Source organism: Peromyscus leucopus, chromosome 3, assembly GCF_004664715.2.
Source record: "Peromyscus leucopus breed LL Stock chromosome 3, UCI_PerLeu_2.1, whole genome shotgun sequence".
NCBI lineage: Eukaryota > Metazoa > Chordata > Mammalia > Rodentia > Cricetidae > Peromyscus > Peromyscus leucopus.
In genome coordinates this window covers 82,748,737-82,877,844 of record NC_051065.1, presented here as the reverse complement: position 1 = coordinate 82,877,844, position 129,108 = coordinate 82,748,737, and the positions used below count along the sequence as shown (strand labels likewise).

General features: G+C 39.7%; 1 protein-coding gene across 1 annotated transcript; it reads right to left on the bottom strand.

The window, feature by feature from the left end:
* Positions 1-64,821: 64,821 nt before the first annotated feature.
* Positions 64,822-105,379, bottom strand: Ndnf (neuron derived neurotrophic factor). Its single transcript, XM_028880760.2, has 4 exons — positions 104,889-105,379; positions 76,576-76,764; positions 71,093-71,217; positions 64,822-69,108 (listed from the first exon to the last, which is right to left on the bottom strand). Exons 2-4 carry the CDS (start codon positions 76,761-76,763, stop codon positions 67,715-67,717), a joined length of 1,707 nt encoding a protein of 568 aa, XP_028736593.1. The 5' UTR covers position 76,764; positions 104,889-105,379; the 3' UTR covers positions 64,822-67,714.
* Between the last annotated feature and the right edge of the window lie 23,729 nt (positions 105,380-129,108).

Sequence of the window (129,108 nt, the reverse complement as noted above, 5' to 3'; positions counted from 1 at the left end):
AAAGAAAGGCCAGTCCAGCTGTTTTCTCAGGCCATGGTCACTCACATTTGCTTCCAGACTTAACCCTCTCTTCCCCACTGAGATGTTTTATATTTGATTAATATTTGTAACACTAATATTTCAAATACTATATTTACAGATCCAGGTTACCATGAGTTCCGCACTCCAACATAGTAACAGTTTAATGAAGTTCCTGTAAAACACCTTGGTGGAAACTCAGGTAGGTGAGATTCAGAAACATGGGGGAAATCTCTGCTACAGCCGCACATGGTATCTGATCACATTCTTAACCTTTTGTCTGGTGGCAGCCAGTGCTCTGTTTGTACATCCTAAAGGACATACCTAACAGTCACACAGATGTTAGATCACACACACAGGAAGGCAATAAATTGCTATTGAGGGGGGCTATACAGTAATTTGGCTCTGGACCTGCAACATTCCAACCTCATAATCAGTTAAGCAGCCTTGCATCAAACACACTTTGTAATAAGTCCTGATTTATTAAGGAAAAGAAGAAAGCCACAGTGTTAGGGAAAATCGACATGTTTACTTGCCAGGCTCCTTCATCAGCTTCTTCACTTGCTTGGGTTTTCAAAGGTAGGAAATATCAAGCAACCTCACTCTTCAAAGACAGACAGACATCAGCACATTAAAGGAGCATGGAAGATCCACAACCTCATTATGGGGAAACTATTTCCCTCTGGCCAAGAGAGTAGAATCTTGGCCAAAAAGGGTTTTGTTTTTTTTTTTTTTTTTTTTTTTTTTTTCCATTTTACATATCAATTACAGTTCTCCACCCACCCACCCACCCCCGACACACACACATCCACTCCTCAAAGATGATAAGGCCTTCCATGGTGAGTCAACAAAGTCTGGCATATCAAGTTGAGGGAGGACCAAGTCCCTCCCCGCTACATCAAGGCTGAGCAAGGTATCCCTCCATAGGGAATGGGCTCCAAATAGCCAGTTCATGCACTAGGGATAAATCCTGGTCCCACTGCCAGGGACTCCACAAACTGCCCAAGCCACACAACTGTTACTCTTTTTTAGAGGGCCTGTTCAGTCCTGGAAGGTTCCCCAGCTGTCAGTCCAGAGTCAGTGAGCTCCCACTAGCTCTGGTCAGCTGTCTCTGTGGGTTTCCACATCATGATCTTGACTCCCCCCCCCACCCACCCTGCCTTGCTCATATAATCCCTCTCCCCTCTCTTCCACTAGACTCCAGGAGCTCAGCCCAGTGCTTAGCTATGGATCTCTGCATCTGCTTCTATCAGTTATTGGATAAAGGTTCTATGATGACAATTAGGGTAGTCACCAATCTGATTACAGGGGAAGGCCAGTTCAGGCACCTCTCCACTATTGCTTGGAGTCTTAGCTGGGGTCATCCTTGTGGATTACTGACAATTTCCCTAGCACCAGGTTTCTTCTTAACCCTATAATGGCTCCCTCTATAAAGACATCTCTTTCCTTGTTCTTCCTCTCTGACCCTCTCCCAACTCAACCATCCTGTTCCCTCATGTTCTTATCCCCTATCCTTCCTTCCCTCCCCCCTCCACCCCTCACTCTCCCAGTTTACTCAGGAGATCTTATCTATTTCCCCTCCTTAGGGCTATCTATGCATGTCCTCTTAGGGTCCTCCTAGTTACCTAGCTTTTCTGGGGTTATGGATTGTAGCCTGGTTATCCTTTGCTTTATGTTTAATATCAACTTATGAGTTAGTACATACTATGTTTGTCTTTCTGGGTTTGGGTTATCTCATTCAGGATGTTTTCTAGTTCTATCCATTTGCTTGCAAATTTCATGATGTCAGTGTTTTTTACTGTTGTGCCTAGATTGTGACCCCCAGAGAGACCACTGAGGACGAGCATACCAGAATGCAAAAGCAAGGTTTATTTCCATTACAAGTCTCGACAGGGAACTCATGTCAAGCACTCACTGGCCACAGTGCAGTGAGGCAGGGAGGAGTTACTCTTTCTTGGGAAAGTTAGTTTTTATAGGCAAAACCACAAAATTTCTTAGAGGGGAGGGGGTTAGTACAGGTCCATCCTTGATTGGTCCAGTTTTTTTCCAGGCCTGGACTTTGTCTTATTTCAGCTTATCTGTTTGCCCTGTCAGGAGTTTTACAACCCATCTCTGGGGTCTGGTCATGTTATCCCCAGAGAGGGATATCACGTGGTTAATTGGTCACCACCAGACATCTTGACTTTGCTCTTTTGAAAACACCTGACTTCACCCTCTCCAGGAAGAGGGAACTGACTCAATTTTGTTTATTTCAAGATATCTCTTCCCTCAGTTTTTTTTTTTGGTTTTGGGGGGAACTGTGTCTGGCCCTTTGGTGGGGGTCTTTCATTTACCTCTGAGTAATATTCCATTGTGTTAATGTATCACATTTTCTTTATCCATTCTTCAGTTGAGGGGCATCTAGGTTCTTTTCAGGTTCTGGCTACTACAAATAATGTTGCTCTGAATGTAGTTGAGCAAATGCCCTTGTGGTATGATTGAGCATCCTTTGGGTATATGCCCGAGTGGTATCACTGGGTCTTAAATTGAGTCCCAATTTTCTGAAATACTGCCATACTGATTTCCAAAGTGGCTGTGCAAGTTTGCATTCCCACCAGCAGTGGAGGAGTGTTTCCCTTGCTCAACATCCTCTTCAACATAAGCTGTCCTCAGTATTTTTAATCTTAGCTATTCTGACAGGTGTAGGATGGTATCTCAGAGTTGTTTTGGTTTGCATTTCCCTGATGACTAAAGATGTTGAGCAATTCCTTAAATATCTTTTGGTCATTTGAGAGTCTCCTGTTGATAATTCTCTGTTTAGATCTGTAGCCCATTTTTAATTGAGTTATTTGGTATTTTGATGCCTAGTTCCTTGAGTTATATTTTGGAGATCAGCCCTCTGTCAATGTGGGGTTGGTGAAGATCTTTTGCCATTCTGTAGGCTGTCATTTTGTCTTATTTACCATGTTGTTTGCCTTACAGAAGCTTCTCAGTTTCAGGAGGTCCCATTTACTAATCGTTGCTCTTGGTGTTATATTTAGGAAGTGGTCTCCTGTGCCAGTGCATTTAAGGCTACTTCCCACTTTCTCTTCCACCAGGTTCAGTGTAACTGGATTTAGGTGGAGTTCTTTGATCCACTTGGACTTGAGTTTTGTGTATGTCGACAGATATGGATCTATTTGCATTCTTCTACGTGTTGGCATCCAGTTAGCAGGCATCCATCTTAAGCCATGCTAAGTAGATAGGAGAATAATTAGCCTTTAAATAAGATAAGATACTTTTATTTACCCGAGGTCCAACCACTGCCCCCAGTGCAGCCACTGCAGAAATTCTGATGTGACAGCCTGCCTTTCTGAATGACTCAAAAGGTGCAATCTCTTACCCGCCCCCCTTTTCTTTTTTTCTTGTTTCTTTCATGTAGATGCTGACCAAAGCCTAACTATGCCTTTTTTTGTACTCCGGGCTTTCTTATTCTTTCTTTGAATCTCTGCTTCCTGAAGCTCTTCCCCCGTGACTATGGGCGTTTGTCTACCATGTGGCTGACTTCTATGCCACCTCAGCTTAGATAACATGGTTTTCTCTATTTCTCTTTTAAATCTTTCTCCTCCAGGCAGCCGCCAAGATTTACATCTTATTGCCCCAGAATAAAATTATTCTTGAGTTTCTGGGTTTTTTTTCAATTCTTAAATTCTTTTCTAAATGAGACTGAGAATCCCAGGGGGGTAGAGGAGAATCCTATTTCCTTACTATCATGTGATGACTGCAATCAGACTCCCCAAAATTTCCTTTAACTATTTGCACTGAAGTCCTGTCCTTCGTACAGAAGGTGAGACATCCTCTCTAAAATGATTCCTTCTGGTGGAGAGGGCAAGGGTCTGTTTTTCTAGAACTTTACTGAAGGTAGCTCTACCAAGACTCTGGCTCCTGCAGCAGGTGTTATCTTTCAGATTCCTCTTCCTATTTGTTTAGCAAATGTATTGTTCCTAAGAAGTGCAGCTATCAATGGGACTTAACTTATCCCTGTGCCTATAGTCATTACTCCTGGTTGTTTGGGGCTGTCTCTGTTTGTCTCTGTAGAAAACACCAAAAGCCTATTGTGAAAGTTAAATTAAGTGTCTGGAGTCTCTTGGATTGCTCTTGAAGATTTCTCCTATCCAGAGCAGATAGACTGATGCAGTAAAAATCAGACACTCCGCAGAGCCACGGTGCCTGCACATGGTGCAAGCTGCTCTTAGCTCAGTCTGGTGCTTCCAACCTTCCTCCTTGCCAACTTGTTTTCCTCATATGCTAATTCCCCAGCGTTTGTGTAAGTCCTGCTAGTCCTCTCTCTGCTCTGCTTCCTGCCTCACTTCCCCCATTATCTGCGCTTGAAAGGGCTCCCTCTGTGTCTAGTGCACCTCTTTCCTGACCACAGTCATAAATCAGGACTTTTACTTCCCAGAATCTTTGTCTGAGTCTGTAAGGTGCCAGTTCTGACCTTTATCCCTGTGAGGAACGTGGGTATGGAGCCAAGAGGCATTGTTCAGTGCCTGAAAAGAAGCCCCAGTCACCACCAGTTCCCCACAAGCTCAACTGCTGGACTCTTAGCAGTTTACAGATGGCCAAATGGAATGTCAGTGCCCGACCCATGTAGAGGACAAGTAGGACAAGCTGCCATCTCAGAACCTAGGTGTAATGGTCAACTGTTAAATTCCAGCTAGGAGCGGTGGCGATTCTTACAACTTCTCCCCTTGACTCTGAGTATTGTTGTTTGAAGATGTTGGTGCCTGACCTTTCTGTTTGTCTCTCATTATTTGGATGATACCTGCCTCAGTTGGTCTGGTCTTAGTTCACACTAGGGGAGGAGTGGAGTAAGTAATAGATGTTAATGCCTTCATAGAAGTTAAACTCTTTATGACCAATTTTAAACAACAAAGAGTTTTAGAAGTAGTAGCTCTTCAGGTGGACAAACCTAAGTCCATTCTTGAGTTTTAAGTTACTTGTACTGTGTCTCGAAAATACTCCTCAGGTTCTTTTGTCAGAAATTGTATTTCTGCAGCATTTTAACAGACCACAGTCATAAACCTTTAAAGAAAAGTAGACAGTAAGAGCAAATGTTAAAACTAACTTTAAAATTATGTATTTGCTTGCTTATACGTATAGTGTTAGATCTCTTTGGCGGCTTAAGGAGACAACACTCAGGAAGTTAGAGGTGTCTGACCTGAGACAGGCAGGACCGTGTTTATCCACAGCAAGGGGGCATATTCCCACCAACATGGGTAGTTGAGAGAGCCGGTGGAAAAAGATGGCTGGGACCCTTTATGAGTGCAGAAATGACTGCAGCACATTTCCTCCCATAGTCCCTCCCTTCCAGGGTTGCCTGGCCTGGCCACAAGAGAAGCAGGGAAGTGTAGTCGTTTAGCAGGAGACTATCATGTCCTTCTGAAGTGACCAATGTCTAATACTTTTTCATTGATAGGAGCACTGTTTAGGGTAAAGAGTGTTAGGATATGCATCTCTGCTTGGAGAGAATCACCAGGATCCAATCTGGAATATATGAGCACAAACAGAAAAGGTTAGCACTACTGACAACTCTGGCTTAGTGCCCACCCACTTGCTAAAGGCTTATAAGCTTGTCATCTTAGAAGGTTTATGTAATACAACAGGCATGTAAATACACATAAGATATAAGGGAACCCATTTGCATCATTAAACAGAAGAAGCACACAGAAACCTTTTATATAGTAACTTAGCCTCTACATTTGGAGCAAAACTTAGAATCTTAAGGTGGCAGTATACTAGTCTACAACACTGATTAAAATCAAAATATCAGCCATGTCAATTACAAATTTAATGCTAATGACTACAACACACTCAGTTTCTGATATGTAAGTGCATCTCATATATGCAATAACAAAATATTTACTTTATCAAAGTAAATCTTTGTGGACAAGGGTTTCAAACAGCAGGACTACCCCCCAAAGGCCAGATTTTCACCTAATGGCTCTGTTCAAACGGAAACTGGAGAGGAAGTTCAGCTGGTAAAGGACTTGCACACTAAGCACAGGTATCCAAGCTCAATCCCTAGTACTCTGCCCAAAGTTGTGCATGATATACGCATTCATTATTCCACTGCCAGGGAAACAGAAAAAGGAGGACCATGGGGACTTGCTGGCTAGACAGTGACAGACTCTTCCCCACCCCCCAAAAAAGTGGGTGGCCTCTGAGGAAGGACAGCCAAGGGTTGACCTCTGGTCTCAACATGCATGTCCACACATACTTGCATCAGTGTGTATGAACATGCACATGTACACACATACACAAATAAATAACAAATGTTCAAAGAATGCCATTGGCCATTTTATGTGTCAACAGTTCAGAAACAAAGCATTTGTCATTTCACACAAAGAGCACTCAGCAGTCACTTTGCACATATTATACTTAAAAGTCTTTAAATCTATAAACTTTCAAAGAACATATAAATTCAGACAGAAAGCTCTACATATTTCTAAACACAGATATATAGGGTATTTATTGTAGTAGAACCACTTTAAAATACTTGTTTATAAAGTGGTCACTTAAAAGATGAATATAAACAGATATTTAAAAGATGATGCTTTGTTTAGTCAAAAGTCCAACAAAATAATCAGAAAACATATTAAATATTAATATTGGTATTGTAATATTAACAAATTATTAAATTTGAAAAGATAATTAATTATTAAATGTAATAAGACAATCTTGATAAATTTTACAGTGTACTTACACAACAAATTAGGTCTGAAAATATGCTAATGTAAGTTATTTACAACAAAATGCTATATCTATTAACAATAACTACAGCAGCAAAATTACCCCATCTCAATACTGACAAAAGACAAGGTTGATGCAAGATGTGTTCCTTGATCACTCTCCACTTTATATATTGAGGCAGGATCTCTCACTGAATCCAGAACTCACCGTTTCATCAAATCAACAGGGCTCCAAAAGACAAAGCCAGTCACCAAATAGTCGTCTCAGAAATGGTAAAAACAAAACAAAACAAAAAAACAGTTCAAAGGAACCCAGGAATAAAAGGGAGGAAATATGATGTGCTCTTATCACAAAGAAACTTGCTGTGATGGCTAAACCTGGTTGTCAGCTGGATTGGATTTAGAACCAGCTTAAACAAGCCTCTGAGTGTGTCTGCGAGGGTATTTCCTGGAAGGATTAGCTGTGTGGGAGAGACCTTCTTTGAGAGGGTGCAGTACCATCTGATTTACTGCCCATAGACAAGCAAGTCAGGAGCAAAAATAAAAAGAAATATTGGAATAAAGCAGCACTCCCCTGACTTACGCTTTCCTTTCATTTTGGTGGTTAATATAATACGAGTAAGAAAAGTGGGAAAGCAGGGCTGGGGAGACAGCGCAGTGGGTAAACATGCTTGATGCACAATATGTCAATCAAGGCCAATTCCTGGATCCCAAAGGGAAGGGGTGACCCGATACTGGATGGTTCATGTGCACCACCACTCACACATGTACATGGGGCAGGGCTAGGAAAAATCAATAAAACCAAACATTTTCAAACACAGGGAAACATTATTTGACTACCACGCATTTCTTTTACAACACAATTACAGCCCCCTGAGTTGTGAGGGTGTAGGTTCTTATTTAGGAGCCCCATAATCCACTTAGCAAATATGAACACAAGCTGTGCTTCTACTCACTGCCGATGAAAACAACAAAGCGAATAAAGTGATGTCAAGAAAACCACGAAACCGGAAGGAACTCCCTCACGGGAGATTTCAGTTAATGTTCAAAAGACCAATACTGGGGTCAAAAGTTTTGCAAGACAGCCCTAGCATCATGAAGGGCATAGAGCTTCCGCCTGTGCAAAGGAGTATGTAAAGCTATGGGACCAGTGTCTGGTTAGACCTCAGGGTCAAGGTCTGCATGTTGACAACCTAATTTAGAAAAATTGCTCCTGACAGGCCTGTAGGTCCACTGTAACTTCTCAGTGCCAAAGGAGTCAGTCCCCTTGTGACATTACGAGGGATAAGGATTAAGGCATGGACATGGCATCACTGCAGGGCACAAGCGAAGTTCCCTGATGTCCTATTTAGTGCAGTCTGCTTTTGAAACACAGACTTCGACTCCCTCTTTTCTTCCCAGTCTGGTGTTAGCAACAGGACAGTTGGGGATATAAGGCCTGGATCGAATCACATTGACATGAACTCAACACAAAACACATGTTCACTACTGATTTCGAACTTTGTGTTTCTCAAAAGAAATTCAAGACACAACCTATTTTCTTAATCAATTAACTAGGCCTTTCGTCAATACTTAAAAAAGCCTTTCCTACCCTTAAGGAAAATGTTGCCTGTTCACTCACTTCATCCCCCAGTTCTAAAGAATGTCATTTTTCCTTGCTGACACTTTTGATAATTTAAAGAACACATTTTTTTCTTGTAATATATTTTAATTTGCTACAATCAAGTGATTTATAAAAATAAAAGTTGGTAACAGTTGCTTCTAGAAGTTATTTCAAAACTATTTGGCTTTAATCACTATTTCAGTTTAGCCTATTATTTCCCAAACCTCAGAAATCATGAGCCCTACCCTTACATCAACACAATTATGTTGAATTTAAGAAATATTTTCTTGGTCAGCAGACAGATGCTTAACAAAGTGCCATTTCCCTGTTCACTTGCTATTGACGCTAGGAAGACAAGGAAAACTAAGGGGCAAGAGCAAGGAAAGGACTCCTTCACTCTGGGACATTGTTTGCCCTCATTACTGACTGAGACTCCAGAAATTTGAACACAACAGAGAAAGTCAAAATTCTAAACAGAGATAATGTGTGTTTTCCTAAAAACATCTCAGTGAAACAAACTACAAAAAACTCCAAACCCGACCACCAAAACAAAAATCAAACAAACAAATAAAAACAAGAACCATTCAAACAAACACGTGAAATATGCTTATCTGGGGCCATAGTGCTTGTCTCCTTGGATTTGACCATGGACATACTGCACCCTCATCCCTAATTCTAAACAATGCATCTTTTAATTCCATTGACAAGAGAGATTTGTATAAAAGAGTAGACCCATTCTGATTTTTTTAATTTAATTTGTAAATTGTCCCAATTTTTTAAACTCTGCTTGCTTAGCCTTGTTGTGAATTACATTCTTATGTTGATGAATCTCTCTCTCTCTCTCTCTCTCTCTCTCTCTCTCTCTCTCTCTCTCTCTCTCACACACACACACACACACACACACACACACACACACACACACACACACATGCAAGGACCTGCATGCACACATGTGTATGCCCTGGAGCAACCTGCATCTACTTCTTGCACACTGTCTTTTATGACTGTCAAAATACTTTGAAAACTCCCCAGCTTGTATGCATTCTGCCTCTTCCCAAATCTTGTCTGTAACAGCAGAGGAGCCAGGCTTCCCTGGGCTGCTGGTGGCTGGGGTGGATCTTCTGTGTTTCCTGCTGCTGCTGACTGTGCCACAGATAAGAGAGGCTTTGACTCAATTGCTCAATTGCCTGGTGTGTTTTCTCCCATCCAATTCACATTAGAAGTAATATTTCCTGTGATACTGTATTTTCTGCCACATTAAATTCCCTAGCCCTTGACCCACAAACAAATAAACAAGTGGGATTTCTAAAGGAAACAACTAGCGACTCCTAGGAAAGGACACGCGGCTTCTCCTCTACCTGGCTATTATTTTCAAACACACTTGTTCTCAGTCATCAAGCTCTTCTGCCTCCTTCCCAAATCTTAGTTACATGCATTGTAAAGAAGTTCTTTCTGTTACTGTGCGAGCAGGCACTGAGAAAAGTAATTACTATCCTCATTATTGCCTTAACTAATACCAAAAATTAAAAGTATTAAGACCCAGACTCAACTGAAATGCTTAACAAACCTAAGCTACTTTGCTATTGTATGTCTTCAAGAAAGGCTATTATTCATGCTTTACAAAGGGAAGCTAGGAGCCTAAGAGATGGGCTGACAGCTGCTGAATAAGTCAATGGCACTTCTATAGGAGATCACAGGGATGCTAGGTCCCTGCCTGGATCTGCAATTAGAAGCCCAAGTTCTTAAGAATGGCTCACAGTAAAGTCTGAATGGTATACATTTTATTCAAGGCTCTTTCAAAACAATCACATGAAACATGTATCTAAGATAGCTAGTCCTTAACTTTGCTTTGTGTTGTTATGGCTTCTTTGTTTGTTTGTTTGTTTCTGAAAGCAGGAATACTTGAAATATAAAGAAATACATGAAGAATAGCAGAAACACCAGAGTCATGGGATATCATTTAGATAATCATTATTAAAATGTCGTTGAGGGTTATGCTTTTTAAATTTGCTCTGTTACTAATCTGAGAATATTCATGAGTTAAGATTTGCAAACTAGTTTTACAAATGTATCAGAATCAAAGACACAACTTGAGGACAATAGTGACAATAGAAATGTTTGGGTAAAAGGGAATTTGGAATCAGAAAAAAAAATTGAAGGCTTTGACCATTGAGGAAAGGAGTTTTGAATCTAGTCAACGAAGCTTTTACTCTCAGATTTGAAGACCTCTAACCCTGAGGGCAGCTTTCCACTTAATGTTAAGATGCTGGAAACAGGAGGACAGCAAAGGGTGCCCTCGCTGGGGCCCAGGGTTCCTCCACGAGCTACCAGCCGTGGCTTCAGGTCCTGTGGGACCTGGTGCTTAGAGAGTTGAGATAGTAACCTCTGGGTCATGGACAAAAAGTTAAATAAGAAAGTGAGACTTTATTTAGAACAAGAAAAAAACCTAAATCTTAAGCAGTAGAAAAAAGACATGTTCATTTGGGGTATAAATTATAACTCAAAATAAAAATTTTAAATGCCACTATAGCCACAAACATCCAGAATGTCAAAACAACTACAATCTAGTAGACAGCGTTTTAGAGTCCTCTTCTTGCTTCACCCCTTTTGGTGGTTGCTTTCAGTGAAGATTTAGTTATTGTTGTGCACAGGGCATTTGGTGATCTGGACAAGCAGGTCGTTCTTCAATGACAGCGCCATGAGAATGAAAGTGTAGCAGGGATCTTAAAGAGTCTTTATTAATAAAACAAACCTGGAGCCAAGTATTGGGGTGCACACTGGAAGATCAGAGAACCAGAACAAGCCACAGCTACCTCACCTTGCTGGATCCTTAGCTGGCCTTGTTTCCTCATACTGGAGGCCTCTGAGTCCTCATCCAGATTGGGTCTCAGCTGAACTGCTGCTAGAAGCCTGAAAGCTTAACCAGCCAAATGCTTAACCAGTCAAAATGCTTCTAGTTTCTGGTCCTCACGCCTTATATACCTTTCTGCTTTCTACCACCACTCCCTGGGATCAAAGGCTTGCTTTCTGGGATTAAAGGCATGATGAGTCATCATGCCTGGCTGTATCCTTGAACACACGGATTTCTGCCTCTGGAATGCTAGGATTAAAGGCGTGAGCTACCACTGCCTATCCTTTATGTTTAATATTGTGGCTGTTCTGTCTCTGACCCAGATAAGTTTATTAGCATGCACAATATTTTGGGGAACACAATACCACCACAGGAAAGTCTAGAGGATCCGAGAGGACAGTCTATAGGACAGAAGATAAGCAAGACAGAACAAGTGGGCTCAGGAGATTTTGCACAAGTTATGTTTTGTGCCAAGCAAGCTTAATAAGGAGTACAGCATCTTATATACTATTTCCAGGGAGGAAACAGGACAGAGTCATCAGAAACTATCATACAATGGGATGAAGTCATCAGGAAGCTAATAAATCAATGTTGTACAAAGGGAACATAAGTTATTTTTGAACATTACAGGTGAGCACACAGTGGCCTTGGGACTGAAAGCCATAGTTCCATATGGTGGGAAGAGTTGGGCTTTCTGAAGGTGCATCTCTCATAGACTCCAGTCCCAGGCCATTACTAGCTCTACCAGGCATATTCTTGATTTTAGAGAAGGAACCATGTTCCCTCTCCATGCATCACAGCCTCAGGGAACACCTTGTATCATCCCAGTTATAAGCAATTCAGTCCTTCCTCCAGCACTATTGCTACAAATTTAAGTATGTTATGTCAGGAACCAAACTTGAACACATTTAGCTAAACAATCACACTGACTTTGGTTAGTGATTCATGAGCAAATCAATATCTTTTCTATGGTAGAGAAGGCTCTTTTCAGAAGGCAGAACAGTAGCTTTTGTAAGGGAGTTTGAACAGGAATAAAGAAATCACAGAGTACAAAAAAGGGAATTGGTCAACATCAGGTCACCCCGATTTTCTTCTTCCTAGTGACTAAGCAAGGATGTCTTTCTTTTAATTACTTTTTAAATTTTGAGACTATAATAGCATTTCTCCCTCCCTTTCCTCCTTCCAAATGCTCCCATATACCCATCTTGCTCTCTTTCAAGTTTGTGGCCTCTATTTTCATTAATTCTTGTTACATCACACACACACAAACACACACACACACACACAATCTGCTTAGAATGTATAATGTCACTTGTATGTATGTGTTTCAGGGCTGACCATTTGGTATTGGATAGCCAGTTGGTGTGCTCTTCACTGGGGAAGAATATTCCTCCCACTCTCAATATTCCTTAGTGACTATAATATTTTGTGTCCTGTTGAGGCCTCATTAGCTTGTCCCATCCACTTTGGAATGTCTGTTGTTCCTATTCAGCTCATGTTTAAACAGTCATGTTGATAAGAATAATGGATATAACTTCTAACATTCCTAGGAGACACAGTTGCACAGCAAAGTCTATATTACTTTGGCTCTTATGTTCTTTCTGCCCTAACCTTTCCAAAATGATTCCTGAGCCTTAGTTTCAGGACCTGAGGTGTAGATCTTATCAGTTGGGACAGGTTTCCACAACTGCATTTTGATTGATTGTAAGTTTTCTAAAATGATTGCTGCAAAAAGAAATTTCCTTGATGAGGGGCAAGGATGATACTTAACTATGGGTTCTTATCATGTCAGCTCAGATAGAAGAGATCACTACATACTGACTGCTGTGAATCTCTTAGGTTTTGGGACACTGGTCCATTTTCATGTTCAGTTTGATTATATGGTTGGCCTGTCACTGAATTTCATCTAGATTGTTGACCCTATTATAGAATCTTAGCACACACACACACACACACACACACACACACACACACACAAAAAAAAAAAAAAAAAAAACTCCAAAAGCCAAGCCAAACAAACAAACAAAAACCTACAAATCAGACAACATAGTATATTCATGAAATCCTAACATTAAGAAGATAAGACAGGAGGCTATGAAGTTTAAGGCCAGCCTGAACTACACAGCAAAACTCTGTTGCACAGAGCCAAAATGGAGAAATAGATGTATAAATAAATAAATGACTTTTCGTAGATTTAACTTATTGGTTGTTAATAGTTTCTAAAAGCACTTTTTAGCAATAATGTTATACTAGTATGACATATAAATATTTAGGATTTTTGTCAACTTTAAAAAAGACTCCTAGCTATGTATAGCCTTGAATTCACAGAGATTCATAATTTTTACAGAAAAATTTAAAGTATCCTAAACTTCATACACATACACATGCACACACATATAGTAGTCATGATAATCTTAAACAATAAAAGAACTGCTGGGGATACCACCGACCTTAATTTTAAGTTATATACATAGCCATTGTCTTAATTTGTCTTCTATTACTATGATAAAACTCCATGCCCAAAAGCAACTTGGGGAGGAAATAGTTTGTTTCACCTTATTCTATCATTCAAAGAAGTCAGGACAGAAACTCAAGGCAAGAACCTGGAATCTGGAACTGAAGCAAAGGCTATGGAGGAGCACTTCCTTACTGATAAGTTCCCCATGGCTTGCTCCAGCCTACTTTCTTTTCTATTCTTCTTTTTTTTAATAGATTTTTTTTCTTTCATACAATATATTCTGATTACAATTTCACTTTCTCCTACTTATCCCAGTACCTCCCTACCTCCTGTTGTATTTGGATCCATATACTATCTCTCATTAGAAAACAAACAGACATCTAAGGAATAATAATACAATGCAATACAATACAGTACAATACAATACATTTAGATAAAACAAAAACAAATCAGAATAGGATGAAACAAATGGGAAAAAAAAAAGCTGAAGAAAAAGCACAAGAAACACATATAGAGGCAGAGACACATTTGAATACACAGAATTCCCATAAAAAACACAAATCTGGAAGCCATAATACATATTGAAAGGACCTGTAAGGTAGGAAGGAAGGAAGGAAGGAAGGAAGGAAGGAAGGAAGGAAGAAAGAGAGAAAGAGAAAAAGAGAGAAAGAGAGAGGGAGGGAGAGAGGGAGGGAGCAAACAAGGAAAGAAAGCAGAGAGATCACATCTCATCCACACACAGAAAGCAGAGAGGTCACATCGTATCTGCCCACAAGAAGCAAAGGAAGGTGACCAGAAGTGAGGCCAGGATATGAGACCTCAAAGCTTGGTACCAGTGACTACCTCCAACAAGGCTGTACTTCCTAAAGGTTCCATAACCTTCCCAGATAGCACCACCAACTGGAGAGCAAGTGTTCAATTACATGAGCTTGTGGGGGACATTTCTAATTCAAACCACAGTAGCCAAATTGTTTCGTTATTGTTTTTGCAATGACAAAATTGAATCTAGGGTCCTATGCTAGGTAAGCCCTCCATCACCAAGCTACAGCACAACTAATTTTGGATGAAGATGCCAAAAACTTATATTAAGTGGGGAAAAAAAAGACAATCTCCTCAGAAAATGGTACTTGGGATACTGTATGCCAACATGTAGAAGAACAAAACCAGATCCGTATCTCTCACTCTGTAGAAAAATCAATTCAAAATCTATGGAAGCTCTTACTTCAAGAACTGAAACTTTTAAACTGCTCTAGGAAAACCTGGATAGGGGAGAATCTTCACGACGTAGGCATAGGCAAAAAGGTTCTGACATAGAATTGGATAGCTAAGAAAATGAAAACAACTGTTGACAAATGGGGTTTCATGAAACTAAGGAGGCTTCTTTAAAGCAAAGGAAAACAGCTGGGTGGAGAGGCAGTCTCCAGAATGGGAGAGAAATTTATGCTAGCTATGCAGTTGATCAACATCTAAATATATAAAAGAGTCAAAGACTAAATTCTAAGAAATCAAATAATCTAATAAATAAAATGGTTGAGAAAATGAACCCAGAATGTTTAAAAGCTGAAATGTGGATGCCAAAAGCCACTAGCCCCTAGGGAAATAAAAAGTGAAGCAATATTGAGATTCCATACCATGCCAGTCAGTGTGATTACCATCAAGAAAATAAATAGGGAGGGATTAGGAGGTTGGGAAGGAGGGGAAAATGTGATTAGGCTGGGAAAATAATTAATTAGTTAATAAAAATTTTAAAAGAAAATAAATAGCAAGTTCTGATGAGAATGTGGGGAAAGAAATGTGGTAGGGGAAACAACTTCTTCAAGCAGAATGGAAATCAGGGAGGTTCTTTCAAAGGCTAGAAACAGAACTACTATATAATAGAGCTATAGCATTCTTAAGTATAAAAACAGAACACTTCTCTGTAAGAATATCACAAAATTAGAGCACATCTATTTTTATTGTAATAAAATAGCCAATGCTATTCACAATAGCCAAATTATATATATAATCCTAAGCATCCATCAGTTGTAACTGAAAGTTTTCCTGTGTCCCGCCTGGCCTGTGGTCAGGACAAATCTTTCTCACTCGCAGGTCCTGCAGCCGCTCTGACCCACGTAAACACACACAGGCTTATTTTAATTAAAACTGCTTGGCCATTAGCTTAGGCCTACCACTGACTAGCTCTTACACTTAAACTTAGCCCTTTTCTGTTAATTTATATGTTGCAATGTGTTCTGTGGCTTTACCTGTATGCCATTAAATGCTGCTCCTTATATGGTAGGCTGGTATCTCCTGACTCAGCCTTGCTTTTCCCAGAATTCCCCTTGTCTGCTTATCCCACCTATACTTCCTGCCTGGCTACTGGCCAATCAGCATTTTATTAAACCAGTGTACAAAAGCATTATCCCACAGCAATCAATAGATAAATTGATAAAGAAAATGTGGTATGTAGACATAAAGGTGTTTTAGTGATCCACAAAGGAAAAAAAAAATCTATTATTTGTAGGAAAATGGCTACAATTGGAAATAATATACTAAAAGAAATAAAAAACAAATTACATGAACTTTTAATCATTATTCCATTCTAGATTTTATATAGATGCCCAAAATCTTATGACATGAAAGGTAGCAATGACAACAGAAGTAAGAGTATCTGGGGGTGGGGATGGGGAGAAACGAGAGGACAAGAATGATCAAAGCAAATAATATAGCTGTATATCTTTATTATTCCCTTCACTGTGTACTAAATACATGTAATCAAAGTTTGCATTAAAAAAAGAAAGATGATGCAAAGCTACAGAAGGTAACTAATTTTTAAGACACCATGTTCAGTTCAATCACTAGGTATCCAACATGTTAACATGGAAAGGCAAGTAACTCTCACACCCCGACCCAAGAAAATCATATGAACATTTTTGGTTTCTTTGCTAGAACCATGTGAATTAAGGAATACTGTTTTCCCTGTCTCTCTCTCTCTCTCTTTTTTTTTTTTTTTAAATTTTCTTATAACAAAGAGAGAATGAGAATCAGGTCTTTGAGTTTACTTGGTGATAAATGACAGACAAATTCTAGTACTGAAAGTAATGCCATTTCTGTTTCCCAAGTCTGAACACTGAAGACTGATATGGCCTTTCCCCTACCCTATTGTATTAAATTCCCTTCAGGGACAAAACACCTCATTAATCAGATGCAACACCCATTAAAAACCCAGTCTTAGTCTTCTGAAGAATCATTCATCTTAGGATTTTTATCCCTGACAGTTAAAGTATTTCTTTCAAGAATCTGAAATTTAGTTCAATTTTAAATCTGTATGATTTGATCTCTTCAAATTCCCAGGGCAATACACTCATGACTTCTAACTCTCTACTATGGCATTACATTCATCAAGCTTTACCACTGACAAAAGAGATGGAAATGGCATGGCTGTTATGTGACAGACTTCCTGGCAATACACACTCCCCACACTCATTCACTCACCCCAGACAGGGAACCCACAGCATACACAAGTGCAGATACCACCAAAGTCAAAACTGGTAAACCCCAGAGTTATACTGGAGTGACTTACAGGAATATGGGTGGGTTACTTACAGGAGCAGAAATTACCCAAAGAAAGTCACATGACCAGCACCAACTCAGCATGAGTGACAGCTCACAAAAGCTGGGAACTTGGGAGTACACTGCACAGAGTGCAGGCAGCTCAACAAGTTGGAGAGTGTCCTGTCCATGTGGTTTAATTGGCTGGAGCCTCTTCTAGGCAGCCCTGCTGGTCTTTGCATCTTCCAGGCTGTTCAGCTGGTTTCTCCTTTGCAGCTTTGCCCATCTGAGAGTGGCTCAGTGAGATTTGCTGGTTATGTACTCTTAGGGAGAGAGGTACCTATAGAATCTGGTCAGTTACAGCTGAAGCTATTTTTCATTGTTTACTTCCTGTTATGATGTGTCCCTGGAGTGTTTGCACCTCATCCTAGAATATCCTGTTGTTTCGCCTCCTTGTAAACATTCTATTGTTTCACTTTTCTTTTATAGTCCATGTCTCAAGATGTTTCCCTACAAGATGGAAAGTTTTAATCATGGAAGAAACTGCTGCACAGCAACGGTCCATCAAAGACACTTTGAGGAATGTAAAAGTGACAATAAGTATGTACTCCGAAAGCATTTATTTTATATATCACAATTAGTCGCATGATAAGTAATCTAGTTAGATAAAAAGAAATTGAGAAATTTACACACAGTGCAGCTATGATGCTGCAATACAAACTGAAGTTTTTTCTTTAAACCATCATTCTTCAAAACTTCTACTCTTATAGAAGGCCATACACTTGAGATGGAGTGAGGGGGAAACATGAAGGGGGTTGGAGAGAAGACAGGGAAGGGAGAGTGATGTAATTGCATTTTAATTAGAAATTTTTTAATAAGAAAATTTGCTCTTAAAGAAAACCTGCTCATGGCCAGCTGGACACTAATGGTCCATGGCTATAGGCTCAGCACTTGGTCCTGCCTGGGCTGCATAGAGAGTTCCAGACAGTCAGGGTTAAAGAGACCCTATGTCAAACTAATGAGCAAGGAACAAACAAACAGACCAACCAAAACAAACAGCAAGACAAAGACTTTCTCATTTTCTTTTCTTTTTCTTTTTCTTTTTCTTTTAAGGCTCATAGTAGGTCAAGTTTAAACTATGAAACTGCCAATGAAGCAAACTGAGTTCATGCAAAGTAACTAAGGAAAGTCTCTGAATCATGTTTGGTGCTGCAGCAGGGCATTGTTAACTTTGCTCCCAGTCTTAAAGAAAAGATTTTTTTCCCTCCACATTACAAATTTGACCTTCTGTTCTTGTTAAGGTCCTGGAGAATTCCCCAAAAGACCATCATCCACATATGCAATCAACAAGAGCATTTATTATTCCAGCATGCTGGGGCCAATCATCCTACACAAAGGCAAAATGGTGACAATCAGAGAGAAGCTCATAGGCTCCTTCTAAGCACATCCAAGGGGAGTTCCTAGCAGGTAGGTCATTTCAGATATGATTGGCTTATGCAAGTGGCAAATATATCAGTATGTTCTAATTGGCTTGGGCTAGCAAGGGTTGGTTAAGGTTACAGTTTTTCCATTTGGGGGCAAGTCTGGACAAGTTCCAGGCTTTGTCCCTATTTGGTTATTACCTTGAACTGCTGCACATACCAGGCCTCCTCGTCTTTGCTGTTGGGGGTGTTGGAAATTAACTTTCCTTTGTCCGTGACTTCCTCAGAAACTGCCTGCTTAGTTCCAAGAAGCAGGGACAGAGGCCTAGTTCTTAACTGAGTTATTAGGACAGGCTATCATGATATTTGCCTGGCCCTCTCATGCTGACTATGTGACAGGGCAAGACAGTACAGAGGTTAACCCCTCAAACCCCTCATGTATTCTTGCTGAGATCAATTTAGGTTTAACTAGAATTTGTTGGAGAATCTTGGGGGAAATTACCCAACTCTTTTCAGGAACCTGAGGTCAAGATATTCCAGCTAATTTATCTTGGTTTCTATTAAACTGTCTACTTGTGCAGACTGCCCCCCCAACACCAGCTAACAGCTTATCTTAGCTTCTGTTAATCTGCTTGCTTGTACAATCCTCCCCCTGTAACTGCTAAGGGAAATACAGGATGTGGTTTTTGCCTTCAGAAGCTTCTTCCTCTAAATACTAAGAGCTACACTTCATTCCTGAATACCTGAGTATGGTTCCAGCCAGCTGAAATAAAGGCTTTCAATTGACTATAGACTGTGTCTTGAAAGACCCTAGCCCTTCAGGCTTACACCCCCAAGCCTCAGGAAAGAGAAACTTCAAGCACCAGGAAATGAGAAACTAAAAATCTAGTTCCAAGGGCGACCTGACTTAGCCATTGTTCAATCTCCCCTGCAACCATACAACAATGTAAAAAGATTTCTGTTAAGAGATGTGCTCAACTGTAACTGGGATAGTTGCAGGTGTTCCAGGAAGGACCACCGTGACCTGTGTGTAAACTCCACTCCAGCCTTGATACCCCCCCCTTGAAGTTTCAGGAAGAATGTACCTGTTGACGTAATTGTACCTCCTCTGTGATCACTGTAACCAGACCATGATCTTATGAAACGAAATTATATGGGAATTGTAATCTTATGGGTTTTGTGGGTTTTTCCTTTATAAGCCCTTATGGGGCTGCAGTAAGATGCGGCTCTTGCTCTCAGGACAAGAGTTTGTCCTTCTGTACAGAAGCTTTAATAAATCCTCTTGCTTTTGCATCAACTGGATTGGAGTCTGGGTTCTTCAGGTGCCCACTTGAGACCCTAAACTTTGGGGTCCAACAGTCTGAGTGGTCTTATCTAGTGGGCTCTCTATAGCAACTATTAGAAATAAATTTATAGTGAATACCCCAGTAATAGAAAACACACTCTTAAAATACCCCCTCCAAATCCTATTATTCTACTTTGTATTTCTTTTTTTTAAGTTTTTTTTTTTTTAATGTACATTTGGGTTTTCCCTGCATGTATGTCTATGTGAGGAAGCTGCATCCCCTAGAAATGGAGTTACAGACAGTTGTGAACTACCATGTGGGTGCTGGGAATTGAACCCGGGTTCTTTGGAAGAGCAGCCAGAATGGCCAGTGCTCTTAACCACTGAGCCATCTTTCCAGCCCCCTACTTTGTATTTCTAACTCACTTTCCACCACATAATATTCCCCCCCACACACCTATATCCATAGTCCCAGCTGATGAGCTTCCACCATCCCGGGACTTCTTTTGTGTATACTACACTTGAAGCAGAATAGAGAAGAAAACACAATAAAACACATCTTTTGCAAATTGGAAAGCACTATGAAACTTGAGACTGGCAGCAGAGACCTTCGGCACAACTGGTGCAGCAGTTGACTTAATGGTTACTTATTTGGGGCACATTCCTGCTATGAAGTACCAATGGCTAGCTTGCAGGACTTGCAGGACTAGAGATACACGTAAATTTTGTCTGGAGGACAAGGTACCCCCAAAGTTAGTCATCCTTTACAAGATATTAAACAGTCTAGTATCTCATTGATTAATTTAGCTTTATATTTCTTTTTAAAAATACAGAAATTATATGTACATATATAAATAGTACATGTAACACATGTATTTCATAAGTATTTGTTTGAACTCATTATAATACCAGTTTCTCACAACTTAATAAGCTAAATACTTTATTGTGTTCATTTTATATTTGCCTATAGTCAAAATTAAGCTATTTGATAAATATATTTAATATGTCCTAAATTGCAAGTTGATGATACTAACCACAGACAATAACAAGCTATTAGTACATAATTTTAACATTCCAAAATAATGCAATTTTAGGGCTACAAGGCACCAGGAATTTCTTGTTTCTCTTTCCCTAATCTCAGCTGATGTTCTTTTCCTTGTTATCAAAATGCATCATTTAAGATATTTTGTTACATTATTTATTTATTGTGTGTGTGTGAAGCTATTGTGAATGGGATTATTTTGTATGTGTGTGTGTATTCTATTATTTTGCCATGACTGTTTATAAGTTCCAAGAGTTTTCTGGAGTCATTAGGGTGTTTTAAGTATAGTGTAATCTTCAAATGGGGTTTATTTTAACATCTTCCTTTCCTATTTGTATCCCTTTCATGTCTTTCTGCTCTGTTAGACAAATGTTCAATATCAGATTAGAAGGGTGAGAGTGGGCACCCTTGCCTCATTCCTGATAACACAGAAATTGTTTTTAGGTTTTTTTTCTCATTGAAAGTTCTTTTCTGTGTCAATGAGTTCAAGCTTATTTCTTACTTTCTCCTTTATCATACTCATGGTATCAGGTCCTACATTGAGATCCTTGATCCAGTTGGAGTTTGGTTTTATGCAAGGTTAGAGATAAGGATTATGTTTCATTCTTCTACATGTTTGTCTTAGTTTGGGTTTTTATTATTTCTGTGAAGAGACACCATGACCACGGCAATTCTTATAAAGAAAACATTTGATTGAGGTGGCTTGCTTACAGTTTCAGAGGTTCAGCCATTTACCATCATGGCAGGGATCATGGCTATATGCCATGATATGTTGCTGGAGCTGAGAGTCCCACATCTTACAGAAACAGGAAGCAACTAACACAGTGGGCGGTATCCTGAATATATGAAACCTCAAAGCTCACCCCCATAGTGATAAACTTCCTCCAGAAGGTGTGCCCCAGATTAAAGGTGTACCCTCCATTAAAGGAGTGTGTCATCTAGCCTTGTCCAACAAGAGGACACTTTCTCCATCAAGTTCACACCTCCTAATGGTGCCACTCCCTGAGCTTATGGGGGTCAAATACATTCAAACTAGCACAATATTGCTATTCAGTTTGTCCAGCACCATTTGTGGAAGATGTTGTCTTCCCCCCCACCCAAAGTGTACTGTTGGCATCTTTGTCAAGAAATAGGTAGATATACGAGTGTGAGGTTATATATGGGCCCGCAGTTCTATTCTATTGATCAATGTGTTTTTGTGCCAGTACCATGCTGCTATTACTATAGGTCTGTAATACGATTTAAAAGATGGAATGGTGATACTTGCAGCATTTCTTTTGTTGTTCACAATTGTTTTTGACTGCCCTGGGTCTCTTTTATTTCCAAATGAAACATAAGAACATTTTTTTTTCAATTTCTGTGAAGAATTACACCAGTTGCATTGAATCTGTACAACGACTTTGCTCGGTGGGATGGACATTTTCATGACTGTCCTACTAATCCACGAGCATGGGAGTTCTTTCCATCTTCTCAGTATTCTTCGATTTGCTCTTTGATTCGCTTACATTTTTCACTGTGCCAATCTTCCACTTTCCTGGTTTGACTCATTCCAAGTTGTTTGTTTGTATGTTTTGGGTCTATTGTGAACAAAATTGTTTCCTGATTTCACTCTCAGTGTGTGTGCTGTTTTTAATATAGGAAAGCTGCTAATTTTTGTGTGTTGCTGCTAGGTTGATGAATCTATTCATCAGTTCTGGTGCGGTCATTAGGGTCTTTCATGTAAAGAATCATCTCATTCACAAGTGAGGATGCCTTGATTTCCTTCCTGTTTGTATCTCCTGTATCTTCTGATTCATTTGTCTGATTGTTCTAGATAAGACTTCAAGCTCTATATTGCACAAGAATAAAGAGAGTGGATGTGTTTGTTTTGTTCCTGACCTTGATGGAACGTTTCTGCTTTGCTTTGTTTTGTTCTTGTTGTCTTCGTTGTCGTCGTTGTCCCCTCCCCCGCCCCCACTTAGCATGATGATGGCTGTGAATTTGGGGTGTGATGTCTTTATTATGTTAAGATATGTTCTCTGTATTTCTAGGTTCTCTAGTACTTTTATCATGGAGGGATTTTTGTCAAAGTCCTTTTCTGTATCTGATAAGATGAATGGGTGGTTTCTGTCCTTGAGTATATTTATGCTAATAAATATTTACCATTTCTTTTGTTGTTTTGTGTGTGTGTGTGTGTGTGTGTGTGTGTGTGTGTGTGTCTGTAAAAAGGTGAATGGGAGAGTTGAATATCTATTCTATTGACTAGTCTGATGTTGAATGCTCAATTCCAGTCCACTGAGTGATGAAAAAGAAATTTATTTTAGTAATATTATCAAACTGCATGCATATAAAACACACTAAGAATTGATATATCCCACTAATATACCACCAATGATTATAAAATGGGGAAACATAATAGAGAATACACCATGAAATAATAATTTAGTTACAAGAAATATAGAAATACTAAAAATGAGTAGAAAATTGGAGGTAGAATGGAAAAGAGAAAATGGAGGGAAGCAAGGATAAATAAATGAAAAGGAAAAGAATGGAAAAGAATTTTATAGGGAAGCAGAGTGGACTAAGAGATTAGAATGGATGAAAAAGAAAACAAAGATTTCTCAATAATAATAAATCACAAAATTGAAAAATATGAAAAAGGGAATAGAAAACAAAAGCATGTATTTAATAAAATCAAACCAAACCAAACAAAATAATCCATTATAATAAAAATTGAAATATTACTAATAAATATCAGGAAAAATGCCCAATAATGAACAATATGTAAACAAAATTATATGACTGGAAACAAGAAATAAAACATAAATTAAAAAATAAAGTTAAAATACTGTAATACGGTCAAAAGGGCAACAAAAAGGAAAAATGCAAGGACAAAAGAAAAAAAAGGTGAGATGATGGGGCAACTTCTTTCTGTGTCTTTAAACGCTGAGATTGGCACTTCTAAGCACAGCACAGGAAGGGCTGCAGAGCTGTCTTTCCTACGATTGATGCTGTTGTGTCTGGATGGGACACAGGTCCAATGTGCACTAAAATTATCTTGACCTTTCCTGATTTTCTTTCTTGTATACTGGGGTCCTCTCCTGAACACACTCAGTTTTGCAATCTGTGGATTGGACAATTCCTCTCACTTTAAGCAACTTCAGCTTATAGGGGTGACTAATTTCTAGCTGTGGTTTATAGAGCTCATTTCCACACATCATCCTTCAACTCCCCTGAACTTTTCAGAGATCCTAGCACTACCTTTGGGAATTTCTGGGGCTCTTTCTCTCTTGGGAATAAAAACTATTGATGATGATGATGATGATGACGATGATGACGATGACCACAGTAGTTCCTCACCCAGTCACTCAGAGGCAGCACATAGCTTGCCAGCTTACAGAAATACTCTATTTTCACATGAAGTAATATTTGAAAGGCTACCATGACTAAATGCCAGTCACTCGTGGGCAAATCTAGTCCTTTGGAAATGATAGCTTCTTGTATTCATATTTAAAACAAGTGCTAGATTTTCACATGGGCAACAGAATGGTAGCCACTTATGAGAGAGACATAAGAATGGAATGCTGTTTTGGCTTTTATGCAGAATACAAAACTGTTCTGACAATGCTAGAACAAAAACTTCAGCCATTTATTCTTTTTTTAAGTTGTAACAATCAATGCACCGTGGAAGGTCAAGTTTCTTTTTATGGTAGTCCACACGAAGTTGACAATTTATCTCAAAGGGCTCAAAGCTGAAGGTTTGATAAATCATGGCAAAAGCCCAGGGTCATGTATACTTTGCTAGACAAGAGAAGGTTTGCCTCCATAGAAACCATGAGGGCATTATGCAGGAGGAAAGGAAGTGAGAAGAGCAGATGGTTTTAACAAAAGGCTATAGGGACCGATGGGCCTGTGATTGACATTTAAGGCCCCACCAAATAGAAAAGCTTTCTCATCTCTCCCACTCCTCCGAGACAACCCTTTAGTAGTCTCCTTTTCTTCTTAGTTGGCATTATGGAGCATTCCTTTTAAACAAGTTTAACTTATACATGTTTTAAAAGGAAAATATAGTGTGAGTTTCCCTGGTCCTCTGGATTTCCCAAGTCAGTGTTACCCTGATCCACTCATTTCTACTTCTAATCTATTAGGAACTTGCTATGGACTCTTAAATGAGTTTGTGTTTTAGCCTGCTCATTTATTCCCCACTCAATACATAATGCTACCACCAACCTCTTACTCGTGTATGTGACGTGAGATTTAATGTGTATGTGTGGGAGACAGAGAGAGAGAGAGAGACAGAGACAGAGACAGAGACAGAGAGGCAGAGTGTTCAGCAGCATCTCCCCACCTTCACTACAACTAGGACAGCACATAGCATACAGCAGAAACCCACACCTAGGAGGTCCTCACAATCAAATATGATTAGAGTTTTTGCATAATTACACATTATTTTAATTATCTTCCTATAACAGAAACCTGTTTTGTCATCTATCGAGAATGATCATCTTTTTTTTCTTTTCTATTTTGCAAGTTGGGACCAGGGTTAATTCAGAAAATATGATGCTTGGTAGATGACCTTAAAGTGCCTTTTCTGCATTTTTAAGCCTTTTTTTAAACGATTTACTTATTTTAAAGATCAAAAAAATTACTATGTGTATGCTCGTGAGTTTATGTATATGCCCACATGCCTGCAGGTGCCCTTGGAGGCTAGAAGAAGGTTTCAGATCTCCTGGCCCTGGAACCACAAAGGACTGTGGGCCACTTGACATAAATGTTAGAAATTGAACACTGATTCTCAGGAAGAGAAGAAAGTGTTCTGGACCACTGAGCTATTCCTCCAGCTCCCATTTTATTCTTATTATGTGGATATGGATATACATGTGCAAGTGCATCTAAGTGCTCATGGAGGTTGGATGAGAATTCTGATCCCTGGAGATATAAACAGTTGTGAGCTGGTTGGCAGGGGTCGAAGGCCAGTCCTCTGTAAGAGAAGCAAGCATTCTTAACTCCTGAGCCATCTCTCCAGTCCCTCTTTTAGCCATTTTAATTCATATTAGCAACAGGTATGTTATTCACAATTTTTACATTCAAAATTCTGTTAGTTAGTTAGTTAGTTAGATAGATAGATAGATAGATAGATAGATAGATAGACGGATGATAGAGAGAGCTAGGTAATATATAGATAGATAGATGGATGATAGAGAGAGAGGTAGAGAGGTAAATGGATGGATGGATAGATGATAGAGAGAGGTAGGTAGGTAGATAGATAGATAGATAGATAGATAGATAGATAGATAGATAGATAGATAGATAGATAGATAGATAGATTTCTAGGGCTGCAACATAGCTTATAAATAGGACACCTATTTGGTATGCACAAAAATCTAGGTTTCATCCTAGTAGAGCAAGAAAAAAAAATATAGAAAAAAATCTCTCTTCTGACCTTGTAGTTCAAGTAATTCCCTTTTAGAGATCAGTTTGAGTTAGTTTGTATATGTGCCTCTAACTTTTATGCTCATGTGTGTTCTCAGGTGTTGACATGCAGGGCAACATCTGATAACTTACCTCTCTACTTTCTTCTTTTCACTAACAATGTATCTTAAAAATCTTCCCATATCAGTAAAAATAAGGGAACTGCTATGTTTCTCCCTCCGCCATCCCTCTATCTGTCCCCTTTTCTTCCTTTCCTCTTTCTGCCCTCTTGGTGAGACTGTATGATTTCATTCTATGATTGAACATAATTTATCAGTGCTCTGTTGATGGACTCTAGGGAGATTTATGCTTTTAAAAAATCATGATAAGCACTTCCACATTCGGTGCCATTTTCTGAGAGTTCAGGTAACTCAGTATTGTACATTTCCTGTGATAGGCTTGCTGACTTAAATGACAGGGGAATGCTTTCCCACCAGCAATTTCTCAATGTTTTCATTTCCCTTATCAAACTCAGGAATTTTACTAAAAACTATATGTTACCACAGCATCATTTTAATGTTTCCTAGCTCTGTGAGTGAAACCCTATAATGTCTTTTCTTAAAAACTGAAATCAAGTTGATCTCAATTTTTTTTTTTCTTTTTGGTTTTTCAAGACAGGGTTTCTCTGTGTAACATTCCTGGCTGTCCTGGAACTTGCTTTATAGACTAGGCTGGCCTCGAACTCACAGAGATCCACCTGCCTCCCAAGTGCTGGGATTAAAGGCATGCGCCACTGACCAGACCTCCCATCTGGACAAGAGGTAAGTGCCTGGGCTCAGCCTAGATCCCATCCCTGGGCACCAGTCATTCTGGGGAAGACCTGTCCAACTTGGCCCCAGGTTCTGATCATTGGCAGGATCTCCTACACCCCCACTGGGAAGGCTCCCCTTCTCCAAGATCCCCAGACAGACCCTGCAATCTCCATGCGCTGCCCCCATGTCCATCTGCCCCAGACCCCAGCCACTTCCTGACATCAGTCCCCAGCTCCCATCCTGCCCTAGACCTCTCATTTGGACAAGAGCTCCCATCCTGCCCCAGAGCTCCCATCTGGATAAGAGAGAGAGACTTCCTGAATCTGTCAGCTCTGTCTGGACCAAGTGCGCTGATAAGACCAAGAATGAATCCACAAGGAGATGGGCAGATGTCAAGGCAGAAGTACATACAACAAAATGAAGAGCAATACAGCATCACCAGAACCTAGCCCTCTTCCAACAGCTAGACATGAATATCAAAAAATGGAAGAAGCAGAAGAAACCAGCCTTATGAATAACATCATGAAGAGGGTAGAGGCTTATATAGAAGGAATCACAAATGAAATTGAGGAAAAGACAAACAAAAAATGGGAAGAATGCTATAAAAAACTAGAGGAAAGGACAAATAAAGCAGAAGAAAACAATAAAGCCCTGAAAGAACATCATGAAAAAGCAATGAAACAGATGAAAGAAACAGTCCAAGACCTGAAAAGGGAAATAGAAAAAATGAAGAAGACACAAACAGAGGGAATGTTGGAAATAGAAAATCTGAGTAAACGAACTGGAACTTCAGATGCAAGTATAACCAACAGAATGCAAGAGATGGAAGAGAGGTTCTCTGGCGTTGAACATACAGTAGAAGAAATAGATTCATCAGTCAAAGAAAACACTAAAGCCAACAAAGTCATGACCCAAAATGTCCAAGAAATTTGGGACACCATGAAAAGACCAAACCTATGAGTAATAGGGAGAGAGGAAGGAGAAGAATACCAACTCAAAGGCACAGAAAATATATTCAACAAGTTCATAGAAGAAAACTTTCCCAACTTAAAGAAGGAGATGCCTATGAAGATACAAGAAGCCTATAGAACACCAAACAGACTAGACCGCTCCCCCAAAAAAAGTCCCCTTGCCACATAATAATTAAACAATTAAATGTACAGAATAAAGAAAGAATATTAAGAGCAGTAAAGGAAAAAGGCCAAGTGACTTATAAAGGCAAACCCATCAGAATAATACCTGATTTCTCAATGGAGACTTTGAAAGCCAGAAGAACCTGGACAGATGTAATGCAGACACTAAGAGACCATGGATGCCAGCCTAGACTAATATACCCAGCAAAACTTTTAATCATCATAGATGGAGTGAACAAGACATTCCAAGACAAAGCCAGATTTAAACAATACTTATCAACAAACCCAGCCCTACAGAAAACACTTGAAGGATAATTCCAACCTAAGGAAGTCAGATACACCCTTGAAAACACAAGCAATAGATAATGCCATAGCAGTAAACCCCAAAGAAGAGAAGTACACACACACTACAACCAAAAAATAACAGGGATGAACAATCGCTAGCCATTAATATCCCTTAATATCAATGGACTTAATTCACCTATAAAAAGACATAGGCTTACAGAATGGATACGAAGGCAGGACCCATCTTTCTGCTGCATACAAGAAACACATCTCAAATTCAAAGATAGACACTACGTAAGAATAAAAGGCTGGGAAAAGACTTTCCAATCAAACAGTTTTAAGAAACAAGCAGGTGTAGCCACCCTGATATCCAGCAAAATAGACTTCAAGCTAAAATCAATCAAAAGAGATCAAGAAGGGCATTACATACTCATTACAGGGAAGATCCACCAAGATGAAGTTTTAATTCTGAACGTTTATGCCCCAAACACAAGGGCACCCACATATGTAAAAGAAACATTACTAAAGCTTAAACCACATATAAACCCCCACACATTAATAGTGGGAGACTTCAACACCCCACTTTAGCCACTGGACAGATCTCCCAAATTGAAACTTAACAGAGAAATAAAGGACTTAACTGATGTCATGACTCAAATGGACTTAATTAATATCTACAGAACATTCCATCCTAACAAAAAAAGAACATACCTTCTTCTCAGCACCCCATGGAACCTTCTCTAAAATCGACCACATACTTGGCCACAAAGCAAATCTCAACAGATACAAAACAATTGGAATAACCTCTTGTGTTCTATCAGACCACCATGGTTGAAAGTCAGATTTCAACAACAACAAAAACTACAGAAAACCTACAATCTCATGGAAACTGAATAATGCTCAACTGAACCACCAATGGGTTAAGGAAGAAAACAAAGAAAGAAATTAAAGACTTCCTAGAGATCAATGAAAATGAAGACACCACATACCCAAACTTATGGGACACTATGAAAGCAGTGCTAAGAGGGAAATTCATAGCGCTAAATGCCCACATAAAGAAGTTAGGGTATTCACTAGACTGGTCACCAGAGTAGACCAGTCCAGGTACCCCCTCGATCACTGCCAGCAGTCCAAGGTGGGGTTATCCCTGTGGATTCCTGAGAGCTCCCTGGCACTCTGCCTCTTCCCACTCCCATGATGTCTTTATCTATCATGGTATCTCCTTCCCTGCTCTCTCACTCAGTCACCTCTCCAGCTTGACCCTCCCATTTCCCTAGGTTCTCACACCCCCATTCTTTGCCCTCTGCCACTCCCCATCCCCAGCCCACTCATGCAGATTCCATACACTTCTACTTCACTGGGTGATCCCTGTGTCCCTCCCAGGGTCCCTGCCTATCAGCTAGCTTCTTCGGAGCTGTGGTCTGCAGTCTGGCCATCCCTGGCCCTACATCTAAGTATCCACTTATGAGTGAGTACATACCATGTTTGTCCTTCTGAGTCTGGGTTACCTCACTCAGGATGATATTTTCTAGTTCCATCCATTTGCCTGCAAATTTCATGATATCATTGTTTTTTTACACTGAGTAGTAAGTACTCCACTGTGTATATGTGACACATTTTATTTATCCATTCTTCAGTTGAGGGCATCTAGGTTGTTTCTAGGTTCTGGCTATTACAGATAATGCTGATATGAACATAGTTGAGCATGTATCCTTGTGGTAAGATTGACCATTCCTTGGGTATATGCCCAAGAGTGGTATGGCTAGGTCTTGAGGTAGATTGATTCCCAATTTTCTGAGAAACCGCCATACTGATTTCCAGAGTGGCTGTACAAGTTTGTATTCCCACCAACAGTGGATGAGTGTTTCCCTTGCTCCACATCCTCTCCAACATAAGATGTCTTCAGTGTTTTTGATCTTAGCCTTTCCTGATAGGTGTAGGATGGTCCTGATTTCCATTTTTATATGTTCTCTTTATACTACAGATTTTGGATTTTGAGTCAAGGAAATATCTTAGTAAAATTGGAAATTCACCAATAAATATATAGGAAATTCTGAAATTTCATATGTACATGTAAAGTTCATTTAAAATTGATTGTATAGAATCAGATCCAATCTTCATTTCTACAACTGTACCAATGCCATGACCATCATTGCCTTGATAAAAGGTGATACCTTTGATATCCTAGCCACCTGTATTCATTTGAGTCTATTTCTAATTTTTTTTGTTTGTTATTTTTTTTTCAGTAATCAATCCATCTGTTTATTTCTTAGTATTAGGCTGTTTTATTTATGAAAATACTGTATTTTGTTTCATCATTACTGACTTTAGTGCTGGAGGTGTAACTCAGAGACTTATACATGCTTGGTATATTCTGAAGTTTTACACCTTGTTATAATAACTAATGGGATTACTCATGTTTTTCAATTTTCCTAGTCACTTTTACTTTGTTTATTCATGAATAATGACCTCAGGATTAAAATAGAATAAGTCTCAAAATAATAAGTATATACCTCTGAAAATTTTAAAGTAATTTTATTTTGTGTTACATAAATTTATAAATTAAGCATGAAATAATATCAGATGTTGAATTTTTTCTTACAAGGAACATGACTTTTCTACTTATTTGGAGTTATCTGATCTTCTTCAGGAGTCATCTGAAGTTTTCCTCCTAAAATATTGATGTAGCCTTTTACTCCCCTTGCTTCTGGGTAGTAAATTATTGCAGATATTACAGGTATCAATTATATATTTAGAGATATGCTGTGGGATGGTCTGTATGTTAAATTACTCTGATTGGTCAATAAATAAAACACTGATTGGCCAGTGGCTGGGCAGGAAGTATAGGTGGGACTAACAGAGAGGAGAAAAGAAAGAACAGGAAGGCGGAGGGAATCACTGCCAGGCACCGCCATGACAAGCAGCATGTGAAGATGCCAGTAAGCCACGAGCCATGTGGCAAAATATAGCTTTATGGAAATGGATTAATTTAAGCTATAAGAATAGTTATCAAGAAGCCTGCCACGGCCATACAGTTTGTAAGCAATATAAGTCTCTGTGTTTACTTGGTTGGGTCTGAGCGGCTGTGGGACTGGCGGATGACAAAGATTTGTCCTGACTGTGGGCAAGGCAGGAAAACTCTAGTAACAGAGATATATCTTAACATTCTGATGCAGAAAGAGAAAAAAATGGTTCTTTTCACCCCGTAAGCTCGTCAACTGAAGTTCTGTAAACAGGTTAACAAGAGAAGAGTGTAAGTTTATTCAGTTTTCTGTGACATTAGCCCATTCCTAAGGAAATGACTAAATATTTTGTATATTAGATTTAGTGAAGGTTAGAAACTTGTAGGAAACAAGAACTATGGGAACTTAGAAAACTCCTCAGAGGGTCCCCATCTTTGGAGATAATGATGCTCTTTAACTTTAGGGATAGAGATGTTAACTGTCACACAAAATATTTTCTCTCAATTTCTCTCTGCCTCACCTCAATGGAAAAAACTTAAAATATTCCTTAACAGTCAGAATCCATGGATCTATGTGTATATATATATATATATATTTATAAATATTTAAATATATAAATATTATATATATATATATATATATATATAAATATTTTTCCTGCATGTACATATGTGAACAATGTATGTTTTATGCCAACAGAGGCCAGAAGACACTGTTGGATCCCCCTGGAACTTGAGTTACAGATGATTCTGAGACATCATGTGAGTGCTGGAAACCAAACTCAGATCCCCTGCAAAAGAAACAAGCGTTCTCAACCACTGAGCCATCTCTCCAACCCTCTTGTGAAATTCTTATGAGTCCTCCAGGGAAGGTGCACAGCTCTCTTTATACCTACCATTTCTCAGAGTCTCTCCCCTTAAAATATTTTGTGTACCAAGTTAGCATATTTTGGGATGTCTTGTTTTGTGTTCCAACACCAATGAAATAGTTTTATTACTTCTGATAGGTTTTAATTTGAAAGCTCAGGGTCTTTTTGGTTTATAGCTGATGGTCTACAAGAAGGAGCAGGTCAGCTCCTCCTTCTGTTTTGTATTGCTAACTACATTGCCTAATAGCATCAGTATAACAGTAAGCAGTACTGATGTTATAAAACATACTTTCCACTAAATTTAGCAAATTTACTCTTTGTACAAATACCTTATCATGATACATGCAAAACACAGTAAGGAAGGGCCCATCAATTTTTATTTAAAATTATTATACTATTGAAGCTCTCTTTTAAAACTCAAGACTGAACATTAAATAATTGTCTTTAAATCCAGAAGTGATTTCTTGCAAGTTGTATGATAACTTTATTAATGTATTTCATTGTCAAAACTTTTTTATAGTCTTGAGTGAAATGGTTTAGAATACAATGGCTGCATATTATTCTTTTCCTGGATCCCTGGATTCTGACTGCTAATGAATATTTTAAGTTTTTTTTCCCCAGTGATAGCAGTAGGCATAAAATACAGTTTCTTTTTTCTGTACTTTTGTGAGGTTTCAGGAGTATTAGTATATTTATGTCTTTAAAACACATAAAAATATGCACATTAAAAGAAACAAGAGATTGAAGAGACAGCAACCCATGGGGCGGGAGAGGAGTGTTTGCCAGTTGTTTATCTGAAAGGGATTTGTATCTAGGCTATATAAAGATCTCACAAGTTAACAGCAAAGGAACAACTAATCTAAACAATAAACAGACCCTTTTCTAAAGAAATATGAAAGCCAAAAATACATGAAAAAAAATGCTCTCAACATATTTAGTCATTAAGGACATGCAAATCTAAATTGTAGTGAGACTACAGAAATGTGATCATGGGACCTATAATCCTCAGAAGACAAAAGAAGAGAGAGTTCAAGGCCAGTGTGGGCTCCACAACACTGCAGATGAAGCTCCTTGTGTTGACCTGGTTCATGTAGTGCGGTAGATTTCATCTGCAGGACCAGAGCAAACAAGTGATGAAAGTAACAAAACCCTCCTCTGAGATCCCATCTCACCCAAGTCAGAGTGGTTCTCATTGGAGAAATAAGAAGGCACACATGCTACTGAGGATACACAGAAAAAGGAACCTGTGTCTACCTTGGTTGGAATGTAATGTAGTTCAACCACTGTGGAAATTATCATGGAGATTGCTTATAAAACTAAAAATAGATTTTGCCATATGAATCAAAGTCAGACAATGCAGACACATCCTGCACATCCATGATTCTTGCCCAGTTATCTTCCTATGTGAGAAAAATAGACCAGAGCAGAGACTATCAGGGAAGGGGAGGTGCTGGGAGAAGGGAGGATGGATGTGAAAGAGGAAGGGGGAAGTGAATACAATCACACTACATTTTCTGTACATATGAAAAAGTAATGATGAAACCATTGTTCTGTGCTATTAAAGAGACTATTAAAAACAGAATAATGATCAAGCAGCTCTTTTTCTGTTCTGAAACATTCAAAACAACACTGAAATCACCTTTCCCATAAAGGCTTGATAGCATTTTTCTGAGAAATCATCAAGGATTAATGCTTTTTCAGAAGATAGGACAGATGGATTAAAATTTCATAACCTTCATGGAAGTGTTTTTAATGTTTTTTCATCATCTATGAGAAAATTGGTGATGAATTTTTAATATTTTCCTTCAAGGTATTTTCAGAAAAATATGTGCTTCCAGTCCCATTTTAGTGTTCTTGTTAGCAGCAATTTCTGGTGGAGGGGAAAGGGAGGCAGGCAGCAATCTGGAGCTCAAGGCTTAAGGGCTCTCCTTTCCACCTTTAGAGTTAAGCAGAAAATCTAAAACACTTCTGGGTCCCAGCTTTCCAGGAGAGGGATATACAGCCTATATGGATACATGGGGCTACATAACTATTGTTGGGGCTGTCTTGTGTGCAATGGATTTTGTTGTTGTTGTTGTTGCAACTACCAAGCTTTCTTGCCATTGTCAAATATCCCCAGAGGTGAAATTGCCCCTAATGGACATCACTATGTTCTTAGGACAAGCTTGCTTGCTTTTTCTTTCTTTCTTTCTTTCTTTCTTTCTTTCTTTCTTTCTTTCTTTCTTTCTTTCTTTCTTTCTTTCTTTCTTTCTTTCTTTCTTTTCTTTCTTTCTTTCCTTCTCTTCTTCCTTCCTTCCTTCTCTCTCCTTCTTCTTTCTTCTTTCTTCTTTTTCTTCTTCTTCTTCTTCTTCTTCTTCTTCTTCTTCTTTTCTCTCTCTCTCTCTCCTCTCCTCCTCTCTCCTCTCTCCTCTTCTCTCTCTCTCTCTCTCTCTCTCTCTCTCTCTGTCTCTCTCTCTCTCCTTTTTTGTGGGATCCCTCTGGGTAACTATCTCTCTCTGGTCACCAAGGTCAGAGTTTCTATTGCTGTGAAAATACACTGTGACAAACAGCAACTTGGGGAGGAAAGAGTTTAGTTTACAGTTTAATAGCCCAGCATGAAGGGAAGTCAGAGCAGAAACTCAAGGTAGGAACCTGAAGGCAGAGGCTGAAGGAGCACTGTTCACTGGCTTTATCCCTATGATTTTCTCAGCTTACTTCTTAAATACAACTCAGGATCATCTTCCCAAGGCTGACACCACCCACTGTGGGCTGTGCCTTTCCATATCAATCATTAATGGAGAACATGCCCTACAGACATTCCCATAGGCCAATATAATAGAGACTTTTTTGAACACAATTTCCCTCTTCCCAGATATATCTGCATTTGTGGCAAGTTGAAAAAACTAACCAGCTCAAGGGTCATATCTGAGTCAGAAGGAAATTTGCCTCCAACCCTACCCCAGAGGCCTCCTGTTGGCCTCTTTCAAGAGACAGTACATCAGTTTCCAAGATGCCATTTGAGTGCTCAGAATTTATTTTGCTAGATTTTCTAAAATTTTGGGGTCCCAGTTTTTTTTCCAGTTTTATAGAAAATGCAATGTGTTGGGATATTTGTTTGTTTGCATTTTTCATCTATTTTGTTTTACTTAGAGGAAATAGTAGACTGAGGATTATGTTATCTATACTCTTATTAAAACTAGAGTCCTAAACATGTCGTCCTACAATGCTTACTTTTATAGAACAAAATCTTCTGTAATGGACACAGCAGATGGATATCCGTTTGAAGCTCTATCTGGTGAGTCTCTCATATTCCTGACAGCCTTGTACAAAGGCTTTGGATGCTGGCTTGAGGTCTTGAGGTCTTGGCTTTCAGAAATAGTCATGCAAAAGGGAGACTGTCAGAGGCAGAACACCTGTGAGTCAAGGTGATCTCCCTGCTGTTGAGCACTCTCTGCTGCAAGGACCTGAAGCACATTGGGGCCTGTCTTCATCTGAGAGCCTTGTTAGTGAGAAGATGCAGCGATGGATGCAGGGGTGTCACCACCATGTCTCTTGCTCGGTCAAGGAGTGTGCTTCAGAAGTCAGCAGTTCCACTGCAGTCTCCTGGTTCCAACTGTCATGGTCATCATGCAGGTAGACCTTCATTCAGCCAGTGTGGTGGTAATCTAATTGTACTGAAATATTATTTTGATTGTATGTTAATAAATAAAGTTGTCCGGGGGTCAGAGCTATTAGAGCCATAGCAAGAGTGTGGCGGTGGTGGCACACGCCTTTAATCCCATAAGATCTCTGTGTGTTCAGGGATATAGCCAGCATTGGAGACATATACCTTTAAGACCTAGGGGGCTGTACATTCAGACAGTGACGAGGCAGTCATGTGTTTGGGTTTACAACCAATGAGAAGGCAGAACAACATACTATAAAAAAACGAACCGACAGGAAGTAGGTCTCTTTTTGTGAAGCTGGGACAGCAGGAGGGTGAGATTTTAGCTCTGAGCTCTGACCTCTCAGCTTTCTCTTTTACATTGTTTCTGTGTTTCTTATTTAATAAGACGGTTGGTTACATCAATAAGCCAGCCAACAGTGCAGTGATGTTTGGAAGTGCCACTCTCTGGAAATTCTTAAGATTTGAAACAACCCAAATATTTTCTCTTTTCCATGGCTGGACCAGGTCTGTTTATATTTTTTTCCTTGAAAGTAGATTATGTATTATCATCTTTTACCATAATTTCAAAGCAGTTATTGATTTCATGTTGATGAAACTAAATGTTGATGTTGGCAAACTAAATTTGGTTTTCTGACCTACTTGAGAAAAAATTATCAGTGGAAATTGATCAAGATGTGGAATACACCTACAAACAACTATTTAAACGACCTCCATGATCTCATGGAAGAAAGACCTACTGGAGACAAGTTTCAGGCAGGCTGAGCAAATGTGGTGATGGACCATCAGGGTTAGAATGTGAAATGAAAGGTTTTGATGGTGAGCTTGTTCTTTCTCATTTCTACAGAGATATAAAGACAGAAGTGGAAGGCTCAGAATTAATGCCCTTAATTCAGTTAAGGGCAGAGAGCCAGAGATCTGTTCTGAATGGCTGAAAAAGGAAAATTGTAGCTAGAATTTTCCTGCCTTGCCCACAGTCAGGACAAATCTGTCACCCACCAGTCCCACCACTGCTCAGACCCAACCAAGTAAACACAGAGACTTATATTGCTTACAAACTGTATGGACGTGGCAGGCTTCTTGCTAACTGTTTTTTATAGCTTAAATTAATCCATTTCCATAAATCTATACCTTGCCACATGGCTCGTGGCTTACCGGCATCTTCACATGCTGCTTGTCATGGTGGTGGCTGGCAGTGACTCCTTCAGCCTTTCTGTTCTTTCTTTTCTCCTCTCTGTTAGTCCCGCCTATACTTCCTACCTAGCCCCTGGCCAATCAGTGTTTTATTTATTGACCAATCAGAGTAATTTGACATACAGACCATTCCACAGAAGAAAACTAACTTGAAGAACTGGAGATCTGCTAAAACTCAAATTAGACACAGAGATCAATTCCATATAGTCATGCTTTTTCTTACAAACAACTGTTTTACTAAGTGTTTAGATGTTCTCTGCTCTTAATGACCTCTTTTTTTATGATGCCATTAGTTTAGTTAATCAGGACGATGGATAGCCTCTACCAGTTATCTTCTCATGGCTGTGACAAAATACTTGACTAACATAATTTGCAAGAAGAAAAATTGCTATTGGCTTATGACTTGATAGGTTTTTGATGTGGTCATTTGGATGGGTTATTTTAAGTCTGTGGCAAAGCTGTTCATTATGGCTGGAGTACAGGAAATCTGCTCACTTGGCAGTGGCCAGGAAACAAGGAAAATAAGGGTAAGGGGCTGGGTCCTGTCTTAGTTATTTCTCTGTTGCTGAGATAAGACATCATGGCCAAGGACACATATATAAGAAAGTGTTTAATTTGGGCTTACAGTTTCAGGGGGTTAATTAGAGTCCATAATGGAGAAACAAAGGCATGGTGGTAGCAACGGCAGAAAACTTACACCATGATCTGCAAGTAAGAGTGAGAGAGATACTGGGAATAAGGGTCTTTTTGAAACCTCAAATCCCACCACCAGTGACACACCTCCTCCAACAAGGCCATACCTCCTAATCCTTCCCAAACAGTTCTATTCATTGGCAATCACATATTTAAACATAGGAGCATTTGGAGGACATTCTCATTCAAACCACCAGTCTCAATAGTCTTTTCAAGGGCACATTTCCAAATTACCTACTTCCTCTACCTAGGCCCCACCTCTAAAAAGTCCTGCCACCTTCCAAGAGCACAGTCATCTAGGAGCAAGCCTTGAACATGCAGGTTTTCATGAGACACTTATGATCTATAACATCCTTTTGGGCTGGTTGTTTTATTAAAATGGAATCTAAATTTTCATGTGCATAAAACAGATGATATGTTTTATTTTTGTTCAATATCTCAAGTGCTTAGAACTTTTCTTATATATACTAAGTACTCATGAAAAAAAGGTGTAGTGAGAGCAAGGCAGAGACAGAGAAGAGGTGAGGAGCGGCTAATATCTAGAAAACAAACTATTACAAAATCCAGTGTATGATTAACCCTTGCACTAAGACAGGAGAGACAAGATGGTTATATTGGTTACTTTTTTGTTGGCATATATTCCTTTTTTCAGATTCTCAGGGTTTTTATCATGAAAGAGTAGACTTTGTTAGAGGCCTTTCCTACTTTCATTGAGATGATCAGATGATTTTTATTGTTTTTCCTATGGTGGATCACACTTTCATTCCTAGAATAAAGTCCATCTAGTCATTGTGAGTTAACTTTGTATGTGTAGTTAACTTGGTGTGGTAGTTTGAAAGAAATTGACCACCCCCAAAGGGAGTGACACTATTAGGAGATGTGGCCTTATTGGAAAAAGTGGGTCACTGTGGGGGTGAGCGTTGAAGTCTCCTATGCTCAACCTATTCCCAGTGTCACAGTTCACTTCCTGTTGCCTGTGGATCAAAATGTGGAATTCTCATCTTCTACAGCACCATGTCTGCCTGCATGCTGTAGGATGCAGCATGATGATAATGGACTAAACCTCTGAAACTGTAAGCCACTCCAATTAAATGTTTTCCTTTATAAGAGTTGCCATGGTCATGGTGTCTCTTCACAGCAGTAGAAATCCTAACTATGATACTTTGATTTGACAGTATTTTATTAACAAATTTTTAGTCTATGTTAATAAAGAAGATAATCAGATAATTTTCTTTGTAAGGGCGTGTGCTCATGTCTGGCTTTGTAATACTTCCTTCATAAAAAGAGTTTTGTAGCTATCATTCTTGGTTCTCTGTTGCTGTGATAGAACACTGACCAACAGTAAGTTTGGGGCATAATTTTACTTTACGCCTCCTCCAGGTAACAGTCATTTACTGAGAGAAGTCAGGGCAGAAACTCAAGACAAAAAGCTGGAAACAGAAACTGTGAAGCAATTCTACTTACTTACTGGCTTGTTCACTTGCTCACTCAGCTAGCATTCTCATAGAGACCAGGCCCACCTGTCTAGGGATGGTGCTGCCTACAGTAGACTGGACCCTCTCATATTATCACCTATCAAGACAGTCCTTCACAGACATGGTCACAGGACAATCTGACCTGGACAATCCATTAACAGAGACTCACTCAGATAACTCTAGATTGTGTCTAGTTGACAGCTGAAGTTAACTATGACAATGACAGTAGCTTTCTTTCCTTTTCTGTTTTAGATAATTGTTTGGGAAATATTGATATTTGTTATTCTTTTCAGGTAGGCAGAATTCAGCAGTGAATTCTTCAGGATCTGATCTTTCTTGTTTGATTGATTAGAAGACTTTATTATTGTTTTAATGTCACCATTTGATATTAGCCTATCAAGACATTAACATTTATAGTTATCATTGAAGGGTATTATTAATTCTATTTATTTCTTTAGTTTTGTACTATTCAGCACTTCCCCAATTCTCACTGCTTATTTACTTTTATATTGAGGTTTATTCTTTCCTGAGCCCAGGTGTGTTTATCTTTTTCTCAGTGTTTAGGGTCATTTAAGCATCTTCTACAATGCCTGCTTAGTGGGAATGAATTTCTTTAGCTTGTACTTATCATTTCCCAGGTCAATTATGAAGAACAGTTTTGCTGTACATAGTAATCTAGGTTGACAATTAATTTCCTTCCAGGGATTGAAATGCATAATCACACCTCCTGGACTTGAGAGTTTGCCTTAAGAAACCCATTTTCTGATGGGTTTGACATTGTATGAGACTTGGTGTTTCTCTCTTACAACTTCAGTTTTACTCCTTTTTTTTTTTTAAACCACAGTATGACATATGGAGGGTTTTTTGTTTTTGTTTTTGTTTTTTCCCTGTCTTGAATGTTTGATGTTCTAAATGCTTGGCATCCAACAGTCATCTCTTTCTCTAGTTTTGGGACTATTTTCTGTGAATTTCTTGAATATAGTTTTTGTGCCTTTAGCTTCTCTTTCTGTGACCACAGTGGAATGATTTGATATTTTCGTGTGTCCCTCAAACCTCATATGTTCTGTTCATACGTTCTTAGTACTTGTCATTGTCTGAAACTTCTAATACTTTAGGTTGTCATCAGGTCCAATAGTCTGTCTCCTACTGATCCTTTCTACCAGAGACATTCCACTGGGTCTTCATTTGACTAGTTAGCTTTTTGTTTCCAAACTTCCATTTGAGTTTTTAAATGCGTTTATATCTCTTTATTGAATTCAAATTTATTCAGATCTTTTATTGACTTATTTCCCTCAGCTCATTGAATTCCTTTATAATTTTTGTGTACTTTTTAAAAATGTCATTGAACATTTTTATAATCAATCTTTTAAATTTCCTGTCAGGTATTTCATTCAATTACCATCCTTTACTGTGGATTTAGTCATTTTCAGAGGAGTCAAATTGCTTTAAATCTTCATATTTCTTGTGTTTTTGCTTCAGGACTTGAACATCTGGGATTAACTTGTTGATTGAATTTCAGAAGCAGTAATTGCAATGCTCAGATGGGGTTATTTACAGTAGCTATTTCCAAACCTTCTTCAAAAATCACTTTTTTTCAAAACATAAAATTATTGTACAAGCGAACATACATGGTTAAAATGTCATATAAACTATCACTAGTCTGGTAACATTCTATTTACAAGTTAAGTTATAATCCATTAGTGGTCAGTCAGTTTACTGTGTTATGCCTAGTATTTTCAAAGTAAATGAAATATGACTTAAAAGTATGACAAAGTCAATGTGAATCGTGCATCTTAAGTATGAATATTATTTAATAGACTGACTTTCAGAAGTGCAAATGTGTATACTAGAGTACTCTCTAAACATACCCCCTAATATGGCCAGAATTTTCAAATAAAAAAAATAAAACCTTTTATTTTGAAGGTTAGACAGCAGACTCCGAATTTTAACTTTAGTTGTTCCTTATTAATAACATGAAGATAACTATGAGCCAAAAAGGGAAAGGTAGCGTCCTTTGTGTAGCACTTTCACAGAATATCCAGAAATAAAAAATAGTAGTTGGGATAGGAGAGAGAGCACAGGTGATAAAGTGCTTGAGTTTGATTTTCAGAAGGCATGTAAACAAGAAAAGAAGAGCTGAGTGTGATGACATGCACTTATTCCAGTGTTGGGGAGGCAGAGATAGTGAGATAGGCAGACCCATAGGTCTTTCTACCCAGCCAGCTTCATCCACTCTGTAAGTTCTGGTTCATGACAAGCCCAGCTCAAAAAAAAAAAAAAAAAAAAAAAAGGTTGCCAGTATTTGATGAGAATGAGAGAATGACACCTGCACTTGTCTTTGGGCCTCCAAGGACACATACACACACATATGTATTTGCAGCAATTTGCATCTGTACATACAAGCATGCATACACACACACGTACAAGAATTGGTATCATAAAAGTGTGCAAATTAGCATAATTAGAGTGCGTTGTTTACTGATCTATTACACTAGCTTGCTGATCCCTTGAATATAATTAAATAAGTTCTACAAAGCACTCTACAGAATATTAATAAAAACATTAACAGAATGATTTCTGCTGCAGGAAAAGATAGCCTTATGTCTATTTTTAACTCTGGCTATGACTTGAACACATCTACTCAAGTTTTGAGGGCTGCTAATCAGATAGCATGAATGGGGGCTTCAAAGATAAAGGAGGACATCCCCCTTGTAGGTAAGGCTGTGTGGCTTGCCTGGCTTCCATCGAGCTCTCTCTTGTCCATCCTGCTCCTGCCAGCATGCAGCAAGTAAGCCTTTATTAGGCACCAGATGTCACTTTACTTCCAGGGCTTTGAGGGGGAAAAATCCTCATGTTTGTGAGTTACCCACTCTGTGGGATTCTATTATGGAACATAAAATAGATTAAGACAACCTCAAAGTCAAGGCCACTGACATGTCCATGTGCATTTCAATGTGCTTACAGGTTAGTTTTGGAAAGAAAAAAAGCTGAAGATGGACTTTATGATGAGAATAAATTTCATGTACTTGAAAAGGGTATCTGAGTGAAATGTATTCTAATGGCTTAGCTGGATAGCTGTTGAGCCTTACTTGCAGGATCAGCTTGGGCACCAAGTCCAATAACTTGTTAGATTTTCTTTCTTTTGGCAGTAGAGAAAAGGATTTTTACCTTTCAAAATTATAGTGTGCATAAAAAATTACTGATGAATATTTGGGAGGAAAGTTATACAGGCCATTAAGAATACAAGAGCAAATAAAATTAGCAATAAAGAAAGATAAATAGGAAAATATTGATTCCAGAAAAATAAACAGATGGTATCATCTTTGATCTACTTTGTTATTAGCTGGAATTAAAGATCTGTGGTTGGCAAGTCTGTTTTGAATACTGGCTTTTGGAAGAGTCTTAAGAATCGTTGCTTGCTTAAGGTCTTCTGACGATGTTGAACAGGGTCTAAGCATCAGTGGCTAGAGCTTGCCATAGTGCTAACATCAGCAGTACCCAGTGCTCTCTATCAAGGCTGGAGGGCAGTGTTCCTCCAGCAGATGAAATCTTTGGACTGAGTCTTGGTGTCTGCACCATAGGATGTGGTGCTAAGGATGCTCATATGTACTAAGACTTCATATGTGCTTGAATTCATTACAGTGCTTGGTCCTATCAACTTGCACAGGGAATTGAAGGTGAAATCCTTAAGTACTTGGAGTTACCCACTATTTATAAGATGGAAGCTGATGAGTCCAAGTGATTACATTGTTAAAATCATGAAATAACTAACTTCTGGGGACTGGAAGCATGAAATAACTAACTTCCGGGGACTGGAAGCATTACTCATTCCAGTCTTAAAGTTTCATCTATTTTCTCCACTTTTAATGAAGATGGCAGATAAAATTTTTGTTAGTAAAAGCCTTTGAAAGGGGCTTTGAAAATTTCCAGTAAGAGTTGCTGTGAAATTTGTGTCCTATCATAGTGAGGTATCTGTTCAATTTCCCCATACCAGGAACAAAATAAACAAGACAACAACAATCAAACATTTTTCAACTACCACGAGAGTCCTTTTTCTTAGCAAGAAAATGTCTCATTTAATCCTGAGTAAACAATGGCAAAATATATTTATTGTCCAATTTTAGGGCAACAAGGGTTGGAAGTGTCTAAAAGGACTTTGCAATTTGATGGTTTCCATTCCCCTCTTTACAGTTTTGCCAGGATTGTGCTGTTGGCAAGTGTATCCTGGACATGACTTTAGCAGTCCTCTTTGAGATACATAGCCAGTGATGTTTCAACAGCATGTTCCACTTAAGAATGTGCCTGTGGATAGCACACTGAAGCGTTTTGCTGACCCCAGATTAGTTGGTCCATGTACCAGTTCATAAAGAGCGCAATTATTTTTAAGGAATGTATTTTCTGAATGCCCCCATGGGTTTCTATTTGTTTGTTTGTTTTTTGTTTTGTTTTGTTTTTTTTAATTTAATTTTAATTTTATTTTACAATACCATTCAGTTCTACATAACAGCCACAGATTCCCTTGTTCTATTTGTTTGTTTTTAATGATGTACATGCATGTGTGCGCGCATGCGTGCGTGTGTGAGTGCGTGTGTGAGTGTGTGCGTGCGTGCGTGCGTGCGTGCGTGTGTGTGTGTGTGTGTGCCTGTGTGTGAGAGTATGGAGGATAGAGGCCACATTGGGAGTCTTCCCTTTATCACTGAGGTAACATATTGTGCACCCCAATAAAGCTTACCTGGGGATCAGAAGACAGAGCCAGCCACTATATTAGACACAGAGGTCAGAGAGTGGTGGCACACACCTTTAATCCTATCACTCAGGAGGCAGAGATCCATACGGATCTCTGTGAGTTCAAGGCCACACTGGAAACAGAGCCAGGCAGAGGTGGCACACACCTTTAATCCTAGCACTTGGAAGCACACACATCTTTCATCCCAGGAAGTGACAGAGGGCAGAGAAAGGTATGTAAAGCATGAGGAAATAGGAACTCCATCTCTTGAGGCTGAGGATTTTGTAGAGGTAAGCTAGTGGCTGACTATTCTGCTTCTCTGATCTTTCAGCTTTCACCCCAATATCTGGCTCTGGGTTTTTTATTATAAGGTTCATGTTACAACTGTCCATGTTGTTCCTTTTAAACAGACTCTCACTGAACCTGGATCTCACTGTTTCATCTATACTGGCTGATCAACAAGCTCCAGGACCCACTTGTTCCTGCCCTTTCCTCATGTCCTCCATGCCCTGCCCAGTGCTGGTGTGGCAGCCACACACCACTGCCCCCAACTATTTTTTTTGTTTTTTTTTTTTTTACAGGTTTCTTTTCTTTTCGCTTTCTTCTTGTAGCCAGCTGGCCTGGAACTCCAGTCCCCTGCTCTGCCTCCGTGCTGGTAAGCATCGCCACCACCGCCCCCCAACTATTTTTTTATGTAGGTACTGGACATCAGACTTCAGGACTTCACTCTCTGAGTCACTTCCCCAGTTCCTCCTGTTTTTTGTTTGTTTGTTTTTCCTGTGTATTAAGGCCTATCTCTGGCTACTAACATCATTTTTTTAAAAAAATCTCTCCAAGGATCTTCCTCTTAAAGTGCTATGAGTGCATTCATTTCAGGGGATGTCACTTGACTAGCATGGCAACAGTGAGATCATTATGCTGGAATTTGGGATCATTAGACTTTAAATGAGGCTCCACTGTTATGGTGTAAAGTTTCCATCTTTCAAACAAGTTTCTGTCAAGATAAGTACAAGCATTTGATTGTAAAGCATTAACAAGGCAGAGGCCAGCCAACAAGCACACTTGCTGTCTACACAGACTGTTCACAGCTTCACTCCTGTTACTTGGTGGTTTCAGCAGGGATTAATTTAGTGATAATTTTGGCTGGTTTTAGTTTTGGTTGAAGCTCATATTCTAAAAGCAAATTCAGATCAATGATTGAAATAAATATAACCTGCTTAATATTTTGATGTCCTATCCTGTGAGTGTGTGTGTGTTATGTGTATGTGCTTTATGTGTATTGTGCACATGCTTTTGCCTGGACAGGATTATTTAGAAGTGGAGATTAATGTCTGCTGTCTTCCTAAATTGCTTTTTCTACATTTTTTTTTTCTTGGAGACAGTCTCTCACTGAACCTGGAATTTTCCATTTTGCCTAGATTAGCTGGCCATCAAGTCCTCAGGATCTGCCTGTCTCTGCCTCAATCCCCAAGATGTAGGTGAACACTTCCATATTAAGCTCTTATGTAAGTGCCAAGTATCAAACTCAGGTCCTCCAGCTTGTGCAGCAAGGACTTGACCCACTGAGCTATGTCCATAACCCTATATTTCTAATTCTTAGGCACAAACAAAATTAAATCAGAATTGTCCAAGGAAGAAGTTTCAAAGGGCATTTTATTTTTTACCGAGCTCAATTAAGAGATTGCTTTCCTTTCTTGGGTAGAGAAAGGAGAGTTCTAGAATATTAGCAATGGGTAGATGAAATATTTGAAAATATCTGGGTTTTTTTTATTATAAGACATTTTAAGATTCATGTTACAACTATCCACCTTGTTCCTTTTAAACAGAGTCTCACTGAACCTGGATCTCACTGTTTCAGCTATACTGGCTGATCAGCAAGCTCCAGGACCCACTTGTTCCTGCCCTTCCTCATGTGCCCCATGCCCTGTCCACTGCTCCCAACTATTTTTTGTGTGGGTACTGGACATCAGACTTCAGGTCTTCACTCTCTGAGTCACCTCCCTAGTTCCTCCTCCTGAACCCAGATATTCAGCAGGAAGTAGGGCATTGCCCTATTAGAGTTCATAGTCCACCTGTGATGGGGAATCATATGTGGAGACAATAGAGTATACCAGCTGACAGTTTTCCAAGCTCTACCACTGCAGCTTTTACAGAGGGTGGATGACACTGCCCAGTGGATGGACATAAGCAGCAAGTTTCTCATCCTCTGCTTGTGCTTAAATTGGTATCACAATACCTGTCCAGAAGATTTACAGCTAAAGAACCAAAATTATAGCTGAAAGTTTTCCTGTGTTCCACCTGGCCCATAGTCCCACAGCAGCTCTGACCCAAATAAACACACACAGGCTAATATTATTTTTAAACTATGGCCATGGCAGGCTTCTTGTTATCTAGTTCTTATATCTTAAATTAATCCATTTCTATACTCTATACTTTGCCACATGGCTCATGACTTACCAGTATCTTTACATTTTGCTTCTTCTCACAGTGGCTGGCAGCATCTCCCCTGCTTTGTATTCTTCCTTCCTCTTTCTCTCTTTAGAATGTCCCACCTAACCTTATTCTGCCTCATCATTGGCCAAACAGCTTTATTTATCAACCAATCAGAGCAACACATTTTCACAGCAAGCAGAATGATATCACCCATCACAAAATGTTTGAAATTAGCAGGTGTATCTGAGCTTGATGGATCTGCTCATACAATAATGTGCTATGTAATTCTCTTACATTTTTTCATCACTGTGACCAAATACTTGGGAGAAAAAAGACCTGTCTAGAACATTCGATATCTATGGTTTTATGACTTTCAAGAAATTACTAGGTGTGGAGGGATGAGATTGTTTCCATTCTGCTTTTGAATTAAGGAGTTATCTTGTTCCTTTCATCATGTGAGGCCATGTGTTTCACAACACTGCAGATTTACAGCCAGTTTCAAAAGCACTGGTCTTATCTGTCTTACAAATGCGGATGGTCACAGAAGATTTTGAATGCATTAAGACTGAAACAATGGAGCATTGCATAAGCATCCCAGAACAGGCACGTGTTAAAGAGACTAATCACAGAAGTGTGACTTATATTAAGCAGAACCAAAAGAGTAGTATTTACACTCTGTTACAAAGAGGCATTCTCAGTGGTAGATGTAATGCTTGGATAACAAGTTAAAGGGCAACATTTGCCGACTCCTGGTGCATGAGCAGTTTTGTTAGCACACACTTTTTCTTCTTTTATCAAGTGATGACAATTCTCCATGATTATTTTGTGATGTAGTCAAGGGAAGTCATTGAATTTGTACAGATTTAAGGTACTTGTAGATCCTGCTACATCTGTGTTTCCCAGACTCCATCCTGTTTTATAATTAAGCAAAGCCAATGCAAGAAGAAGCTTGAGGGGCAACATTAACACAAGGGAAAGCCTTTGGAGGCTGAGGATGTCTTTTATCTGAAATCATGTTTCATTTCAATGGAATTTCTTCTTTTGATCCTGCTGTCTGCACTGGTGTTAGCAACCTTGAGTTTATTTATGGCCTGTGTCTGTGATGTATTTATGTGCCAAAGCCTGGTACAAGGGTTCCCTAGATACGTTCTTGCTAAGGGTCAGCCCAGAGCAGAATTGTGAGGGATGCAGCTAGTTTCCTTGCTCCAGTTTGGTTTAGCAATCATTGGGCCTCCAGAAAAGAGAAGCTGTTGGATGTGTATTTGTGAATTTGTCTTTCCTAGTCATGTTCATGAGCTGGCATTCAAATGGTCCAGTAAGGAGATGGCTGGGATTAAAATGTAAAGACATAGGATTGCAGGATCCTTCCAAATGGCAATTTTGGTTTTAGCTTTAGTCCTACCATCAAGGCTGACACTAACTGATGGACAGAAGTCATCAACACTGCAAGGGCCTCTGCCTTCTTGAGATTCTGACATCTTAGAATCTATACCTAGTAATTAAATTCAGTGATTCCATTAAAGTTTAACACTCATGGGAATTTCTTAAATGATACTTCTAAATGGGAAGGCCACATATCTGAGCAGTTAAAACTGTGTTGATAGTCACATCTCCTTTTGATCCATGGAAAATGATAAAAAGGTATTTGTTTGGGTTTCTAAATTCCCTCTCCTCTGTTAAAACAACACTGCAGCCAAAAGACTCTAATGAAAGTTTTGCTGTGACAAGCCTGAACAATGAACCAATGGGAATGAAAAATCCAACTAATGAGAAAATGGTGTAAAGGCCAGATTTCTGCCTTCCCAGAAAGCTTTTAATTACAGAGAAATCAACAGATGTGCCAGGGGTAACACAAGAGTGCTGGCCATGCAAAATAACACCTTGGAGTGGAATGAATTTGGAGTAAATGGACTGGAAATATTGGCTTTCCAAGCAATCAACAACGCATGAGAGAGAACACAGGGCCCTTAATTTGGGTAAGTGTACTGATCCCAAACTTTTCTATAGTATCTGAACACGTGTGTGTGTGTGTGTGTGTGTGTGTGTGTGCGTGCGCGCATGCACACGCACGCATGTCTATGTGTCTGTGTGTGAGTATGTGTAGGGATGCATGTTTGTGTGCATGTGTATCTGTGTGTGAGTATGTGTGTGTGCATACATGTCAGTGTGTCTGTATGTGAATATGTGTGGGGATGCATGTGTGTTGTACTTGTATGTGAGAGAGTTTCTATGTGTGATTGCGTGTGTTTCTGTGGGGGAGGGGGGCTCTGTGTGTCTATGTTCACAGACACTTCTGATCCTTAATTAAATAAAAAGTAATATTTGCCATGAACTCCTAGTCATGATTTGAGAAATCAAGGTGATATCTAGTCCAGAAACTCATATATTTTTTCACATATGAAAGTAAATGGTCTCTTGAAACTATGAATCATTACAGGAATACATTATTCTTTATTGTTTCATTTGGTATATCTCACTTTACACAGAATATTTTCAACAAACATTTTTTTCCATTTCTCTAGAAAGTTTTTTTAATCTTTCCATTCTTTTCTCTGTGAAGATTATGATTCAAGAACCTAACATATACTTCCATTAATCAGCACAAGAGTACGTTTTAGTTATCTGCAATATTGTTGTATGGGCCAATAGAATCAACCAAGAGCTAGATTCTAATGGGCCCAGGACAGTAAAATAATGAAAAATCCAAAGCAAGAGAATGTGATGACTAGAAAATAACCTAATATCCTTGGAATCTGACTCTTACTTTTCTTCTTCTTTTAAGAAGTGTGAGGCACTTTGTGACTTAAGGGTGGTTCTCACTGCAAACTGACAGAGTCCCTGATACTGAGGTAATGGGATAACATTTTATTTCACCAAGATGCAGCCCTTTATGCCCACTCTCACGATTTCCCCCATGGTAACAAGGAAGAATCCCTGATTGTGAGGAATGGCGCAGCTCAGTCCCTTGGAGCTCTGCTCAGAAAGGAGGTTTGGGAAGCTTGACAGAGCCTGGGATTAGAGCCCCACTTAAATTCAAAGTTCAGCTTTGGTGTGTGAACTCTGCAATTTGTCTTAACCTTTCAGAGCCTTGATTTTCTAAATAAAGCAATTCAACCAAGGTGACACTGTCATTGCTAGTGGGAAGAGGCATCCATTGTGGAACTTCAGGCTATCTGACTGTGAGCCTGTACTAATTTAGCTTTTGATTTGTTGGCGAAAATACATGCCTCACATATAAAGAACTCAGCTGGTGTAGACACTGACTTCACCTGTTTTCTTCTGAAATATTTCTCCAAGGCTGGCTCCTTCTCATGTCTTACTAAGTCAGCTACACCTGGAGTGCATGGTTCTGACCTCCGACACTTGCGGCTGTGTCCTCTCTGTACGTGACCTCTCTATTCACGTGACCCAGGCTGTGCTGTTCCTGTATGTTGGCTGATGCAAGAATCCAAGGAGGGAAGAGTCTCCTGAAACTAGGGTGTCAGAGCCTCAGAGATGGTGGGCCTATGAAAAACAGGACCGTGCCCTGAGACCTTCTGCTCTCTTCTTATTTATTTATTTATTTATTTATTTATTTATTTATTTATTTATTTTAATCAATGATTGACACCTCTTCTAAAGACTTGGGTGCCTCCTCCTTTCCTCACCATGAGAAAATTCTCTGCTCTGGATTGCTATTGCTGGGTCACCTCATCGGGTACTTGATTGCACTTGGTTATCACCAGAAGGAGTACTTTTGTGTTCACTTGACTCTACTATTGGTGAAGGGAGTGGCTATGCCCAGTTTTCCCTGGTAGATACTCAACCACTGGCACGGGGCTCAGTTCTTGGAGGGCACTCAGCTGATGTTTGCTTTGAGGAAATAAGTCTTCTAGTTTGCTTTCAGTTGTTATAAACATCATAAGCAAAAGCAATTCGAGTGGAAAGGGTTTATTTCTGATTACACATTACAGTCTGTCAGCCAAGGCTGGCACTTAAGGTAGGAACCTGGGGGCAGGAACTGAGGCAAGGACCACAGAGGGAATCTGTTTACTGGTTTTCTCCTCTGGCTTGCTCAACTACCCTGCCTGTACAGCCCAGGCCCACCTGCCTAAGGATGGCACATCCCTCCCCCTGGAGTGGGCTAGGCCCTCCTACATCGATTAGCAATTAAGGAGGTGCCTTACTGACTTGCCCATAGGCAAACCTGAGGGAGGTAATTCATCAGTTGAGGGTCCCTCTTCACAGGTGTTCCTAATTGACAACTAAAGCTAACGATATGACAAGTCATTCTATATCTAAAGGCTCAAGTATCTGTATTAGTCTTTCTAAAGTCAGTAACTTCATGTGATTCACAATATTTTTCTAGATGCTTAGTACATTCATCTATAAAACTTTCTGGTGAATTCACTAGGAAATGTGTATATTTAATCTTAGAATGTTAGGTGATATTTATGATTTTTTCCCCCTAAGGACAGGGGGAAACACGTATTTTCTAATGTTTACTTTTAAACTTTATATATTTTTAGAACAGCTTACAGGAGAAAAACCACCATAAAAAGTGTTAGATTGGGGTTGATGGAAATGAAAGAAAGGAGACCAATTGCTACAGAAGCAGGCTGTACTTCAATAGCAGCAGTGAAGGCAGCGGTCTCTCCGCAGGATTGGAGACTGTGCACCTAGGCACAAGAGGATTGGGTGTTTTATAGAGCAGAAAAGTGAATTTTAGGGGTGAAGCTTCCATCTGCAGAGCTATTCCCCTACTGTCTGAAAGCTGTAAATACCAACAGGAGGTTGGTGTGTTGATTTTCTCAGTATCTTTCTGGATCCAATTTTCCTGCAGAGGATGTTATCAGTGTGTCCGTTTATTCTGTCTAGAGTTTCTCAGCTCACCTGAGATTTTGGGGTTAATAGCCATTTAAAGACAGAACTGAGGGTTTCCACACACTCCACAAGGAGGTTTCTTCTACAAGCAAGTGTACTAGTATCATGCATTTGGTCAGTGAGTCCGAGAATTCCCACACAACAGTTGGTCATTTTGCCTCTTATGTTCCAATTGCTTATCATACTCTCTCCAGCTCTCCTTATTTTGCACCCTGTGGTGACTATTTTGAGTGTCTTGGCAGACTAACCTCTAGGCATTTTGTGTGAGTATGTACAGGGAGATTTAACTGGTGTGAGAATACCTACCCTGAATGTGGGGGACATCATTCATAGGCGGGCCAAGGACTGAGTAAAAGGGGGAAGTGAGATGAGTGGCATTATTTATCTCTCTCTCTGCTTCTTGAGTGGATGCAATGTGATCAGCAGCTCCTCCTCCTGCTATCAAGACTTCATACACCATGATGTTCCCTCCAACTGGAAATAAAACTAAATGCTCTGCCCCCCTTTCCCTTTATCCCTCCCCTCCTTCCATTATTTTTGTCAGGTAATTTTGTCCTATACTGCATGACCTTGAAAGTTATGGTCAGAGATTTTACAGTCTTTCAGTTGTCATTTCACTCTTTTCATGACCAGATTGATGGATGGGGGCTCAGCAGTTAAAGGTGCTTGCTCTCAAGCTTTGTGACATTGAGTTGGATCTCTAAAACCGACCTTCTGAGAGAAGAGAGCCAATTCCTTGTCCTCTGACCTCCATGCATGTGTGCACACATATGCATAAACAAATAAACCAATGGTAATAAAATATTAGCCAATTGACCCTACAAAAACACAGAAGTGAGTGCAGTTTCTCATCTTTTCACTCATCAGGGAATTCTGTAAAGGCTATTTTGAGCCTTGGACATTGATCTTCCTCACCCAACGGTAGTAGGGCTTGTCATTCTCTGTTCTGTGAAATGACTGTTTTCCCCTCCTTTTCCACCCAATATTCTTTTTTTTTTCATATTTTTTTTATTTATTTTACAATACTATTCAGTTCTACATAATAGCCACAGATTCCCCTGTTCTCTCCCTTCCTGCTCCCCTCCCCTTCCCCCCAGCCCAGCCCCGATTCCCACCTCCTCCAGATCAAGGTCTCCCCGAGGACTGGGATCGACCTGATAGACTCAGTCCAGGCAGGTACCGTCCCCTCCTCTCAGATTGAGCCAAGTGTCCCTGCACAAGTCCCAGGTTTCAAACAGCCATCTCATGCAACGAGCCCAGGACCTGGTACCACTGCCTAGATGCCTCCCAAACAGATCAAGCCAATCGACTGTCTCACCTATTCAGAGGGCCTGATCCAGTTGGGGGCCCCTCAGCCTTTGGTTCATAGCTCATGTGTTTCCATCCATTTGGTTATTTGTCCCTGTGCTTTATCCAATCTTGGTTTCAACAATTCTCGCTCATATAAACCCTCCTCTTTCTCACTAATTAGACTCCCAGCACTCCACCAGGGGCCTAGCTGTGGATGTCTGCATCCAGATTCCTCAGTCCTTGGATGGGGTTTCTGGCACAACTATTAGGGTGTTTGGCCATCCCATCACCAGAGTAGGTCAGTCCCGGCTGTCTCTCGACCATTGCCAGCAGTCTTTTGTGGGGGTATCTTTGTGGATTTCTGTGGGCCTCTTTAGCTCTTTGTTTCTTCCTTTTCTCACGTGGTCTTCATTTACCATGGTCTCCTATTCCTTGTTCTCCCTCTCTTTTCTTGATCCAGCTAGGATCTCCCGCTCTCTTTCCCTCGACCCTTGCCCTTCATTGCTCCCACTCATGTCCAGGCTGCTCATATAGATCTCTTCCATTTCTCCGTGTCTTTCTTGGGGTCCCATTTTCCAGGTAGCCTCACTGGTGATGTGAGTAGCAGTCCAGTCATCCTTGTTCCACATCTAGCATCTTCCTATGAGTGAGTACATACCATATTTGTCTTTCTGAGTCTGGGTTACCTCACTCAGGATGATTTTTTCGAGATCCATCCATTTGCCTGCAAACCGTATAATGTCATTGTTTTTCTCTGCTGAGTAGTATTCCATTGTGTATATGTGCCACAATTTATTTATCCATTCTTCAGTTGAAGGGCATCTAGGTTGTTTCCAGGTTTTGGCTATTACAAAGAATGCTGATATGAACATAGCTGAGCAAGTGCTCTTGTGGTATGATTGAGCATTTCCTGGGTATATGCCCAGGAGTGGTATAGCTGGATCTTGGGGGAGATTGATTCCCAATTTTTCTAAGAAAGCACCATATTGATTTCCAAAGTGGTTGTACAAGCTTGCATTCCCACCAGCAGTGAAGGAGAGTTCCCCTAGTTCCACATCCTCTCCAGCATAAAGTATCTTCAGTGTTTTTGATCTTAGCCATTCTGACAGGCATAAGGTGGTATCTCAGAGTTGTTTTGATTTGCATTTCCCTGATGATTAGGGATGTTGAGCAATTCCTTAAATGTCTTTCAGCCATTTGAGTTTCCTCTGTTGAAAATTCTCTGTTTAGTTCTAAAGCCCATTTCTCAATTGGACTGTTGGTCATTTTGATGTCTAATTTCTTGAGTTCCTTTTATATTCTGGATATCAGTCCTCTGTCACATGTGGGGTTGGTGAAAATCTTTTCCCATTCTGTAGACTGTTGCTTTGCCTTGTTGACCGTATCCTTTGCTCTACAAAAGCTTCTCCAGTTTCAAGAGGTCCCATTGATTGATTGTTTGTCTCAGTGTCTGCGCTACTGGTGTTATATTTAGGAAGTGATCTCCTATGCCAATGCATTCAAGACTACTTCCTACTTTCTCTTCTAGCAGGTTCAGAGTAGCTGGATTTATGTTGGGGTCTTTGATCCACTTGGACTTAAGTTTTGTGCACGGTGACAGATATGGATCTATTTGCAGCCTTCTACACGTTGATATCCAGTTATGCTAGCACCATTTGTTGAAAATGCTTTCTTTTTTTCCATTGTACACTTTTGGCTTCTTTGTCAAAAATTATATGTTCATAGGTGTGTGGGTTAATGCCAGGGTCTTCAATTCGATTCCATTTGTCCACATGTCGGTTTTTATGCCAATACCAAGCTGTTTTTATTACTGTAGCTCTATAGTAGATCTTGAAGTCAGGGATTGTGATGCCTCCAGAGGTTGTTTTATTGTACAGGATTCTTTTGACTATCCTGGGTTTTTTGTTTTTCCATATGAAGTTGAGTATTATTCTTTCCAGGTCTGTCAAGAATTGTGTTGGTATTTTGATGGGGATTGCATTTAATCTGTAGATTGCTTTTGGTCAGATTGCCATTTTTACTATGTTAACCTTGCCTATCCATGAGCATGGGAGATCTTTCCATTTTCTGACATCTTCTTCAATTTCTTTTTTCAGGGACTTAAAGTTCTTGTCATATAGGTCATTCACTTGCTTGGTTAGTGTTACCCCTATTGGGGAAATTATAAAGGCCACTCCACGTAGTTAAAAGGAAGATTTATTTAGTGGATGACTTACAAATGAAGGAATAGATAGACTGCAGGGGTCTGGGGAAGGTGCATCGCAATCCAGCGGTGTTCTCTGGAGCTCTGCTCAGTCAACCTCCACTGTCCAGGGTCCAGGAGTAGAGAGAGTGCTTGCCCATCCAGGTCTCCGGTCTCCAGATGCCTCCCCTGGCCCCACCTCATAGGCGTGACAGTTGCCAGAGTCTCAATGGGGGTTGGAACTTCCAGAACCAAGCTGGAATAGCTACCCACTACATACCCCAAGGTATTTTATGTCATTTGTGGCTATTGTAAAGTCCACCCAATATTCTTGAAAGGAAGTCACCATACATAGTTCATTGTTCACTTAAGGAGTAGGAAAATGTCTCCACCTTTTAAAGGAAAAGGATCCACATAAATTATTTGAAATTCTGCTTAGAAGATTTGTCTCTCATCCCTAGCCTGGAAATTCGTTCAGCTCTTTATCCTTCTTATCAGAATTCAGAATGATGATAGAAATCACTACGTTGGTTCATTCCCTCCCTATTCCCAGCAGTCACAGTATGGAACCTATCAGTGTGTCCACCAACAGACAAACGGGTAAAGAAAATGCAGTTCATACACACCATGGAAAAAAGAATGAAGTTATGACATTTCTGGGGAAAATAGATGGAACTAGCCATCATTTATTAAGCAGAATAAACTAGACTCAAGAAAACAAAAATAATGCTTAAATTTATTTATAGTGTGTGTGTGTGTGTGTGTGTGTGTGTGTGTGTGTAACAAAAGGAGGGTCACATTGCATTCAAGTCAAGAAGGAGAGAGAGAGAGAGAGAGAGAGAGAGAGAGAGAGAGAGAGAGAGAGATAATGCTGCTCAGCTTACATCCGTCTTTTTATTCAGACCTTGACACAGCCTATGAATGATGTCTCCCACATTCAGGATATCCAGCCTATGAATGATGCCGCCCACATTCAGTATAGGTAGGCATTCCCACACCAGTTCAAGCTCTCTGTAAATACTCACACAAGTGTGCCTAGAGGAGATCAGTCTCTTTAGATACTCTACATCCCCTGTCCTATCTTTTTTTTCCTTGTAAATCTAACAATAAATGAGGAACTCAAAAGGGTGGTGGAATATATATGTTATGAAAACAGGGAGAGAATTGGTTGTGGGATGAAGGTATGTAAAGGTAGAACTGACTACACAAAACTGTTCTCCACTTACCACATGTTAGTCACATAAACCCCACACACACATAATTTTGAAAAGCGTTGGGGACTATAGAGATGGCTCAGTGGGTAAGAGCCCTCTGTTTGCCCAGATAACCCTGGTTTGATTCCCAGCACCCACATGGCAGCTGACTAACATCTGTACTTACAGTTCCAGTGAATTTCATTCCCTCTTCTGGGCCCAGTGGGCACCAGGCACACATGGTGCATGGGGTGCATGGACATACATGTAGGCAGAACACTGATACATAAAATAATAAAAATACTATAAAAGACTCAGTTCACAAGGATATATTAAAGTGAAAAATTAAAAAAAAATAAGTAATAGAAATACAACTTTATAATGTAAATATATATTAATAATATAGAACTAAATGTAAAGCCAAATTAATGGAGTAAATAGTGTATTTGATAAATCTACCTCAATCTACCATTGAGGATTTTAATACACTACTCTCAGAATTTATTGAAATAAACAGAACAAAAAATTTAAAACGTCGTATGCAATGTTTGAAATACATAATTTGCCAACTGTATGTATAGGCATTCTATCTACAGAAATTCGGTAGCATGAGGCTACCCATTCTCAAAAAGCCTCAGAGAGCATTTACAGAAATTGAATATGAACCAGTCACAAAGCAAATCTTCATTGTTAAAAAAAAAATTCTCTCTCTTTTCCTTTCCAGAAAGCAGTATGTAGAGGATAGAGCTCCAAGGTGATTTGAAGATAGATACATTTTTACTGATAACAGAATTATTTGCCAACAAAGGGTGCAAAGGAAAATCTCTTTTCTTCCTTCACTCTTCAACCCTAACAGAAGATGTTCAAACTCTTTAGGTTATCTGAATATGGTTCAAATGTTTGTAGAGTTGCCTTATGGGAGTATCAGCTGCAGAGTTGCCTTATGGGAGTATCAGCAGAACATCACAGCATGGGAAACACAGGAAGATGTAAACACTAAGATCACGGGAAAGGGAAGCCGCACTTTCTACAGCAATGGATGCTATCAGAATTCAAAAAGTGACCTATGGGGTTCCTATTACAGACCAAGCACCCATGAAGATGCAGTCTCTAAGATACACTCAGAACTCCACCAACACAGCAGGCAAAAGCCAAGGACAAGATTAATGATGGTCAAATAAACCTGAAAGCATGCTTGCATCACTTGTGATCAAGGAGATGCAAGTCGGCCCCATCTCACATGGCTATTGTGAAAATAAAAGGTGAGTGTACATTTTTGTGAGGAAGTGGAGAAACTGGAATCCTATCATATTTGATGAAAATGTAAAACAATTTAACCAGTGTGAAAAAACATGCAAGTTATTAAAATACTTTAAAGTACTATGTAAACCACCAATCCTACTTTGGTGTTTTTATCCAATTACTTCAAATCAGGGCTTTGAAGGGATGTTGGGGGAAGGAAGATTCCTCTCAAGCTTGGTGACCTGAGTTGGATCACTGGGACCTGCATGGTAGAAGGAGAAAACTAACTCTGACAAGTTGTCCTCTGGCTTCCTCATGCATACATGGCACACTTGTGCCCCACACCCAATGAAGAAATGTAGTTTTAAAATTACAAAAAGAAAGAAAAGATGGTAATAGTCTCCTGCTTGTTTAGGATACTGAAGCAGCTGAGCCATTGAGACAACCTGAGTGTCAGTGAACAGATGGCTGGAGAAACCAAGGTGTAGCAAGTGTGTATGATGGAATAGGATTAAAATTCAGAAGAACAAATAAATTCTTCAAAGTACAGCAACATGGATGAACTTTGTGGGAGTTATGTTAAGTGAAAGAAAAAAAACCACCACCACCACCCAAAAAAAAGAAGGGAGATTGTCAAGAGCAGAAAAGAGGGGTGCTCGAAACTGTAGAATGGAACATTAGGGGGATTCTAAACCATGGTTAGGTTTTCAGTTAAGCAAGACAGATTCAACTCTAGGGATTTTCTGCACAATCTGTATAAATAATTAACAATAATATTGTTAGCATAAAAAGTCATTAAGAGTCTAGATCTCATGTCGAATGTTTTACCACAATGAAATAAAATGGAAAAATAAAATTCTTGGTTTTGCCCTTACTGGAATATATTTGGGGGTAAGTCACAGGCTCTGTGGATGACAAATGAGAAGCAGAGGATAGCCTGCTTTTAATTCAACTACTAAGTCCAATGTATATACACACTCACAATTTGGAGAAATTGGTACCAAGAGTGTCAACTTTACATTCCAAATGCTGACTTGATCAGTATGAACAAGAGATAAGGGATCAGTCCAGACAGTAAAGTAATGTAAACATTAAAGTAAAAATCACTGAACTGGGGCTTTGAAGTAGTTTTCTTAGAGTTGACATCTGAACATAGGTGTGTGATTTTAAGAATCATGTTGTCTGGGAAGCATCGTTGTTGCTAGAGTTTTCCGCCTTGCCCACAGTCAGGACAAATCTTTGTCACCCGCCAGTCCCACAGCCGCTCAGACCCAACCAAGTAAACACAGAGACTTATATTGCTTACAAACTGTATGGCCGTGGTAGGCTTCTTGCTAACTGTGCTTATAGCTTAAATTAGTCCATTTCCATAAATCTATACCTTGCCACGTGGCTGGTGGCTTACCGGCGTCTTCACATGCTGCTGGTCATGGCGTCGGCTGCTGTGTCTCTTGCCTTCCTGTTCTTTTATATCTCCTCTCTGTTAGTCCCGCCTATACATCCTGCCTAGCCACTACCAATCAGGTTTTATTTATTGACCAATCAGAGCAACTTGACATACAGACCATCCCCCAGCACAGCCAAGTGCAGACCATCTCAGACACCTGCACTCAGGCCCATGGTCCTAATCATCCTCTATGCGGACCTGCTGGGTAACGCCACAAAGAACCCAAGAAGGGCTCCCACAGGACATACAGAACATCCCACAGCACATCGTCACCAAGGTGCTAACAGACTGAAAACAAGCACTGCTTTTAGAAGTAGTTTCTCTGCACACGAAGGTTCTGTGACAAAGTGGACATAGGAGAGGTTGACTTGAAGTGTGACTGGTTCAGGCCTCCACCGTGTGCTCACATTACACACATCTTCACACGTGAGGATGGTGTCAGAGAAAACAGACTGTTTAAAAATGAGGCCAAACTGAAATAGAATATGGGCCAAAATATGTAAAATGGAAAGCCAGTGGAAGAATTGTGTACTTAGTATAATTCTGAATAAGCTAGAATTGAAATGGTTTGTGTGTCTTTGTGTGTGTGTGTGTGTGTGTGTGTGTGTGTGTGTGTGTGTATTGAAGAAAGTATAAGAATTCAAGTTTAATTGTTAAAATATTTTCTTTGTGGAAAAGAATCAGAGCTAAGAATCAAGTTTTGTGGTACAAGTGGCAGAAATGTAGTTTGTACATATCTACATATATACACTTCAGCAATTAAAAATGGTTTCAAACTGGAGCAGGCAAGAGAGGCAGCAGAGTTACCATCCACCCTTTATCATTGTCCAGAAAAGTAACCCATGAAACCACAGCAGCTGACTCAAAAGCCACAAAAGCACTACCTAAATCCTGTGCCTGGCCTTCTCCTTTTCCATTTCTGGATCAAAGGCAGTGGCTGTGTGTGATGTGTGAGCTCCTTAGATGAGGCATGGAAGAATGTACGTGGGAACAAAGGTGGAATATAGCAAATGAGAATCTCACTAGCAAGCACAGGATGTGTCATCCAAGCAAGTCCTCTAGAAAAGTGAGTGACCTCACAGACTTAGAGTTAGTTACTTCCATGGAAGGCAGTTGGATGATCTTCCAGAACCAGCCCATCCAGTGCCGGCTTTGGAACCAGTTATAGGACTTGACTGACTAGACCTCTTATTCGAAGCAAGCAGTGGGGAAGTTTCTCAACTCCTCTGATCTCGGGCTCTTTAGCAGTGAAATATACAAAACAACAGAATCTGCATCAGAAGTTGGTCATGTGGATCAAAGATACAACTCTTAAGTTCAGGATAAAGCCCTCAACTCCAGACTTGGCAGCTGTGTGGTGAAACCCCCAAATATCTGTTATTAGAAAGAAAAAAAAAAACAGCAACAAAGAACAGCAATATGCACAAAGGCAAGACAGAAACAAAGGTACCCAGAGGCAGCTCTCTGTGTGCCGTACAGGAGCATTAAAGAAACCTTTATTAATCCATATTACAGACATTCACAACATGTGTAAGAATTACAGCACATTCTATAGCATAACAGACAGAGTCAAATACCAACCTATTTTACACAATTTGAAGAACTCAGTAACAATTTGTCAACAGTGTCTCTCCTGTTTCTAGTTGTCCATATGTATGAATTCATGTCACAGGTAACCTGTCAATGTCCAGGGCAAGCTTTGAGCATGCTAGTTTCTCCCTCTGTCCTTCAACTGGCTTCTCAGTATCCTGTCCTAATGAAATTCTGGCTCACAAATAAGCATGACCGTTCATAAACATATGGGTGGGTAGAGATGCATGCATTTAGAACCAGAAGAATCTCACATATCCAGGTTCTACCTCATCTAACTTTGTGGCCTTGAGCACACTGTAGTTTCTTGGTTCTTTCATTTTGTTAAACAAGAACACCATCCTGGCTTCATGTGATACTTTCTATGAGCCCTGAACTACTATGTTTCAAATGTTTAGCACTCGGTGTGGACTTTGTTTTCCCAGAAGGAAACATGGTGACCATCACCGCCAACCTCATTTGACAAATAAGTAAGTTTAAGTCCTACAAGTTTGAAAGAAAACTCAAAGTTTCATTTCTACCACTCTCCTTTCTCTTATTAAGTCACATAACTTCAGAAAAAAGAAAACTCAGTGGAATAAAGATACATTGTCCTCTTTTTGATATGAGCAAGCTACAGAGCCTTTGAAAGTAGGAGTGAGCTTTAGGAAGAGCGATAAGCAATCCAAGAACACTTTCAAGTCCTCAAAGACATTAAAAACAGCAGTTCTGCTCTTTTACGATTTCCACAGCAGAAATGAGCATTCTGTATGATTTGACACTAACAGTTCCAGAACTCAGTACACATCTGCCCACTTCAAGTTGGGCTTTCTGGAATGCTCATACATGGGAGTGGCTAATGGGTTGTCGTTTGATATGGAGAGCAGCTAAGTTTGCTCAGTACACAGTTGTTTTTGAAGCACCAGTCTCTACCATTAGTCACTCAGACCTGGACACAAATGAATTGTTCATGCTGTGACTCAGCATGGTGCTTTCAGATTTCTGTCATTTTTCTATACCTGAGCACTGAGTCTTGTGTTGATGGAAGGGTGAGAAACAACCTGGAGCTTACAGCTAGAAGGCAGACTGACAAACTTTACATTCATAAAAAGGAGACAGTTAATGCTACCAATGTAAATGGCTTATAAAACAGTTGTCATGACGAAACTGCTGGAATATTATTTCTTTATTTAAGCAAATGTATGTGTGCTCACTCACCTAAAGTTCTTACTACATCCTGAAAACGTAGTGAGCATTAAACATTCTAAGAGTTAGCCACTGCTGGGCTGCATGGCAACCAAGCATTGGATTACGGCAGTGCTGTTAACTGCTGTAGCCCTCTGTGCCTATTGCCCTTACTATAGGAATGGTTACGTCACAATCTAGTTATTTTGCATACAGAAACTCCTTTTTAAAACTAATTTGCTTGTTTTATGTGTATGGATATTTTGTCTGCATAATTTCTGTGCACCACCTGCATGACTTCAGAGGCCAGAAGGAGACATTGGATCCCTTGGGAATGGAGTTACAGATGGTTGTGAGTTGCCATGTATGTGCTGGGAATTGAACTCAGGTCCTCTGGAAGAGCAGTCAGTGCTCTTCACCTCCAAGCCACTTCCCGAGCCCCAGGTAGACAAACCTTCCTCAGTGGTTCTTGGGGGTGTCTGTCTAGCAGCATGTGACTATTCCAGAAAGTGTGGTAAAGGTACTGGTGTGCTAAGTCCTCCTTGACAGTTCAGAGCACATTTTCTAAAACGCCTCAAAACCTCTGTGCTTCAAGTACTAAATACTTGTTTCTGCTTGGTATAGATAATTTTACTCAGGAGCAAAATCCTGCTAGAATAATAATTAAATATAGATACCTCAGGGCTTTGTAAGGTTCACCCTGAAGCAACGGCTTATATTATCCTGTGCTATTATGTTTTCACAGTCAGAGAGATTTTACCAAGAGACGATTGCAGACAAGAACTCTGCATGTTTGCTTTTTCCAACTCATAATTTGATTGGATGCTGATCTTAGGCAGTATTTGTGAGAAGAGGGAGAGAGGGATAGAAAGAGAGGAAGATGGGAGGAGAAAGGGAGAGAGAGAAAAAAGAGGGTAGGAGGGAGGGAGCGTGAGACTATGATTAGAAACAACTGCCTAAATAGCCCAGTTTTATGCCAGGGCCAACCTGAAACAGCAGACTCATTCAACATCTCATTTTCAATTTAGTCTTGTTTTCTAGGCCACACCATCTGCATCCCGTCACTCTTGATCAACAGTGATCCTCCAACAGCTCTGATTTACACCTTTGTGTTCACTCAAATACTATACCCATACCTGATATCTTGGGGCAAGGCTCTATCTCAGTAGGTTGCCTTATATGTCTGCCCCTGGCTCAGTCTCAAAATTACATTTCTAACAAGCTTCAAGAACACCCACTTTCCCAAAAGTCTTGGGCAGCTTAGTGAGTAGTGGCTTCGTTCCAGTAGAATCTTTGTCTGTAATTGCCTCTTGTTGTAATCCCTCCAACTGTGAAAACATAGTAGTGCAGAATAATATAAACATCCTTGAATTTTACTAGGACCCAAGGTCCTTTCTCTCTCCAAAACTGGCCCCTTTCTGTCTCTACTGACACCTACCTAGAGATAATAAAGCCGTGTCACTGCGTCTAAGACTCAATTCTTCAATCTTGGGCCAATTGCTTTTCTATGCAGTGCATCAGAAATCTCTCTTTCCCGTTTGTTAAGTGAGAATGCTACTAAACCATCTATGAAAGAAATACAGGGTAGATCTGTAAGGCCACCCTATTAACTAAAAATAGTTCCCACAGGTTGGAAAGAAGGGTGTAAGGAGAAATTAAACCAATCACGCCTGTGCACATATTTGGGCACTCCTAGGAAATGAAAAGTGTCTGTCAGTAGGACACAATTCTATCAGAGGATGGTGATTTGGGTCAGAATCTCCAGTGTGAGTTGCATGTAGGACAGCATGCAAAATCTTAATAAAACAGATTGTATTACAACTTTTACTTCTCTTCATCTCTGGGGTCTCTCAGAATGGGAAATTAGATAAAACTGCCCTTCTTTCTGTACTCTATTTTTTGGTCTGCTCTTCCCTCTTGAACTTCCCATTATCAAACCAACAGCAAAGGCCCAGATATCACACGACTATGCATATTTCTGGCCAAGGATCTCAGGAGGAAAACAAATGGTGAATGTGCTCTGATGCCTTCCAGGCCACCCATAAAGCTACAAACAGATTACAGCTGACATCTGCATGTAGTCACCTTGGCTTGGTCCTGGGAGAGAAGCTGCAGATAAGTTCCCCATAGATTTTATCTCTATGACACCCCATCAAAGTGTGACAGGAAGCAATTACCGTGAAGCTCCAGAAAAGCTTGTTCAAGTCAGCCACCAGGTTTGGTTTTGTGGCACTTTTCAGACAGCTGGTCTGTAGAGATCAGTTGGGTAAGCTGTTGTCTGCTTCCTACAACAAAGTCAGGCTTTAAACCAAATCCTGAGTAAGCATTAAGTTGGGAATGAAGGAACCTGAGTTCCAGTCCTGGAGAGCCCTCAATTTCCTCATTGTAAAGTATGGTGGCCATGTTAGACGTTCTGTGGAAGTGTTGGCAAAGTGTTGGGAGGGAATTAAGGAACGTGGGTTGGTGTCCTGAGGAGCTCTCACTTCCTGCATTGTAAGGGGGACAGTACTAATTGACATATGGAAGGGATTGGTAAAGTGCTAGAAGGGATCCTGGATTAAACGACACCTAATCATGAAATTATAAGCAAGAATGTGTTTGTGTGTGTGATTTCACTGAGTACCCCCACCCCCTACACCCCCCAAAAGTAAGTAAGAAACATTAAGTTATGGGTTTGGTGAGATGGCTCTGTGGTCAAGAGCACCTGCTGCTCTTCCAGAGGACCCAGGTTCAATTCCCAGCATCCTCATGCCAGTTCACCACTATCTGTAACTCCAATTCCAAGGGATCCAATGCCTCTTCTGTCTTCTGCAGACACAAGGCACACACATACACATAGAACATCCATACATACAATAAAATAATCTTTAAAATTTTGAAATAAGCATTAAGTGTTGCTCAAATTCAAATTCTAAGTTTTAATTGAGTTCTCATGACTGAGTTTTCACTTGACTATTCAGGGCATGGAAAATATAGTTACTTCAGATGTGTTTTGGGCAACAAAAATTAAGGATGCACATGTTTTTTTTTTTTTTCAGCTCTAAACTTTGAATGCATCTTTAAAAACTAATCTAGGGCCTAGATAGATGACTCAGTGGTTAAGAGCATTGGATGCTCTTCTGGAGGACCTAGGCTCACTTCCTAGGACTCACATAGTGACTCACAACCATCTGGACCTACAGTTCTAGGAGATCCAACATCCAATTCTGGCCCCCACAGGTACCAGGCACATACTTGGTGCACAGATATACATGCAGACAAAACACCCATATATACAAAACAAATTAATGTAGATATTGATTACAAATTAACAAATAATTTGTTATATGTTTTATAGAGTCGTAATAATTTTAGATTCCAAAATCTAGGTTTTACCATTAATACACAGACTAATAACCTTTCCATCTTAACTTTATGTATGCAAACCTACATTAGAAATGCTTTGTCTCCAAACAAGAAAATTAGAAATGACTGGGATTAAGATACTACTCTTTAAAAGCTAACCCAAAATGACTTTTTTCAACCAAATATTGGTGATTAATATTTGGAAAGGATTTTGAAGTCTGCATAGTAAATTGCTTAGCTGTTCCAACTATAAAACTTTTTTGGGGTGGGGTGGGGGAAGGGGGTCATTTGTTTGTTTGTTTTATTCTCTTCTGTTTTGTTTTCTAGACAGTGTCTCACCTTGTAGCCCTTGGTGGGCCTGGAACTCACTAAACAGAACAGGCTGATCTCAAACTCAGAGCTCTGCCTGCCTCTGTCTTCTTCGAGCTGGAATTAAAAGAGTGTACCACTACATCTCTACAAAGTTTACCTATTTTTATTTCTTTTGTTTCAAATGTATTCTGTTTTTTCTCTGTCATTGCATCTGAAAAGTAAAGATAATGAGCTAAATACCCCCAAACCCTCTCTTTTCAAATCCATCTACACACAGCATTGTGTAACACCGCTCCCCCCCCCCAAGTATCTATTGTTCACTTGGAGATTAACATAGGCCTGGGTTTTTATTCACACTAGCAAGGTTATAGTTCTTTTGTTAATGTGAATGAGTCTTTCTTTCTTGTCCCTGATCTTACCTGGATGCTGTTGCTACCTGGATGCTGTTGAAATATTGGCACATGAGTAGTAGGCCATGATTGTCATGGATTCCCCTTTGTTACAAGCAGTAGACATTTCACGATAGCTGTTTCATTTTCCTTAGTTTAAAAGGCAAAATTTTCTAAGGCCATGAAAAGATTCCTGTATTTGTCCAGAATATGAATAAACCACCATCACAGCTAGCAGAAAAGCCAACTTGGGTTAGATCAGCTCAGCCTGGCTCCCAGCTATAGGTGTTAGGCAGTACCCAAGAGCCCAGACCATCAAAGCTGCAGGAAAGCTGGTCCACTATAGTCCCACTCACAAGTCACTCAGCAACATTAGGAAGCAGTTTCTCCCATGTTTACAGCTAAATATATTTTCTCTGGGTGTTAATTGTCAGTCTCTCCTTGTACGGCAGTTGCTTAAACCAAGCATTGGGTACACAGTCTTCTGCTATCAAAAAATTATCTCAGGTATCGTTCCTGCCTTATGTGGATGAACCAGTTTTCCTTAAAAGTCACTGCGGAGGAGTTAGAGGGTCTGTCTTAACTGTCATTACTCTTAAGGAAAGCAGAGCACATGTCACAGGGACTGTGAGTAGCCACATCTCAGCCACCTTATTCCTCTACTCCATAGCAATGCTGCCGGTGAACTCTCCCTAGCAAAGGCTGGCCTGGCATGTAGCAGACAGCAAAGAGAGTAAGGATATAGAGCCCGAGTTTTACAAATAGCAACTTCTTCTGACAGAAGGCATCTAACAGAGTCACTGCAGCTACATCTACTACCATCTCAACTTTATAAATGGAAAAGGGGGATGGTGGACAGCAACAGATTCTCCTACAGGCATATTGTTTTCGGTGATTAAAAATGACAGGTATTTCTGAATCTTGGTCTTGTGGTCTCATGATGTCTTGGTATTTATGAGTAAAACCTACATAGGATAAAACTGCCCTCATGCTGTCCTGGTAGAGACTGCAGATGTTATCCGCTAGACTTGTGTCTCACACTTCAATTACCTTTAAAAATGAGAACAAAATGAAAACTCAAAACTAACAGCAGCAGTGGTTTGTGAGTGTTTTAAGCAGCAGCTGTAATGGTCATGTTCTGTCTTATTAAAGTCCTGATCAAAATGTTCTCAGTTGATTCAACCAGTAGTTAAAAAGATCTGCAAATATTTAAGCAAATGGAGTACTTATAATATCGCAATTTTACCACTTAAAATAAGTGTTTAAAATGATTGATTATCAGGCTGATAGTGTTTGGCTTGCCTATTCTCCAACAGGTCTGTTATGGTGCTTCAGCTCCCAGAGAGGCTGACTCCCACTTGGTGCCCAAATCCAGACTTGAATAACTGGCTCCTGATGCCAATAAAGGTCAAGAGAAGCAATATTCCATCATAGCTACTAAATAAGAGTAAATTTTAGTGCCAAGTTACAGAAAAGCACAGTTTTAGGGACAGATAAGAAATTGAATACACCACGTTACTGCTTGGGAAAAGGAACAGTGTAATAATCTAATATTCTTAATTTTATGTACATAAATATAATGCATATCAACTTTTTACATGAGATACATACAGCATTTAAACATTTTACTGAACAAATAAGAATTTACAACCACAATATTACTGCCTAGAGGGCAATGTGATCTTAGATTAGAGCTATACTTTAACAGAGAAAGAATTTGATAGCTTACAATAATAGAAACACCAACATTTAAAACAGAATTTATAAAATAATTTATATATATATTTATATATTTTCCCCTAGCATCTACAGAGAGGAATGATTTGCATTTGTGGATGTGTGCAACAAATGGCATATTTTTAAATTTTTAGGTAATAAAATAATTTAGAAGCAGTTCATGCAATGCTCAAAGCAAGGGGTGGTATCCATCAAGATACCCTCTTCCTTTGACATCAACCAGCGTCAGACAGATGGACCCTAAGTACCACAGGTATGTGTGAGTACAAGTCTCCATGTTACATTACACGGACATCAATGTACACGTGTTGGTATCCTTCCTTTCAAGCACAGGTCACAACTTTGGTCCGCCATGAGAGTAGTCAGTTTACAAAGTGATTCCGTGTCTCTCCCGGAGTCCTCCACATCTTCTTCACTCAATTTAACTAACAGACCTTCCTTGTTTTCACAACTTTACTCTGATACTTCACAGAGTGTCCCCCATGTCCTACGACATAAACATCCAGGAGGTAAGATTTGCCAGGCTGCAGATCTCTGATTGTCTCTGTGGTCACTGCTTTCCGCCGGTTTTGGCTGTGGAAATACTTGCAGAGGACCTTCTCTGACTTCTTCCTGGTGTCTGGCCCCAGGCACCGGTTTTGCTCTCTTCTCTTCTGGTCTTCGCTGTAGTTCCCATCCAATTCTCTTCTGTAGATACAAAACTTTCTCCTTTCTTGGGTGCCTAGCCAAGCCACTGTGACCGAAGAGCAGGTGCGTAGCTTATCAAAGGCTTTGATTCTCGTGTCTTGCGGAAGAGAGGGGAAAGCCGGCTTTCTGGGCTTAGTAGTGGCCAGTATTTTCAACATAGATGCTCCTTTCTTGCTGCCTTTCAGTCGAATGAGGTATTTTGCTTTGGGTTTTCCTCTTAGCTGGAACTGCCGAACGCCTTCCACATTCTGGGACAGAAGCAGCTTCCCATCTCGTCTCACTTGGACTTGAACAGCATCCAGACAAGAGTGAATGAAGAAGCTGGCTTTTTGGTGAGAGGAGACTGGGGCAAATCGCAGAAACTTTGTTCTCTTCCTTTTAACAAACACGTCTGTGATCCTCCCATCTTTTAGCTCCACTGGCTTCTGTTTCGCTTCCTCCTTGGTCTTGGCAAAAGTACCCACATAAGCCGTGCTTAGGTTGCTGTTGGTATTGACCATGAAGACATCGAAGTAGTACTGGGTGTCCGGCTTCAGGTCAGAGACTGTGAAAATGTTTTTATTTCCTATGCAGATTTTCTGAATGTCAACCTTGGGCTTCCAGTAGACGTGGCGCCCCACTTTGGGAGAAGGCTTTGCCAGGAAGCTGCGATCTTTACCCAAATTATCTATTGGAAATCCAAAATGGGCGAAGTCAAAGGGGCTAAAGTCGAGACCAGGTTTGGGTGCCATCATGAAGGCATCATCTGCACTCAGCTTTGTTTCCACCGCACAAAGGCTTTTGAAATTGTGCTCCTTGTTGATGACCACGCAGTACTCGATGGGTTGTTTCAACACAGAGGCTGTGGGGCTCGGCTTCCAGACCAAAGTTACCGTGGTATGTCCGAGGGAGGTCACGTCGACTCTAGGGTCATATGGTAATTCAGGGTATGGCTGATCAGATTCTGGAGTGGTGGTGGCGTATACTTTGAAATATGTGTCTTTCTCTGATGAAAGAAGCTCCAACTGATATAAACCAGCTGGGGAACTTGAAGACAGAAAATACTCTACGTCATTGCCCTTGTAGGAGAACAGTTCTGTGCCCGCCATGTCAGTCATCTGCTGCTTCTGCTGGTCAAGTGGTTCTGGGTCACCTGGAGAACAAGGGAGAAGAATAGGCTGAGTGCTACTGAGGCTTGCCAACCTTAGATTATGTTTTCAAACATCTTATCTTCATGTCAAAGACATGACATAGTCCTAACAGACAATGGCACCAAAGGAAGCAAGGTGAACATAGGAAAGTCACTAATTTCTCACCAGAGAGTCCTTTCTTACTCCTGTCTTATGGAGTATTAGCTTAAGATGTGTTACAGTCCTTTATGTGGTGGAATATGTGTTTAATGATGCAAACATGTGCTGCATTCTTTCATGTTGCATTTGTTTAACTCTGTAAAACTGTGTTACTTTGTCTGTCTATAACACCTGATTGGTCTAATAAAGAGCTGAGCAGCCAATAGCTAGGCAGGAGAGGGATAGGCAGGGCTGCCAGGCAAAGAGAATAAGTAGGAGAAGGAAGGGAGAGCAAGAAAGGGAGAAGGAGAGTAGAATGCCAAGGTCCAGCCACGGAGTAAGAAGTAAAGAAAGGTATATAGACTAGAGAAAGGTAAAAGCCCAGAGGCAAAAGGTAAATGGGATAATTAAGTCAAGAAAAGCTGGCTAGAAATAAGTAAGAATAAATCTCAGTGTATTTATTTGGGAGCTGGGTGTTGGGCCCCCAAAGAGGAAAAAACAAAACAAAACACCAACAACATTCCTGTACTTCCATCCAGTCTTTTCTCTTACACATTTTTTGAAGTTAATGTTATTTTCACCAATTTCTCTCCATAACTTAATAAAATATATCCTCATCCTCATACATATGTGAATCTAGATAAGCCATTAGTTTTAGAACCCAGTTCTTGCTCATGTCATAAAATAATACTATTGGTTTATCTTTTCCTATTTCAAGTGATGCTCATATATGAGCAAAGCTTTTCTTCATTTTGATTATTTCTGTGGGGCAGAATCCAGTTAGAGGAAAAGTTAGGACAAAGACTAAACTTTCTAAAGACTATTAATCTGGTGTGAACCAAAATGATTCAAACATGCTGTTTGCAGATGGCCAGCCATTGTTCTAATCTCATGACTGTTAGTGGGACTGGATGACCTGATTAAAATACAGGGTGTAAAGCACTTAAGGACCAGTGGTTAAAACTGGTTCCCAGGAGCAGAACAGAAGAAGTCTTAAAACTAAGGGGAATTTTTTCCCATTAAAATATAAAACTTGGCTACTGTTAACACAAATACCATGCAGATATAAGCATAAGATATCTAGAACCTGGTGGAATGCTGGGTGATCAGAGTGAACAACTATTTTCCAGCTTATTACCAAAAGTTGAAAGTGTATTGAATGACTTATCACAGAATTATGGGAAGAACAGAACCATACATCCATTAATGTCAGAGATTCTGTACTATATAAGTCTGACTACTTCCCCATGGGCTCTTCCAAGATTGCCCAAGTACTGTAACTCACAAGCATCCTTCCCACAGGAGCAGCTGGCAGGTCTTTATCTTTAAGCTAAGATGCCCTTAGAAGGAGCCACTGTTTTTCACTCATTTCCTGCTATCTGCTTCCCACCTTCTCTGTCTTCTTAGATGACTAACCCTTCCCTCCTACTGACTTGCTTGTCCTCCTGCCTTTAAATATTGTTAACTGCTTTTCTCCTTCTTTGCATGTACCCTTTATTCCCCAGAAATGAAACATTCTTAACCTTGCCTGAGCCTCAAAATCACCTCTGAGAAGCTTTTTATACCCCACAATAATTAAGCCAGAACAACTGAGGCTGAAATCAAGGCACCTGGGGTTTCAGATGCTGCACATATGCAGACAGGCTTACAGATAACAGACACAGAGGCTGCCCAAACCGCTCGCCTCCACACTCCCTTTTGCCTCATTTATTTTACCAAGATCAATGTCATCTCATGCCATTTCTCCACTTCAGGCTCCATCTTCACATGTGCATCTGGGCTGTTCCCCTTCCTTGCAGGAGGTTGTGTGTTTCAGAGCTCTGAGGCCAGGTGCATCCTGCCACTTACCTGATCCATCTGCACTCGCCCCCTCAGGCAGCTCCTGAAGGCTAAGCTTCCACTCCAAAGGTGCATCACAGGGTGTCACAGTGACGGACAATGGGGTGTTATCTTCCTCAACCATGAAGAAGTACCTAGGGGTAAGTTTAGACCCTGTGATGATTCTAATAATGACAATCGAGACTTACCAGAAAAGCCACTTGGTTTTCATTTTTACTCATTTAACACATTTTCAGAGGAAACATAAAACTATGAAAGTCCAATTGTTCAAAGTCCAAATGCAATTTGGCACCTAACTGAACATCAACAAATACATCAAACAATACAAGCCAAACATCAACAAATACAAGGAAGTTAATAAAAAGGATATTCAACCAAGTGTTGTGAATTCAACATGAACTCTTCTTGTCCATCTGTAGGGGTTCCCACCATAAAATAAGTCCCAAGCACTGTGCATTCCCTGTGTGCCCTATACCACTGAGTTTTGACTAGTGTTTGTGCTACCTTGAAGGCACTTTGACATGTTACCTGCTGTGTCAAAATATCAGTTTACAACGTCATAGTTCTAAAATATACCCTTGGTCTCTGGCAAGATAACAGTGTGTGTGTGTGTGTGTGTGTGTGTGTGTGTGTGTGTGTGTGTGTGTGTATTTACTTATTACTAAAACGTTGAATTAAGTACATTACTAATTTTAAAGCAGAGTTTTTTTTGTTTTTTTTTTTTTTAATCAAAGCATTTTGCTCTGTTCTTTTACCTCAGACATTTTTTGTGGTACCTTAGAAGACATTTTATGAAGAATAAAAATATCATTAACCTATAAAAAACGATGCATATTCTAACTCCAAATTGCTTTCATGATTTCACTTAATTATCTTTCAAAGACTGCAACCCTGCAAATGAGAGAAACTGGTTTCAGTGCTGGCTAGCTCAGAGGTGCCTACTACTGGTTCTATGTCCAAGGGGGTGAGTGGGCTTCCCTTCCTGTATGCTGTATCAGCTCAGCATTCCTCACGTCATTCTCATACACCTATTACCAACACACATGCCAAACTGACCACATTACCCTCCCCTGCTGACTCTGCTCACCTCCCAAGCACCTAATCTCTCTACTGAGCCTCAGCCGTCACATGGATGTCCATTTTTCATCTGTTCTTGCTCCCATACCTTGCTCCCTTACCCAGATGCCTGGCTTTACCTTTTGTGTGTTAATAACTCTCAGGTTTAAATCCTCAGCCTGAACTCTTTCCCTCTTCAATAAGACAGTGGCATTTCAAACTTGAGACATCTAATCTGAATTCCTGTAGCCCATCCCTTTTTAGTAGATAACAACTCCAAACTTCTAGTCATTCCAGACAAATATTTTGGAGTCACTCTTGGCTTTTTTTTTTTTTTTCTACCTGACATATAATGTATCAGTATTTTCTTTTTATTTTGTCTTTGAAATATATGCAGACACTACTGCTTTGTCCTGGCTTATCTAAGTCTTCATTACCTCTGGCCTGAGCCTTGCTGTGGCCTCCTGACTAGGCTCCCTGTTTTTACACTGAAGCCCTTTGGTTTTGCAAACCTTAAACAAAGCACTTCCCCACTCAAAACCCTCTGAGACCTGTGCACTTCAGAGTAAGAGCTTACAGTACCCCACACATCCCTACATGCTCAACCTCAACTGAATCTATTCTGCCATTACTCCATTCGGAGCTCTGCTGTCTGTGGTACATGTATGCCAACTCCTGCCTGGGGTCTCTGAAGTTCTGCTCATCTGACAAGCAGAGCACTCCTCTAGACAGAGGCCTGGGAAGACTTAGATGCTTCCTCAGCACTCTGCTCCAGCACCATTGAGGATGCACTTGGATTCCACATGTAAAATATTTCCTTTTCATTGTTAAAGTATGTATTGACACCTAACATATGTTTCTTTCATCCTTTTTTAAATTCTTTGTCTCCCTCAACTAGACTGACAGCCACAAGAGGGCAGTCAGTTCTTTCATTGGTATACACTCAGACACTGAAATAATTCAAAATATTTGTTGATTGAATTATCCAATGGTGATGTCTACCTTTAAATCATTTTATTACTTCCAAATCTTTTTCCATTGAAACAGGATCGATATCTATAAAATATCCTGTTCAATGTTTCTAGAACCTGGTGAAACTCTAGGCAACTGTAATGAGAATAACCCCTTTTTTTTTTTTTTTTTTTTTTTTTTTTTTGGTTTGGTTTTTCGAGACAGGGTTTCTCTGTGTAGCTTTGCGCCTTTTCCTGGAACTCACTTTGTAGTCCAGGCTGGCCTCGAACTCACAGAGATCTGCCTGGCTCTGCCTCCCGAGTGCTGGGATTAAAGGCGTGCGTCACCACCGCCCGGCCCTTTTCCAGCTTTACCCAAAGTTGTAAGTGAAATATGTAGAATTTCTTGCTCCCAAATTAAGAGAAAAAACTCAAGCAACAGATCACTTTCTTCTGTCTACACCTCATCATTTCTCACAGGCTCCTGTACCACTTCTCAGGTGCTGTAACTCACAAGCATCCTATGCACAAGAGCAATTGTCAATTGTTTAAGCTAAGGTACCTCTAGAAGGAGCCACAACATTGTCATGACCCTGTATAGACCTTGCATTTTACTCATATAAAACACACTTTTTTTTTCCAGCTTTGAGCCTCTTTACAGCTTCATATTTTAGCATTAAGTAAGTTTTTAACTGATCTCATGGTCAAGCGTCCACAGGGGGGTCCTGCCTTCCTCACCAGGCTCTGTTCTTGTCTCTATCTTTTCATGCTGTAAACACATAGGATTTCTGTTGTCTCCCAAACACTTCCTCTTCCTAGGTCTTTGAAATATGTTTTTTGATAGCCCTGTCTCTCTGCCTTACTCATATTTAAATTGTGGTTCTTCAGAAATGCCCTTCCTCATTCATTCCAGAAGAGGTTTGCATACAGTCTCTCAGGCACTGTGCTGCTCAGATCTCACATTCACTGCAGTTTGTGACTATGTGCATTTGTATGATTATTTGCTTTCATATTCCCCTAAGGCCCACTTAGGGCTCATCTTCTGTGTCTCTGTATGCCCTGTGATGAGCATGCTAGTACAGATGTCTGCATACAGCAAGCACTTGCTGGACAGTTTTGAAATAATGAATGAATTACTAAGTCAATGAGCAAAACTCAACAATCTTGACAGCAATCTCATTAGTCTAGCCTGAGGATATTATATTCAGAATCTGTTTCTATTTGAGTATGTAGAATCCGAATAAAAATAGCAATTTTTCTCTATACTATTCAGAGATGAATTTGGAAATGGCAAGTGATATGGGGCAAGACAAGACAGACTGAGGAGCATATTAAGCAAATGCAACGGCTTAAAAATTATACTAGACAATCATCTAAAAAGACAACTAGATGATTCAACTGTTTTAATGTGTAAAGTCGGATGTACCACAGTCATCTATACAGGTTATTTGATATTTAATCTTGCCTACTTTCTGAAGAGAAGTTTGTTTTTGTTGTTTTTGTTTTTTTAATCTGTTAGCAGGGATGACATTAAACTGAGCCTATCATATCACAGAGAAAGCGGCATCAAATAGTGTCTGGAATTTTGCTGTGTGTTTCTTGAATTTTTATTTGAACAGCACAAGATAGCAATGCCAAAGCCAAAAACAGTGCTCAAGCAGATCTGCCTCCTGCTTTCTCCCTTTAAGAAAACAGCCTGTTCTCTTATGGAAGCAACTGTGTGTTAGTGACTTGATGACAAACAGGAGGACGTCCGCATCCCTCACAGTGAACATTGGGTGTGTACAGCAGCAGGACGCCCCAAGGATAACACTTTCATCTGAAAGCTTGCAAGCTAGGGATAAATGAGAATCTGAACCAACTCAACATGTAATGCATTGGTTAGTAAGTGCTCACAGAGCACATGTAGAACAGTGGTAGGGCATGACCTGGGTGTTCAGATATGTACTACCAAGTGAGGCTGGAGGAGATGAGATGAACGAGGGATGCACACTACAAACCAGCCACCTTTGCAATATGTGTGTAAACATGAGAACAACTTGTACATCTGACGTCTTTTCCTCCTCCCACAGACAAACTTATGAGACATTTCATTCTAGGCAGAACATCAACAATGGCTGTGTGTACTTACCGCTGTATAGTCCCAACTCCAAAATTAAATTTCTTCTTGGAACTACAGCTCTACCTAACTAGTATAAGCAAACATTTCACTCAGTTATAAATATAAAAGGCCTTAAAATTTTGTTTTGGAAAAAAATACAAAACTTAGAAGGAAAGAAAAGGTGATGGAAGATGTACTGACGGTTATGTAACATTGTATAACAAAAACATGTGTTAAAGAAGAAAACGCCATTTTTAATACCACCCTTAGAATTACAACTTATTTAATTTTTAGAAGATCAGAGGATAAGCCATTTATTTGATTAAGTGACATGATTGTATAATTGGAAGCTGTATTTAAAGACTACTAAAAGAGAACAGAACCCAAGTGTATTTGGGAATTGAAAGTTACGCCTAAAGAAAAGTTTTGGTTTGGTCTCATTCACTCAAATATTTCAAGGACAAAAATGTAAACTGTGCTCAATGACAATTCAATTAATATTAAGGATTTCTCTGAAGTCATGCATGGCTTTGTGTATCTTTCTTATTCTCACAGACTGAGCTTTTGTGCAGACCATGGCAGCAAGTTCCTTCATATTAAATATTTCATCTTATGTTTTCAGTCTCATGAATACGACTTAAAAGTTCATAATTATTTACACTTTGAGTCAGTTCTTAATCTGTCCCATTCCTTCAAACAAGTTATTTTACTCCAGTAACTTGAAACAATGCCCATTTCACCTATAAAAACTGATCATCTGTGCTCACCCAACTGACCAGAGGGAAAATGATGGGGCCTTTAAATAGAAGGGGTTTAGAATACCATTCTCCCTCCATGAAATTGATGACATGAAGATCCTTCACATCTCAGTCTTTGCAAAGTGGGTTAGTGGTGTGGAGTAATTCTACATCTTAGAGAGCAATTTATCTCAGGTTAAAAGGACGAATTGTTTTTGTAAAAATTCAAAAAATTAACAATGAAAGGCAGAGAAGATTTAAAAGATGGCAGTCTGATAACTTTACATATAATTAGTTTGTAGTATATCATTTCTATGATATATGGGTATAACTTTTAAAGATAGGCATATTTGGAAACACCACAGACACCCAGTTGTTTAAAGTGGAGTGAAAGAAATGACTGCTGTCAGTTTTTCACTATTTGAATCTCTCAGAATTTCATCCTATCTCCTGGTACTATCTTTCCACAAATACAGATATCTGAAGAACCATTTTTGTTGAAGTAATTTCAGTTTCATCCTACATATCATACATAAGCACACATAATGCTACTCAGAGGTTGACTCTCCAAACTCCATCTGGAAGGTGACTGTCTTCTATGGAGCCTCTTTTATGGACATAAATCAGCAAGCACAGCAAGGACAATACCTTCTAGGTGTATCTTTAAAGAGATAACTGCTGATCTCAGCTCCATCTGGAATCACGGATGAATCGTGGAAAAATGCCTTATCCCGGATCTGCATCTGAAAAAGCTCCTCATCTCGGGTGGGCAGCTTTTGAGTCCTCGAGGTGAGTGGTAACAGGAGCCACAATAGACACCAGTGGAGCAGCACCATCCTGGGCACAAGAGACAAATGCCTTCATTAGTTCTGCAGGCAGACACTGGCTCAGGTGGGGAACTTCTTCGAGGGCTAATTTAGACAGAATCAGTGACATAGCATGGGTATTGGATATGTGCATACATTTTTGACACAATTCTCCTGTCTCGTTTTTTTCTTCAAACTATTTCATAATATTGAGTATAGATTTACTAGCTCCTCAGACATTAAAGAATATTTTAAAAATAAAATAACTTTTTTTTTCATTAACTTCCCTGGGTCTTAAGAAAGCAAATCAGCACTTCATTATGACAGAAGCCAATATCATCCTTATTGAGGAAGTCTTGTCCATGTCTGGAAACTTATAGGACCACCAAGGGTCAGTCCTCTCAAGTTTTACAAAACGTACACCAAAGGTTGCCCAGAGTCATTGCTCAGTAGCAAATTTCTAGTCACTGACATGGTTGAACTCCAGCCTAAGTCATAAGACACCCACTTGAAGGTGGAAATATTCTACACATTTTTTTAAAATTCTTGCTCAAATGTTGACTCAGAATTTTGTATAATATTTTGCTTATAACACTAGAGTTTCATAAATTAGTGATTTAAAAAAAAGATTGAAATTCTTAGCTCCATCATTCGTAAAACAATGTGTTCAAAGCCATAAAGTGGGTTACTGTATTGATGTCTAGCTGTTACAGCTAACAGAAGCACATTTGCATGCATACACATTTGCATGACAGAAACTGCACCTCAGACCACAGCCATAGAACAAGCCACTCAAACCTGTAAGCCCTTGGTCTTAACTTTTGAAGAATCTTCCCAACTGAGTTATATCATGGCCCTGTCATTGACTTCCATCCTGGGTCCCTATCAATACAAGGCTGATCCTCTACTGTCTACACAGACAAGGCTGATCCTCTACTGTCTACACAGACAAGGCTGATCCTCTACTGTCTACACAGACAGAAATGCTGTCAAGGCCACTGTCTTCCTCATGACTCAGTTTTCTGTAAGATGGCCAAGATAAGCACAAGAATTGACATGGTAAGTGAGGTTTTGTTCCTCTGATAAACTGTTCTTTTTTTTTCCTATAAAATTTTGTGAAGAATTATTTCCCAGGAATTTAAGTATTAGAAAAATACACTTTTAAAAATTTATACTTAAGTACTTTCCATAGTGAGAAAGTCAAATACCAATGTTTGCAATAATTTGAGATGACGTGGATCCTAGTTTCATTTAAAATAGCTATAAGTTTGACTAATTGGCCTTGGCTTTAAAACATACTTTGACTTTAATTCTGTCTTTTTTTGAGTATCATCAAAAAGAGAGATGGGGGGCTGGAGAGATAGCTCAGAAGTTAAGAACACTAACTGCTCTTCCAAAGGTCCTGAGTTCAATTTCCAGCAACCACATGGTGGCTCACAACCATCTATAGTGAGACCTGTTATTTATTATGTATACAGGCAGAACACTGTATACATAATAAATAAATAAATTTTTAAAGAGAGAGAGAGAGAGAGAGAGAGAGAGAGAGAGAGAGAGAGAGAGAGAGATGGTTCAGTGGTTAACAGTGCTTACTGATCTTCTAGAGAAGCCAAGTTTTGTTCCCAGCATTCACATAGGGCAATTCATAGCAGCCTATAACTCCAGTTCCAGGGAAGCCAATGCCCTATTCTGGTCTTCTGGAACACCCACACATACTTGGAATTTACACACACACACACACACACACACACACAGAGAGAGAGAAAGAGAGAGAGAGAGAGAGAGAGAGAGAGAGAGAGAGAGAGAGACTCACACAAGCACACACACATGCACATAAAAATAAAAAGTTTTAGATATTTAAAAATGATTTTTAGAACCAATAAACATTTTAATGATGGTATGAGTAGTTTTTCACAATCATCATGCCCAAAAAGTTCATTTTAACTTCTACAATTTTTTTGTCTGCTTTGTATATATTTTCCCATTTAAAATACCAGCAGTGATGGAGTTACTGCATGCAAAGCCCCTTTCTCTGACTGCCTTCCTCTATTTAGCAAACGTTATGACAGTTATTTATACACTTGGTTACTACATTGGTCAAAATCATTATATAGTATGAAGTAGGTGCTGTTATCATACAAAAGGAACCAGTTACATAGCTAGAGAAGGGAAACAATTGCAGGTAGAGTCAACTGCAGCCCTTAAACTTTGCAGTATCTCTCATGAAAGCTGCGGCTTTTCATCTTCTATCCCTACTTAGTTGCACTGAAATTGAAATAAAACTTGACAGAGAAATGAGAAAGCTAGCATTAAGTTTTAGCCTTTTACTAGATGTATAATTTTAGGCAAATGAACATTCTGGAACTCAGTTTTCTAGAGGGCTTGGCTACATGATTCCTGAACTCCACGAATGGATGGGGATCCTGTTAGTGAGCTTTAAACTTATCATCTGGATCAGTTTGCACTTAGAAAATCACCAGGCTCCCTTGGATGCCATTAAAAAGTCTTTCTTTCAAATACTCGGTGCTTGTCAAAGAGAACTAGAAGGGACGCTGTTGTCTAGGTGCAAGCTTTTGTGAGATCCTGATAGAAGTCTACAAGATTCATCTGAGTGAACCAAAGTCAAAACTCAAGTAACTTGTTCCTACCAAACAGGGTTATGGTGGGCTGAGCTGGACAGGTGCCTAGTCCCCTTTCTCTTCTCACTACTGCCTGGGGTGAAAAAAGTAGAAAATCTGAATAGCATTTGGTATTTGCTAAGCATGCAATAAAATGTGCTTAGAAAGACTTGCTATTTTAACCAAATAACTTAGGGTAGTACTGTTCCCAAACTTGGCCTCCTGAGAGGAGATCCAAGACAATTGTTTAAGTCTCTTCAGAATGGTAAGACTACTTCAGGGTAGCACACCTCAGTAGTCTCCCTGTCTGTCCACAAAGCTGTCAACTGTACAGTTCCACTTGGTGACTCAACCCCACTAGGCCAACGAATGCCTTGGAGTATTTAGGAAAGCCACAGATTGAGAAAACTAGTGCATCATGACTGTCAGGAATAGCCCAAAGGTAAATTTATATGATAAATTAATAATTTTGTACATGAAGTAAAGTTCATCGTGTGGTATTTTTGATGTGTGACGTCATGGTGGGACTCAAAACATTCTATATTTTTGGAGTATTTCAAAGGTTTTATTTATTTTTTGTTTGTTTTTTTGTTTTGTTTTGTTTTGGTTTGGTTTTTTGGTTTTTCGAGACGGGGTTTCTCTGTGTAGCTTTGCGCCTTTCCTGGAACTCACTTGGTAGCCCAGGCTGGCCTCGAACTCACAGAGATCCACCTGCCTCTGCCTCCCGAGTGCTGGGATTAAAGGCGTGCGCCACCACCGCCCAGCTATTTTTGGATTAGAGATGCTTGGCTTGTCAACTGAATATCCCTGGAAAATAAAGCCTTGGGATACAAAAGTGAGAATAATCACTGCACATTGTCAAAGATGCGGAGTCTCTAAACTTAGCGGCCTCTTTGAATCATCTTGTGGGGATTAGGGTTCAGGAAGCCACTTGAAGAAAATGACACCGTATCTGAGGCTGTTCCTCTGAAGGACACAGTGTCTCTGACCTAGGAATCTCACACCTTCTTTAGGCATTCACAAAACTATGACAAACTAACTGTTAGCCTGAATAGTATAGAGTCCAACTGAGAGAATAGGCTTAACTTTTAAAAATTAAAAACAGCCTCTTTCTTCTAGCACTTAGGATATATTACTGAATTATTTCACCACACATGTGCTCTGCTGTGCCATGAACACTTTTTGTGTTCTATATTGTCTTTTCTATCTAGGATTTGGTATTCGTTATCTAACTTTCATCTAGACTCCTCTTTTTTTAATTGATCAAAATATCATGTTTCCTCAAACATAATCCTATCAGGTACACTTTTGGTTTCTGACAACCATCATAATTGTCATGTCAATTTTGATGAGTAAGGCAGACTGTTGTTTTTTTTTTTTTTTCAGAGAAGTGTTTAAAATTTGCATAACTTCAAAACACAGGGATTTATATTCTATCACACTATTGTTCAACATTTTAAACATATACTTATTTATTTGAGGTGGGAGAGGACACGTGTGCCATTGTGTGTGCTCAAGCAACAAAGGTCAGAGGACAGTTCTGGGGAGTAAGTCCTCTCTTTGAACCATTTCTGTTCTAGAGATTGAATTAGGTTGTCCGGCTGACCATTCAACATTTTCACATGACACAACTGACGAGGGAAAAGGTACCCTGATGAACATTTGCCATTTGTCCAATTTTCTCAGATTATAGACAGGATTTAGTTTTAGCAAAATGTGTTTTGAGGAAGCACCAAGAGTAGTCAAGCATTACTTTGCAAGCACAATATGTAGATGTTTTCATTCATAGTTTACACTCACTGATCAAAATAGATTCATTCAGAGATTCTTTAAATGGAGGTCTTAAAGTTTTATAGTTTCTTTAACCCTTATGTTCTCTCTAAAATTTTCATTCTAAGAACTGGCCACTTCAAAGTTTTTTAAAATTAGCCTACAAATTAATAGATCTCGTTGCCATGTTTTTGCTCCTATGTATCATTACTCTTTGTGATTATCCAAGGCCTCCCCACTCCATTGGCCCATCCTGCTGGCCCCTTCCTCCCTACATCTAGTCCCTGGCTTTCATGTCACATGTGAGGAATTAGCCACTTTAAAAGAACAACTGCAAATGCATTCTTCTTTAGAGAAAGCCTCGCTAAGCTGGCCTCTAAGAACAGACTTCTAAAATTACAAAAGTGCCCTCTAATGGTGTAACTCCTCTTGTTTCTGTCAGCTCTCCATAGCTTTGGCTTATCTAGATTTAAAGTATGAATTCAATAACACTGATCAGGCCAGACACAGTAGTGTATACCTGTTATCACAACACTTGGAATTGGAACAGATGGAAGGAGGAGGATCAGGAGTTCAAGGTCATCTTCAGATATACAACAGGCTTATGGTTAGCTCAAGCTACAATGAAACCTTTTGTCTCACAGAAACAAAAATTACATCCCTTCTCTCTCCCAAATAAAATGAAACAAGCCCCAAAGCAACAATAATTAAAAACCCACTAGTCAGAATTCCACTTTCAGAATGACTTCTAACAAGGCCATCTGGTGGATAATTCGGGGAATGTGTCTGTATAGCAATGAATCTTTTATCTTTCTACCACAGAGTGTACTTCAATCAGATGTAGAACATTGCCAAGATGGCTCCACATTGATATCACATACATATGCAAATGAATATGCAAATACATGCATACGTGTATATACACTACACTAGGAAAGTCAATCAGGATGACTACATGGACTATTCACAATCTAGGAAAAACTGTGCTGCAATCCTAAATACTTAGGGTCATTGTCATGGTTTGAACTGGAAATTTCTGGTGCCTGGAACATAGAGATGCTAACAAATCTCTGGCCCCATTCCTGTTGTTAAAAGCCTTTTTTATTAAACAGCACCCACCTTCCTGTGGAGACTGAAGAGAGAAGAGTATTGATGCCTGGATGTCCCAAAGTCTTTGTAATTACAGGCTGCTGACACATGAGATAGTTTAATTCTTTGGAAGGACAATCTGTGTCAGATTAAAAGTTATAAAAACAAAAACCCCAACAGTTTCTTTTTCTCTTTTGTTCTCCTCTTTCCCTTCCACTTCCATCTCCTTCTCTCTGTCGCCATCTCCATTTCTTTCTCCTTCTCTATTTCTACCCCATCTCTATCTATGTATCTATCTCCATCATCTCTATCATCATCTCTACCTCCATCTCCATCATCTCCATCATCATCTCTACCTCCATCTCCATCTCTATCTCTTGGGAACTGAGGAGTGGAGATAAGTTGTTTCTGAAAGATCATCTCAAGATTGCCTATGCATTCTATACTGAGAGAGATGTGGAGGGTCTGGGGATATTGTACAGTAAAAGTTGTATATTTAGCTGTATGCGATACGTGCATGCATCTCTTCTTCAGGTCAGAGTACATAGAAATTTACAAGTGCAGTTAGTTGATGGAGAAGTGGAAATCAATGAGGAGTAGTCCTAAAGGAATAATCTGTTCCATATAAAACATGGCATCTGCTGCTGCTGTGTGGTGAGAAGGCAAACACCACAGGGAAGCAGATATGACAACATTTTGCTTCTCAATGCTTTAGAACTTCAGTGCAGACTCACATCTACCTCATTTTCTCTTACTTCTTCTGAACCCTAAGAAGCACAGATTGCAGTAGATGAACTAAAGACCAGTTTTAAAGAGTAAGTCAATGAACAAATAGATACTTTATTTTCAATTATGTGTACATGTGTGTCTGTGTATGGGTATGTGTACCCTACTACAGGCACTCTCAGAAGCCAGTGGCTTCAGGTTCCCTGGTACTGCAGCTATAGGCAGATGTGAGTCACCTGATAGCAGTTCTGGGACCCAAAACCAGACCCTCCACAATGGTACATACTCCTATCTGCTGAGACGTCTTTTTAGTCCCAACCAATGAAAAGCTAGGAACCATTTTCATTGTTCTACAAAAACTAAGGAGAAGGGCAAATAATAATAAGTTGAAAACACATAAGTTAAGATATTCAGCATTAATAGAAACTTCTTATTCTTTTGTAATATTCATCTATTACTATCCATTCATTTATTTGTGTATATTTGTGTATGTGTGAGACTGTGTGGTGAGGGGGAGTAGATACAGGTTGGCGCATGTGTGCTGTGGCATGACTATGTGGAGGCCAGAGGACAACTTTTGGGAGTTAGTTTTCTTTTTCCAACATGTGGATTTGACTCAAACTGTCCAGCCTGCAGCAGGATACTTAGAGCATCCCTGCACAGCCAGTCCATGCAATGCACCTGCAATGATGTAAGGTGGACTCATCCACCTGGCAGTTCTGAGCAAACCATTACCTTGCTTGATGAACACAATTTTGTATTTAAACTGCTTAAACAGTGATAGCAAGCCAACAAACTTTGATGAAGTTTTGCTATAAAATAGGCATTCAATGGATTTTAATCACAAATTCTGATGAAAATCTTGAGTAGAAATCTTGCTTAGTATTTATAGACTCCTGCTCTAGTTCATTTTCCAGTGTCACAGTTAGCACCATGACTGGAAGCAACTTGTGGAAGAAAGGTTTTGTTTGGCTGACAACTCTAAATCACACTTCATCATGAAGGGAAGTCAGGGCAGGAACTCAAGACAGGTACCAGAAGCAGGAATTGAGGCAGAAGCCACAAGGAATGCTCCGTATTGGCTTGCTGTTCATGGATCACTCAGCCTGCTTTCTGATATAACCCAGGACATCCAACCCTGGGGTGGCACTCTCCACAGTGGGCTGAGCCCTACTGTGTCAATCATTAATCAAGAAAATGTCCCCAAAGACTTGCCTATGTGTCAATCAGATAGAGTATTTTCTCAATTGAGTTTCCCCTCTTCCAAGATGATTCCAGCTTGTGTCAAACTGACTAAAAACTGAGCAGCAGACTTACTGCTAGTTAGTTTTGTAAGTTACAATTTGTAAGTGTGGTAAGTAAAAACTATTTGACTTGTGATATATCTGACCAAGAGTTTCTGACTAAAGGACTGCATGGTGTAAATTGAAGACACCAATCTTTCTCAGCCATGCAGACTCCTCAGAACAATAGCTCTCTTCAGTGGTATTACTAGAATCAAAGCAAACTCATTCAACCTCCCTTCACTAGTAATCAAGGTCCACAATGTCTTTGCAGAAACATAGGAACATATTTGTAAAGAATGGCATCAGGTGAGGATAGCCATTCCATACTATAAAACGTAAGACCAAATTCATAAATATGTTACACAAAGAATACAATTTTAAAACACCCATGTCAAGATTCACTTTATATTACTTGAAATAAATTTAAAGCAACCCCCAAGCCCCACAAAAGGATGAGTATTCTGAATGACTTGAAGCAGATACATCTGGAATAAATGAAATTTAATGTTTAATTACAGAGAGTAGAAAGTGCATGATTATAATTGAGTAAGGATAATTTCGAGGAATGGTATGCCACAAAGATTTCTGTTATTTTCTTTTCATGAAAATATTTATAGTCTTTTTAACTTCTATTATTAAACTTGAAGGTATTTGTTTGTATTTGTATCATCTAAGCACATGTGATAAATATATATTTAAGTGCTTGACTTAGCTGTAAAGGCAAATGTGGTATTGCTCTAAGGAAGGGTCCTTGTGTCTGCACCAACCTGCTGACAACCAGCAGAGTACCCTAGAATGCCAAAACTTGCCTCTAGGATACAAGCATCCCTTCAAGCCAGAAATGCAACAGTAAGAGTTAAATTCCTAGAAGTGGTTCAATTTTGTTGTCTTTTCAAACAAGAAAGATGTTGACTAAAGTTAGTTGGTTGTTTGTAAAACTCCAAAAATATACTCTGTTTCGGTTGAAGATTAAACAAGGAAAAAAGTGCACTGTGTTTTGTTTTTTTCTGTATGTAAAAAGAAAGGATTGCTGCAGGAGGCTCCTGGTGTGTCTTGTGCTGTGGTCTCAGCAGGTGAGAATGATACTGTGTGGAGATAGCTCTGTTCACAGAATCTGCTGTCACTCCATAGTGCCATAATTATGAAGGGCTTTCGAGTTCATTATACCAGTGATTCCAACCTCCTCGAGCACTTCCCTCAGTGACTGCCAACTTTCATTCTGAAGGGAAATTGAATTAATATAAAAAAAGCAATGTAAAATTAAAACCTGCCAAAGAGTCAAATAAAGTTTCCATTCTGTCATCCATCTGCTCTGATCCTCCTGGTGCACAGTTCATGACAGGGCCAAAGTCAAGGACATTCTAATTTTAAATGGCCAAGTGTACAGAATCAGAACTACATGAAGGAAGAACACATTTTAAAGTAAGTAACCCTGTCATCTCACTGTTATTAAGGCCAAGAAAAGCACAATGGTCAACATAAATGACCAAAATAAATGCACCATAAATAGCTATAGCCTTTGGTCTGGGAAAGCAGATTTAGTTTACCAATGGAAAGAAGGCTTAAAATGCAGGGGGATGGGTCACTACAAGATATAACAAAGTTCAAAGCAATGTATAGGAAAATGAAAAGTAAAGCTGAAACAAAACAGTGAGTGCTTTCTCCCTATCACAATGTCCTCTGGATTTGCAGCTGGGAGAACTCCCACCATCTCAGGGCAACTAATGATTCCTAGAATGAAGAGAGCCTGTGGGAAGGAAAGAAATGCTTGGTTGCTTTTCTTGGACAACCAAGATATTTTTTCCCTGTAGATCTGCAACAAAATGAAAGTGAATTCCTTGCAATGTTCCCAAAGCAGTCCACTCCCTGCACATCTCATTCTCTGCAGAGATGGAGCAGAGGCTGTTATCCCCAGCACATGGCAGCAGAGAAGAGCGGGTGGTGGCAACAACCGTCTCAGTGGCCAAGGACTGTTCTGCACACACCCTCAAATTTGACTTATAGTTACTTTAGCTGAGATGTCAACTTACCAAAAATTAAATTTGGCCAAAAGGCTAATAAAAAAAAATAGCAAAGTTGCTAATAAATGTCTTGCCAATTGCTAACTTAGTACTCCAAACTGAGTTGGGTGATGGAGGGACTCAACAACAATAACAAAATATCCTACAAAAGTTGTTTACAAAGACAAGGTGCATCAATATTTTCACCCATGATTTTTAAATTCAAAGTCTTTGTAATGAGTGCTTGCTATACATCAGGTATTCATTTGGGGACTTACCATAAAGTTCATATTGTAGGCATAATGATGGATAGCACATAAATATAAACAAGAAACCAATACTGGCTACTATCCATTGCCATGCAGAAAATTAGAATAAGCTTGTGTGGAAAAGCACAAGGTGACAGCAACTTCAGGCTGAGTGTTTAGGCAGTGGTCATGAAGAAATAACGTTGACATTGAGATTGAAATAGAAAGAGAAAGCCAGAGAAGCAAAGGTCAGGGCAAAGAGTATCCTGGGCAGAGAAATGTCTGGTGCAAAGGTCCTGAGTGGCACTAGATTGGGAAATTGACAAAAGAAAAGGATATTAGTGGATCACAGAAGAGGAAGAGATTGGGAGGCAAGGTGCAGGTTTTTATAACCGTATCAAAGACTTTGGATTCTACTCTGAATGTGATAGAAATCTCTCTAAACAGGGCAGGATCTCTGGCTAATCCATGCTATCTATCTATCTATCTATCTATCTATCTATCTATCTATCTATCTCCTGTCTGTCTGACTGTCTGTCTTTCTGTCTACCTATCAGTTCATCTGTCCAACTGCACTGTGTAGGGATGAGTTTTAAGGAAACGACAATCACAGAAACAAAAAAAAAAAAATTATAGTTCCTTAAAAATACAGAGGAAGGTAGCTGCTGGTGGCAGAGGGAAGATGATTTGGAAAGAGGATGAAGAAGAGTGGGGAGATTTGGGACACATTTTTACAGAATAGATCACAGAGAGTACAGAGGCAATGAAGACAGGATCAGGGTGAAGCATCAAAGATAACATGCTTGGAAGAAACACAAGAAATCAGAGAATATGAATAAGGCAGGACTGACATAATGCTTGCATAACTACCTATCTTAGATGCAGCTTTTAAAACTAATTCTTTTCTTAATTTTTTTACATTTTTTCTCTTTCTTTTATTTTTATTTTGTGCACGCCACAGTGTGCATGTGGGGGTGAGGGTCAGAGGAAAATTTGCAGAAATAAGTTCTGTCCTTCCATTGTCCTGTCAGGGATCAACTTAGGTGGTCAGCTTTGACCCACTGAGCCATCTCTCCAGCCAAATCAATTCTTATGTCAAATAAAATATTTGAGCATAGGACAAAAGTAGAAACCATTCTCTTTTTGTGATAAGAATTCTATGCAATGGAGGAAAAGCTAAAGTATGAAGTTGTGAGATATGTGACCTAAAAAAGTGAAAGTCTTGATTTCAATAGTCATAATGCAAAATAGGACCTTCCAGAAATAGGAAAGGCTGATGAGACACACTGGGAAAGCAATTAGTGTACACACACACACACACACACACACACACACACACACACACACACACACTGCTCCTAATGAAATAAATTTCAAGTAGAAGGATGCAAAATATTTCAGGTGCATAAATGTATCAAAAGTACCCAGAGAACCAAGAAGCCTGGAGCTGTGTTTCAGTTCAGTGTATTACTAGTGAGCAAGAGACAAAAAAGAAAAACAGACACAGAAGTTATGAAGAAATGGACTTGAAAAACATGCCAGACCAGATCTCTTTCTAAGCTGTGTCTTAACAGATAGCCAGGAAAAATCTAGGAGCCCTCCTACAAATTAACATCTGCCTATGTCACATAAAAATGTCAGCATTTTTTAGGTAAAGATTCCCAACATAAGGAATCATATAATACAGGCCATGTGATGAAACGGGAATCCACTGGGTCTTCTAGGCCTAGGTTTTCACTGAGGAAGCAGATGGCTGCCTAGGGAAGAGTGGAAGGGGTCAAATACCATCAAGGCCAGAGACAGCCAAGGAGCAACTCGATACATCACGGAATGGTAACACACTGAGGGGATGGACAGTCCAACATAGGAAATAAGGGGTCCCTTTGTATGCTTTGTAGTAGAGCCAGGTGCTTACTAAGCTCTACTAGACAGTGTGGCCTCCTGGACTAGTCCCTGGACCCTCTGAACTGTGATGCACTGGTCTTGTTTGTGAGTGAGAACAACAACAAAAGTTAGAATAACAGAGACAACTATAGCAGGAAAGAAGAGCCCACAAAAACTCGTGGACTCTTCTCTCCTCTCATCCATAAGCAACGACCTTAAATCTTCACCCACTTTCTGTCAATCTCAGGTAGTCCGTGTCACTTTCTCAAAAGACCATAAACATTCCACTCTTCACACTAACCGACAAAACAAGGCGTTTAATTATTCAAGTTCAAAGATATCCCTGTTTGTATGACAAACCTGGTTTTGAAAAATGCTTTGGTGATTCTCCAGCTGTGTCTGCTAAACACATGGGCTGCATCTTCCATAATGCTTTGATCAAAGGAAGCTTTTAAAACGCAGCTCCTAGTGATGTAATTAAAACCAAGGCCCACCAACAAGAAGAAGCTGCTTTAGAACAGCAAGCATGGTGGAACCACAGAGCTCATCGGGCAACTGGCCAAGCACTGGTTGGGTAAAGAGGCTGTGCTCACATCTGGCTGACGGGCCATGATTCAGCAAAGAACAAGATTTGTGAAGTGCCTGCACCTGTCAGGCTCACACTGTGGTCAAAGAGACGAACAAGAAAAGAATGATATTGGCTTAATATGCCCATTCCAGAGAGGAATAGGCCCCATGCAGAAAATGGAACCACCAAAGGGACTAGCGAAGACAGGGAAGGAGGGTCTTCCAGGCTCTGAGGTCAGAGACAGCAGCTGTGAGGAAGAACATCTCAGCAGGGGTCTTAATAAAGGCTAGAATAAAGAGGAAGCTATAAAGAGCTAGGGATATTGGAATAGGAAGGAACTTTGAATGGAGCAGACCCTGAGGAAGACAGAGGAGCAGAACAGTGGTCTCTCAGGCCTTACACTTGGGAATATGTCTATCTATGTGTTAACTGCAACTACCAGCCAAGAGAGATTTGCTGTAGGCATTGTATGAGAAAACTCATCCTGGGGAAACAATGAACACAACACACACACACACACACACACACACACACACACACACACACAACACACACACACACACACACACACACACACACACACACACACACACATCTACTCACCCCAAACAGGGAGCCACGACAGACCTAGGTATGGAGGCCACCAAAGTCCAATTTGGTGAACCAATGAGTTTTATTGGGGTTAATTACAGGAGTATGGGTGAGTATGAAATGACTCAGACAGCTACATCATCAAAGTCCACTCCACCATGAATGACAGCCAGCCAACCTGTTGCGTATGCCGTCTCTACTATCCAAACCACCAACACCAAAAGTTAGCTACATATCTCTCTGGCCTGCTTTTATACTTTGTATAATATTCACATTGCTATCTTCATTTTTAAAAATAATATAATTTTATAATAGTAATAGAATAATTATGTAATAATATAAAATTATAAAATAATGTAATTTTAATATAACTTAGGGCAAAAAATGAAGGTGTCAGATGCCTTTCCATTAACCTAAAGCTAAAATCCTGCTGTATGAGAGTCTAGTCCTCCAACTCCTACTTACTCTGAAAAACTCATTTCTTCAACTGTCTCCCAGTCTGCTTGGAACTCCCAGCACAGGCCCCAGCAGAGGCCATTCCTGTGCTGACACACCTTTAACCATTTCTCTGGAGGCAGAGTCTGTTCCTCTTGTAAGACTCAAGCACTGATAAAATCAGGGCAATCCAGTCGTACATTTTCACAGACAACCATCTTAAATTCTATTTGTACACATGAGATCCCTGAGTGTTCAACAGTTAATAATGCTAATCACAGAGCCCAGCATCAAAATATTGAAATTGACTTGTTACTGAAGAATAGAATTATTTTACCAGGTAATAACCTGATCTGAAGGAAAAAAAGGGGGGGGGGAATATGTGCTTTTAACAATTTTATAATTGCCAAATGTATAATAGGTTACTATGTGGAACTGAAGTAGCTGGGAAGTATATCCTTAATATTTTGAGGTACATCTCAAGAGCAGCCATTGGCAAGCCTGCTGTGGGCAGGGGAGCAGGCAGATGCCCCAGATGTGTGCTGGAAAGATATGTCTTCTCTCCTGAAGAACACAGAAATATTCTGGCAGAATAAAGCACATTCTATTTACTTGGGGAGAGAATATTCGTTTCCTATGACATGTACTGGAATACATTATGATCTGAGGATAGGAGTGCTATATTCTCAAGCTAACAGACACAAATCACTCAGCTTTCCCAGTACAGTGCAGTCTGGTTCAGCAGGCATGGGGTTGGTCCTGAGACTGGCCCGGTAGCATAAGGATGCTGGTAGCTCCTAGGCTGCACTCAGATACTCAGGTTGTAGATGGCTTTGCCTCTGAATCTTTTGACTTTCATGTGTTTTTTATTTTGAAACTCTTAAAACATTAATACCTATCATGTTATTCTTAAATAACTAAGCTAAAGATAATGAAAGCCGTAGATGAATGAGTAAACAGGTGAGGGGACTTACGTGGTTAAAAATGGTGACACTCTTATTCTTATTTCTAGAAAAAAGGAAAAAAGGAGGTGATACAGAAATGTGTCTTGTTGCTGTGAAAAGGAGTTTAAAAGTAATAGTTGTTCAATATGTTTTTCTTCTACAATAGTCCACCCCCTTCCCCTGAACAAAGACACATTTTGGAAAGATGAGATAATATCCTCCAAGGATGCAAGTTCTGGCCTCCTAGTCACTCTGAGAACATTGTGGGAACCCAGCTTTCTTTTCCTTTCTCTATTTAGCTCTCTCATCCACTGTGTGTCTCCACATCTCAGATCCTTCCACATCTTAGTTTCCCATCAATTCAAGAGATTTTCTTACAGGTACCTGACTTCAGTACAGGCCTGTTCTATGTTCTTTCCCATCCTTATCTACAATGATATTTTTGCAATGATTTATGTATTCAAGTTTGAAGAGCTGAAAGATTGTCAAAACAGAGTGAACAAAAAGAAAAGATGACTAAACATGAGGTGAAGGATCCAAGGGGTCTGAGTGGTGGCTAACTCTCGGTCAGCTCTTGAACTTGAGCACATCCCTGACTCTGGTCTTCACTTCCTCATGAAGTGTGGAAACCACGATTCTTCAAATAAATATGAATGCTTTGAAACTAAAACTGCTCTCTATTTACACACAAATCATGTAAGGCAGCTGCTCAAACTAGCTGCACAAATGGATTCTTTTTTTCACACTGGGGCTGGGGAAGAAACCCAGGGTCTTATTAATACTAGACAAGCCCTCTACCACTGAGCGACAGTCTTAGCTGTCAAAACTGTATTGAACAATAAAAGACACACTTAACATACTTTTAAAAAAACACCGATATGAGAAGGAGTTTCAGCATCTAATTGGTCTGTCTTTACTGATTTACCTGTCAGATAAATGGGTAGGTCCCTATTCAGTTAGGGACCCTATGTGGAAGGAGAAAAGGGCCAAGATACTGGACCTTGTGTGTGTGTGTGTGGTGTGTGTGTGTGTGGTGTGTGTCCATGGACATGCTTATTAGCCCCACTAAACATGGCATAATTGTACATATAGAAGACCGAGAAGGCTCAATTTTCACAAGAGAACTCTTTCCTGTAGCTTTACCTACATCTGTGTTTTAAAGCTTACAGCCTATGCTCTGACTCATCCCACAGAATGAAAGTGATACATTTTCTCATTTTTTCCCAGTGGAAAGAGTACACTTCCTTATGTACTAGTAACTTGGATTAAAAAAGCTTTTATGTGTTTGAAAGATTTTTTTTTAATTTAATTTGAATAATATCATTGAGAATTTCATGGGTGAAAGTATTTCTTTAATCAAATCCCTACTCCTGCAGTCTCTCCCTTCCAGATCTTCCCATTCTTGTCCCCAATTCTTCCCTTCCAACTTCATGTACTTTTTAAGTCCACAAAGCCCACTCTTATTATCAGCATGTGTACTGCTGTAGGGCCATCTGCTTGAATATGGGTTGCCTATCAGGAGGCCACATCTTAAATAAGCTGATTTTCCTTCCCGCAGCAACTATCAGTTGCCAATAGCCCTTCAGAGTCGGGTGGGACTGCATGAGCCCCTCTCCCACTGATGCTGATTTTAGCTGGCTTGATCTTGTGGAGGTCTTGGGTCTTCAGTCACGGCTGATGTAAATTCATATCATGCAGCATTCCTATCATGACCAGAATACACTTTCACAGAGGCCCTCTATTATCCCAGGCTCTTACAATTTTCTGCCCTCTCTTCTGTGATATCCCCTAACCCTTGGGGGTAGAGTAAGTGATATAAATGTTCCATCTATGGACAAGCATTTCACAGTCTCTTGTTCTCTGCATTTTGACCAATTGTGAGTCTCTGTATCAATTGCCATATATTACAAGAAGAAGCATCTGTGATGAAGGATGAGAGCTGCACTAATTTATGGGTATAAAGATAAACATCTAGGATATAGTCTAATACTATGTCCATTTAGCTAAATAATGGTGGTAAGTTCTTTTCTAGGGTCTATGGCCTATCTAGGCACAGGTTCTTGGCCTAGTTAAGAGTATACTCATGGGCTCCATTTTCTTCAGCGGGCTTTAAACCCAACTGGAAAGTGGTTGGTTACTACTGTAATATTTGTGACACTATTGCACCAATAGACATACTGTGCCAGGCCACTCATTATTGTATCTTGCTTAGGTCACAGCTAAGTAAGACCATTAATAACTTTTCTCCCCTAGCACCCCTTTCCAACACTATGAAAAGCTAGCCAGTAGAGATAGAGCTCCCAGGTCAATGACAGCTAGATTTCTCATGTCCTATAACTCAAATATATGGTGTTTTCCACAATAGAGTCTTACTATCAAGTACTGGAAGGTAAAGAAGAGCAACATAATGACTTGTATTGCTTTTGGAGGTCTGCTGACTGGCTAACAACTTGAAGGGAGGGAACTTATATCTAGTCCTGGGCTTCTTGCTTGATAGCATATGACAACTGGGAGAGGCATTACCCTCTCAAATAGGGTCATTCCATCCCAACTCTTCTTATGTATGCTTCTTAGGAAGCTTCTACAGTAGTAAATTTCCATACAGCCTTTTCAAGTTCAGTCTTAGTCACCCCATGTTGTTGCCCTCCGACCACTACCACTCTGTTCCATTGTCTACTCCACTTACCCTTCTCTGCCTGCTTACTTCTTTCAAGGCAAAGAGATAGTTGAACACTAGGGGGAAAGGGAAAAACTTGGGGCTTTATAAATAATCACAAAGTAGCACACCCTTGGCATTCTTTCTCCACCCTCTGTCCACCAGGATCTCTGCCAGTGTCCACAGCATTCACTATACATCATTGGCTCTTATAACTGGACCACTAATGGCTCAGACTTTCCACACAGTAGCTCTAGGACAGAATTTAAGATGCACATGCTGAGATTACATTGCTAAGGATTCTACATTGTTATTTCTAGATTAAGAGATAATTAATGTAAAAGACCCTTTCAAAAAGCAGATGATGCAAACAGACCCAACAGTCACAATTAATGAGTTTAAAACAAATAGTGATGAAGCAATATAAGTAAAATGTACGAATAGACAGCTGACAAACCACAAATCCTGACTCAATATGGGAATTCTGACTCCAAATCAAGTCATCTTCTTCTCCCCAAAGCAGTAACATATGTTGTTAGGTGTGCGCTTTCCTATTTATTGCTTTTTAAAGGAAAGTACTATAGGAAAGGCTAGTAAGACCTGTGGTCTGAAACATTCAACCATCACTACACAAGATGGAACTATCAAAAAGGAAAAGGACTTAGAAACTGATGTGTAGTTACTGCTGCTTTGTAAGTCTGAGCAAACTTGAAATGTCGACCTCAAAAAAATTATAGATCAGGTTTGATGCCACCATGTGATTTGGGTGTACGCACAGACTTACAAGATGTGAACTTTGTTTCATTGTGTTTTTAAGGGCCTTAAGCCTTCAGAATGCCTGGAGTTTGTTGCTGTTGCTGTTGCTGTTGTTGTTTTGTATCTGTCTACAACTGTTCTCAGCGCTCTGCTGAAATGTACCCTTTCAGCTATGTTTTTAGAAATAATTTTTTTTAAATTGTAGAACTCAACTACCTTTAGTCTTTATTGCTCAAAAACATCACAGTTAACAGAACAAAGTAACTGCTGAACTATTAAATACAATTAGTTTGGAGGAGATTGGATTTTTGTTTTTCAGTGATACAGTTACTACACATAAATTAAATGTTTCAATATTATAGGTTATATGTCTCGAGTAAATGTCCAACTCATTTTTCTAATCCTAACTTGCCTTATTAGTTCCCACTTACTAAAAAAATTATTTTATGTCTTTCCCCTCTGATAAATTCTATGGTGTTTGAATATCTTTGTCAATTATAAATAAATACATACATGTGAATGTACATACATGTGTACACACTGACATAGAAACAACAATGGAGAACTGACAAAAAAAAATAGCCTATCTTGCAGCACTCAACACCCAGAGACTTCCAAAGTTGGTCAGGAGAGCAGAGAAGAGAGCAAAGAGCCAGGCCTGCCAGAAGAGATTTCACAATCACAAGGGGATTAACAGCAACTGCAGCCTTCTTTGCCTTCCGGGGTGGAGCTCCAGTGTGAAGACTGGCTGGGTGGGGGGTGGTGAAGATTATGTCAGCATGCACGTGTTCACAAGTGGCTGCCCCATTTTACTTTCAGTGATTTCCAGTCAAAAAAGGTTATCTTTCTAGAAAGCAACATGTGGACCAATAGTTATCTACTTACCCTGTACGCCTTCTGTGCCTGTTGGAACCAGAGTGGCCATTTTTTACTTTTAAGAATAACTTACACATTAAAAGTTAAAAAGTTTCCCTTAAAATATTTAATAAATTATTCCCTAAGCTAACGAAAAACATTTAGTAGGCAGCACAAAGCTATGATCTTGCAGACTAAATCAGGAATACAATTTTTAAAGGTTTTGCTTTTATCTGTTTGTGTGGGGGGTGGGGCTGCACACGTGTCTCTAACACATGTGGAGGTTAGAGAACATTTGCAGGAGGTGATGCTCTCCTTTCACCTTGTGGGGCCCAGGGATTAGGACCCAGGTCTTCAGGCTTCCTAAGTAAGTAATATTCTTGAGCCAATAAAATATAAGGAAAAAATTTCATTTATACAAATTAAGTTGGTCACTAATTTCAACTCAAATTTTATAGAATTTTTAAAAACCATTTTGTCTTCGAACCAAAGAATTAGTGCTGTATTTAAAAAAGTCTTGTGAATTTTCATGTCCTCGTTGAGCTAATGCCTTAGACTTCTCAGTAGCAGGGAGGTACAATGGAAATCAAGGGATGTGGAAATACTTTGTAAATATTCAAGGCTTATCTAGAACCATAATAATGTTAATGGATATAAACATTGGCATCTATGTTTAAAATTCAAAACACAGAGACAACTTTAATATCAGTTAGTAATCGACAACTTTCTAGAAAACCAAATTTTCAAGGGAAGTTTCAAAATGCAACACAGGTACTGCCTATCGTGGGACACCTTGCACAGCTTGATGCAGGGGAAGGGGCTTGGACCTGCCTCAACTGAATGGACCAGACTTTGCTGACTCCCCATGGGAGGCCTTACCTTGTTGGAGGAGGGAAAAGGGATTGCGTTGGGGGTTGGGAAGAATGCTGGGGGATGGGAAGAGGGAAGAGAAGGGGATCCGTGGTTGGTATGTAAAATGAATAAAAAATTCTTAAAAGTAAAAAAAATGCAACACAGTTTGCATGAAAAGGTAGAAAGTGATCTTTCAAATTATACTGGCACAGTATCTATTTATTGATAACTGGAATTATAAATGCTTATGCAAATAGGTATACCTATTCCTCACAATAATGACAAGTTTATTTGGGGGCATTTCGTCTTCACTTATTTCAACACTCTCAGTTTGTAGTTTTCTGTCTACATGTTAGATTACAAATCTAGAGTGTTGTTTTACATATGTGCTGTATCATATATGGTGTGTTTGACAATACAGTGTCCTACGGTGAACTGAGTATCATCACTAACTACACAAGAAATCATGGTGCATTTCAAACGTGCCCTGGTCTGTTTCAAGGGTGGTTTGTGGACAGGGCTGATTACAATTCACTAACTTGCCTCTTGCTTTCACTTGGAAAGGTCAGAACCTTTGGAGTGGCTACCCGACATGCTGAGTGTTTTCATTCGTTGTACAAGTACACACGGCTTCACTCTTCCCATGTAAAAGCAAATTTAAATACATCTTTGTCATTTCATTTTCACATCATGAGGAGACACTTGTGCCTTTGTAGTGACATCTGCTTTACAAAGTTGACATCATCCCAAGCTGTGAGTCAGTGGGTTTTACGGGCTCTGGAAGCCTCTACATCAGTGGTTTAAAAGAGCGTTTATATCTTTCACTGTTCTTAAAATTTAAGTTCTTAAATGCAAATATTCACTGGACCTAACCTTGCAGATAATTTGTCCTATTTCTGGACATCAGAACATTTTGTCTCAAATTCACACCAAAGCAACCCACAAAGGTGAATTTGTTGGGCAAATATAAAATGAAAATATAGGGGAGGAATAAAGCTCCTCACTCAAAACTCAGGGCTCAGGGAACTCTGTCAGAAAGGAGGAAGAAAGATTGTAACAGCCAGTTGGGATGGAAGATGCCAAGGAGACAGTGCCTTCTAGACACAACGGGATGGACTACATATGAACTCAGAGACTGTGGCAGAATGCATAGGGCTGTCACAGGTCCAAGACAGATGGCATCCCAGAAATGGAGGGAAAGTGGACATAATCTCTTATCCACAACCAGAACTATCTGCAGTTGACAACTGCTCACAAACAAACAAACAAACAAACAAACAAAAAAGTTTTCTCCAATGGAGTCTCACTAGGTATACAAACCACACTTAAGGACAGGCCCCATGCCAGAGTAAGTGGGCAACACCAAAGGAAATAAATGGTATTTTTGGAGATGTTTTCTCTCATAATGCTTTTGGGGAAAATTCTTTTTATTTACTGCTAATACATTTTTGCTATATACTATGGTTTCCAATTTTGTGTTTTTATGGAGCTTGTGTGTATGTGCATGTGTGTATGTGTGTGTGTTTCTCATGCTTTTTATTTGCCTTTTTTCTGTTTGTTTACTTGTTTTGTTTAATTCTTTGGTTTGTTTTTATTTGCGTGTTTGTTTCCTAAAGAAAGAGAGCTGGAGAGGTGCGGAGAATCTGTGAGTAGATGAGGGAAGAGAAACTGTGATCAGAATATATATATTTTTAAATTTCCTGAGGACATCAACCATGAGGCCATTGTATTTGTATGTGTGACCTATGAAGCTAGCCCTAGCTGTAACTTTTGTAAAATACAAGAGACAGAATTATTAGAAGAGGAAACTAAGGGAAGATTGGTTGCTCAAAAAAACAAAACAAAACAAAACAAAACAAAAAAAAACTTTAGGACATGCATGCATGTATATTAAGATGGTCTCCTTTCTGCTTGGTTTTATCTATCTTTTTAAGATCTTAGCTGATATAATTTTTCTGTTACTGTTGATGCATTTTTGTAGTTATAGAGGACCCTGAAAATAAGATTATTTTAAAATTAATATAAAAGTCTTTTTCATGTCAGACCCTCCTTCATAACAGCTGGGCAGGGAGACTTAGCCTCATGTCATCACATCTTAGCTCATTTGTGAGGACAGAATCCTGCTGCCAACACGGTTAGTGTTGGTTTTTAATCTCCCATTTAAGAAGCAGCTTCATTTCTTCATGAAAAAATACTAACTTTTCATAGCATATTTCCACAAATAACTCTGAACCATCACCAATAAAGCTTATAGAATGAAACAAAGGGGTAAAAATGAAACCAGGTGCCCAGCTGGGGCACCAATACTCCTGCCCCTGATCTTTGTCACTACTGTAGCAACAAATGTCTCTTCAATTATTTGGTCCAGAAATGTCAGAATCTATCCAAATTTAAAGCTCTTGGCAATGAATTCTGGTGAAGGTATGTCTGAATGACACCAACAAGCACATGGCATTTGGAGCTACGTGAAGACATGCATGTACATGTACATGCATGGAAGTGAGACTATACTTATCATTGTGTTTTAATGCATTTTAACATCAAGATGGATCATGCAACTTTTTTTTGTTTGTTTGTCTTTGTTTTTCAAGACAGGGCTTCTCTGTGTAGTTTTGGTGCCTATGCTGGATCTCACTCTGTAGCCCAGGCTGGCCTCGAAGTCACAGAGATCTGCCTGCCTCTGCCTCCCAAGTGCTGGGATTAAAGGTGTGCGACACCACCACCCGACTGGATCATGAACCTTCATATTGTGTGGATTCACTTGTAAGATAATATTAAATACATTTTAGTTCTATAATAAAATGAGAAACATTCTACTTGGCCGTGCCTATATGCTTCGTGTGCATATGAGCTCAACGCAAGAGAGTCATCATCGCCATCTTAGGATGTACGAACTGGCTGTGGATCATGTTTTACCGCAATGTTCTGTAAACTGTAACTATCCACTTTCCAAAGTCTCTTGACACTTGCAGCCTCTAAGCTGGGGAGACCAGTCAATCCTGAACAAACAGGCCTTTTCAAGTTAGCACTGTTTCTCAAACATCTGCTTCCAATAAATAGCAAAACACTTAAATACCTTTGCCAATGATCTGAATCTTACTCTGTGTGTAACGACTCTGTTCATAATTATTATATTATAATTAAAAAATAGGCATGGTCCTTCCTAAAGCAAGATACAATAACACTCTACAGGGTATTCTAATTGTGGGGACAGATCTTATTGTTTATTTTATAGAAAGAAAATCTCAGCCAGGCTGGTGATACATGCCCTTAATCCCAGCATTCAGGAGACAGAGGCAGGTGGATCTCTCTGAGTTTGTAAAATAGCTTGGTCTACAGAGCCTGTTCTAGGACAGCCAGGGTAATATAGCGAGACCCCGTCTCAAAAACAAAAACAAAACAAAATAACAACAACAACAACAAAAATAACCAAACAGACAAACATAAAAAGAAAAGAAAAAGAAAACGTCAATCTTACTGTTTCATTTTATCTCCATCTTTATACATAAGTCCGCTAACTTGGGCTGGTGGTGTTGGGATACAGAAATAATGACTTCTAGTTGTGGATAAAGTGTACACTTAAATACACTACATATTTTACTGCACCTTTAAACTGCAGCCTGTCTCGGACAAGGCAGCTGGAAGAGGACATTCACCTCGGTTCCTCTTAGAGTCGCTGGCCAATCGTCACCGCATTTTGTGTTCGCAGCACTCAACTCCAGGTCTGTAAGTTGGCTAAGTTCAAAAAGTCCCCATGCTGCAGAGCCAGCATTTAAGAGCGCCACTCAAATGAGTTGATTTCTAAACATACATAATCATATTATGAAGGCCTTCCAAACTTTATATAATCCGTTATTCCTAAAAATCTTTTACCATTCTCACAACCAAAAAAAAATTTTTTTTTTTCAAAAGAAGAACTAAAGCAGATGTTTGATAAGTTAATCATATCCATTTTACTGCTTTGGGACTGTATCGTCTTTCTTCGAAAGAGAATACTCGCTTCAGAGTTTTTACCAGGGAGACTAATACACTTTGGAAAATATATGTAAAATAGTAAATATGTGTCATTCAAATTTCAAGTAGGAAAGACTGGCAAATGAAAAACTCAAATTATTTACCAACTAAGTAAAATCTATTTCTAAAAGATTGAAAGAACGACAAGATTCAATCCTGCGACTCTCGGTGCCTTTGTTATAGTGCTGAGAACCATGGACTTTAGAGGGAAGCATAGATGGAATCTCGCTCAGTGAGTTCCTTGGCAACAGTGACACTGCAGCGGGACCCAGTGTTCAGCTATTCTGTGGTCAGACCTGTTTCTTCATCCCAAAGGCGTGAGTCCACAGAGATATGCTGTGCCTTATTCCACACCCATCAAATGTTCTACTCTTAAGTTGTAAAGTGCAAAACAAGCAATTTTTTTTTTGTATTTGGGACATTTATATTATCTATATTTCAAAAGAGTGAAATTTGTGGAGTTAGCCTTTGCAGGTTTCCATTACACTGCAAAGGAAGAGGGAAGGTATGGGTCTCTCTAGATTTGCAACTTAAGAAGGAAGCAGCCTACAACAGACTTCTCTGAGCAGCCCTGGGCAAGTGCCAGGTGACATCTCAGAAGTGTCAAGAGATATATGAATCTACACAAACACACTAAAATGTTGTGCCGCACACTCTGAAATTATGGTCTATGTACTACCACGTGACACAACAAACTACTATATTTCCTGTATTTACTTTTCTTCCTAGATGGAAATCAACAAGGAAGCTTGACTCTATACATCTTGTCATTTTATTATTTTTTATCACTCGTAATACATAGGAAGTAGACACCCTCCAGACTACAGGGCATAAAACGCATAGTATTTTTAAAAGATGTATTTACTTTATGATATGTGTATGAGTGTTTTACCTGTGTATATGTATATGTACTACACACATGCCTCCTGCCCTCAGAGGTCAAAAGAACGCATTGGATTCCCTGGACCTGGAATTGTAGACTGTTGTAAACCTCTAGGTGAGTTATGAAAACTGAACTAGGTCCTCTGCAAGCGCAACGAGTGTTCTTAACCACCGAGCTGTCTCTCTAGCCTTAATACAGAGATTTTTTTTGTTTTGTTTGTTTTGTTTTTTTGCGAGGAGGGGTATTTAAATACTAGCAGAGTCATACTCTAAGATCAGTTTTAAAGCAAATGCTGTGTGTTGTTAACTTTTAAACAACTCAGCTGTGCTGTATCTACACATAAAAGGGACAAGCCGACAGGCAATGGATAAATTACATTTTTCAGAATAATCATCCCAAAGTAAATGCTTAGAGACCATAGAAACTGTTTCAAGGATCCGTGAATTGTTGGGATGACTTTGTGTTGGTTGTGCTTGTCTTTGAAGCAGCACGAAGGACTGTGCCACTTATGTCCTTCCTAGTAATTAGTAGGGATGACTCCTTAACTGGGTGCTTCTGTGGGGTCACAGTTCTCAAACAAGACATGACAAGAAAACAGAGGGAAAAAAAGGAATACTTATGAGAAAATATCAACAACCTCATCACAGAGAAAAAGAGGACAAGACACTAAAATAATAGAATCTGTGCAATTATGCGGGATCCACATACTCTTCGAGTTTTCTGATAATCACTCCTCATCTGTCCCTGTGTTAACTTGAAAAGCCCTCGTTCTAACCACAGTGATTGGAGAGGGTGGGGAGTAATACAGTCAGCTTTAAAGTAGAGCATTCTGACCCCCCCCCCCACACACACACACAACAGGCAGAGTCTGGTTGATTAAATCCATGCAAGAAAACCTCAAGTCAAAAGGGCCAAGTGAAAAATCTCTAAGTAACCCGAAGGCCAACCTGTGGTTGTTGCATTCCCCTGTACCATATAACAAAGTTAAGACGCGAGGTTTTTCTAAGATTCATACCTTAGCACATGAATGCTAAGACCCGGGACAAATAAAGTAAGGGTGAGGCTTCTCTTGTTCATACAGGGATGGTTTGAAATGACACATTTTGTTTCATCCTTAGAGATAAAAGCTGTATGTGCAAGTGATTAAAAGATGTTTTTGTTCCCGCTGAAATAAATGCATAACTTAAGCCACATATAATTCATAGCAATTTAGGCCCGTTACAGAGTTCCAGCTCCTTTTTTTTTTTTAAACTATAGTTCCTAATTAAAAGAGTGTTGCTTCCATGAGCTGGAGTTTTTGACATAAAAGTTTAATGAGTAAGAGGCCCTGACATAAAAATGAAAATAGGAATACAGACAAAGCTGCAAGCTGTTAGGTTTCCAGTGTATGGTGACGATTAAGGACAGTCACTAAAGAACCATACAGAGAAGGAATGGGTAATGGCTCTCTATCAAGGAAAAGAGAGTTTTGTTTTCCTTGTTTTTGTTTTTGTTTTTGTTTGGCTTGGTTTTGGTTTTTCGAGACAGAGGAAAAAGAGTTTTAAAGTTTTATTTATTTTAATTTTTGTGCATGTGTGCGTATGCACACACATGAGCACTTAAGGGCAGGTGCCAGGGAGGACACAGGGATTTGCAGGGAGTTGTGAGTTGATCACTGTGGGTGCTGCTACAGAACTGATGTCCTTTGCAAGAGCATCCAAAGCTCTTAACCTCTGAGCCATCTCTCCAGCCCCCAGAAGAAGAGTTTCTGATGGAAATTTGAAACAGTACTAATCTGTCTAACTTCGGGGGGCGGGGGGCCAGCATTCCCAGTTGCTCCACCATCCCCCAAACTGGAATGTAATTTCACGAGTCACTTTTAGAGAATGAGTGATGGGATATTTTAATATAATCCTGAATATAGGTTTAGATTGAAAATGGGAATTGGGACCATAATTAATTATGTTGCCAAGTTTTTTAAACTCTGAAAAGGCAAAGTGATGAAAATGACATTTCGTAGGGCTCCAGCCCTCTGCAAGTTCAGGCGTTAAAACTGGTAAAATGACAGTATCTTTTTTGACAGTTGATTAGTCCCATATGTGGAATGAGTGTGGGGAAATGAATACAGTTGTGGTGTTGGCTCTTTCGGAAACCACTGTAATAGGAGATTGACATAAAACCAAGTGGGTGTAAACACAGACTTCAGCGAGGGTGATGGCCTTATTAGCACTCTTAATACTTAATAATGAATAATAATAAATACCGACCTCCCCAGCACACTCTGCTCCGTATTCGCATTGCCTCTTGCTCCCATCCATCACTCTTTCAGGATAATAAAACAATTCAAACGCATCCAATCCTCAGCAACAGTTCCCTTGGGAGGGAGGGATGCTTTATCTGTTTTATCTCTACTTGAGTGAACCCAGGGAGGGTTTTTCTTGCTTGAAGGGGGGCGGGGAATGGCGTGGGGGTCCTGTTTATTTCCATTGATGACTCCTCTAGTTCTCACAGGCACTCAGGGACTCGGTGGGAGGAGATGGGGAGGAGTGGAGACCCTCTTCTTCAAAAAGAGAAAGAAAGAAAGAAAGAAAGAAAGAAAGAAAGAAAGAAAGAAAGAAAGAAAGAAAGAAAGAAAGAAAGAAAGAAAGAAAGAAAGAAAGAAAGAAAGAAAAGAAAAAGGGCCACAAAGCACGTAGAAGGAGGGTTGGAAAGAGGATGAGAAAGTAATGTGTTGGAGACCTGCAGCTCAAGGCAAATAAATAAACTATTCCCTGTGATTTAACGGGACTGAAAGACAAGAAGTAAACAAATTGCCAACCCAAGTAAGAGCTCTGCTTTAAAAAATAAATAAATAAATAAATAAATAAATACCAGAGACTTTTCTAAGGTTCAATTTTTCACTCAGGGAGCTAACTGTCCCCAGAGCAGAGAATGGACAGCGCCCTGAAGGGCCAAGGAGGAGGGCGGTGACCTATAGAAGGCTGGGGTGAACCAGCTTCGAGGTACTCTCGCCAGAGAGGGCCTGGCCACCCTACTGCAGCTAGAGCGATCTACCTTGGGAACTATCTCACACTTCAGCCTGGGACGGGAAGACGGGAAGAGTGGGAACAAAGTGCGGGAGAAAAAATGGAAAGGGCACCCCACATCCAGCAGTTTGAGAAGCGCCCCAAAGAGCAGAGAGGGTCTGAAAGCCGGCGTTCAGACCCGGGAGCGTCTCCCCCGCCGCCCCAAGGAGAAAGGTGGTTCGGACTAGAACGCTCCCTGGCTGGCACACAGACTGGGGAGGTCACCACACAGGGTGGCCGCTGCAGCGGGAGGGCGTCCCGACCTCCGAAGCCGCTCTGCTCTGCTGCGGAAAGTATGCGCGGGACCCAGACCACCCAGCTTAGAGAAGTTTCTCTAAGGATGCGGGCCTGCGTGGCAGAGGACAAATGAGGGGAGAGCGCGGGGTCCCTGGGCGAGTCCCAGAAGATGCGGATCACCGCCGCGCCATTACCGTCTGCGGGGAGCCCGCCTCCACGCTCCCTGCCGCGAGTCCCGCAAGCTTCGCAGACCCACGCGGGTGCCCCCCCCCCGTCCCCTCAACACCCAGTCCCGCAGAGCTGGAGTCGGGGGAAGAGGAGGTCCTCGTACCGGGGGAGAATGGCAAAAGCCCACCGGCAGCAGGCCAAAAATCAATGTTCAGGCAGGGCTAGGATAAAGCCAGCGGTTCTGAGGACCCGCTCCAGCCAGACAACGCGTGTCCAGCACCCCCGCCCTAGCTCTGTGTCTGCCCACCTAATGCCTCTCACCGAGGACAAGCCATAGACGGGCCAGACAAGCCCAGGGAGAGATGTCCATGCCCGTGTCCTAGGTGCTTCTGATCTCGTCCATCCCAGTGTTAGGACGCGTCTCAACCCGGACCTGAACCGGCCCCGTGGGTGCAAACGCGGTCGGACTAGATCTGCACCGCCGCACGCAGGCGTCGGGGAGGAGAGGATTGCTTCATTCTTGCTCCTTACCTTAAAGAACTTGTTTGTTTTTCCTAGCGGGAAGAGGAAAGTTTGTTTAATTTATTTCTCCCCGAGGGTGTGGTGCGCGGGGAAGGTCCACGTCCCGGGATTCCACCACGATGTCAAACACCAGGATCTACGAACCGAGGGGACCCGCACGCTAGGGCAGAGGCAGATGAAAGAGCAAAATTCAATTGCCCAAGTGTCCCAACTTTGTGGCGGGAGCTGCAAACTTCCAAGCGGCTGCAGAAGTTGCAGCGAAGTATCGCAGGCAGCCGCGCCCGGCCAGAGGTCGCCCGGCAGCGCGAACTGATGCGGGCGCCGGGTGGCGGGAGGATGCTGAACCGGCCCGCGGAGCTGGCGCTGCTGGACCGGCGGGCTCGCTAAGCGCCGGTGCGGGCTGCTGAGGCAGAGCCCGACACACCGGCGACAGAGGCGGCAGCTCGTACGCGGCTCGCTTAGCTCTGCTCTCTGGCGGCTCCGGGCAAGGAGTGTGCGCTGGCTCCGAGTGTCACAGCAGAAGCCTGAGCCTCTGCCCCTCCCAGCCCGCCCGCCGCTGCCCGCCGCCCCGCCTTCCTCTGCCCGCCGCTCCCCCACCGTGCCTCGCGTCCTCTCTCCCGCCGCGCGCCAGAATGCAACACACACACACACACACACACACACACACACACACACACACACACACACACACACACGTTCCCTCGCTGCCTCTCTCTCCCATACATTCCTGTCCAGCGACCAAGAGCTCCCCTGGCGGGAGGGGGTTCACACAGGACACATTGCTCTCTTCAGGTCCCTGCCACCGGGGGGTGGGGGGTGGGGGTGGGGGCGCTTCTGAGACCTCCGCAAGGATGCACAACCTGGCCAGATGCACACGTGGGACCGTCGCACTGTCCAGAGGCCAAGGAAGCACAATGGAGAGAAACTCTGGGCTTGGTTAGGTATAGGAGAATGTTCAATCCGGAAAGCTGGAGGTTTGAGGAGAGGAAAGCTAAGCGCAGAATGCGACTCTTCACCGACTGCCTGCCCCAGCCTTCTTCACTCTGGAGCCTTTGCGAACCTCTCCAGCTAGAAACTCGGCAGCTGTTTTAACAATTGGAAAAAAAAAAAAAAAAAGACACTACAGGACCAGTGAGACTGGGCAGAAATTGCAAGTCATTAAGGTTGACTAGGTAATTATAGTAAGAAGTTACTTAATTAGCAACCTGGCCTGAGCCTGGGCTTGTGTGAGGGTGGGGTGGGGGTGGTTTACGGAGGGATACCCATCTCATTTTTGTGGCTGAATACCTAGTCTAGCAAGACTTTCTTTCTTTCTTTCTTTCTTTCTTTCTTTCTTTCTTTCTTTCTTTCTTTCTTTCTTTCTTTCTTTCTTTCTTCCTTTCTTCTCTCTCTCTCCCTCCTCCCTCCCTCCCTCCTTCCTTCCATTCTCTCTCCCTCCTTTCCTCTCTCTTTCTCTCAAGACTTTGACCTTTAGTTCTAAAAATATATTGTCCAGGATTTGTTAATAGTGTCAATACTGAAAACATGAAAAAGCTTGTCTATTTCCGTTGCCACCAAAGCAAAGATAAGGCGAAAGACAACCTTATTGAAATCATACTTAGAACTATGAGCTTTCTGTTAAATGCCTTTGAAACTCGAGCATCTTACAGAAGGCAGTCCAACCCATCTTCCAAAGTTCTGAGTATAGGGAGATTACTATCAAAGGCGGATTTGTGAAATGCTTCCCTGCCGTGACATAGTTTTGTAAAAGTCAAAAATAGATAGGTACGTAGGTAGGTAGATAGATAGATAGATAGATAGATAGATAGATAGATAGATGATAGATAGACAGATAGATACAAACAGTCTCAGGAGGTGCTCAGGGTATATAGATTTCAGTGCAGAACTCTGGAGAATGAAGGACTCCAGGCACATAAGGATGAGGGAGGGGAAGAGCATTCCACAAACAGAAGTGAAAAGGTCAAGAAAGTGTCGGAGTACATGGGTACCCCGGGAACAGGGAGGAGTTAGGTGTGGCTGCATTGCAGGTGAAGTGAGCAAGGCCTCCCATCCCAGGCTCCAGCACACGGAGACAGAACTTCTGAATGTGACTGTTGTTTGGAAAATGATTAAAGGTGTTAAGCAAGGGCAGGTCATAAGGTTTGTTAAGTGTCATCTGGTCCACATTCAGAAAGGTCACTCTGATATCTCTTTGGAAGACAAATAGGAGTGAGTTAACAGTGAAGAATTCCACAAGGTGAAAGCAGAAGTAGGTCTCAGCCAAGGAAGATGGGAGGCCAGGGCCATTTCAGATGCATTTAGAATTTGCAGACAGGGGTGAGTATGTACTTAAAGGAAGATGGAAGGAGAGGGTTTAGACTGATTCTAAGTTTTTTGGGTGGCACAAGACATGTCATGGTGCTAATAGCCAGAAGAAGCAATATGAGGGGATATATATATATATATATATATATATATATATATATATATTCATAAATGTATACACACATACAGCATATATGTACATATATAGTAATATATTTTGCTTTATGTTTGTGGAGTTAGGCTGCTGGTGATGTCTGAATTCAGCATTGTGTAGGCATCTGGAAAAGGAGGAAGGTTTCTGAGGGAGGTCAGGCTGGAATTAGGGGTCATCAGCATTCAGGAGTTTTATATGTCTGAAAAGAAAGAGAAGGAAGGCGTCGAGGGTGGGAAAACAGGGGATTGGCCATGCCAGGACAAGAGTGTTACAGAAATAGGGAGAGGAAAGAGAACCTGGCAAAGAAAAAGAGAGAGAGACCAGAAAGAAAGCCAAACTGGTAAGCCAAAGGAATCAGGGACTGGTCACTGTTCTAGGATGTGACAGACAGATTAATATAATCTGACTGAAATGTGGTTTTATTAAAAATAATTAGCTTAACATACAGAGTAATGTTTTTAAAAGTCTTTAAAGTTTTTAATTTTTAGTGATGTGTATGTGTGTTGCTATGCACAAAAGTATAGTCCTTGAGAGGCCAGAAAAAGGTGTGAGATTAGCTGGAGTTAGTGGTTGTTAGGGCACACCCAACATGAACACTGGGGACCAAACACCAAGTCCTCTGCAGAAGTAGCATACCCTCTTAACCACTGAGCCACCTCTGCAGGCCCAATGTCGTGGGGTTTGTGGTGACATTTCCCATATGTATGTGCAGTTTCTCCTTGTTCTCATGTGTCTCCCCACTGATCCCTCTCTTCCCTTTACTTCCTTAGTTACTCCCCTCAGTTACATATAAACACATACATATCTGCATACATATAAATAACGTCAAATCTAGCTTCTACATGTGAGAGGAAACAGTATTTATCTTTCCCAATCTGCTTATTTTGCTTAGCATAATGATTTCCAGTTGTATCCATTTTTTCTGCAGATGTCATGATTTCACTTTTCTTTATGGCTGCATAAAATTCCATTGTGTATATATATATACCACATTTTATCCTCACATCTGTTAATGGACATTTAGGCTGCTTCTACTTCTTGGCTCTTGTGATTACTGTATCAATAAACATGGATATGCAATTATCTCTGTGGTATGTTGACTCAGGGCCCGTTGGGTACATTCTCAAGAGTGGTGTAGCTGGGTCATAAATTAGTTCTATTTTGGGTTTTAATTAGTTATTTTTTATGTGCATGGGTATTTTACCTGCAAGTATGTCTAGGCACTACTTGTGTACCTGGGGTATGCAGAGACCATAAGAGGGTGTCACAGCTCTTGGAACTGGAGTTACATGTGACTGTTAGTCACCATGTTGGTGCTGGGAATTGAACCCAGTTCCTGTAGAAGAGCAGCCAATGCTCTTAACCATTGAGCCATTTGTCCAGCCCTAACTAGTTTCAGGGGTTTTGTTTGTTTGTCTGTTTTGTTTTGAAGTGGCTATACAAGTTTACATTCCCATCAGTGATGACTAGAGTTCTTCTTTCCAAAACCCAACACCATTTACTCTATTTTTGTTTGTTTGTTTGTTTTGATCATAGACATTCTGACTTGGGTGAGGTGGAAACTCAACTCAGTCTTAATTTGCATTCCCTTGATTCTTGAGGATGTTTAATGTCTTTTAAAACATTTATTGTCCATTTATAATTCTTTTGAGAACTGTATGTTCATGTCATTAGCATATTTGATTGGGTCATGTTATTTGAATCTTGATGTTTAGAGTTTTTTGTGGTGTTTAGATTTTTGCAGTTCCTTATGTATATTCCATGTAAGTTCTCTGTCTGATGTGAAGCTTGGAAAGTTCTTTTCCCTTCTGTAGGCTGTTTACTTTGCTCATAAGTTTCTTGTGTTGAAAATTTTCTTGATTTCATTTAAGCCTGTTTGTTAATTCTTGGGATTATTTCCTGTGCTATTGGAGTTCTTTACAGAAATTCCTTGCCTATGTCTTGAAGTCTTTCCTCCTAGTGGTTTTAAAGTTTCAGATTTTACATTAAGGTCTTTGATTCATTTTTAATTGGCTTTTGTGCAGGGTGAGAGATATGGATCTAGTCTCATTTTTTTTCATGTGGAACATAATTTCCAGCATTGTGACTTAAAGCTGTCTTTTCTTCAATGTATGCTGTTGACATAGGGGGCTTTAACTGTGTGAGTTTCTGAATCCTCTACTATAATCCTGATTCATTGTTTACTACATGCATGGATGACCTTGACATCTCTTTTGTGTTGCCCATGTATGAAATATCCATCCAGACAATAGCAGAGAGAGAAAGTAAATTCATCAGAATAGAGACTTTGGTCTCATTTGTTTCACTATCTGACCATTAGAAGAAAGAGTTGTAACATTTGTCATTTTCTTCTTCTTTGAGTCACCTGGTCTGGATTACATGAGGCACAGGAAAATCAGGAGGGCAGGGAACACCTGAAGATGCAGGAGAGAGGTCTACCATTTCTCCAAGAGTCCATTTCCAGGTCAGTATTACGGAGGCAGCCAAGTCTACCAGATCAAATTTCATAAGATGTGTGGAGTGCTCAAATGAGCCCATAACTCTGAAATTATTCTAAATTAGGAAGAAAGTCTAAAGGACATTAAAGGGACTTATTAATTATGCACCTTAAAGACAGACCTGAGTCCATGTAGGAAAATCTGTAAGTACTCACTGAAGATGTTTTTAATGGGAATGCATACAAATGTCCATTCCAAAAGTCAGGATTTTCACTTATCAATGTATTTATTTTCTTTAAAAATGTATCATCAAATGTTTCATTTCTCAAAAAAATGAAACCAGTGGCATTGTATTTTCATATTCATGTGTTCTCTGTATGTTTTGAAGACTTAGGCGCTCTGCCATATTAGATAGAATATGCATTATTTTAGCCAGTCATACTTAATTCTAGTCTTGACAACTACTTGTATAGAGCAAAAAAGCTCTCTGAGTATTAATGTTTTCAGAATATAAAATATAGCAAGTTATAACTTGTGTGTTTCATGGAATAGTACTACATATTAAGGTCCTTCATAGGTATTTGCTCATTTTTGCCCAAATTTTACTGTGAAAATTACAAAATTTATATTTAATGAATTGAAAAAATATTAGAAAATTCAGAGTGGACATTAAATTTATTTGGGAGGACTCTTAGCTCAAGTCTGTGTGTTAGGGTCAGTCCCCCAAGTATGTCTCTGCCTCCTTTTAGGGGAGACTAATTTTAGGTCAATTGTAAGATGCTGATTTGCCCTTTTTCCTGTAGTGATGTTCATACTGACAGTACCAAGACACTGGTGGGAAAATCTGCTAGTACCTGATTGAAAGCAGCAACGCCATGAAACCTTTTTCATGGTTATTTCATTTTCATTGCCACAAATTTCAGTTACCCTTAAGAACACCTTTGTTGTAACAACAAAAGCATTCATTTATTGAAATTTCAGCTCTAAGTCTTTTTAGTAGTCCCTGTGGCAAAACAGGCAATGCACATAAACTCTTCTATTGCATACTAAAGTACACACGGTGTCTATTCTGAAATAAAGTATTTCAATAATTGAGTTGTTTAACTGCTTTTTGCCTGAAATATAGACCTAAAGAATAACTGGTAAACATTCTGTGCTATTTTGATTTGTATACTGATGGACCTTTTTCAAATTAATGAAATACCCGTCTATTCGAGGTAATAAGCGGCAGCATTTATTTTCAACGAAAACAAAATCTGAGCATTTACAGAACTTGAGTCTGTCACAGTGAACTTGATAGCTCTCTGTACTGAAATTGAGGTTATTTTGTATAATCAAATGTATCCATATTTGCAAGATTTACATAAAACAGCGAGCCAGTATTTTCCAAATGATGAATCATAGAATCAGCCCTGAGTTAAAGAGTCTTTCAAAATGCACAATAAATCACTGGGCTCGAATGCAACACAGTGTTAGAAGCTAACTGAAATAGCTTCATTTTTTTTTTTTTTTTTACATTACAATTATCAGGTTTAAGAACCCAGCACTTGCTGGGTTTTGGTGTCACACTGAAGAAGAAGAATATCCAGATTTATTGAATATCATCGTCTCCATTGTAATTTAATGTATTTGTTACCCACTCACCAAATGTAAGTATGTCCTTCAGTATGCAAACATATTTCTTTAGCATGTAACAGTTGACATTCTTCTCTGGGGGGAAATGGGACAAGAAACAGATTGAAACCATCCTCCAAGCTGTGAAGCTTGCATAATATAGTCTTCCTCTTGGCCTTGCTGGCAGAGGGCTTGCCTGTTTGTGCACTCAACTGTCCTTCTCTCCCCACCATACACTGTCTTCCCCTGCACAGCAGGGACTGTAACTCTGTTCTCTACAGTTCCTTCAGCTTAATTAAGATTTGATCACTCTGACACAAGTAGCCAATGTAAAGGTGAAACAAGTCCCAGCCACCATTCAGGCTTCCTAAGGATGTTCAGTCCACTTAACAGACCCAGCATTTACTATGTGCCACATGCTGAGCTGGGAGTGAAAGAAGAAATGAGTCCCTTTCCTTGAGGAACCTGCAGGCTAGTGGAGATGTATGGAATTCGCAGGTAGTACAAGGAAACAATGAGATGCTGTACAAATCTAGGAACAGCTTAGGAGGATGGAATCCCTGGAGGGTTGTTAGAGAAAGTAACATTTGGGGTGGGAGTGCAAAAGTAGTCCAGTGATAGAGCCCTTTTTAGCCTAGCATGTTGGAGGAAAGGGCTTGATCTCCAGCACCACTAGACAAATGTCTCATCCCCTCAAAATAGAAATAGAAATAGAAATACAAAAGATGGCTCCATGGCCATGGGTGCAAAGATTAGAATAAGAAACAACATAGATTTGTTCAGAGAAACAACATTGACAAGTTCAGAGACACTTATTGCTCTGGAAAAATTAACTACTACTGTGGAAAATCATCTAATATTAAATATATGGATAATAATATATTCCATTGAGTCTTAATTTGATTAGAATGTCTTTAGACATTATGGTATATTTCATTATATTATATTTCATTTAAATCAGAATGCTATGATCTTATCGAAAGAATCATTGCATTAAAACAGAAAGATTAAAATTTTTATTTAAAACCTCAGATACAATCTTCACAGATTCTAGGGGCAATTCAATATCCCATATGGAATTTTAAATTATGTTTTAAGGTATTGAGCTCAGTACATTGTATAAAGTCCTTGGTGCAAAGAAATCTAAAAACAATATTTTGCCCAGAAATCTGTAAAGTGATATTAGACATATATTATTTCATCCCCTCAGACATTTAATAAATATGTATTAGGTGTATATTATCTTACATAGGATTCAGGGAGCACAATGCATAGCATGGAGGCTAGCTGGCTTTTAACCACTGGTCACAGCTTCCAACAGTGAATGATAAGTCCAAAGGAAGAGGAAGAACACGGGACGTGACTTCTTTCTACTGGAAATGGTTTGAAATGGCAGGGAAGAGGGTGAGAGTATAGAAATCATAGAAGTGGCATGCAGGGAAGGTTCAGAGAGGGGAAGAAGTGGTAGGGCATGTTCGAGAGGCAGTGGACAGACTTGTTTTGCTGCAATGGATTTAGTCAATGGAACTCACAGAAGAAATTGCTATGTAGGCTGAGCACACTGGAAACACCATGCTAGAAGCTTGGGCTTCATCCTCTTGGCAATGAACAAAACCTAAATATAAAAAGCAAGAAAACAAATACCATTTTCTGCACTTGAGAAGGATGCTGATGACTTATAAAAGAGGTATTCTTCTGATTTCAAGTAATGAGTTTCTCACACATAGAATTGCTGTTTGTTTCACTTCAAAGAATATATTCTCCCATTCAACCCATTTCCTGTGGACATTTTTTATTAATCGATGTATTATACTCTATCAATTACATGGTAGAAACATTCAAGTGTGTTTGAATGTGAATCACATTTTCCAAAGCCTTCTCTGTTCTAGAGTCCTTGATGGCACTGAGTCTAAGCCTCTGGTACCCCAGTACTCTCTTCTGGTGTAGCACTGTGTTACACAAAGGCAGATCATGAGGGGCTAAGCTAGCAGACCTTCTGTGAGGCCACTGAGGATTCATACACACAAATAAGAGAGGAGAAAAATACAGCACCAATCTAGAGCAAAAAGAGGTCCAAAGGAAGTAGGGGGAGAGTCACCTTCCACACAAGTAGGACACAGGGATTGTGTGACAAATAAAAATTCCATAATTGAATTCATGTGAAGATGACCTTATTTTATCCATTTTGTTTAGATGCAGCTAAGGAATACATGCCTTTCATGTGAGAAGTTTGGGTCGAATCCCTCAAAGTTACTTGCCAGTGATGTCATTCTGCCTTTAGGCCACACAAACACAAAGCCTACTTATTTTTAAATGTCATATGTCTGAATGGACATAAATGGAGTGGGAAAAAAAGCACAGGCTTCTGAGCCAGAAGTCTTGGGTACCATTTCCTACACCACTATTCAAATAGCTTTGGAACTGTGTGAACGTGGAAACAGGGAGTCTCTCAGAGGCTGTTCTCACTCATCTGTAAAATGGGGCAATAACATTTCCCTCATAAGTAGTATTGTCACGACTGACAATGTATTTTGTCAATGTAAAGCACCTAGTAAATTATTAGTACTCAAAATTGCCAGTTCTAATTCCCTGGCTTTAATTTCCCTAAAACACATAGACCAGCTGCCTCTTCCTGGTTAGAGAGAAAATCAACTGTAGAGGAATAACAAAATAAGAGAATCACTTGGATCTGGCACACTGGACACCCAGATGATAACTTCAGTTTTGACAAAATACACCAAGACTTCTTCCTTTTACAAATTGGTCTCACATCCTTGACATACTGTGAGAAAAACGTAGTGATTTGTACTTGTGAAATGATGAATCTAAGGCTTCAGGCCATTGGTGGCTGAGCCAGGATCTGAGACACATTCAGTGTGACTCCCAATATGGTGTTCCCAACCAACTCAGTCCAGGGAAGGTGCCTGGAGAATTATCAACTATTTTCAGATTCATTTTTCTTTTCTTGGTCTTCTCATGTTAATGGGCATAAAAAAAAAAAGACTTGACCACAAAATAGGCCTGAGAGCCCCTTGCTGGCACCTGATGAGAATGAGCCAAGCACAGACACTGTTTCTGCCAGTCTGTGCCAGCTATCAATGCCAGCCACAACCTTTCAGACCACAAGTCCAGAAAATTGAGTCACAGTGAGGCAAAACATCCCATACTAATTTGTTTAGCTATGTGATTACATTCTGCCATTGCCCTAGTGGGGATCCTGAACACCTTTAACTAGCTTGTCTATGAAATGCACTTTAGATAAGAGGGCAAAGGCAATTAAAAGAAAAAAAAACACATGTCCCTTGTAAAATATATGTATGTGATTATGTATTTGTACCCTTGATTAACCAATTTCCAATACAAGTAACTTGGTAGCCTTGGAGCTTGGTTATTTACAAAGAAAATGTCATCTCTACATCAATGTTTTGGCTGTTTAGTCACTGTTATGTATTGGGTGGCTTGTTCATGCCCACTACCATCAGTGGTCAATAGGCTCCAAGAAAGCCATTTTTTATTCTGAGTCCCATTTTTACAAGACTTATCAGATTACTCAGAAGAAATTCAACTTAGGAAATGCTTTTAGTTAATTCCCATTCACTCCCTTTCCCCCCTCTCCTCCCCTCTTTTCCCTCCCTCTTTCCCTCCCCTATCTCCCCTCCTACCCTCTCTCTCCCCTCTCCCTCCTACCCTCTCTCCTCTCCCCTCTCTCCCTTCCTTCTCACCCTTTCTCTCCTCTCTCTCTCCTCTTCCTTCTCTTTCCTTTTCTTTGGTTTCCATGATATTCCTGCGAGAGCCCTGCCTCCCAAATGCTGGAACCAAACATATGCCACTCATGGTTTTCTCCTCTTTTGTGGGGAGGGGAGGATAGATTCAGGGTAGTTCTTCACAAATGTGGCAAAAGGTCTAGAAAAATGAATAATAAACCAATTTTCATCACCTTAACAAGTGTTGTAAACTATTTCTTGGTACTTTGGCATATAAAAATTGCCTTATCAAAAATAAAACTTAATAGGATAGTATTATTCTAAAATTATATTAAGCTTTCCATGTGTGTTATTGGACTCAAATATGCTAAGGTTATTGCATTAAACCAACCAGTGTAAGTTTTGCCCCATCTCCACTAGGAAGAGAATGTGTTTATATTTCCTCCATTGTGCCAAGTCAGATCCTCAGATGACTCCATCAAACATGAACACTACACTGCAGATTTCACAGTCTGTATGTGGAATGTAATAAGGAACAAGGGTTTGTTCCTGTCCCCTGAGCATAACTTCTCCCTCCCCCAGGAGCTGAAGACTGATCCCAAGGCCTTGTGCTTGCTAGGCAAGTGATCTACCACTGAGCTAAATCCAAAACCCAAGCATAACTTCCCAACCTCATTATGCTCTGTTGAAGGAAAAATTGTATTATTTTTGGGCCACTTCACAAGAGTAAAACCATTTTGCCTGAATAATAAATTGTAATTGGATCCTCAAGTGATTTTAGCAAAAGAGTTTCTGTAACAATAGAGTCTGATGTGACTGAAAATTACTGGTATTCCAGAGGGAAAAATCTGATTTTTCTCTAATATGTTTAGATTAATCTAGCCTGAACCCCCTTCATTTCATTGGTTTAATCCTTATATGCAATTTTCTCTCCCCAAATACAAAGAATTGCATTTATTTCCTTCCTGTTCTTCTTTTCTTGGTACCTTTGTACATTTTTTTGAAGCCATGCATTTCTAGTAATGTGATAATCACAGTATTTTGTCACTTCTCATGTCCAAGCTCAAACAGCTCAACCAAAATCCGAGGGAGTTCCAGTTCAAAGAGACACTAAAGGTAATATGTTTTCCTGTAATTAGGGAAAAATAACAAAATGAGAATTCAAATAGGTTTGAATCTCAGATGACTGGAATATTAAATTTATTTGTGCATCTGTCGAAACAAGGGAAAAGCATTTTGATTTGCAGGGGGAAAACACAGAAAAGAAAGAAGGAATACTTAAAACAACTCACCCCTGTGAGAAACTGCAAATCACCTTCTTAGTGATGAGCAAGTTGTGCTAAATACAGAATGTCATTCACAAACTAAAGGCAAACTTACATCCAATCGACTCTGGGCCAGAGTTTTCAATACTGTGAATATTCTTGAAGGAGGAGGCCATACATGCACTCCAGCCATGACTCAAATTCAGACATAACTTCAGATCTGCAGCAATGTGACTCTCTTCCTCTTTTTACCAACAGATTCACTCACGAATCCATTTTCTCCTTATCTTTACTTCAAGACAAGACATAAAAGTAGTGAAAAAAAAACACAATAAAGTGAACAATACTGCCAATGAGTGATAGCAGCTTTATGAGAAGAAAGAGGGGAGGATGGATGAAAAGGAGATAATAATTAAGAACTAAAAATTGGCATGAGAAAGTAAAGGCAGATAGGTGAAATCATGAGCAGCACTAAGGTTGAACAGCCAAGATCCTGGAGTAGAGGATGTAGAAATGAAGCAAAGGTGGTCTCTTTAATAACTAGATATTCCAAAGAAAAAGGCTGAAGTCTAGTCCCCACCTCTTCTTACAATTTATAAAGGTCAATCAATACAAAGTGGGCCAAAGAACTAGCTCAAACCCCTCAGGGAAACATTTCAGGACATTGGCACAGACAAGAGCTTTCTGAATGAGACTCTAAAAGTAGTAGGAATTGACAAATGTGATTACATGACACTGAAAAGCTTAAACACAGCAATAGAAACAATTAATTGAAGAAAGAAACAAGTCTACTGAAGAGAAGGAAATCTTGGACAGCTATTCATTTGACATTGATTCATATTTAGAATATGTAAAGAAATGAAAAATTAAATGCCAAAATAACATATGATGAAATCAATGAATGAGCAAATTAATGTTGAATAGACATTTCTCAAAGGAAGTAGAAACAGCCAATAAATATATGAAAGGATGATCAACATCCTCAGCCATCAGGGACATGCAAATTAAAACAGCTTTGAGGTTTCATCTCACCCCCATCAGAATAGGTCATCATCATCAACAACAACATATCCCAACTAACAAGTCCAAGATAGAACAATGCCACAAAGTTAGTCAGCCCCACAGGTGGTGCTGCCAAAAGGGGTCATAGATTGAGATGTGTGAGGTGGGGTGGGAAAACAGACATGGCAGAGAGAGGGGTCCATAGAATAGAAAGTGTGATGTGGGGTGGAAACACAGACATGGCTGAGGGAGGCAGAGAATAATGAAGTGAAAATACTGTAAAACCTTGGACCAGAATGCCATAGTCATATCATTAGGTTCCTGTTGATGCATCAAGAAAGCACACTGAAAGCACAAGGCAACTGCAGCCATCACAGGACAAGTTTGGAGATCCTCAGAGGTTGGAGACACAGAAGTGCTTAAGTCAGAAGAGTCTTTTCAGTGAAAAGAGAGAAAGTAAATTGGATTGTGGATTTGAACCAACTGGGATTTAAGCCAATTTGCCTTAAGGTAGAATTTCCCCAAGGTTTTCTGTATTTAAACACAGCGTCTACTATTACTTATGTGATTGCTTTGTTTAAGATGTAGACCCCCTCTCTATGAACTCGCTTATTTTAGGAGGAAATTAACAACCTAAACAGCAATATCAGTGTCATGTGCTGGTTATGTTTTTTCTTTTCCTTATACACATTAAAATAAACATTTTATAAAAGTGGAATCCCTTTAAATACCCTCATGTCATTGTTTCTTGTATGCGTTACAGGTGAGATACTTGTAGACTGTGAGGAAGGTGGAACTCTTGTCTGGCTTCTGCAGTGGTAAGAAGTCTCTGAAAGAGCTTAAGGAGGCAAGAAATACAGTAGAACTATGGACAGAGTACTAAGTCTGCAATGGGGGCATGGCTGGGCTGAGGGGAAGGAGGCAAGGAGAAAGACCCCTGAGATCTCATAGAGAGAATAGACAGGATTGGTTGCTTTTGTACCCTTTCTAGTCAAAGCAAAGATGGTCTGATTCCAGACACACGGAGTTAGACTCTACCCCCATGGAAGAACAAAAATATTTGGGTTATGTTTAGTCTACCACAGCTCCTATAATCATATGCTAAAAGCTCAGTCTAGCTGAGTACAGCATCAGCAGCATAACTGAAGAGGTTCTGGTAACTTGAAATGCCATTTCTGCACTCCTTTAAAGACGTACCCTGCTTTACAGAATCAGGTAATGAAGAAAAGGGAGATTTCTGTAGTTTTACTCTGTTCAGCTGGGGATGCCAATCTCAGGTCCTGTCTCATATGTTTACACACATAACTCCTAGCCATTATTTTGTCTGCATAAGGTAGAAGACCATACTTATACTACAGATGGAAAGAACCAAATTAATAATCAATTTAGTTTATTTCAATCTGAATAAAACACAAACTACCTTGTTTTATTTAAAGACTCTCAGTTGGGCAAACAACTATTCCAGCCATCTGAGCAGACACAATCAGTAGAGTAGAACCTATGCCTTAGTGTCAAGTTGGAGGGAGGACATAATTCACTTATTAATTCCTAAGCACAGAATTAATTACTATGATAGTACTTCACTGAACACTTCTAGCATGATATTGACATCTCAAAAGTATAGAAAAAGTGACAGTGTTGACATTTTACTAACAAATGTTTAAGAAGCAATGAGAAGTTCCCAAATTTGCCTAAACCAATAAAAAGTTTTATTTTTTAAACTTCATTTCTAGTTTGGAAAGGGTTCTTTTTCTGCTTATTTTTTTCAAAGTCTAAACATTCAAAATGCTTTTAAAAAAATTTCTGTACCATTTTGTACCCAATGTTAATCTAATTTTACTCTGTTACAATATACCTCTAACACTCTGCCTGGTGGTCTTAAGGATGAACTCTGTATAGCATATTTCAGCTTTGCTTGCTCTGTTAGACTCTTCCAGTGACCGATGATGGAGGAGGAGCACCAGGTTGGAGGAAGAAGGAGCAGATTTTTTTCCTTGTTTCATTCTTGAACCTGTTTTTACTACCTACTGCCATTTGCTTCTCTGTTGTGATGGTTCTTCAGGCAGTCACAATATTTTGTAGACTACAGTTGATGGGTTTTTGTCTGTTTGTTTGTTTTCCAACATTTATCACCAGCCTCATTACAATTCCTCAGAGATATCAATACCAAGTGACCAGTACTCTCTCCTCGGGGGCTCAATGCTCTTTCAAGGATCGAAGACAACAGAAATAGGTAAATAATGACATAGCTTTGGAGATCATAGCTGCACCTCACATGGGCTCCATGTGTCCATCTCCAGGCTGGGGGCTCTAGCACTTTCTGTCTTTCATCCCACAAGTTGCAACTTCTTTCCCAACTGCATTCTGTGTGGTTATGTTGTGATCACCTTTTGCTTTTCAGTTCTTGTAACAAATCAGTGGGAAAAAAAAACTTTTAAAAATAGTTGTGGTTTCTGTCTTATGGTTGGAACTTGACAGTTACATCTTATTTACTACGTGAAATACTTTCTTAATAACACAAAGAGAGCAGTATGCCATTAAGCCCTATCAGAATGCAGAGGTGAGAAAGACACATATCTGACTGACCTTCAACCAAAAAATGCCAAGGATACACAGTGGAGAATTGCTTCAATAAATAGTATTGGGAAGAACCACATGGAAGAATAAAATTAGATTTGTGTGTCATGTCATGTACTAGAACCATGTAGCTAAAATTGATTAAAAATACAAATGTAGTCTTAAAACATTTTTTATAGATTTATTTTTACTTTATGTGTATAGGTGGTTTGCCTGTATGTGTGTCTGTGCACCACGTGCATACAGTGTCCACAGAGGTCAGAAGAGGGCAGTGGAGACCCTGGAACTGGTGTTACAGATGGGTGTTAGCTGCTGTAGGTGCTGGGAATCAAACCCAGGTCCTGTAGAAGAGCAGCCAGTGCTCTTCACTGTTGAGCCATATGTTCACCCTCCAGTCTTGAAACTTTAACTGCATTGTGAAAATACCAATGATATTGATATGATCAATGATTTGGGGGCATGACCCCCAAAATACAAAGGAAAGTAGCTAAATTGAATTGTAGCAAGCTAAAAATCATTTGCACAGCAAACAACCAACAGAGTGAAGACAATCTATGTACAGGGAGAAAAAAATTACAACCCATATGTCTGATAAGGAGCTCAAAATATGTCAGGAGCTCAAAAATCTCATTTGCAAGAAAAGATGTGACTCTATTAAATATGGGTAAAGGGCTCGATATTTCTCAAAGGGTCAAAGGCATAAATGATCAACACATAGATAGAGAGTTTAGCAGCATTAATCATGGAAATGCAAGTCCAAAGCTCGAGAAGATACAATATCAGACTCTTTAAAATAGTTATTATGAAAAACAAACAATAATAATCATTGGCAAAAACATGGGACAAAGGGACCCTCTACATTTTAGTACTCTCACATTTGTAGCATCACTACTTACAAAGACAAAATACGGCATCAAGACTTGAATGTGAACATACACACACTCATGCATACACTATAATGAAATACCATTCAGCTGTAAAACTAGCCTGTCATTCACAACAGATGGACCACCCTCTGTTATACCTTTAGTTAGCAAGGCCTAAAACTGAGGCAGAATAAAGTCTCATGCAATAGTCAACTTTATTCAGAGCATCAGACAATTTTTACTCTGAGGTTTAAGCCTTTAATCCCAGCAGAGAAGGGCAGAGGAAGGCAGAGATTTGTGAGTTTGAGGCCAGCCTGGCTTACAAAGGGAGTTCTAGGACAAGGCTGTTAAACAAAGAAACCCTGTCTCAAAAACAAAAACAAAAGCAAAGTATCACCTGAGTAAAGTATACAATCACAAGGACAAGCTGCATTTGCTGAAAACATGCTTCCCATAAAGGCATATGAATAACAAAAGTTGAGGTAAATGCACTCCTGTCCACTACACCTGGGAGGGGCATGAAAACACATTGCAAAAACAATTATGTGATTTGGAGAAACTGAGGTCATAAGACTCTTGTCTTGTTTTATTGGAGTTTTTTCAGAAGCACTCATATTTCCCTTCACATAGCTTTATTCATGGACCATCTTCTGACAACCCTCCAGGACATTAAGCTTATGAAATAAGCCATAGGCAAAGAGATACATCCTGTCTGATGTCAGTTATATGGGGCATTTAAAAACACCAATGTTTCAATGAATTCAAACTTATAATAAAAAATAGTAGAATGGCTGCTGCTTGGGGCTGGCATTATGGTGGGAAAGGAAAAGATGCTGGCAGAGAGTTCAGAGTTTTAGTTCAGTGAAATGAATTCATTCTGCAGCTCTACTGCATATATTGCAAATGATAGACATACTTGAAAACTGATAAGATACTAGATCATAATATTCTCAGCATAAAATATGTGAGATGAACATGTAATTAAATGAATCTCATATAGTGATTTCATAATGTAGAAGCACATGTTGTTGCTTCTACATTATATAACCTGATGTTATATCCTAAATGAACTACTTTTATTTGGTAACTATACCCTATTAAAAGGAGAAGGATGTGACTAAAAAAATCTTAAGATTAGATAGACTATATTTATTTTAAGATTAGATAGACTATAATATTAAAGTCACATACAACACATAAGGGTAGATTTTATAATATTCATATCTGTGGCTAATCTGCCTCTTAGCCTCATGAATATAATGCAAGATAAATAGGATACACATAAACCAGGAAATATTAAAATATAGTTTCAAATAAGTTTTTTTTTCTAAAAACTATAGCAGAAAATCCAAATTTATAAGTTTTTTATGCAACTAAGTCAAGCAAGGGATTATAGAAGAAAAGAAGTCTAACTTCAGGGTACTGAGATTCAGTCCCTGATGGAGTATATGGAGTGAGGAACACAGATTAGTTATGGTTCCAAGTAGAAGAGATCTACCACTTTGGGCTTTTTTTGCCTATTGGTCCTGAAGGGCGCAGCAGGGGTGGGGGAGTGGGAGAGTGGTCCTGTGTGAATTGAATAATGTCTTTTGCAGACAGAATCCTTCTCCTTGACTGAGAGGCTCTTAATAGTAAATGCAGTTAGAAGGCCAGCTGTAGGTGTCAGCCATGGATGTCACTGGCTTCAAGGTGCTAAGGGGAGCCTCAGGCTGGAGAACGGTAAAGGAGCACTTGGAGAGTTTTATGAAAATTTCCATAATAACTAGCACATAAATATACCCATGGGAGGACAGACAAGAGCGTGATCACCTCTGTTGTCCCAAGAAAGCCCACTCCCGAGTGGCTGGGTACTCACAGGAGACATTTGCCTGCCATTCAATATCCATCTGCACTCCTAGAAGTGTATGCAGCATTAATGTGTTATCTCCTAAAAGTAAAAGTAAACCATATGTTTAATTCATATTTGTATTGCTTTTTTAAGTTTCTAAAAGCGTTTCATAGCCATAATTCCCTTTGGAACCAAACAAGAAACAAAGAAGCAACCAGTGCAGACATTGGGTTTTATATAGATTTTGCAAATGGAGAAAATTTTGAGGTTCAGAAAGGTCATATAACCAGTATGTTAGGTTAAAAAGGGCAAAGCTTGCATCTGTCAGGTACATTTTGCCATATCAGCTGATTCTGTGCCCAAGAGTAGCACTAGAATTGGTTGAGTGGCAGAATCCAAAATGTCTGTGACTTGATATCTCCTCTCTCGTTCTGGAAGGATTTTCAGAATTTTCTCCTTAAATATCTAGGACCTTTAAAATAGCATTGAAGTCTTTCATACAAAAAAAGATTTAAGTTTCCTGAAAGAAATCTGCTCATTGACTTTCTGTTTTATGCTGCCGTTCCAGATAACACTTCTTTAGTTTTGTTTGTTTATAATCCCATGAAAATATATATTGAAAAGCATTCATGGTGTCTTAGGAATGGGAATATGAGGGGCCAGCGAAGGATGTCTTGGCCTGTGTGAAGTGGTCAGTAATAGCAGCAGGGTGTAATGGACCCAGGGAGTGTGAGCGTGAGCAACAAATGACTACCCACATGCTGAATGCCCAATCTGTTACTGTGGTGGGAAATACTTTAAAATGCTCTTGGGTCTCCCTCGCCCTTATATGTATAATAGAGAAGTTGAAGAGGATGACCCTCTGTCTAGCTCTTGCTGGGTGAGGACTGACACTTTAAATAAGCAAGCTACACTACTGCTTATTGATTTTTACTATGTAGATGACTGTTCATCTTCTGAATGATGAAGAGTGGTTCAGCAGGGAGTAAAGTGACTTCTTCAGTAGTTCAGTATAACCTATGAGAAATACTGTTCCTAATGTGTTAGGATATGCTAACACACATGAGCTAATGCACAGACTTTCCTGGGGCCAATATGTTTATTATATCACTCCTAGAAACCACTGTTGGTTATCTGAAGATGACCTGAATGTCAAGATGTAACAGTAAGCATAGATAGACCATCTCTGTACATGCAAAAGCAATTGTGATAGAATTGCTCTATGTGTGTGACTTATTATTGACTTGCTTAGATAACACCATTGTTGTTTAATAGAAGCATTGTCTTACAGAAAATGAAACCATCGGGACAACCAGGAAACATCCCTTTTTCCAAAATTTAATACATTTGATTACTATAAAATATTCATCACATATTATATACATGATTGGATGCCTACAGTCTTTTTTAACGTGTAACTTTTTTTGCTATGTAAAAACAGTATGATAATACCTGAACATGAAATAAACACAGTTTCTACAAACTAATTTATGAGCATACAGGGAAGGAAATGGGTAAAACCAATTAAATACAGTCCATAAAGTGTGGGATGCTTCTGGAAAAATACAGGATGGATCCTGGACAAATGTAATGCTAGTATGCTGTGGAAGAAGACATGCAAGCTCAGAAGCATGGTGAACAAGGATTTAGCCATGCTTGGCATGAACTGAGATTGAGAGTGGTTGAAACAATGTATGTAAAGACCCAGGGCTGACAACGACCACTGTAAGTTGAGGAAACTCAAGCTAAATGCACATGATTATTGAACTGGAAATGGTTGAGGGTAAGGGGTAACAGTCATATTATGCTCACTCTTAACAACCATCTGAAGGCAACTGGACTTGGTCCTTCAAGACATTAGAGTAATTAATATGTTCAGTCAAAGGCGTAACCAGACTTGTATTTATCAAGCTTATGTTGTGTTCAATGCGATAAATGGATTACCAGAAAACATAACATATGTAAATGTTACACAGCACTGTACTAGTTTTTCTTTCTATTGCTGTGATAGACACCATGACCAAAATCAACCTGGGGAAAAAGGGGTCACTTGGCTTACACTTCCCATGTCACAGTCCATCATCAAGGCAAGTCAGGGTAGGACTCAAGGAAGGAACCTGGAGGCAGGAACTGAAACAGAAGTCATGAAAAAGTGCTGCTTACTCCCCAGGGATTACTCAAGCCTTCTTCTTGATAGATCTCAGGAACACCCAACCAAGGGTGCACCACCCACAGTGAGCTGGGCCCTCCCACAATTTTTAATTTAAAAAAATGCCCCAGAGAAAGCCCACAGGTCAGTCTGGTGGAAGTCATTCTTCAACTGAGTTTCCCTCTTCCTAGGTGACTCTAGTTGTGTCAGATTGAAAAAGAACTAACCAGCTCAAGTAGAAATCAATAAATGACCTGAAAGATGAGTCAAAGCCTTTACAAGATAAAACCTGGAAATGTTGTTTCTGATTAGAAAGAGTTGAACCTTGTCAAGAAGATGGCATCTAGCCAGGTAAGGTGAGGTGAAGCTGTATTACCAGCATTTGATAGGGTACAAATTTGAGGCCAGTCCTGGCTACACAGTGAATACCAAGCAAACCAAGCTTATGATTCAAGATCTTATCTCAGACAGACAGACAGACAGACAGAGGATAGATAGGGAAAGAGAGATGATAGATAAATGTGACAAGAAAGGAAAAGAACGATTAGAGCAAAGTGACATCTGAGATTTGTCTTAAATGTGTGAGAAAGTTGGAGCTTATTATGTCTGCTGTAGGAGAATAACATCAGTGAACAGAAAATATCAAAAGAGTGTTTGGAGAATGGTGAATGATTTCAGTGCAGTATTATATATGTTGAAAGACAGACACTACGTCTCAGAATGTAAACTGGAGCTATCTGGAAGAAAGCCACATGTCTCAAACTTAGGAGTTTCAACTTGTTTCAAAATATAATGAGAAGTCATAGAAGATTCCCCCCACCATATTTGAAAGTCAAGACTTTTGAAATTAGAAAGATATGATGGCATACTGAAATTAAAGACATCAAGGTGTTGAGTGTTTCTAAAGACATATAAAAGCATTAGACAGAAACTGATTAATATATGATGAAGTAGTTGCATGGGTGAGAAAGCAGTGCCACAGTCATCCTGTTGAGACAGAGAGGCCTGCATTGCTTAACGCCCTCGGTGCTGTGGGCTGTCAACCAGCTCCTGCCTACACTGCAGTTAACAGTGGCCTCAGATAGACAACCAACTGGCCTTTGAGTTCTAAGGAGACCAATGTAGCATCCAAATCTAAGACCAGAATATGGATTTCTAGGCTTTTCAAAATACAGAGCTTACAAAAATTTACTGAGTGTGAACTACTTCTGTTTTTATGTATGTAACAATAAGCCAAAATTTAATGTTTGAAATTCCATATTGATTTAAAGGAAGAATATAAAATCCTGTTTGTTTTTGAGAGTCTTAGATTATTATATGGTATACTATTTTGACTGTAAATGTAAAGAAGAATGTATATCTTAAAATTTTTAAAATTAATACTTCCTTTGATTATAAGAGCTCTTGAAAAATATTAAATATTGTAACATTTTAATTTAATTTACATTTTTTTCCTTTAGCTTTCATAGAAAAAAAGGGGAAAAAGAACTACGGTATTTTCAATGATATCACAGTGCCTCGCACTTGGCTTTTAAAACATACAATGCTTCTTATTTACCAATGGTATCTCTAAGAGATTTCCTTCCTGGGTGCCAGTTGACTTCTTATCAGCTGCTGAATGTGTGTATTCAAGGTGTGATGTGTAGGGGAAATTTGTCATTAAGTGAGAAGTTTGATGCTCCAACTAAAATAGTTCTGCATTGCTTCATAAATAGAATTGTTATCTACTAAGAATAAATTCAATAATTAATTCTAGAGTTAATATATTATTATAAAGTATACAATGCCATAAGAGGTTGAATAAATATTTTTAATATTAGTTATAAATACTATTGTGAAAAAAAAAAACAAAAAGCCCCTCATGAAGCTGCTTAAATATATTAAAATACTGTAAAGCATGGTAAGTTTTAGTAAGGAGAGATTTTCATATTCATGACAGCAACTGTAAATATGAACAAAATGAGCTCTGCAACTTCGCTCTGCCCTATTTTCATTAGGTAAGATAAGATGTGCAATTTAAGTAGCAACTTGTATACACTGGCTAAGAGTGTGTGAATGAATGCATAATGATATTTTTCGAAAATTTGACAGACATGTGGGACAGACCCTAGAATTTGCTCTTTGTAACTGTAGTTTCCAGTCCTGAGGGCTTCCTCATCTTTCTGGCTGGTACTTTGTATTGAAAGCTTTTATTTATATATGTGTGAACTTTTTATTACTGACTCACTAAGAAAGTCGCGGAAATTCAGGTTTTAAGGTGTAGTTTTTAATCAAAGTGTTTTCATTTGTTATTTTTAAGCCTACGAAACAGAAAAGGACCTGGGAGGGCTCAGTGCTAGGCCATCTAAGTCTTAACGGAGGCACAGTTGCGAATATTAGCTGTCAGATGACATGCATTCTAAGTGCTAATGTTGTTTACACAAAAAAGACACCAGAGAAACGGAGGGAAATCACCCCTTAGGATTTTACACCCTGACAACAGGGAAAGTTAGGAATAGGGCTTTTCAAATTTTCATTCATTTGAGACAATAGTTCCATCTAGTGGACATTTGACTCAGAAACAAACCCTTGAAGCCAACGTTAGTTTTCTCTTCTAATGAAAATAATACAGAGAATAGTAAATTCATAATGAAGAAGATAGATATCAAATGAATTAGCAGAAAAAAGAATTTATCTGTAAATTAAAAATTCAAGTATTTATGAATGAGTTGATATTTAGTACAGATTTATCTAATTTGTGACTAAAATGAGCCAAGCCACACAAAAGGCCCAGTGGACTATAGCCAGAAGCAAACCAACTTGTTTAAAATGTGTCTTGTCTCAAAACTGCATGACTGAGTTATTCATTCATTATTCACTCCACCAGCGTTGACTGTTACTGTGTGATACTCAGTGTACTTTAGTGGAGTGGTTCCAGTGAGGCTCTTGATGTTGAAACTTGACAATAATCCAAAGTGAACCATTGGCAAACTAAAAAGAAAAGAAAAATGAAAGCACTCCACCTCAGATAATCAATAATCTTCGACGCAGCCAATTGGTTCAGATGCTTAAATCAAACACAAGCCATGCCAAAGATTTCAAACTGCTAGCCCAGTTGAAATTTGTATTGGTTCTGTTGAATGTTGGTTCTAACTACACTATCCCTAAGAGTGGATGGGAGCCTGTAGTACAACTAGAATACTGCAAATATAGAACCCTGTAGTAACAGTTTTTTTGGTGTGTGTATGAATTCACTGTCAGTGAACTTGAAATCTAAACCTTCAATGAATGGTTCTATGAAACAGATCCAGAATTAATTTTATTCTGAAACATCAACAGTTGGTTAGATTGTTTACTTTTATTTTGTTTCAAAACCAAAATGATTGTACCAGACAAATCTTTAAAAACACACAGTCTGAGTTCTCATGGTAAGATCTGGAAGAGGCGTGGTGCATCTTGATTACATTGCTGGACCAAGATGGCTCAAGCCACAGCCAGCAACCTGACCAGAAGGGCCACCCTAGTTTAAGGGAAAAATCACTGCATCTGTTTTGCATACCCTGGGACCATTCCTAGCCTGGGTTTAGGCTTATGAGCTACTTTCTCTCTAAGGATTCCTATACAAAAATGCCAGCCTGCAATCCTAATCAGTGACATAATCCTTGAATGTCTTTTCTGTAAGCTTCAAGAAGTTAAGCCTTGTCCTTTCATTAGGATGGACAATGTGTAACTGAATGTCTTTGTTACTAGTTGGTATTTTTCCACATTATGAGTTGCAAAGTAACTGAGGCATGAATACTCCTGAATCCTGAAAAGGTCTCATTAAATGGTTCTGGCAGAAGAGAACTTGGAGAATGAAATGCTACAGATTAATAAATTGGAAGGTGATGTGGAATCTATGTAAGCAAATAGAATAAAATCCCCAAGAACCAGTAAAGCAAAGACTGAGAACAAAACACAGATGTGACAATGGATGAAGAAAACACTTTGATTCATAGAAAAATCTAGTGGTTTTAATAAGTGGTCATTTAGAAATACTATGTACTACTCATGCTAATGGTTAGAAATTGCTCTTCTACAGGCCCAGGAAGAGAGTGAGACCAAATCCTAGGGCTTCACACAGACTAATCAAGCATTCTACCATGAAGCTTACTTACCCTGTCCCTAATACCAGTTTCTTTTATTGCTGTCTCACTCACTAGAAATTTCTAATGAACTGTTTTGGGGAAGAGAGATTGTTTTGAGACAGGGTCTCACTGTGTATCTCCAGTTGACCTGGAACTCATGGACTTCCTGCCTTAGCTCCCAAGTGCTGGAGTTAATTGTAGGTATGAATCACCTTGTCCATT

Coding starts and splice junctions, on each gene's coding strand:
- Ndnf (XM_028880760.2), bottom strand. CDS start 76,763: ATGGTGCTGCTCCACTGGTGTCTATTGTGGCTCCTGTTACCACTCACC. Junction 71,218..76,575: donor TTTAAAGATACACCTAGAAG/GTATTGTCCTTG, acceptor ACTTACCCCTAG/GTACTTCTTCATGGTTGAGG. Junction 69,109..71,092: donor GGCGAGTGCAGATGGATCAG/GTAAGTGGCAGG, acceptor CTTGTTCTCCAG/GTGACCCAGAACCACTTGAC.